This window comes from Alnus glutinosa, chromosome 12 (genome assembly GCF_958979055.1).
Source record: "Alnus glutinosa chromosome 12, dhAlnGlut1.1, whole genome shotgun sequence".
In the NCBI taxonomy this organism is placed as follows: domain Eukaryota; kingdom Viridiplantae; phylum Streptophyta; class Magnoliopsida; order Fagales; family Betulaceae; genus Alnus; species Alnus glutinosa.
This window is the reverse complement of record NC_084897.1, coordinates 3,923,965-4,058,283: the sequence shown is the minus strand read 5'-3', so window position 1 is coordinate 4,058,283 and position 134,319 is coordinate 3,923,965. Positions and strand designations below refer to the sequence as shown.

Here is a 134,319-nt window from a genome sequence, read left to right as displayed (position 1 = left end):
CTGAGCCATTGAATTTCATGAGAATATATTCAATATTTAGTTTTTAAAAATAAATTCCATCTCAGTTTTTTTTTTTTTTTTTTTTAATTGTAATTGAATAAGGAAAAGAGTTACAGTGGATGATCATTTCCATTTCTGATAAAAAAAAAAGGAAAATGTGGATGATCTTATGAATGAAAAAAGGAGTGGGTTCTTCAATAGTAGGCGCAAACCAAACCAAACCAAACTAAAACACCGCTAAAATAATTATAAAACGTAAGAAATTGGTAAAATAAGTGAACCGGTCTTCTCAATGAGCCGCATGAGGCGATTATAAAAGTGAAAGGAGAACAGATTATGGCAGGCTTGTTTATACACCCACTTGAAAACAGCAACAACCACCAAAAGATAGCTGAAGAAGTAAAAGCACTGTTAGAATCCAAAAATAGGACTGTAAGAAAGAGAGGTACGAACACAAATTGAAATACAAGAGTCTTTTCTAGAGGGAAACAATAACCCAAGTAACATAAAAATAAATAAATAAAAAAGCAACTCCGGCGACTGGCAGTGCAGAGGAAGACCAGAGACCCGGCGTCGGCATCCCACGCGCCGGCGCGTGAGATCTGCAGTCTAGCGCATGGACAGCGGAAGAAGAAGCGGCCGGTGACGTCGGGTAACTATGATGCCAATGAGTGCAGATATCACCGAATATTTTAACATCAAGCTTATAGTTTAAGATCTTTGGCTGATCTGATATTTTTGTTATGTAATTATTTTCATTGTTCACCTTATGTTTTCGGTTCAAATTTCATTGTTTTGAGTAACATGGCATTAGATTATTCAAGACAGATATGGAAAAGACTGCAACCGGTAAGGATAAAGTTTTTTTCCAAACTGAATTGAAAGAAAATTCTCTTTTCAAACCTATTAAATTAACATGTGTCCTTAAAATAAATGTGCGAATTAAAAACGTATGTGAGAGTCACAAGATCCATTTCACAAACCAAATTTTATTTTGTTGCATCAAACAATATATATAGTACCACATCATTAAAAAAAAAAAAAAAAAATCTAATTGGATCATGAAATGGTTCCTCTCAATTTTACTTAAAATGAAGATGACTCTATTTTGAGAATCACATGCTTTTAAGACACATGTCAATTAAGAGTAATGCTACTCTTCACATCTATTTATCACACTTATTTTACACTGCGTGACTTGTTTTAAATGGTTTCTACATTAACCACTTAAAAAAAAAAAAATACTAATTAATTATGAAAATACTAATAAGCACTAGAGACTTCTTCTTTCCCCATCAGGTAATATTATAGGTGATTATTCAGTCCTATTTGAGTGTTTGACATGAACATGAAACTGTGAAGACCAATGACTTTTCTTTTTCTTTTCTTTTTTTCCTTTTTTTTTATTTCATTTTAGTAGCATAGATATTTCCCTCAACCTAAAAAAGCCTCTGGAGTCTGAAGACCACATCCAATTATTGATCCAAGCTGAATGCAGTGGAGATGGATGAAATTGACTGCTCTCAACACGTGCTACACAGACTTCTCAACTTCCAGGAAAGCCAAGTCAAATTCCGACATAACGTGAGAGTGATGTAATGTAAAGTATTGTTTCTTTTATTGTCCTTTTTTAGTAACTAAGTACGCACTACGCACTATAGGCTTTGATTTGTGCAGTATAAAAGATGACAATTACGGTAAATAACACAAAATAATTACATTGTTGGATGTGTTTCAAATACTTATTCATTTGTCCTTTACTGGTTCCAAGATTCTGAATAATTATTTCTCTTTAAAATAAACCTTGATTAGTTGGCATTAAGGCTGTAGAAGCGGTTGTGGTTGGCGGTTATTGACTATAACCGCAATCGCCTAAGGCAGCAGTTATTGAATTTTAACAACTGCAAGCGCCCCGCTTATGCGGTTAACGGTTATCAAAACCTATAACCGGATGTTGATAACCGCTTTTAATATGTGGACTTTTGGGCCGATTTTTGAATTTATTTTAATTATTTTTAAAATAATAATAATAATATTAATGACTTATCAAATAAGTAGGATTGTGCAAATATCTGCACTCCCGCCCCAACCCGCACCCCCCGCCCCACCCCACCCAAGCCGTTTTAAGTGTTTTTTTTTTGTAGGTACGGGTTGAAATATGATATACCCGCGGAAGGCGAGGCGGGTTGCGGGTTGTGTTTTTAAAAAATCCCAAGGCCTCGCCCTGCCCTGCACAAAACAAAAAACTTAAAAAACCCTAACATTTAACCCATTGTGCCGAAGCCGCTCCCTCTACTCTAGAATCTTCATTTTCATTTTTCTCTTCACTCTTCAGCCACCCCTTGTTCAGCTGTTCTTCGATGCCACAGTGACAGTCTTCTGCAAATCTCTCCCCAAATTTGCCTTCCGTTTTGAGCCTCATAACTGACCTGCAACAGGGATGGAATCTACCACCAGATTGGAGTAATGAACATCACGCGCCCACCATTCATGCCCGAATTGACGAAAGCAAATCGAAATCTTTCACAGTGGGGACTTTTGCCAGCCCTCCGATCGATCTGCATCCCTGATGGCGAAAGCGGAAGCCATGGAAAAGCATATCCTGCTCAAGTACAAGATCTAAACCCTTTGTTAGTTTCTTTCCTCGTTGTTTTCAAACCTTAGTGTTAGTGGCTTCTTTTTTAGTTTTTATTTTTGATTTCTTCGGTTGTGTTTGGTTGCTGAGAATCTGAAATAACTTAGAAAGAGAAAAGAAAACAGAGTGTTTCACACACAAAACCCGCCCCGCCCAACCCTCACCCCCTACCTTGCGTCACCCCGTCTTGCACGGATGTACCTGGTTTTATGCGGTTCACAGGTGAGAATTCCTTAACCCGCAAGGTTGCGGGGAGGGGGCAACCGTGCCCACCCCAACAAATAAGTAATTGAAAGAATCCATGTTGTATCTATTGACAAAGGTACTGTAATCCTTCATTCCCTATAAAATTAAACAATATATACCAAGAAAAGTGTAAAGAATTACATATCCATATACATAAATGAACTTGAAAAAGGAAAATGGTATAAGTTGCATAACCAGCTTACCAATTCAAATGCCCATTTGGCACAATTGGCCGATGAGATTTCCATCAAACCTCCTTAATTTATTACCTTAAAGATTAACTGTAGGACCTTGGGAAAAATTGAATAAGGCACCGAAATCTTAGATTTAAAGGCTCAAAGGTAGTGATTTGAACTTTTTGCAGATTTTAAGATATTGATAATAAATTGTGATTCCAAGTATAATTTTTACTTGTTATTAAAGAGAATAAAAACTTTAGAGCGAATGAAACATTTTTTTTTTAATAAAATTAAATACATCACTTTGTATATCGAACTTATTTTTTATATTAAATATAAAATATTTATATTTATATTATTTACATATAAGGGTAGGCGGTTAGCGATTATTAACTGCATATCCCTACCCCTAAAATCGCTAACCTCTTCACCCTAGGCGGTTAACTATTATTTATAACCGCCCTCAAAAGTGATTATGCAGTTAGCGATAACGTAGCAGTGCAGGCCTAGTTGGCACTAGTCATTGGAACACTAAAAGACTTTTTACTTTTTTCACACTAGCCGTTTATACTCCCATATGTTATTACTATTGGTGATTGGACTATTTTGTGACCGTTGGATGTTAGCTTATTTTTAAGTTAATTTTCTCTTCTATAAAATCACACTAAAGTGCACTTGAGAAGATATCTCTTTCTACTCTTCTTTTTCCTACTATTACTCGAAGAAATTATGAGAATTATGTCACAAGGAAAATAAAAGTTCTTCTATTAGCCTTTATCCTTGGAAGTGCATCCTTAATGAGGGTAAACATATTAAATTTAAGGACAACGTTTTTGCGTGATTCTATAACATTGTGCAATCTTTTCATATTCTACTTTTATCTCTTGTATTTTACTTATCTTATTGTTAATTTTCAGATTAGTATTATTTTGTTTTAACAATAATTTTCTCACCATCCAAATAATTTCTCAACACACAAGAAAACCAAGATTTACGTGATTCCCTTAATGAGAATTACGTCTATAGGCAAAGACAATCATAAAGAAATTCACTATCAAATATGAAATACAAAATAGTGAAGAGAAAACCACTTGGAACCCAAAACCCCAATACACTCAAATCTCACTTCCACGCAAAATAGATTATTCCCCAAAGAAGAAAACAAAAATACAAACTTCTCTTTTGTAAGGATAAACGACAGCTATATCTCTCTTTTTTCTTTCTCACTATCGCATGCACGACTCCCTCAATTTTCTTTCTCCATGCGACGCCCTAACACTACCTATTTGTGCAGCGCCTCACTCTGGTGCCCTATTGTCTCTACTTTTGTTTGTTGATATTGATGTTGTACTCGAGCGAAGTGCCACATCCCCTTTGAAGATGGGGTACGAGCAGTTAGTCCTTAGGTTACTGGAAGTTATTTAAGGAGCTTAACCACAAAGTTTACAAGAGCATGCAAATAAAGAATGTTGCTTTGCTTTTTGCTTGAAAACATAACTCCTTGATTAACTATTAGCAGTTAAAGGATAAAGGAAGCAGGAGCTTCGGGATTGGAGTCAAGGGTAAAGGTTGGTCTGATCCCATCTTTTCATGATTCTTTCTAGTGCACTATGGCTTTTCAACCTCCGTTTGATGCTTACCTTCAAGGTGGGGCAGGACTAGCTTGATCCTATTGCCAATGATCTTGGAAATGCTTTAAAAAAAATAATAATAATGGTATTGCAACAAGATATACGCTTATAGTCTTTTAATTTGGTTGGGTTTGGTACCTTGGGTATCAGTGCAATTGCAGTTGCATTGAGCTCCCCCAGCAAGCATCCTGAAACAAAGAAAGACTTAATAGCTCTCACCACATCTTTCCTAACAACACCCCAACAAGAAAACTATTGCAGGCTTGCAGCAAGAAACGGGTTGCCATTAATTAGTCTAACGCGCAACAGCTTTTTAGCAACACAATCGGTTGCTTGTTCGTTAGCACAACGGCTTTCACACTAGCGTGCTCAGTCGGTGCTTGTCTAGTATACACAGTAAAGTTTAATCCGGATGGCTCGATTGACCGGATAAGCAAGACTCTCTTATAAAAGCCTAAAAGTCGGTGTTGTAAAAGAGTCTCAATTCCAACTAGGAGCCTGAAACTGTGTGAAGAAAGAAAAGAACAACATCAAGGGGGTCCATTGACACGATGATTTCGAGTCACGTACGCGTCAACAAATCTTCACCTTGACTTGCATTCCATCAAGTCACAACAATACAAATCTCCTCAAGATGTCTCCACCAAAGCCCCTAAAGGCAATCACAATCCACAAATACCACTCAAGTTCAAGCATCTCTTAAACTTGAGCTTAGGACCTGATTTAGACATAACATCATTCTTCTTTATCTGTCTCATTAGCCAAAAAGTTTTCTCAGCTAACTCTTTTTTCCTGTAGACCCATTTGCACCATGTAACCTTCTTTTCTTTGGACAATTCTACCAATTCTCAAGTTTTACTTTTCTGTAGTGACTCCACCTCTTTCGGCATACCATTTCTGAACAAACGATGAATCTCAACTACCATCTATTAAAACAAAAGAGACCATATCATCAAATACATACCTCTCTGGTGTTTTTCGATCATGTTTGTCTCTGCCTTTTGTTAAACAATAAGGTTCTTACTAGTGATGTGAGACTCTTGAAACCTGTTTATCATCAGTCTTATCCATGGGTGAACATTGACCATCAAACTCCACCTCCCCAAGTTGTTTCCCTTTCTAGCTATCAGTTGATTCTTCATCATCACCCTTTCTTAGCATATAGGGTTCATCAAACACCACATTTCTACTAATAATTTTCTTCTTGGAAACCGAATTCCTTAGCTTATAGCCCTTAACACCAGTTTCCAAACTAAGACATACAATTTCTTAACTCTTGATCTAATTTTGACCGATGTCCACTTTCCATATAAACGTATGCAGGACAACCAAATATGTTCAAAACTGAATAATCAACCAATTTGCCTAACCATACTTCTTCTGGAACCTTGAAATCAATTGTTATGTTGTGTGTTTTAAATGTACTCGCAAGTGCACGAATAGTTTGCAATATAGCGTTTTGCAGTGCGAGGTTGATCCACAGGAAATTGCATTGTAAAAATTAATTTCAATTTAAACTAATTATATCTTAACCTAGTTCCATTTTTTTTGGTTTTAGCATGCAAAACATCAGACCTAAACTAAAATTGAAATAGAATAAATGATAAAAAGTACTAAGGTTTTAGAATCCACCTAACCAAATCAAACAACACACTCTTGTATTTTATTCATACACCCGATAAACATTTAAACTTTGTTCATAACTCAAATTCTCTAACAATGTATGTTAAAACATTTAATGAATCCAACTCAAAGATAAATCATAACGAATATCCATTTGAAATCAAATCATCCATTGTATCCGTTTGATAAATAAATCACAATGGATATCCTCTTTCAATCAAATAAATCGATGCATCCATCGGTTGAAACACATTAAATATCCAACATTTTAATCAATAAACATTCAATCTAAAGACATAAATCAATAAAATGAATGGGACTTGAATTATATTTTAATAAACATCGGATTGTACAAATAGCATAATAAGAATGTGTGTGTTATCAATGGTGAGGTTTCATCCTCAACCTTAGTTGAGGATTTTAGCCACTCATGACTCGAAACAAGACACTAATTTGAATTAAGAAAAACATAAACATTAAAAGAAACTATGAATGAGTGCTGAATAAAGAAAAGCTTACAAGTAATTAATGTGTAAAGAAATCATTAAAAAAAAGAACACTTAAGGATTGCTACACTAAAAGAGAACACGCGTGACTGGAGCCTCCAGTTCTCTTTAAACAACAGAAAAAGGATGGGTCATGCTGGAAAGAAAAGGAATAAGAAAATAAAAACAAACAAACCACGGAACTGCTCTCTGTTTAAAAAAAATGAAAGAAAAAGAGAGTAAAAGAAAACACAACTGCAGAGAAAAAAAAAAAGACCAGACGTGACTAGAAAACTGCTTAAAAGGGCAAGAGATTGCGTGAACAAGAGCTGCAACTCACGTCTCACACACTATCCACCACAGAAAAAAAAAAAAAAAAAAAAAAAAAAAAAAAAAAAAAGGGTCTCGGCTGTAGCCAAAAAAAGTAGGAAAATGAAACTTAAAACTCAAAAAAAATTGCACCCTCTCATGTCTGTGTAACCGAAAAAACTCAGTCAATGGTAGAAGAATAAAACGAAAATACAAGAAAATAAAACTAATTACTCAAAACTCTGCTGTAAAAGAAAGAAAGAACTGGAAATATAAACTAGAAGACTCCGAATTGTTCTATGTTTACAAAAGAAGAAAGAAAAAGCAAAAGCAACTGCTAAGAGGAGAGGCAAACCAACGTGTACTGGAGCTAGCCCCAGTCACGTCTGGTCTTAAGTTTTTTTTTTAAGAAGAGAACTTGGTTTTGAAATAAAAAGAGAAGAACATAATAAAAAATTAAAAAATTAAAAAAAAAAAAAAAAAAAAAAAAACCAAGAAAAAGAGAAAGAACAGAATCAGAACTTGCAACATAAAACTGAAATGAGAACAACACTAGCGTGAACTGGAGCTAACGTCCAGTCATGATCTGATTGTTTTACACAGGAAAAGAACTCTGGGTTGCAAAATGAAAAGATCAAAACTTGCAAAATAAATATGAACAGAAACTTGTAAAGAAAAGAATTGAAATCATAACAAAACCAACGTGACTGGAGCTTCTGTCCAGTCACGTTCTGGACTATGTTTTTCTACAAGAAAAGGAACTCTGGCTCCACAATGGTATCTCTTGGTTTTTATAAGGAAAAACTAGGTTTGAAAAACAAGCTTAAAAGTGGCGCCCACCCCTCTCTAACATCTCCTTCCTTCTCTTTTTTTCAAGCTAGTCTTCTTTTCCTTTTTGTTTTTCCTAGCTAGCCGAATGGGAACAAATTGTGTCTCAGTTTTCCTCTTGTTTGCAAAAAAAATTATGGGCATTGCCTTCCACAAGAAAGAAAAGTTGTTTCTTCCTATTTTTGTTTGTCTTTTTGGTTGACCGAAAACTTCATCTCCTTAAAGATTGCTACGGCAGAATAGGCTCCATGTTTCCCAGTGTAAGTCCCTTGAAATCACACATGGCTTGGATAACTTCACGTGATTTCATTGCTGCAGGTTTTCAAGGATTCGACACATCACACTAAACAAATTTTGCTCCAGTTCACATGCTGCTAGCTAGGTTCAGCTTGCACCTTTTAAAAAAAACCTACAGGTCCTTGCCTTCTTAATTAGAAGTGCCTCCATGTTTTGTCTTATATATATATATATATTTTTTGTCTTATATATATATATATATATATATATATATATTTCCTTGCCTTCTTATATACTTTTGTCTCCACTGTTGATATCATAAAAGTCAATAATGGTTCAAATTAATCACAATCAAAGTGAGTCAAACTGAGACGATTTTTTCCCTTCTTTGCAATTTTTCTAAAAAATCATCATTTTCTCTCAATGACCTGCAAAACACTAACAAAAAAAATATTAGAAAATAAGAAAACTAAAGGCTTAACAAATGCAAATTAAGGGGTCCAAATATACAATATTTTGGACACATCATGTTACAAATAGAGCTAGGTTGGTGATGAAGCATACATAATTAACTGCCATAGCCTATAAATTTTTTGGCAATCTTGCATTTAACCTCATGCACGCCTTTTTTCCAACAATGTTCTATTCATCCTTTCAGCAACTTCGTTCTGTTGTAGAGTCCATTTAACTATGAAGTGAAGAGTAATGCCTTTCATTTTGCAAAACTTCAAGAATTCATTTTCCATGTACTCCAATCCATTATCAAACCTCAAATACTTCAATTTTCTTCCAGACTGATTTTCTATTTGCGCTTTCCACTACTTGAAGATAGTGAAAACCTCTAATTTGTGCTTCATAAAATAAACTCAAACCTTTCTTGAAAAATCATCAATGAAACTGACAAAATAAGGCGTGCCTTCGTTTGAAAATAATGCTATCGGTCCCCAAATATCTGAATGAATATAATCGATAACACATTTACTTGTATAAGACGACACTTTAAAACTAACTTTTTGTTGCTTCCCATACATGTAGTACTTGCAGAATCTCAATTTATATGACCTCACACTTTTCAATAAATTTAGCTTGTGAAGTCATGTAAATTCCTCAAACATATTGTGCTCACCTAAGTAGCCAAGACGTATATGCCGCAAAACCGTATTATTATTATCTGATTCTGCCGAAGTGGATGTGGCAACTCCACCTGTAACTATGTTCCCGAGTAACTTGTACAAATTGTTAATTTTCTCACATTTCTTTAACAGTAAAGCACCTTAAGCTATTTTCATAACTCAATCATTGGCCGAATAACTACATCCCAAGGAATCCAATGTGCCTAAAGATATCAGATTTTTCTTAAGATTTTGAACATATCTAACATTCATAAGTGTCTCACAACCTCATCAAACCTCCTAACTTTTATAGTACCTATTCCAATAGCCTTGCACTTAGCATCATTACACATCATAACAGTACCAACATTACATGATTTTAATGTCTCAAATCACTGCCTATTTGGACACATATGATATGAGTAAGTATAATCCCAAACTCAAGAATCTATAAGATAATCTATACGTGAAGAAATTGGAGAAGATATGCGCTAACCTCACTATCATCACCTCGTCATTGGCAACACTGACTGAATATGTGGAACCTTTTTTATTCTTTTTATCTTCCAAGTCTTGTTTCAACACCCTACAAAATCTTATATAGTGCCCTTTATTATGACAAGAATAACACTCCACAACTTTTGCATATGATCGAGAGTCTTCATCCTTCGTTGAACGTGACTTTGACCGAGACCTCTTACTTCTGCCAATCTTCTCTTTAAGACTCATCCCTTCTGCGCTTTGGCTCAGACCTCGCCACAAGCCCATCAGCTTGATGATCATTGATAGGTTTTCTTCTTGTCTCATGTAGGGCCAGCTGGAGCCTTAGACGGATTAGGCGACCGCCTAAGGCCCCCAATTTAATAAGGCCCCTAATTTAAAAATATTAATAGAGATTTATTTCTAAAAAAAAATATAAATTAAGGCCTTAAATATGATCAATACACTTAAATAAGGCCACAAATCTTGGTAAAAATAAAATTAAAAAAGGCAATAATATAATGCAGGGCCCAATTTAATAAGGCCCCAATTAATGAAGATTTTTTTTTTTTGGATAAGTAAGAGAAATATCATTAAAAAGCGCAAAGCCCAATCAAGTACACAAGAAGTATACAAGAAAGGCATCTAGAAAGAAAAAGAAAACAATACAAAGAAATCATTAAAACTAAACGATAAAGGTGCGAGGAACACCGTCGCCCAAGAGTATAAAGAATGAAAGAAAAAGGAAATAAGTTCCACAATAGATCTTTCTTTGTCCTCAAACTGTCTATCATTGCGTTCCCTCCACAAGCACCACAAAAGGCAACAAGGGACCATCTTCCACACAGCTGCACTCTGAGAACGACCACCCGTCCACCAGCAAGCGAATAAATCTACCACCCGAAGAGGCATAACCCAAGACAAACTGAAGCGACTAAAGATGGAATTCCATAGAGCGCGTGCAACCTCGCAATGGAGAAGAAGGTGATCCACCGACTCCCCATTCATTTTGCACATGCAACATCTATCAATCACAATGACACGCTTCTTTCTGAAGTTGTCCAAAGTGAGGATCTTCCCTTGCGCTGCCGTCCAAGCAAAGAAAGCCATTTTCAAGGGAACCTTGGTCCGCCAAATACTTTTCTAGGGAAAATGAATAGCCTCTTTGCAAACAAGAGCCTTATAAAAAGATCTAACATCAAAATTCCCTTTGTGAGAAGGAGACCACCAGAGTTGATCTACCCCATCACAATTCACTCTGGTTGAGTACAACAAAGAGAAAAAAGAAGCCAAAACATCCACTTCCCAGTCGTGGGCCGCTCAGAAGAAGCTAACGTCCCACTGATAGGACCCGCTCACCACAACCAAATGGTCTGCAACATGTGCGTCCTTGTCACACGCAATGTCATACAAAACTGGGAAGGCTTCCTTAAGAGGCACCTCACCACACCACACATCATCCCAAAAAAGGATCCTAAATCCATTTCCCAGAATAAGTCTAGTATAGCTGCAAAACAACCTCCACCCCTTCCTAATATTCTTCTATAACCCCACTCCATGAGACCCAGGGGGTTCTAAAGAATGCCAACCATCCCAAGTAGATCCGAACTTTGCATCCACAACAGATTTCCACCAAGCCTCTCTCTCATAGGCATAGCGCCACAGCCACTTCCCTAATAGAGCCATATTGAAAATCCTCAAATTTCTGATGCCCAGACCTCCACTAGAAATAGGAGAGCAAACCTTGGCCCAATTAACCAAATGAAACTTAAATTCTTCACCTATGCCACCCCACAAGAAATCCCGATGCAACTTCTCAATACGATTAGCAACACTGGAAGGAATAGGGAAAAGGGATAGAAAGTACGTAGGAAGATTAGAGAGAGTGCTTTTTATAAGGGTTACTCTGCCACCCTTCGACAAATACAACCGCTTCCAGCTAGCCAACCGCCTCTCAATCTTGCCAACTACCTCATCCCAACTAGACTTATTCTTAAATGGGGCCCCCAACGGAAGACCAAGGTACTTTAACGGAAGAGAAGAAACTCCACAACCCAAAATGCCAGCAAGTTCATCCATGTTATCCACAAGACCCACAGGAACCAAAACTGACTTATCCAAATTAATCTTCAATCCTGAAACAGCTTCAAAGGACAGTAAAAACATACGAAGATAGAGAAGATGTTCAGGATTAGCCCCACAAAAAAAAAGTGCTTACAAAAAGACGAATCATCAAAGCATTGTTTCCGGTAATGCCATCCGTCAATGCCTTAAAATATGCTGCCTAGGGGCCTTCTCCCGTCAAAAAACTGCAGGTTAAAAAAAAAAAAAAAAAAATCAGGCCTTAATTAATTACCAACGACTTGTGAGATATGAAAAGTCTAAATTAAAGGCCTTTAATATTTTGTACGTCTAATTACCAACGACTTGTGAGATATGAAAAGTCTAAATTAAAGGCCTTTAATTTTTTGTACGTCTAATTACCAACGACATGTGACTTATGAGATATGGAAAGTCTCTGCATTAAAAACCTTCAATTTCTTTGAACGTTGACGTTCAAAATAGAATTAATGAGATATGAAAGCTTCTAAATTGAAGGTCTTAATTACTCACATTAAAAATTGAAGGCTTTATGTTCAATGTTCAAAAAATTGAAGGTGTTAAGTCCAACGTTCAAGAATCAAAATAAAATGAAAAAATAAAAAATAAATACTAAGAAGATGAAAAGTCTCTAAGTTTCCATTTTAAATCCTATTCTTTATAAGTTTTTATTTTTTTATCTCAATTTCCCTATTCAAGTCTTATTTGAATTTGAATTTCTCTCTTCTTAATTTTCATTATTTCCCAATAGCTTATCATTCTAGTCCTTAAAATCATTCCATATCTGATTAGTGATTAAAAAATTAATTAATTACCAAAACTCAATTAATCAATTGCATTAATTTTTTTTATTCGGTTTTAGGAAACATTCTAACACTAATTTGTCTTTCCTTTGACAAATCAAGTTTTACCATTATATTTTTTAAATTAATTAATATTTTTTTTATTTTTTTTTTAAAATGTCTCATTTAAACTTTTCGCCTAAGGCTCAAAAATGTATTGAGCCGGCCCTAGTCTCATGTGATAAGAAATATACACTCACCTCTTCCAACTTTAGAGTTTCTTTCTCATATAATAATGTCGTAACCAGATAATCAAACGAAGGGGGGAGCAATGCCAGCAAAATTATCGCTTTATCTTCTTCAATCTTCACTCCTAAGTTTAGCAACTATGTATTCAACATGTTAAACTTATTGAGGTACTTAAGCAAATCTATATTTTTCTCCATTTTCAATCCATATAATTGCTTCTTTACATACAGCTTATCCATCAAATTTTTCGCCATGTACAGACACTCTAATTTATGCAAAATTGTCTCTCCCTTCTCTTCATCAATCACATTATAAATAACTCCATCTAACAAATTAAGACAGATCACATTGGCAGTCTTAGCATCCATTCTTCTCACTTATCATCGTCCATCTTTTGGGGTTTCTCCACCTTTTCAATAACGCCTTGGAAACTCCTTAATGAATTAAAAGATCCTTCATCCTTCTTTGCCAAAGTGAAAAGTCGTTCTTGCTATTAAACTTGTCCACTTTATACTTGATACGCGTTATATTTACCGTAATTGCCAATCTAAATACCAAACCTGGTTATGATACTATTTGTTGTGCAGAAGACTAAAATTACAGTAAATAATACAAAACACTCACACACAATAATATTAAGATTTAAGTGGTTCCCTTAATATGAGGTACATTTACAGGCAAAGGCGATCACGAATAAATTTACTATCAAAAATGAAATACAAAATAGTGAAGAAAAAATCACCTATAACGCAAAGCCCTAATACACCTAAATCTCATTTTCACAAAAAATATATATATTAAAAAGAAGAAGAATAAGAGAAGATTCTTTTTCAAACGAGAAAACAAAAATACAAAATTCTCTTTCGCAATGACAAAACGGTGGCTCTCTCTCTCTCATTATCGCATGTATTGCTCCCTCAATTTTCTTTCACCATGCAGCGCTCTCATCCTCTCTCTATCTGTATGGCGCCTCACTCTAATTCTCGTGTGGCTTGTCAAAGGAGAAAAGCAAGACTCTCTTACGAAGGCCTAGAAGTTATTGTTGTAACAGAGTCCCAATTCCAAATAGAAGTTTGAAACTATGAGAAGAAAGAAAAGAACAACATCAAAGGGAGCCCACTGCCTTGATGATTTCAAGTCATGTATGCGTCAACAATTTGTATCTTGTACTTTTGCACACAAGACGCTAGCTGAGGGTGCCACATGTCACCAATTATTGATGTGACACCTAAGCTTGCGTTTATGCACATAGGTCACATATGCCAGTCATACTTTATATTTTTATTTGTGTAATAATTTTACTTTCAACGTGTAAGTCAATAATGAAGCCAAGGAATGTAATGCTCCCTAGACAACCTGGAAAAAAAAAAAGGAAGTATTTTTTTCCCATTAATCAGGAATTATTTGCCTCCTAACCCAAGGAAAAATTAAAATGACTTTTCTCTAAGCACCTAAGTATTTTTAGGAATTTTATTACATTAGACTTTTTCTTAAGATTTAAAATATAATGAAGTTTAAAGTATATTGTAAAGCATGCACTCATCCCATAAATAGAAATAAGTTTTCAAATATAAAATTATCATGTGACCTTCCTTGGACAACCTGAAAAAATGTATTATTTTCCCCCTTAATCATTAATTATTTGGCCCCTTAACCCAAGGAAAAAATAAAATGACATTCCCTTTTCTCTAACACCAAGGCCTCGTTTGGTTTGCGAAATGACTATTCCATTAGGAAAATGAATAGTCATTCCTAGGAATAGAAGGTGGCGGAATGGAATGACTATTCCTAATCTTTAGTTTGGTAAGAATACATAGATTTTAATTGGAATTCAATCAAAATTACTAAAAAAACCCCACATTTTTAAAAAAAAAAAAAATTGAAAAGAAAATCAAATTATTAAAAAAAAAAAAAAAAAAGAAGAAGAAGAAGAAAACCCATGGGTGGCCGACCACCGATTCGCTTCGGGGGTGGCGGGCCACCCCCAAAATACTCGTCGGGGTACCTCCAAAAGCGACGGGGGTGGTCGCACCACCCCCAAAACACCTCGGGGGTCCACCACGAGGCGTTCCGGGGGTGGCGCGACCACCCCCGGCTCCATATACTGGCTGGCCGGCCACCCCAATGGGTGGCTGGCCAGCCAGTTAAGGGTTTGGTTTTTGGTTTTTGGTTTTTTTTTTTAAAAAAATAAAATACAAAATAAATGGTTTTTTTAAAAAAAAAAATATTGCATTTACCCCAAGGAATAGCTATTCCTCTCATTTTTTAGAGGAATAGGTAAACCTCTTCGTAAAGGAATAAGTATTCCAATGGGAATACCTATTCCAAGGAATAGACCCCTACCAAACAAAAGAATGATTATTCCATAGGAATAGTCATTCAATTCTAGGGGTCTATTCCGCGAACCAAACAAGGCCCAAGTGTTTTAAGGAGTTTTATTATATTAGACTTTTTCAGGCTTTTTTCTTAAGATTAAAAATATAATGAAGTTCAAAGTATATTGAAAAGCATATACTCATTCCATTAATAAAAATGGGTTTTCAAATATAAAACTATCTTGTGACCCTCCCTAGACAATCTAGGAAAAAAAAAAAAAAAGTATTATTTTCCTCCTTAATCATGAAACATTTTCCCGCCTAACCCTAGGAAAAAATAAAATGATATTCCCTTTTTCTCTAAACACCTAAGTATTTTTATGAGTTTTATTACATTAGACTTTTTCTTAATATTGAAAATATAATGAAGTTCAACGTATATTGAAAAACTTATATACATTTTTCCTTTGCCACTACTTACGACCATATTTTTCAAAAGAATGAAACTATATGTATTGTTGTACTTATTTAATACTATGGAAAAAAATAAAATAAAATAAAATTAATGCCATTAGAATTATAAAATCAAGGTTATTCGATATACCTCACTCTAAGCAGATCTCCCATAAGTCGGATTTGTTGCTATTCTTATTGCCCACATCCAATACACGATCTCAATAACTAAAGCTTTTTTTTCTTCACCTAAGAGCCTACTAGAGTCTCTTTAAAATTCTTACATTTCAAATTTTAGAGTTCATGATAGTTACGATAGAGATCATAGATGTAGAGAGATGAACAAATTTTATTTTTTTCAATCCTATGGATGTATTCAAGAAACATATTCAATTCCTTTTATAACCAACTTAGTGTCTATCTATTAGAGTCTCAAGAAGAGAGAAGTTCTAGCAGAGAGAAGTTTATCAACAAATAATAGCAGAGTTACAAGGTATGCGATTGGCTTTAATTGAAATGAGATAAGTTTGTAAAATCAAAAAATATAGGGGTAAATATACCTAACCCCCTCGAAGTGTATCCCCTTTGTGTTTTAGTGTTCAATGTTCATTCGACCCCTCGTTCCCCAAAGTACCTAAATGTGGCAAGTTAGACACTCCGTCAATTTTTTTTTCAAATTTTTGGACATAATGTCAATCATGTGTGTCGCACATATTTTTTAACATATGAACTAGGGTTGGCAATTTTTGACACGACCTGCGAACCCGACACGGGAAAATATGGTTTGGGTTTTATATAATTGGGTTCGGGTCGAAATCGGGTCAACCCGATTCTGACCCAATTACAATCGTGTCTGGCGGGTCAACCTGCGGGTTGACCTGCCATACACGATTCTGACCCGATTTTTTTTTTTTTTTGTTTTCCAAAGAGAAAAACCCGAACCAAAGGCCCAAAACACTCAAACACGAAATGCCTTATGCGGTTATGCCCATTCTGATTTCTGAAAGACTGAACTGAAACCTAGCCCACTACCCAAGTGCCCAGTAGCCCGCTCGCCTCCCGCCCGCCCGCCCGCACGCCAAGTTCACCAACCAGCGGCCCACTGCCCAACTGCCCAACTGCTCAGTAGCCCGCTCACCGCCCGCCCATACGCCACCATCCCGCACGCCGCCCGCCAACCAACGAAGTCGTAGTGTCATTGCGACGCTCGTACTGGCTTCCATCGCGAAACCCTAAAGAGACCATTCTTGACCAGATCCGACCTCTCTCTCTCTCTCTCTCTGTGTACGTACTCAATTTGCTTCACCGCCACTTCCTTTCTCTTTTTACTTCGTTTTGACTGCAATTGTTGTGTTCAATTGCAATGTCGAACGGATGCTTAATCGTTTGCCTCTGGATTTGAAGAATTTGGTTGGTCTTAGTGTGAGTTTGTGTTCACAGTAGAAATGGTGTGTATATAGATATTTGATTTCGAAACTGGCAATTGAAATTTGAAGGTAAAAAGCATATGAAAAAACATGCATATTATGAAATTGATGTCGGGTCGAGTCGTGTTCGGGTCGCGTGTCACAACCTGATTAATAATCGGGTCGGGTTCGTGTCAGACCCGTTTATGTAATCGGGTCGGTCGGGTTGACACAAACCCGACCCGTGAACCCGAATTGCCCACCCTAAATTATGAACTTCTCAAAATACCCCCGGTCCAAGTGTAAAAACAAGAATCCAAAAATAAAACAGGCTTAAAAAACTAGACAAAACAAACAAAAAATTAGGGTGGTTCAATCTCCCAAATGGCTAAATGGGAGCTATTGAGCTCTATTTGGCCAAGGTTGGCCACCCTTATTTAGCCGGAATGGGGATGGCGAACCAATCCATGGGTCATGGAGATGGTTTCAGCCACTCCCAATGACTAAATGAGAGTGGCCGAAATCATCTCCAAATAGCAAAATGGGTGGCAGGACCCACCCTGAAATATTTTTTTTGTCTTTTTTTATTATTATTTTATTTCCTTTCTATTTTATATTTAACCCTTTTTTTAGGTTTTTTTTTTTTTTTTTTGACACTTTACGGGGACATTTTGGGAATTTCAAATCTTAAAAAGTAATGTGTGACGCGAGTAATGTTATATATTCTCCTTTTATCCCTCAAAATTAATGTGTCTTTTAAAATCACCATTGAATTTAGGATGTATTATTATTAAATTTTATTTAATGATGATTTTAAAAGTCACGTCAACTTAAAAAAAGAAGAAGAAGGGTATATAACATTGAGATATGATTCCTTGCCAACTAAAAACACAGCTTTTCACCAACTAATCTACGGGAATCATATATGAGTTTCAGCCCTTATGTTTTTTTTTTTTCAAAAATATATGATTCCCTGCTACGTATATTAGTTAGTGAAAAATTGTGTTTTTAGTTAGCAGAGAATCATATCTCATATAACATTACTCCGTGTGACACACTTAACTGACTTTCTGTTCAAAAAGACGGAAAGAGTTGATAGTGTCTAACTTAACACAATTAAGTACTATGGGGAGGTCGAATGTTATTTTTTGAACCTAGAACGCCAAAACTCAATACAATATGTACTATGAGGGAGTCAGATATATTTTTTCCAAAATATATAATTTAATCATAATAAGATTTATAAACTAAGTGGCCTTTGACGTATATCAAGGCTTTCAATTTCCACCGCAAATCATTTGAAGGCCCCCCGAATAGACGTTTCTTAACATGTGCAGAAGGTAAAGCCGACTATGAGAGTGGCATAGAGGTACCTTTCAAGTAAATTAAATGTACCATTTCGTGATATATTTTAATTATAAATGATTAGGTGTATTAATTTAGTCCTTAATATTTTGAAGAAAAAAAAAAAAATTCAAGATTATCCTTGTGCTTTTTTTTTACGTCATTATGCGAATGGTAATTATGGATATGAAAAATAAAATAAAAAAAAAAAATCCAACTATTGTTGTATGTTGACATGACAAATTAACATAGCTCGTCAAACAAAAGAAGATGACCTATTGTGATTACTTTTATGTGTTTGTGAATCCCTTTTAAAAGTGTGATGTCCCACATCAACAGTATAAAATAAATAAATAATTATATATATAAAAAAAAATCTCTCATTTTATGTCAAAAAAAAAAAAAAAAATTGTTGTATTGATAATTATTGTCCATTTATTGATAAAATCTAACACATTTTGACTAATTTATTTTTATACAATAACTCTATACATAACCATTATCCTCTCAAATTTTAAAATAAAACGCTCATTAATTTCAAAAGCTCAATATATTAAATCATCAGTTATTTTGAAAGTTTACACTAATAAAAAATTGTGAATCTAATTATTTAATTAATATTTTAACATTTTTTTACAGTCTAACATGTGAAATATTCAATTGAAATGAGAAGTAAATTACGAAGATAATGTACAAACTTACGACATTTATTTTAATACTATGTTAAATTACCTGTTATTCTAAAAGTCTAAACTAAAAAAAAAAAATTATTCCTTTAATCATTCATTAAGGACAAAAATTCCCTACAAACCGATTTGTAGAAAATTTCATACAACTCACACGTAAGATTGTTATGTGTTCCTTGGCATGTGAGAAGTATATGTTGTTTTAATAGTGTGTGCTTCTCACGTGCTTTTTTTAATAGCATTAATAAAAAATAAAAAAACACATGTCACTCTTATATATGTGTTGTATGAAATTTCTTACAAACAAATTTGTATAAAATTTATGTTCATTAATTAATATTCTAACACAATAAATTATGCTCTATACATCTTTTTCCTTTTATTTTTTGTGCATGATATTAAATTGTGTTATATTATATTATGTGTACGTATGTATCTATCTCACATAGATTATTAATATGTATGTCTGTATTACTAGCGTGTATATATATAAATACTTCGTGTATAATATTATGTGTGATTCAATTGGACGGAGAATACCGTGATATAGTAATCACTATGGCCTTGAGAAAAAAAAATAATGATTTATCTCAATTGGGAAGGTGGACAACCAAGGTGTACTTTGGAGCCAATGAGGTTGTAAAAGATATATACAAAAAAATTTGGTTGCACAAACGGATTGGGTCACGTCTCTTCGGGTGAGAATGATCCCGTCATGACTCTTCGCCAATCAAGTAGAGGAATTGTGGTGTGTCATTTATATCCTTCGCACTATTTGACTTTTCCAATAATGGATAGGGTCTACCCATGTCAATATTGGATATTGATTATAATTATTTAAAAGATTCATCTGATCAGATAAATAGTTAGACGGTTCAATTTTTAATTGGTCAGGTGAGTCTTATAAGTGGTCTCTCACAATCACCCGTCCAAATAATCTCAAATTTAAACGAATAACATTACTTTTTACGCTTATTTATCACATTCATTTTATATTAACTAAAGTGACGTGTTTTAAGTAATTTTTTTTTTAAAGTGACTCACATGTGAAGTTAATTAATGTTAAATACGACACGTAAATCGGTATAAAATAAATATATTATATACATGTAAAAGAATAACATTATTAGAATAAAAATCCTCATACCCATATGACAAAAGACTAACCACGTGGATCATGCAAATGGTGTGATAGAAACATCGGATGGTTGTGATTAATCCAAAATGTGAAACAAAAGCAAGCATGTTGTCTCCACATGGCTTGCATTGAATTAATGTACCTACCCTTTGGAGTACCAAATTACCAATCATGTTTGTTGGGATTTTTAATTATTTTACTTAGATTCATAGTCTAAGAGAGATTTTAGGATTTGCCTACTTGAATAGGTGGAAATAGAATTTCTTCAAAAAAAATTTTATAGTCGGGATTTTATTTTGTTATATTACGTCTCGTAGTAGATATGTTTAAAAAAAAGTAAATGATGTGACATTATGTATACGATTAAATGCTTATTCTCCATATTTTACTTAAAATATAATATAAAAAATATTTCTATGAGCATGTAAGTCTTTGTGCTGTTTCTTCAAAAAAAAGTCTTTGGGCTGTTCAAATTTTTCTCAACTTCTCACCAGCAGAACCACACAAACACAAGGGCAGTTTTGTCAATAAAAAAAAGTATCTGGGTCAAATGGGATTAATATTTTATTTTCATTTTACAAAATTAGTTTTAATAAATAAAAGCATTCTTTTAATTATCCAAAAAGAAATATATAGAGTAGTAAAAGAAATTAATGTCGGGTGAGACATAGCATGCTGGGTCCCGCCACCTGACACGCAGGCTCAGTTGAGTTTTATTGGTCCACGCGCTTCTGAATAGGCTACGTGCACGTATGGGGATGGGGGCATAAAAGACAACCGGTTGACTTGTGAAAAAAGGGCTTTTAGGGAAAGGTTGACTCTTAAAAGAAAATAGATCATATTTTATTATCTAATAATTTGATATTAGGTTCCTTTATAATTATTTATCGAAATTTAAGAGAATTCGAACAGATAAGTGTGAAAAAATTATTTATGGGCCCACCTGACCAAATAAAAATTAGGTTGTTCAATCACTTATCTGGTTAGGTGGATCTTATAAGTAGTCTCTTTATATTATTAGAAATGGATCTTATAAGTAGTCTCTTTATATTATTAGAAAAGAGTAACGCTATACATTGAGCCTAAATTGATTGAACGACTGTAGTAGAGATTGAATAATCATATCCATTTGAGATTTTTTGGGAAAAAAGATTCGAACTAGTGACCTTCGCTTCATGAAGCATGGTCCCCAGCCGATTGAACTACCCCTTTGAGACATATCCATTTAAGATTTTGCATATTTTTATCTTATAAATATTTCATAATACTAATCTGACAGTCTTAATCAATTATTATTATTTTTTTAACAAGGATTTATTCAATTGCTAATTAAGACTTCCGTATCAATATTGTAAAATTGTTATCGAATAAAATCGTTAGTTTTTGACAAACCTTTTTTTGTTGAGTTAGATTTCTTTTAGTTAATCGTGTCTATTCAAGATAATTTTCAAATAAATTTGTATTGCATGAGAAACGTATATACGTACATACTCAATGATATCATTTTATCTAATGGTGTGACAAGCACCTATCAATTGTTGGACACAATTTTATAATCTCGATTATCATGTCACGTATACTTATTGAGTTGTGGACTCATCATCCCCTATAAACAAATTTTTACAGATAAAACAACTACCTAGTGAAGTACAGATGAACCTACAAAGATATATATATATATATATATATATATATATATATATATATATATATATATATATATATATATATATATATATATATATATATATAGTATGTACAGTACTTTTGATGATCACTATAATGTACGTGCTTGTTGGACCTTAGTTTTGTGAGCTGTATCCGCCTCTTATGTTGTTCTGTATAGTGGCCCCCAATCCTATAATATTGGTGATAATGTAAAGTTAATTTCATATCTTTATTGTATGTTCCTTTTTATTCACTTTCTTGGTTCGCATAATTATTGCTTTGATTAAATGGTTAAGCCACACTCCCAATAGTCTTAGTTTGTGATTCGGGGCTGGGGTGTGACATTCATTATATGTGGCGATACATAAACTATTATATATATATATATATATGTATGTATGTATCATAAAATTAATCTTCTCTATTTCGCTGAAATAGATAGTAGAAAATGTAACAATTATTAACACGAAAAGAATTAAACATCAACACAAGATGACATATATATATATATATATACCCACATGCATATGTCAAATAAAAATAAATGAAGTTTGAGAATCTTGATTAGGATGAAATGATGGTAATTTGTGATAGAATTAAATGTAACACGTGGCACCTATTAATTGCATGCTCAGTGTAACAAATTCACTCACAAGGATTCCCAACACCCACATGATTTTGTATTTAATTTTGTCATAAAATCTGCAATGCCTAAACTCTAAGTCGGCTCATATTATAGAGGATCAAATCTTTTACCTTTACACAAAATCTAAGATATTAATATTTGCTTTTATACCATCATTGATTAATAATTAATGCTAAAGTTTATTTTTGTACCAATTTTTTCATTGGAGTGAGGCCAAATATATAATTTTGAAAATATATGAAACGATGCGTGGTAGTCACGCCCGGCGGAAGGCGGCTGATATGGGCAATATTACCACGCTCTCCTGCAGGCCGCTGTAGCAAAAAAAAAAAAAAAACATAAACCAAGGGGCGAAAACAGTAATCTCGGATAAATATGTTCCGGCAAATGGTAGTATTTGGTTTTCTCTGTCCTTTCCGTCCAAATCCTATGTGGTCTTGTTAAAATAAGCGAAAAATATTTTCCTTCAAAGAAAATAATAAAATAAAAATTAAACGCGGCTGCTGAATACACCAAAAACCAAAACCGGAGAGAGAGAGGAATGTGCTAATTCGATTCCAGCTGAAGAAATCGTACCAAAACGATTCCGAAGCTGTAAGCTTTCAGAGGAAGAAAACAATATCGAAGCAATTTTTCATTGGGTTTAAGTTGAATAGTTTGATATTTAAGAGTTGAATCATTCAACGTTGTTGAATCCTGGGGGGGTGTGATTCGCGATCGGGGTTGGGTTTGATTGTTTCAGAGGAAATCCTTGGTGGGTTTTTCTTTCTGTGAAATGGGTCGGGGAGAGTTTTGGATTTGGAGGCGGGGATGCGAAGAGGGAGCTCTGGGTTTGAGGGTTTGATTAAAAAGTTGTTCTCTTTTACCTTTTTTTTTTTTTTTAAAAAAAAAAAAAAAAAAAATTCTGGATGATTTCTGTTGGGGATGGAAGGAAGGGGCTAGGGTTAGGATTTGGTGGTGGGAGAGAGATGGACGAGAATGAGCTTGAAGAAGGCGAAGCTTGTTCGTACCGGAACGACAACGACGATTACGACGCCAGCATCGACCCAGATGTTGCTCTGTCTTACATTGTAAGGGCCTTTTTTTTTTTTTTTACATGTCTTTTGCTTCAGACAAGTATCATATATATGTTTTGTTTTGTTTATTTCTTTAATGTGAGTTTTGTTCTAGAGGTGTTAGAAATAGTTGTTGTGTTTTGACTTTATTGAAGTCAGATCCAAGCTGTGTATTTTGATTAGATTGTATGTCTTACTTTGATTGTTTTTTGTGGCTTTTTAGGAAGCTGAATTGTTACATTAAATTGTCCTGGGTTCTTAATGTGGTTGGTATCAAGAATCTATGGTCAGAGCAAAAAAAAGAAAAAAAAGGAAAAAAAGGAAATTATAGGGCAAGACCTTGTTATGTGAGCTTAAACGTAGCTTTGTTTATTGAATTGCAAATATGGCTTTTGGGAATTCAGCTTGATCAATTATTAAGAGAAGTATCCCTGTTTTGATTTTAGTAATGCTGTTTTGAGCTGTTCAGTTAATGCAGAGACTTGATCTTCTTCTGGAAAAATAATTAGTCATGGTAGGGTGACATTTAGCTCATGAGTTGATCACTTAAGGTTTTCCAATAAAAAATTTCATTAGCCGGGAATTTAGTGTTTCTTTTGAGTACTTTAACAGCTCTGTGAGTCATTAAATCTGTGTTTCATCATTTTCACCATGGAGTTTAGAGGGCATTGTAGAATCAATATTTAAGCTTCCTGAGATTTAAACTACGGAAACTTTAAATTCATGATTGGAACTCTCTGAATTTGGAGTTGAGGTCGAGATCGAGAGAATTAGCTAATGTATTGTAGGGTGGTGAAGTGTAATTTCTTAAGGGAAGTGATGCTGCTAGCTTTACAAACCATCTAAACCTCTTACGATGTGTTATGCCCAGTTTTAAGTGTCTTTTTTATTCCTGTTCATTTATCTTTATTTTGTTTTTTGGTGCTTTGTATGACATGTATCTTCTTATCTTTGTAAGGATGAGAAACTTCAAAATGTTTTGGGACACTTTCAGAAAGATTTTGAAGGTGGGGTTTCTGCAGAGAATTTAGGTAAGTCAAGAAAAAGGAGAACAACCTTTTTTTTTTCCCAAAAGCTTGAGGGCCACATTAATTTGGAGGTCCGCTTAAATCGATGGTCTGAGAATTATTTGATTGTGACAGGAGCAAAGTTTGGAGGGTATGGCTCGTTTTTACCTTCCTATCAGCGATCTCCTGTTTGTCCTCATCCAAGGAGTCCTCCAAAAGTTCAGTACTCCAGCACAGCCAGATCTCCCAACAATTCTCTATTGGAGGTACATTTTTAAGTATATGATACATCATTTATTTATAATCAATTAATTATATTTAAATGAGAAATTTATGATCAGATAATTTGTCATCTCAGAATTTCTAGTTGAGCATTTATGTTACTGCACAGGGTGGCCATCACAACTCTTCAGTTTCTTCAACTGCACCTCAGTCAGTGAGACTTGTAGCAGCTTCCACTAGTTCCACATCATTGCCTGTATTGAAGGAACCATCCACGAAGGACTCTGTCAAACAAGATGTCGGAACACCGTCTACTCGTGCTGAGGAAGTCAGTACTAGATATGAATCTGAAAACAAGAAACTTACTAATTTATCAGACCAGAAAACACTAAAGGTTCGAATCAAAGTGGGTTCTGATAACTTGTCAATACGAAAAAATGCTGCAATTTACAGCGGCCTTGGTCTTGATGTCTCACCATCGTCATCATTGAATGACAGCCCTTCAGAAAGTGAAGGGATGTCCCGGGAGCCCCAAGGTGTCCCATTTGAATCCCCCTCCAGTATTCTTCAGGTGAAGCATCTCCCTTGTAATTTTCTTATCCCCTATTTTCTTGTCCATAATGTGTATGAGAGAAATTAGAACGTGTTTGTTTGTATTTGTTTTGGAGCAGATTATGACATCCTTTCCGGTGTACGGGGATCTACTCTTATCACCCCTTTCCCATGATCTTATTGACTTGAGTGAAAAGGAAAAGCTTATGAAAGATTATAGATCTATGCCTGTGAGCAGGGGTGGCTTGGAAAGTTTGAACACGCTACCAAATGGGTCTGATTCTAGAAAGGCTGATGGGAAAGTGTTAGGAGAAAAGAAAATGAAATCTTTGAAGCGAAATGATCTTTCAGCAGAATTGAAGAGTTGTAATAGTAATGGTGCTTGGAAGGGAAATGGGTTTATATCGAGGAAGGAACCAGACATTGATATGTTGGCTTGTGAGGAGCTTGTTTCTAAGACTCTGAAGCTGCCGCTTCTTTCTAATTCAAATTACGCTGTTGGTGACATGGAAAAAGGTACAGATCGGGCCTCTGATGCATTAAGGGAAGCCAATATGGGTTTGCTAAAGGACAAAGATTTCTCTGAGCTACCTAAAGAGGAACCGTTGGGGCCGACATTCTCTCAAGAGGATGGCTGGTTTGAGAAGTCAAAGGCTGGTTCAGCTGGAAAGTTTTGTGAAGATAAGAAAGCAAGTTCTCTTGATGACATTTCAGTATATCCAAAAAAAGCTGCCCATCCCAACAGAGAGAAAAGTTATGACTCAGTAAAGTCTGATTCAAATGTTTATAAGGGAAGGAAAGCTCTAAACACTGAACTCACAGATCCTTTAAAGGACAAGGCTAATCAGAAAGCTACTGTCCATGAAAAAGACAGTATGGGATTGCCTCCTGAGAAGGAACATTCTCTTTCTGGGAGTAAGAAAAAATCAAAGGGAAGTCAAAGTAATGGCACCCACGCTGCAGAGGTACCAAAAGTAAGCTTGAGGGTTGGTTCTTCGTCAGTTCCCAAAACAAAAAAGAGCACTCATGCAGACAATTATACCTCTAAAAGTGAAGTGGAGGACTTGAAATTACAAAAGGATCTTGGAAGAGCTGGAGAAAAATATGGAGATTTCTTTGGGAAATTGGAAGAAGAGAACCAAATGGAATTGGAAGTGCCTTCTGAAGATAAGGACTTCGAGGTGGTTGAGAAAAGCATAGCTTCCATTAACAATGCTTCAGGTGAAAAATCAAGCGATAAGAAATTTGATAAGCTGTTGACATCAGAGGCTCATCCTAAAGTGGTTTCAAATGGAGGTCCATGCTATGGGAATGGGCCCATTTCTAATGCAGTTCCAGCAACAGGGGCTCCTTCAGTGATAGACCTCGATACTTGGGTGCAGTGTGACAGGTGTCATAAATGGCGGCTTCTTCCTTTTGGTACAAGCCCTAAAGACCTACCAGAGAAGTGGCTATGTAGCATGCTAGACTGGCTGTAAGTTTTATTCCAGTAGCATTTTAAGTATTCTTCTGTCTCTCTCTCTCTCTCTCTCTCTCTCTCTCTCTATGGTGCTTGACCTATACATAAATGTTTGTAGGCGTGGAATGAATCGGTGTAGTGTCACCCAGGAGGAAACAACAAAAGCTCTATTCGCACTGTACCAAGTTCCTGCTCCTGAAAGTCAAACTATGCATGGTAATCTTGGTGGGGTTATAACTGGAGTAACCTTGGCTAATGGTCGGCACCCTGACCAAAACCACCAAAATATTGGTGTACCTGCTATGCCTTGTGGTGGAAAAAAGAAAGATGGATTAAAAGAACCATCAGATGCAACATATAAAGATGGTCCCCCTCAATTGTCAAATTCAATGAAGAAAAACTTGCCAGCTTCAGTGAAAGGTAGGAGCCTAAATGATGTGAGCCAATCTCCTCTGATGGGAGAACCCGATTTTCAGCAGCAAAGCAAGTCCAGTGAACTACCTGTGAAAAAACATAAAGAGAAGCAAAAAGTACGTGACAACTATTCTGATGGAGGTATTGTATATGAAGCCAGGAAATTTATGTGTTTGTGGAACTCCATTTTTTATTATATGTAATTAACTTCTTGATAAACCATTTACACAGGTGATACAAAGAATTTAAAGATGAAAAGCAGAAAGGATAATAGTGATCAAGATTGTTCTAGAGCTTCCAAGAAAATCAAGACTGAAGTTATGCATTTTACTGATAAAGATGGGATGTCGGACCACGGTGTGCCCGCTGGGAAGATAGGTCCTACTGCAAATAGTGGTTTTTCTACTGCATTATCTGAGAGGGATCAGCCTAAATACAACGAACGCTCCTTGTTTAAGGACTCAAGGGATGATACAACGGGCGACTTACATGTTTCTGTTAAGAAGGCAAAACACACTGTTTCAGTTCCCTTGGAAATGGGAACCTCTGATGGTAGAGAAAACTCTGAAAAGAGGAAAGTGAGGGACAACGATGACTACCGGAAGGAAAGGAAGTTAAGGGTATCCAAGTCTGAGGGGAAAGAATCCAGGGCAAGTAGAGACAGTGGCAGAACAGACAAAAAAAGTAGTCGTGCAAAGAACCACCAACTTGGGAAAGATCTAGAGAGCAATCTGTCTCAGCGAAGCTTGGATTGTATGGATTCTTTGAGAAGGGATGTGGGATCTCTGCAGCCTTCCATGGCAGCTACTTCAAGCTCTTCTAAGGTTTCTGGTTCCCATAAAACAAAGGCCAGCTTCCAGGAAGTGAAAGGCTCACCAGTTGAATCAGTTTCTTCATCACCTATGAGAATTTCTAATTCAGAAAAGCTTACATCAGCAAGTAGGGACCTCAAGGGGAAAGATGACCATCCAGATACTGGTCTCTTTGCCATAGGTAGTCCAAGAAGGTGCTCGGATGCTGAAGATAATGATGGGAGTGATCGATCTGGGACAGCAAGGAAGGACCAAACATTCAGTGTGGCTTATCACAGGCCCCTTGGGTCCTCTGAGCTTGATTTTCAAGACAGGGATTTTACTCACGTATCAGATGGTAAAGCTAGAACTCAGATTGTGCCTTCTCCTAATATTGCAAACAGCCATTTTACAAATGGTGGGGTCTATAATTTAGGCCAGGATACTCCATATCCTAGTAAACAACAGTCTTCAAATCAATGCCACGATGATGATAGACAGACTGACAGTCATCCTCGTACTAATGAGTCTCGTCCAAGGAAGTCTGGAAAGGGGTCCTCTTCACGGTTGAAGGACAAAAACCGGAGTTTTAAAACTGACTTTGATATGGATAAGGTCAAGATTTCTGATTCTCTCTTTGACCTTCAAGACCACCCTCCTTCCCATGAAGTAAAACCTAGGGATGGTAAAAACCAGTTGCAGGAGAAGTTTGGAATCAAGTCAGATGAAGCTGACAACAAATATGTCAGTAAGAAAGATCCTGCAGGAAAACTGTCAAGTGAGAGTAGTAAAAGAGAGAGCCAGTTAAAGCTTGGAGAGCATGATGGTCCACACATCAAAGTAGATTCTACCTGCCGACTGGATGCATTGTCTACAGCAAAGCAAAATCTGCAGCAAGACTGTGATGGTGAAAGATCTTCAAAGAGGTTCCCTTCTGACAAAACTGATCAAGTTGGGCTACTTTCTGGGAGAGGGAAGTCACTACCACTACCACCGTCTGGAGGACCTCAAATTGAGACACTGAACCGTTGTCCCAGACCAGCAACTGGGTCCCAAAATGGAAATGGAGTAGATAGTTCAGCAGTTGATGCCTCTGAAGGTGATGATGCATATAAGATGCGAAAACAAATGAGAAAGGCTGATCAGCAGAATGGAACTCAGCACATTAGTTCAAGACATTCCACACCGAATGGGCAGAAGGGCAGGGAACTTGATGCCCCTAGTCCAGCTAGAAGAGATTCCTCCAGCCAGGCTGCTAACAACGCTCTGAAAGAAGCTAAAGATCTAAAACACTTGGCCGATCGTCTTAAGGTTTTCACAGTCTCTGCTTGATTTAGCCGTTGTTGCTGTTTATTCTGTCCTAATTCTTTGCCGCTGTTTTTTTGGCAGAACTCTGGGTCAATTCTTGAGAGTACAGGACTTTACTTTGAGGCGGCCCTCAAGTTTCTTTATGGAGCCTCTCTATTGGAGTCTGGGCACTGTGAGAGTTCCAAACATAGTGAGATAATTCAATCGAAGCAAGTGTATAGCAGCACCGCAAAACTATGCGAGTAAGTCAAAATATAAAGCATGAAATTTTGGGGTTTACTTGTTCTGTTCTTTTTTCCCTTTGTTTTTTCTGTGTTCTTTTTTGCAGTCATTGTTTAAGTAATAAGCAATGTTCACAGCAGGACTTAGAATTCCCGTCAGCATGAATATGCAAATGTTTTGCCCATTCCTAAATAGTAAATTAAAAGAACTGGTTCGACTTGTGTTAAAGAGGCTGAATGTGCCACATAGTGTCATACATTGTAAAATCATTTAAAACTCGTCAAAACTGCAGTCCTCAGTAGTTCTCTAACATGGCTTCTCTTTATTAATTCTTATCACCTTTTTTTTAAAAATAAAAAATAAAAATAATTAATTCTTAAAATGGGTTGAAGCTTATGATTCATGATATTTTAAACTACACCCTTTGCATGTGTGCACCCACTCTGCTGTTTGCGGGTTCCTACAGATTTCAGACCTTACCCAATACGGAAGGAGTATGATGTGAAGTTGTTGGCAGTATTTTGGCTTGTAATCTATGGATGCTATCTCTCATTTGTTGTGACTTGTATGTGGAGGGCTTTCGGGTCTGGGATCAAAGAGTTCATTTTTTGATTGAGGTTAATTTTGGAGATTATAGGAGCCACTGTTGGGTTCGGGAATGAGAGGACAAGAGAGAGGGGAGAAGGGGAGAGAGTCTTGAGACTCTTTCTTGGGTTAAGGCTTGACACTTTGGGATTCATCTTTATGGTCTTCTTCATTCTTAGTGAAGCTTTCTTAACCATCTTTTCAATTTGGTTAAGTTGAATTGATTGTAACTCTTTCTCAGTCTATTTTCTCCCCATTGCTACAGATGCAGCTTATAAATTTTTAACCGTCTGGATAATACTGCAGCTATCTGGAACTTAGTTGTCTTAATATTGAACTTGTTCTGGATGTGTTTATCTTTATGAATTTGAATGAGCATTTGGAGCTTTTGTGCCCATCATACTGATCATCTGCTGTATGGAATAGGTATTGTGCCCATGAATATGAGAAATCCAAACACATGGCTGCTGCTGCTCTGGCCTACAAATGCATGGAGGTGGCTTATATGAGGGTAGTTTATTTCTCACATACTAGTGCAAGTAGAGATCGCCACCAGTTGCAGACTGCTCTACAAATGGTTCCTCCTGGTAATTAATGTCATGATCTAGTAAAATTGTTGTTTTTCTGTGGGAACCAATTACTTGATAGATTTTTTCCCTGGGAAATTATTTTATAGTTACTTTTTATGCATTAAAGCTACTATAAGCTCTTCTTAGCATGAAACCCCCTGAGCTCTCTCCACAGTTCAAGTAAATTTCACACAGAAGGGAATGCGCACACATAATAATTTGATAGAGTTGTATGATGAGCCTATATCAGAAAAATCAGAAAAAAAAAAAAAAAAAAAAAAAAAAAAAAAAAATTAGAAAAAAAAAACATAAAAAGCAAAAATTCTGAAAAAGCGAGAAACAAAAATTCTGAAAAAATAAAAGCTAGAAATTACCATTTTCCATTTTGGGTCGCAGAAAAGGGACATTGCAACCTCAATGGTAGATTTTTTTTTTTTTTTTGGGGGGGGGGGGGGGGTGGGGTTGGAATGTAGGGGACATTGCAAATAGGGTGGTAATTAGAGGAGGGTAGATGTGGTTTCCCCCAAAAAGTTTCATTGAAAAAACAAATTTTATAGAGGCACACATGTTGGTCATTCTTTTCTGACTGTTTTTGACAAACAATTTTGTTTGGCCTTTCTAATTGGTGGAGTGGTACATGCATTAGTTTGCTTGCCTAAAATCCAGGTCTAAAAGAAGAGCTTGTGACAAGGCCCATGAGGGTGCCCTTTTTTTTTTGTCATATTTGATGATTTTTTCTTTTTCTTTTTCTTTTCCTTTTCCTTTAGAAATTGCCTTTCTCAGTTTATTATATGCCACTGAATTGACACTAAAAGGGACGTTTAGTACCATTGTTCTTATTATGTGATGTCATTCTTTTCGTTGCATTATTCAGGTGAGTCTCCTTCTTCATCTGCCTCTGATCTTGACAACTTAAACAACCCCACCACAGTGGACAAGGTTACCTTATCAAAGGGTGTTAGCTCTCCCCAAGTTGCTGGAAACCATGTCATTGCTGCCCAAAGCCGTCCCAACTTTGTGCGGTTGCTCAGTTTTGTAAGCATATATTGCTCCTGTTTATAAACTTAAATTCTTGCAGAATATTCTGAATAAAAATATTATAAACCAACTGGGCTTCAAAGGTACATCTTTAGTAGGAGAAGAATATTATATGCAAATGATGCATCTTTCCTCAATACCCTTGATACAAGTTTATAATGTAATCTTGCCTATAATACAACAGCTATAATGTCTTACTGGGCTTCTTTTCCACATGCAGGCACAGGATGTAAATTTTGCAATGGAAGCCTCAAGGAAATCACGGCTTGCTTTTGCAGCTGCTAATGTAAGCTTGGGTGAGAACAAAGTTGGGGAGAGTATCTCTTCCATTAAAAGGGCTCTTGATTTTAACTTCCAAGATGTTGAGGGATGTCTACGTTTGGTACGGCTTGCGATGGAGGCCATTAGCCGTTAAAGAATCAAAAGTGGTTATGGAGACAATTCAACCCTGGGAAGAAAGTAATTTTGGTTGGTGTATCCTGTGTATTAAGCCTTTAAGGAACAAAAGAAAAGAGGCTGACCTGGATCTCTCTGCCACACTGCATGATAGTTCTCGCGAGACTGGTCCTCACCAACTTGCAAAGTTAGTGCACTCTATACATTTTTTGTGATGCAAGATGAGTAATGGCATCTTCAAATGAACATTTTAAGGGGCTGTATCTGCTTTCTGAATTGGACAAGGGACAAATTGAGGAAGTGTGAATCACTTAAGGTTCTGCCAAAATGATTTTGAGATTTTTGATGTATATGGATGGATATATGATCCTTCAGGATTGTGGTTGAAGATATAATGGTTGGGGTGTTTGAATTTTGATACCAAAACTTCAATTGGCCTCTTTTTTCTTCGAAGGAAGTTGTAGTTCTTCTGTCCTGTCAATTTGATGTTTACTTTGTTTGGAGACAACTTGAAGCATGGGGAGCTGCCCGAATGTGCATCGACTCTGTCATATTGGTTTACCAGCACCGACACTTCAGAGTATAGAGCATAAAAGAAATGGCAGTCTCATGTAGGCAACTTATTTGCATCAATCCTTTCTTTTCCATCAACCTTCTGTTTCTAATTCTCTGTTTTTGATCTGACTTTGGGTTTTATGCATGTTTGCAGGTGGTCTTCTATAGTTTCTATTATTGTAGGTGGGAATAATGTTCTCTTTATTGTTGATAGACACAAGCAGGAATAAGTCAGCAAAAATTGTATAAAAGAAAGTAAATCACAGTAATAACCATGCAGCTTTCAGAACTGCATTCATCAAGTGTTTTCCTTAAGAGGTTTGTGGTACTCAGTTGTGAAATATTTGCTTTTACTGCTGTTCGACATTCTTTTTCTAACTCATTTTATTTTCTTAATTGACAGTGTCTATATTTGTAAATATGCAAATCATTGATTCACATTCATACCAGAACAGCTTAAGTTTCTTTTTTCAAAAGGCTGGAGGGAGTGTAATACCATACCATCAGCTAGCGGCATTTGGATCCAATAGTAACAGGTGAAGTTACTCTTTTCACTCCCTAATTAAACTTGATGAAGACATGAAGATTCAATTCATATGTCGATGAAATACTTATTTCCTCCCAATTGATTAGTGTCAAGAGAGTTATGTATTGCACTTCTAGTTTTTAGTATTAATATATAGAAAAATGCTAGACCTACAACTCTTTTATAACACATGTTAGCATGTGATTGGAGGATGTTAATTTTTTATTTTTTATTTTTTTTAAAGTGGTAGACATGGTTCTGATCACATGTTAGCAAGTTGTGAAAGAGTTGGAGGTATAGCATTACTCCATTCTGGCATAGAAAGAAGGGATGGCTATGGGGTCTAATGGTCAAAATGGCTTGTGTTGGGAAGTATAGGTCCATGGTTAGGATAGGAAGACCCCAAGAGTGTGTTCAAAATGCCCCTCTTTACCACTTTTTCTTTTGTGTTGGTATTTACTTGCAACTGTGTGATACATAAATATTCAGAAAATTGTATCTATTGCTTGTAGTGCTCTGCTTCAATTCAATTTTAAAACCTGAGTTTTTAGTTTTTTAGATTCTTTGTTTAAAAAAAGAAAAAGAAAATAATAAAAGATCATTTTTTTACTAGCACTTTTTTATAAAAGCAAAAAAAAAAAATTAAAAGGAATTCTCTTTTATATATATTGGGGCTTATATTTTTATGTAATTTAGAGTTGGAAAGTAGTATTACTACTAACTTAATTGCATGTGGATGCAGGTTAAGTAATTAAAACGCAGTGGCCATGGAAGCATGGTTGGCAGCAGTGGAAAATTTGACTTCTCTATTCCCATCACCATCACTCTACTTTGTCTCTTTTATTTTTAGTTGATTTGTAAATTGTAATTAACTCATTAATGACGAGATTTTTGACCCCTCTCCGGACTTGCATACCCTTACACCTGTATAATGATAGTAACATTTGTCCAATTCTTCTTAATAAAATCTTATATCTTTTAATTTTTCAATTTTCGTATTTACCTGTGATGATTGTCATGATTAATGGCTTTGAATACTGAGAAAGAACTATATATCTAAGTTTCAAATCTACTTGAATTTGTAGAACTCACATTTGGGTCTCATAAATTCAATAGTGAACTTGAAAATGAAATGTGTAGAAGTTGTATAAGTATTAATTTTCTCCGCCATATTTCCATGCTTCCAAAATTGCCCGGTGGATTCATCCTCTTCAATTTCTCCTTGGGCTTAAATCGTGTATGAATTAAGAGCCAATGTCAACAACAAGAACCCTCAACCTTTTATTAGCCTTTAGATCAACTCTTGTTAAAAAAATAAAAAAAAAAATTTAAAAAAATATATATATAAATAAAAAAAAAAAAAAAAACCAAAGTCTAGTACGTTGAGTGTAGTATATAGCATTTCTCGTAGATCAAATTGGTAAAAAGTGCATGGCTTTTCTGACTGAAATACTCGCAGTCACTCATCAGGCATCACCAAACAAAGCAAACAAATTGAGTTTAATGACGTTAAAAATGGGCATTCCTATTAATTTTTTCTCCGAAAGGGTAATTATATACGTTAATCACAACAAATATATTTGCCCTTAAGGTGTAGTACACAAAAATTCGCTGCTCCTGAATTTTAGCTTCCTAATATACTACTAGAGAAAAGGCACAGCAAGCTGTAACGAAAAGCATTTACAGAAATTTATAATTGAGTATAATGCCCCCTACTCCTTTCCAAGAACACATCACAGGTTCATGCCAAGGGCCTACACCACCACCCACTGTGATTTTAAACCATCAACAGCTCCAGCTTTGCAACGTTCAATCATGCCAAGTACTTAAACACGTTTGGGTTTTCCTTGTCTCTCTCCAGATAGTCACGGGTGATTAAATCTTCAATCCTCTTCTTTATTGCTTTAATATCGGGCTGCACATTTGAATCCATTATTAGCTTCGATTTTAGTACACACAATGAAAAAGATAAAAGAAATGGAAACATCTGACATTGCTAGACAACTCAATATTTTGTTTTGGAACCAATTGCCCCTTAAAACAATGATCGCCTATATGCAACTCAAAAGCCAAAATTAACTAAAAAAAAAAAAAAAAAAAATTGTAGTTGAAATAAAATAAAAAAGATGCATGCCAGAATTCATGATACAATTGATGAATGCCGATAATTATAATTTTGAAAAATAACTTCCATGACCGTGTTTTAGCACCATCATATGTAACATCAACACATAAACAGAAGATTAAAAAAAAAAAAATTTGAGAGAGAGAGAGAGACCTTAAACATGCGGCCCAACTGCTCAACACACTCCATAACCAATTGTTGGTGACCCAATACTTTCCGACTTTTCATAATGCGCACAATTGCAGCATCTATAGCATATCGCCGATCCTTGTCAACATCTTCAATTACCTTCCTCCTCTCGTCCACTGGTGGAAGCGGTATCTACAGTTGAAAATTTTCAAAATTTATCACCTTTTAATACAAAAGAATCGAAGGAAGTAGGGGAGTGTAAAGGCTAATGAAAAGTGAGAACGCTAAATACCTTAATCCTCCTCATTCTATCTGTGAACTTGGAGTTGAACTCAAAGTTGTCTGTTGGCAAGATAGTCTTTGTGTTTGGCTCCTTATTCAGGATCTTATACTTAGCACATGACAGAGAATGAAGCAATCTAACCAAGTCATCGTGGGTCAAGTTCAATTGAGTCATAATCTCCGAATAACTCAATCTATCAGCATTATTAAATAGCAGCAAGGCAGCAGCCTGTGAAATATAAACAACAGAAGATTACGATCCCATATTCAGTCAACACCGGAATCTAATAATCTAGTTCCAACCCACTAACGACATACTTAATTTTGCAAAATAAGATTACCTGATAGGTTGACACAATCAATTCAATGGTTTTTGACTCAAACTTGCCATTAATGTTGCAAGTGCCCAATGAGTAAATCCATGTAAGTTTTCTGTGTTTTGTTTTTGTTTCATAGAATCCTTTGAAAACTTCTACGCACTTGACCTGAAGCAAAAACATTACAAAAATAACAAATATTAGTAAACCTGACTACTTTACAGCAAACTAACATTAGCTGTGGAAATTTTAACATGCCCACCATCTAAACAAGTAAATGTTACCATTTCCGGAGGGAGGCTGAGATCAAATGATTTATAACTTGGCCAAAATCCAGTAGTAAGAACCGTGACTGTCAAATCAATACCAGGATTTACATTCGTGTTATTACGAAGATAATCCTCAAAGTTGTTCTGGTTTTCCCGTGCCAGTGTCAAATCCGTCACCTGGAGAAATAAAAAAGTAAAAGAAAAAAAGATGCCAAGCATTATCTCAATTGACAGAACAATAATGTCGGCAGATGCAACACTTAGGCCAAATAATCACAGCCAACTCACCATCCCCTCCATCTTTGATGTAAATTGCGCACCACACTGCTGTTTCAGCTTGGTTAGTATACTCTTTTCATGTTCTTCGTTAGCGCTTCGATCAAAAAGTAGCCGACGAGCAAGCTTTTTCCTGCAGAGTCTCAGCAATGTAGAATCAGCACTGATTTGTAGATAGACGACCAAAAAAAATCCCGACTGTTTTTAGCAAAATGAACCATTTATGCCACAAATCCTGAGTCTACCACTCTTAACTAAGCTTGAAATTCCAACAGTAACAAATGAAATATAAAACGACGTCAAAACCTACTAAAAAAAAAAATTAGAGATTACCGGTAGAATTCTGCAAAAAGGTCTTTGTCACTAATGTACGCGAGCAACTTCACTACCTGTAGAGCACAATAACATAGATTATGACCAGTGCCACCGCCAGTAATATCTAATTCACTTTAATACAGCACAAAACTAATAATACTACCTTCTCAAGTGTTTCTTCTATGGCTTCATCACTCAACTTTTCACTCCCACCCTTCTTGAGGATGTTATCACAAAATGAAGCTAGTAGTTCTGCACTTGAACTGCCAGAAACAGTCTTGTTGCAAAATACCTCAAAAGCCTCTTTCAGGGCCTAATAGACACTCAAAATGATTAATATTTTTTAGACACACGAAGTGATAAGGCAGGTCCAAACAACTAGCATTTTCCAACACAAACCTTGTGGAACAAACTGTGGTTCAAAAAGCAATCAACCACATATGCCATATCCTTGTCGTGCAGCTCAATTATTTTTCTGACGAGGACCTGCAGACCGCACAACTAAATCAATCTTTAACCTTCTTTACAATTCCTAAAATTCTACTTATACAGGTTAAAAGATTTACCTGTTCCTGCACACCAGCCCCATTTGGAGTCTGCAGAAACAAGGAAATTAAGACTTAGTGCTAAAATCAACAATTAAGAAACAAAGATGAAAAGCAGACAACCTATTAAGGGAATAGTATTCATTATACTAAGAACAATTAATGTTGCTAGGCTTATCCCACAATGATCAGTGAAGATAACACAACTCCACTAACAAAAGTGATAGGCTGAAACTTGAACAGCTAGTGTCACATAAATCCAGAAAATTAAAAATAAAATAGTAATACGCCACGTGACAATAATAGGAACACAGTACCATTTCAGGATTAAAATTAAATGCTCAAAGGAGTGACCGCAAGATCTAAAAATTGAATATCATGATAGGAAAATATCACATGGCTAACCTATCATGACATTATTTCATTCCCTATTGCTATAATCTGTCCCATCTTTTTCTGTTTTACACTTAGTACTTCATTTAAGTATATGAAAGTTGCATATAACACAAAATCATTACCCCAATACCTAATAAACTACTCTAATGAACTACAAGAACAAACAAAAGCTTTCTTGCGCCATAATCCGGTGAAACTTATAAAAATAAATAAAATTAATGTAACACTTGTGTGGCAGTAAAACTCAACAGTTGTATGCCTCAACTCTTGTTTAATAATCCCTCTTTGCACAGCACTAACGATCGTGTATCTTCAAAAAAAAAAAAAAAAAAAGCAAGCAAAGATGTCGCCGGACATTAATGATCTTGTTAACACCCCCTTTTAAGAATCCATATTGTTCTTCTTTCTATGTAGTACTTTTGGGGGTGTAACAAATTGCACATAACAAAAGAACGATTATACCCCAACACATAACTAGCTACTCTTTTTGATAAGTAACATAACCAGCTACTCTGAAATACTACAAGAATAAACATAAGCTTTCTAGTGCGAAGATCTTATGAAACATAATGAAGAATTCACATGTACTAACACCTATGTCGAGTAAAACTCAACACCTAAATGGCAATTGGCTATCGCTCTTATATATATATATATATATATATATATATATATATATAGAGAGAGAGAGAGAGAGAGAGAGAGAGAGAGAGAATGCAGCTAATTAAACTACCCCTTCAAAATGCATTGATGATAAAAGCCAGTCAATCAAAGCGAACAGCAAGCAACAATGATATTTGTAACTAAAGAGTTTCTGAGATCAGTGATGATGTACAGCATTTCTGTTCAAATGCAAGGTATCCAACGTTGCAGTCTAAAAAAGGATGGTGAACATTGGTTACAGTTTCATATATAAAAGGTATGTGCCTTATGTTAAGGCCAACAGATGAAACACATAAAATAAATGACAAAAAGACATAACATTGATATATATTTTTTGATATAAAAAGACGTAACATTGATATATACAAATAGACAAAAACAACATAGAAGTTTGGGCTTTCCAATAATAGAATTATCATTTGTTTAACACAAATAGAAGCTGCACAGAATATCCACTAACGTGTGCACAAGGCAATTTAAGCACAATGACTAGATAATAAAAGGAATACGAGAAAAAATGTGTACAAAGATACACAATTTACTACATTAAAGGAGAGTATATCAAAATACTTAACCTGACTACTAGCAGCATCATCAGCCTGTTGGACCAGGGCTGTACCTTCAGCAATAACATGCTACAACAGGGAAACCCTCAAAGAATCAGTACCAATATGCAATCACATGAATATCTGAGACGTTATTTTGGCCATCAAAATGAATGTAAGCATGAAACAACTGACCTGCTTGAATATAGTAGAAACAGGATCCAAGCCCTTCGGTATTTTATGGTAAAGTCTATACATTCTAGAAAGATCCTCCACCTTTAATAGCAAGGTAAGCATGATAGATAAAGCATTAATGAAATAGTAAAATACAAAAGAAAAAATATATATATATTGCCAAAGCACAAGACTTAGAACAAAGTACAAAGTACCTTATCATCTCTCAGCAAAGCACGACATCCAGACTGATCCTTCTCGAGCAGTTGTGTCCCATTAACCACCAACAACTCATCTTGCACTTTCTACAGACCAAGCATGCAGCTAAGTTGAGTAGACGGAAACCGCAGACAATCTTTTCCAAATAGTACTACTATGCATCCACAACTACGAATGGATGAAATGAAAATGTTTTCTGCTGCAGGATTTTCTTTCCAAGTCAACTTTAACAGCCAAAAAAGAGACTTCCATATAGAAGTGGGAGCACTCGGGTGGTGTCATATGTGCCACATATATAATGCATATGTGACGAACTTGTTCACCACTCTGGTTTATTTCTACATTATTATCTCATCAGAGGGCATATTTGTATCAAATACATGATCATTGTTTCCAAGAATTTATAATGCTCCTTAATTCAACTTACATTTTTTTTTTTGGAAATTGGAAGTGTTTTAATGAAATAATATTTTTTTTTTTTACAAGCAATAAGCCAATCTCATTAAAAGCGTAAGGCGCAATGAAATAATACCAACTTCAAAAGGTCCCTATTATTTTTTGGAAATGAAGCATTGCTAAATAAAGTAACACCACTCAATAGCTTCTTCTTTTCTTTTCTTTTCTTGGGAGGGTGTAAGAGATATAATATAATGGTTAATAGGAGTAGGTTGGTTCGTATAATTGAAGAATTGGTTAGGGAGAATTAGTTAGGATATGCTTTCTAGAACATGCTTTCTTTAGTTATTTAGAGTCTATAAAAGGGGAACCAAGGGTGTAAAGAAAGGCATGAAAAGAAATATACAGAAATGGATTTTTAAGGAGATTTGCTGCTCTCTAATCAGCTTGGAGACCCAGGCATCTCAAATAGCCCATTATCATTTCAATTCTGTTCATGCTTATTTTCTCAATTCCTTCTCGATCCATGTCATAATCACCAAAAATATCCTTAACCCAAGAAAAACACATAATAAATGGTATCCGAGCCGTTCGATTCTTCAAACTTCGCTTCCAAATCTCCCATTTCTATCTGAATTTTTTTTTTTCCTAGCTTTCGATAACCGAATTTTTTTTTCCTCTCATTTTTCAATCCACAACACAAAATACCATGGTCATTATGTGGCCACAGCAAGCAGCAATACTTTTTTTTTTATAAGAGAAATTTCATTAAAAGTGCAAGAAGCAATCAAGTACACAGGTAGTATACAAGAACGGCAAATAAGGAGAAGAAGAAAACATTACAAGAAAATCATTAAAATTAATCGCTGAAGGGGCAAGGAACGCAGCCGTCCAAGAGTACAAAGAATAAAAGAAAAAAGAAATGAGCTCCTCAATGGTTCTTTCTTTGTCCTCGAACTGTCTATCGTTGCGTTCCCTCCACAGACACCATATAAGGTAACAAGGAACCATCTTCCACACCACCGCACTCTGAAAGCGACCACCCGTCCACCAGCAAGCGAAAAGATCAACCACCCGATGAGGCATAACCCAAGAAAGACTGAAGCGGCTAAAGATTGTATTCCAAAGAACACAACCCATACTCCGAAAGGCGTTGGAGTTATTGGGCCAAATGCACGAAACTATGAATGTAATGGTGGAGAACACATGCCACTTGGGGTGTAAATGGGACAATCTTATTGAGATTGTGATAGAAATTGAGAAAGAAGCAGCAGTACACGAGCACATAAACATCGCAGACTCGGATCCGACTCTTTTTTAAACATAGAAGCCAAGCAAGAAACTACCTAAACCATTCGGGAGAATCATCGAGCAAGCGGCGGAAACCTTCGACAATCTACATCAGCACGGCATCATCAACATCGAGGGTTTAAAGCCAGCCACGATGATCGAGCTCATGGAAGTGCGGCCTCCGTCGTTGGAGACTAAACCGAAGACTTCGTTTAAGATCCGGCGCTCATTTGTGTTTTCGTACTCGAATGAAAGGGCTAAGAATTTTGTTGTCTTCAAACACTGATGGCGTTGGAAGTTCTCTTGGTGGCGGCCACCGTGGGTGCCGATAACGGGAGGCAGGGGCCTCCGGCATCTTTCACGGACAAAGATGGGGTTTGGCAATCCAGACGTTTCTAGAGATCCTTGGGTGCACATAACGGCCGGCACTTGTTTCGCACAGCGGCAAGGAGGACGACAATGGGTGCCAATGTGGCCAGGGATGCAGAAGCGTTATGCATGGGGGAGATTTGCTAAAGCTTCTGGAAGGTTCAAGGCTAACAGTACTGAGAATGGGTCTTGGATGGTGTGGAGATCAACGTGGCAAGAGCTGATGTCGTTTTGAAAAAATAGCATTTCCTTTGCTTGAGAACAGCTGGAATTTCTTTCTCTAGGCAGCAGCATGAGTTGGGCTTTCCGAATGACTGGGCCTAAAGTGCTCAACATTTACCCAACAGAATGACGTCATGGGCTAGCATGTGGGTGTTGTGTGAGACAACAAAGAATTCTAAATGGGGCATTTTATTTGCATTGGGTAGCTTCTTTGTGTTTGCAATGGTTTATTTTTTTTTACCAATTGCACCTTGTGGGCAAGGTGCTTAAAGAAGTGGGCAATGTAAGGGAAACAATAATAGGAGTAGGTTGGTTCGTATAACTGAATAATTGGTTAGGGAGAATTAGTTAGGATATGCTTTCTATTAGTTATTTAGAGTTTATAAAAGGGGAACCAAGGGTGTAAAGAAAAGCATGAAAAGAAATATACAGAAATGGATTCTTAAGGAGATTTGCTACTCTCTAATCAGCTTAGAGACCCAGGCATCTCAAATAGCCCATTATCATTGCAATTCCGTTCGTGCTTATTTTCTCAATTCCTCCTCACTCCATATCAAAATCACCAAAAATATCCTTAACCCAAGAAAAACACATAACAGAGGGAGTGTTGCTGAAAAGTATCACCACTTCATATGTGAGACAAAATAAGAAGCCAACTACACATGGATCTAATATGTATTTTGTTAACACATAAATATTAACTAACCTCCACCAACTTCTGTTCGCTGGTTATATGCAGATAATGACAAACTCTGTCCCTCTCCCTTTTCAAGCACTCCTCAGCCTATACAATTTAATGAGATAATAGATGTTAGAATCACAAAGTTTATTAACATAAACTACACCATCAAGAATCTTTGTTTGCATAGACTTGCCTTCAACATGTATTCTGGACAAGAATCCCCTGAGATCCAGGTTGATGCTTTAATATGATAGTAAGCACCAGAGTCGTTGAGCATCTGTGCTTCAAAATCTTGTTCATAAAGCTCCATCTGACCCATTCCAATTTCAACAAATATATCTATAACATTCTTCAACAGTGCTCTGTCAATCTGCTCTCCTTCACGTTCTTTATTAATCTGTTGATCCACAAACATTAATTAGCTAAACCTTTTGGATTACAAGATATAGAATCTAACAAAAATTAAGGATCAAGAAGCAATAGACTTACAAGAGTAATTACAGCATCTCTGGCATTAGCTTTTACCTCCTGGTAAACCTGGAATTGAAAGAAAAAAAAAATACATTCTCACACGACCCAAAGTAACTTTGAAGCAGAAGACATGCAGAGGAATTAGACCATAGTAAATGTCATAAATAGTGAAAGGTGCCATTAGAGTGACTTGTAACAAACCAGATCGCGGAAGCAAGCTAGTCCAACTTCATTAAGTGCGGGAAGTGACCTCCTCGCGATGAAATACCGATCAAGATAGTGAAAGAAGCGTGACAGCCACCTCACCATAACCTTGTGGTTTAACCATCTTCTCACCAGCTCCCTCAACATAAATTCATCATGCTTCTCTTTTAAAGAGGGCAGCACCTAATACATAAAGTTAACCAATGAGGACAATGGGTAAAAAAACCAAAAAGTAGGAGACTCCAGCAGTAAATATGGCATTGAAATACAACAATGAGGCTGATAAAAATTAATAAATTTCATACAAAAATAATGCAACTAGGCCATAAAAACTCTTTTTTAAGCATCAATTGTGTGCAAAAGTTCCACAAAACTCTAAGACCTCTAAGATAAGTCCTTTCCTACATGCAACAAGAGACTTCAAATTACATGACATAAATATCCCTATTGGCTAGTATAGTTGCAATAAATCAACACAGTAGCCTACAACTCTACACCTTATGATAATTATTAAAACATGAAAGAAGTAAGCCAATATTTCTCACCGTCGAAGTGATATATTCCTCAAACGCCTCACGGTACTTGTCATAGAGCTGTTGGGAGTAATCGTGAGGGGGCTTCTGGGTACACATGTTGTAGATTGTTCTATACTTGGAATTAAGGACATACAATCACAATGCACAAACATGAATGACTCAAATTATAGTTAAACACCAAATAAAGAAGAATTGTATGTACTAATTAATCGAAAAAAGGATACGTGTAGAGCATCATGTATTCCTCAGAGCTGAACGGAGGCTCCGGCAACCCTTCCAGAATCCTCTTTAGCTTCGTAATGCCCTTCTCCATGTACTCCCACCCTTGGTCCAGCTCAATAATCTTGCGCTCCATTGTAGTAAAGGCCGATAAAAAAACAAAGTCAAACTACAATAATCTGTAAATCCAGAAAATAAAAATAATCACAATCTCAACCATATTGAATCATACTGTACATATGCATAATTGACACAAACATCTTGTACCGACACCGGTATACAAAATTTGCTCAATAATACGATACAGAAATAAACAAAGACCAAAAAAAAACATAACCACATACATATATGTATAACTCTGAATTTTTGGGCTAAAATTATATCGCAAACAATCAAGAACTGCGAGAAGACATTATCAACAACTTCAAACCAGTGCTATTGCGAAACCCTAACCCCAAAAAGTTATCTATTAATTTGCTCAGTTGCAGAGAACGAATAAATAAATAAATAAATATTCCTAAACCAGGTACAGAGCAATTATTATCAACACTGTTTGAAAATTGAAAATAATTTCACCACCAAAAAAAAAAAAAGTCTAATTGTTTGCAAGAAGAAAATAACCAAAAGAGCACCAAAGCCCTTTAAAATTCGAAGAAATCACAATGCTTGCCGTAATGACAGATAACTGAAAACCCTAGAAAACGATTCCAGATGATTCCGCAAGACAGCGATTGCGGAAACGAAACTCAATAATATTACTGAGAAATCGAGCTCTAACGAAAACACAACATTGATCGGAAACAATGCTCGAAACAAGAGGTCGAAATCGATTGAAAACTTGCCTGCGTATTCGATTGACGTACCGAGGAGCCAAGCGCAAAATAATGGAGCCAAAAACCCTAACAATCAAAAGCCTGAAAATAAAAAAGAAAATCTCACTGTTCCTTTTGTGGGTGTGTGTATATATATAGATATATAATAACTACGTTCGTGCGTACGTAATTAGTATTTAGTAGTTATAAAGTCTAGACGCACTCCAAAATTGTATACGAATTGTGAAGGTGGGCTCCGATGGATTCCATGCAGTTGAAGAGATGTGAATCCCGGCCGTTGATTTAGACGGCGAGAGCGTGTTTTTCTTTTCTTTTCTTTTTTTTTTTTGTTTGTTTATTATTATTATTATTATTTTAATTCAACAGGAGTGCGTGTTAAAACTAAAGCCTCGTTTAATTTGTGGAATGAATATTCTATTTGAAAAATGAATAGTTATTCACAAAAATAAAAGATAGTGAAATGAAATGATTATTCTTAATCTTTTGTTTGATAACAACATATACACTTTAATTAGAATCCAATCAAAATTACTAAAAAAATTCACTTATATATTTTTTAAAAAAAAGAAATAAAAAAAAAAAAAAAACCAAAAAAATGAAAGAAAATAAAAAATAATAGTGGTTTTTTTTTTTTTTTTTGAAATTATAGTCAATTCTCATTAGAATAGCTATACCTCTCATTTTTTTAAAGGAATCGGTATTCCTCTTCGTAAAGAAATAGTTATTCTAATGGAAATAATTATTCCAACGAATAGACCATTACCAAACAAAAGAATAATTATTCTTATGGAATAGTCATTACATTTCAGAGGTTTATTATTGTATAGATATTGTACATTTTTTTTACATCTCTTTTTTAAATTAATCGTTCAATCTATAAGACCTACAAAAATTTACATGTCGGTCCCACGTGTCTCTAAAACTATTAGTGCACACTATTGTAATGTTGCTACTCGTATTATGAAAAATTTGCCCATTAGATTAAGGCCTGTTTGGGAATGATATAACAAAAGCTTTTCTCCGTAGAGTTGGACCAAAAGGCTATTTCCCACAAACATTGTTTAGGTTGGTTTGGGTTTGTAAATTTTTTTTTTAAGTTGCGTAAAAATAAAAAAAAAAAAAAAAAAAAAAAAAGGTTTTGAAATTATGTTTCAATAGTTTATAAAACATAAAACGAAGTTGGAAAAACATTTTTCGAAATGTGAATTAAATTAAATATAATGCAGAAATCCTTTCTAGTACAATGTAGGAGTATTTTTGTCTTTATACATTTTTTTTTTAACAAAAATGCCCCTCCATTATAAGGAACTGAACTGGAGAGGATCCTAATACAGGTGTCGGGGGGGCTCGTTAGCTTTAAACTAAGTTAAAGATAAACTTAAATGTTAAATGAAATTAATTGTAACAACCTTTTTATATCTATCACTAAAACTATTTGCAACATCGAATTATTTTTCCTTGACACTCACAACCAGCCGTTATATTGACAAAGAAAAAAGAAGTCTAGTGCATTTTAAAAAAAATTGGAGGGAAGATGGTTCAATATTTAGGCATTAATTTGTATAGTACTGCATAGAACAAGATAGTGGGTTATTAATTTTTGGAGTTAATAAAAAGTGATAAATATGATATAAAGTAAAAAAAAAAAATTGTTTAGAAAAGTGAAGAAAAAAAATGTATTGTAATGAATTTTTTTTATTTAAATAGTAATAAAAAAATTATTGATATAATATAAAAAGTGAAAAAAAAAATTTGAAATGTTTTTATGTTGATTGTTATTGGAAAATATAAAAATAAAGTGAAAATTTTTTGTGTTGCTTGTCAAACAAGGCCTTAGTTTTACGCATTATTGAGATCTATTTCATAATTCATATTAAATTTATAATATTTGAAAGTGTATGCATGTCACCCATTTAAATTTTGCAATAATGTGACACTTTATATATATACCGTCAAATATAACAAAACTATATTATAACTGTAAGATGATATCGATCCTCATTTTGTATGCTTGCAAATTAATCAGCTGTAAATTTTCATCCAATAAATGAAAATATCATAAAAGGCTGTGGAATTTAACCTTCTCTTATTTGGAATGTTATAGCACAAAATGATTAAAGATCAATGACTTTCCTACAACAGTTTTGTTCACCTTTAATTTTTAATTTTATTTTATTTTATTTTATTTTTTTTTTTTTTATGTGTCCAAAAATAATTTCCAAACATTGTAATCTCATATCGATTCTAATTTCTCTACATTTATGTGAATGGTAAAGGCCCTCCTTTATAATCCATTTTCCCTTGGTGGCCATGGGTGTGAGAATGAGGCCTTTGGGATTGCACGCGACCCACTATATACGAGACGAAATTGTGTACATGAGTCGTATTAAGAGAGAGTTTAATTAATATTAAGTAGAATTGCTTTAATGTGATTTTTAAAGGAAATGTTTTTTTGACGGAAATGAATGTATATCCATATATAAGTATTGAGATGTAACAAGTGTGTATGCCTTCAAGTGGTTTTAAGGAATAAATCATTGTTAAAGAGATTGTTTTAAAAAATGAATTTAACCCAATAATTTTTATAGGCAATAATTTTACTTACCGTCTAGGGCCGGGGTGACCGACGGTTATTGGCTACTAGGCGGTTATTGCATTTTACTAATCGCAACCGTTAAACGCCTAGTCGGAGGCGGTTATTTTTAAAATCGCCGGTTAGCGGTTATTGTGTTTATAACCGCTTTTTAATTAAGTTTTGTACCGATTTTTTACCGGGTTTTAATTTTTTCAAAAAAGACTTTAATAATTTTTGGACCTTTTGCCTTTAGGTACAAAATTAACAAATCTAAATACAAATCCAAATACAATTCCAAATCATTACAAATCCAAATAAGTTGAATAACCAAATCCAAATCCAAAACCAAAAAATCTCTCGAAATAGCCATTGGAGGTCACGGTTCTTCGAACGAGTTCATCTATCATTTTCTGTGTTTTGTTACTAGTTGTTCGCATCAACACGTGGAAAAGCTTATAAGAGTAATGAATTGTACTGAAGACCAAATGGTTCGTTACGCCACTTTCAAGTTGGCCGCTGAGGCGGAGTGTTGGTCGACAGCTAAAAGAGAACACTTGCAACAACAATTGGGCGAGAGTGCACTCATCTCTTAGAAGAATTTCAATGATGCATTTTTTAGCATTTCTTTCCACAAATCGATTCGGCATGCTAAGGCTCAAAAGTTCACCTATCTTACCCATGGATCACTGAAGGAAGAGCAGTACATCGTGAAGTTCATAGAACTGTCACAATTCACCTCGTTTTTGGTACTCACTAAAGAATTCAAGGCAAGAAAGTTCGTATCGGATCAAGTGGCTCATATTCTTTCAGGCATAGAGAGTAATACTAAAGTACAAGTATAGTAGTTATTTGGCAGAGCATCGTCCGTAATTATGGTTTTCTTATAAATATGTTATGCTGTAACCCTAAATCATATACTGAAATATATCCGTACTCCTGTAGACGCAGACACATTGTCGAGCCACGTAAATGTGTCTTGTTTTATTTTGCTCTTTCTCTTTTCGATTCCATATTATTCATTATTATTGTGCACGGTAACAACAGTTCGAGAGGGAATTACAAATGCAAATCTTGAACCAAGCAGTAAAGGAATGTGCCTAAAGGGGATTGGCCTGGGGGACATCCAAACCACCCTAGAAAAAGGAGAAGAGATCAACAAACTGGGATGAACCTTACACCTCAACAATTCAATAAATCAATGGGGAGGTGAATAACGCCCGGCATATTAGAGATGCAGGAGAATACACCCTGAAAATTGTTTGCACGAACATGCAGTCTACTATAGATGCGGGAGACTGGGCCACATAGTTAGGGATTGTAAAGCACCCACTAATCACCAATTTGGCCAAGGCCAACCCAATGGGCAAAAGAACACTGCACCATTCTCTCGCTTCATGTTGCTCCACCATAAAATTCTCTCAAGTCCCAATATATCTTATTGCTTCCCTACTGCACTGTGTATAGAGAATGGTGAGCTTCCTTCATAAGCTCTCTTTTCAGCACCTCATCATTAGGTACGCAAAGACAATCCGTATGCTTTATCTCTTAACATAGAAGTAGCATGCCTCCCTCTGTTGGACCTAGTCTTAAGCTCAATGCACTTTGGATTCTTCTCTTGTCCCTCCTTAATTATTTCTATCATAATTGGCTAAATCACCATGGCAAATCATATATGCTGATTCTCCCTCATACACCACCTTTAGGCTTAGGGTGCGTTTGGGATTGCGATTTCATAGATAATAAGTGCGATTTTAAACCAAATCGCAGAACATAGATCGTTTGGGAACTGCGTTTTTAAAAATTGCGATTTGAAAACGCAGAAAATCTGCTTTTTCAAATCGCAGATAAGATGGTACTTTTTTGAAAACGCAGAATTTTAAAGGTAAATTCGCGATTTTAAAAGCTAAACTGCGATTTTGCCAAACGCTTAACTGCGTTTTTAAAAATCACTTTTTTCAAATCGCACATTTTAAAATCGTTATTTTAAATCGCACTTTTTGAAATCGCAAACCCAAACGGACCCTTAACCTCTCAATGCCACATGGTCAACTGCAATTGTGCGGCTACTAAGTACAACACTCTCTGACTCAATGTATCAGCCACCAATATTGGCCTTATCTAGATGATAGTTGATAGTGCAATCGTAGTCTTTCATGAGATCTAGCCATATGCGTTGTCTCATGATTAATCCTTTTTTTTTTTAAAGGGGGTTAAGTCTCATGCTTAATCTTAATATGACTAGGACATACATTTTATTAACATTTCTTTAAATTTGAATTCTCTTGAGTGTTAACGTTACACCCAGTTTGGTCTTTGCAAGTGTTCGAATTGCCCCCGACTACCTTTAGGAGTGACCAAACCATCCTCTTTGGCCTTTAGAATGGTTCAGTTACCCCAAATGCCAGATATGAGTGGTTGAACCACCTCAAAAGGACTTTTAGAGTGCCCTACGCGAGGGAATGACAAGAGTAGAGATAAGAAAGGGGGAGGCAACGAGAGAGGAGTCCAACAATATTAGGGAGGTGGTGGAGAAGTAGAGGGAGAGGCATTGGTGGGTAGAGTGGCCAGACCACTCCAAAGTCCTCGTGACTACCAAATTTATCTTTTGAGGTGATTCAACCACCCTATTACCCATATAGGAAAAATAAAATGAATAGAAAACCACCCCTATTGGCTGCTTTAAGGGCAGCCAATCACCAAAAAAATTGTCTTGAGGTGGTTGGCCGTCCTCACTGGGTTGCTCTGGGGTGCCCAACCACCACAAAAAAGATGTTTTTTTTTTTGTTTTTTCGTAGGTGACCACCAATGAACTATTTAGGAGGGGATACAATTTTTTTTTTTTTTTTTTCACATGGATAGATGACATGAATTTGTTTTGAATGGTTCAGTGAAAAAAATAGTTCATATTAGAGTAAAGATAAATGCTACAGGTAGTTTCTAGTGCTTAGGCCCTATTTAGAATTGCATTTAAGGATTTTAAAAAGTGTTTTTAGTACACAAAAAGATGTGCTAGACAATAATAAGCCCATTTGGTAAAAAACAAAAAAAAAAAAACACTTAAAAAAGCACTTATTTGACCTATTTGCTTGTTAAAAAAGGGTTAAATAGCTGACTTATGTGATTTAAATATTATATTTTTTGCCCCTTATGGCTCATTTTGTATCGTATATGATACATTGTTTATAATTAAAGACGTAATACATCCGTCAAAAAAATTGATGGAAGTCCACGTCATTAGCTTTAAAAAACCGACATTTGTCCCTATGCCTAATTAAAAAAAAAAAAAAACTAAAAAAAAAAAAAAAAAAACTTTAATTTTTTTTGTTTTAAAAAATAAACTTTTTGAAAAAATAAAAAGAAAAAGAGGGGTGGCTCGAGCAGCGCCCACTGCCCTTGGGTGAACTACCGCTAAAGAGCAAAATGGGGTGGCCGAAACCACCCCTAAGAGCCTTGGGGTGGCTCAGCCACGCCCGTTTGGCTTGGAGTGGGTTCCCCACAAGGCCAAAAAGTAGAAAAAAGAAAAAGGCCAAAATGGGGGTGACTAGGTGGCCAAAGGGGTGGCTCGAGCCACCCCCTCTATTTTTTTTTTGTTTTTTTTCAAAAAGTTTTTTTTTTTTTGAATGGTTCTAATATTTTTATTTTTTAATTGTTTAATTTTATTTTTAATAGGGAATAAGACACGTGACAACTTCTTAAAGGTGTTAACGTAGACTTTCGTCAATTTTTGAACGAAAGTTGGACGGAGGTACCATCTTCGTCTTTAGTCATAAATGAGATACTATCTACGATGTGAAATGAACCATATAAGGCAAAAAAATAAAATCTTTAAACCACATGGGGCAAAACTGTATTTAACCCTAACAAAAAAAAAAAAATCAAAACTGCATTTTGGGTAAAGCTTGAAAATAAGGTATTTTCAATATATAAAAGCTATATTTCTCAATGTAATTCCAGACAAGCTTAATTCTTGATGTGACAGTGGAAATTACTATTAAATTTTTTGCGGATTAATATGTATATTTCACATAAATAATAATTTTCATCATCACATCAAAAAATAATATTAAAACTACATTTAGCATTCCTTCGAGCGATTGCACCTCGGGTATTTATGGTAATAGATTTTGTAGTTAAATTTTTATTTGAATAGTAGTAAAAAGTAATTGATGTGATGTAACATAGAAAAAATTTGATATTTTTTTTTTGAAGGAAAAGTGAAAAATAATGTTTTTTAATGCATTTATTATTTAAATAAGAGATAATTGCACAATTTGTCCATTAGGTTGGCCTAAATTACAAACCACTCCATGTGATACAAAAAGCTCATGGAGAGTGCTTATAGTAAACTATAATTATGAATTACTCCATGAACCTGTTTTCGTCCACCAAGTTAATAGATTCTGTTAGTTTGTCATGTTATACCCAATAAGAAATCGACACGTGTCCATTACAATAAAAAAAATAAAACTTAAAGATTATTATTATTTTTTTAAAAAAATAGAAAATAGCAAAGGAGAGGTTGCCGGGGGTGGCTCGACCACGCTTGGGGGGTGACGCACGACCTCCCCTAGGCTTGGGGTAGCCACGTGTTGATTTCCTATTAGATATGACGTGACAAATTAACAGAATCTGTTAACTTGGTGGACGGAAAACGGGTTCAGGGAGTGATTCATAATTATAGTTTACCACATGAATCTTTCATGAACTTTTTATACCACAGTGAGTGATTTGTAATTTAGGCCAACCCCAGAACCAGTGATGCAATTATCCCTTTAAATAATAATAAAAGGTGATTGATGTAATATAAATAGTAGAAATATATATATATATATACATACAACAAAACAACATTACAACATCAAACCACCCTAAAGGTGTACATTCAATATGAGTCAAGAGACTCATACCAAGTATAGACAGTTGCAACTAAGAAAAACTCAACCAACATAATGATGCATCTGCGTTGACATACACCTTCACTTGAACAGGGAGTCGGTCACACATTCTAGGTGAAAGCCAATGACTAGATTAATACACCTACAAAGCAAACTGTCAGAGAAAAATACAACCAAAACAACACAGAAAAAGCTCAAAGGAGAATATGCCTTACGAGAAAGCCGCCGTCTGACACGCGCCGCCGCCAGAATAGGCCCTTCAGCACCCAAACACCATAAAAGCCTTCGATCACCACCAGACATGGCAAAAACAACCGATTTGTAGCCATCACCCGCAGCCTAAAACAGAAATCCACCCAGGCGCGTGATGACCACGCGCCGTCCATCAAGAGACCGCACAACCGTGAAAAGCGCTTGAAGCACTGGAGATTGACGGTGAATAAGGCTAGAGGACGTGTGTCCAACAGAAGACGATGGGAATTCGTAGATCTAGCCTCCAAAAATCTGACAATGAAAAAACTTAGCCACTATCTTCGCCGTCAGCACGCCATGGACGACCACTTCCCTCCGACACCTTCACCAGAGAACTCACCTGCCACTACAAACTAAAAACTAGAAATATACAACAACTTCCACCGGATCCACACCGAGGAGACAAAACTTTCACAACCATAGGGGTTCAGAGACTATCCAACACCAAAACCATCTTAGCTTAAGCTAAAGATGGATAGCAACCAAACAAAAAAAGCCAGGGGGGAGGGAGGCGTGAAAGCCTCCCTCTCCCAAAATAAAGCCAAAACGATGATTCTCTTTCTTGAAAAAACGGGAGCCAGCCTCCCTCCCCAAAACAAAGCCAAAACAACGACTCTCTTTCTTGAAAAAAAGGGGAGCCCCCCTCTCTAGAAAAGCAAACGTGACTTAAAATTTAGTAGAAATATTTTTAGTTTGACTTTTTAGTTTTTAAGGAAAAGAAAAATGCTTTGGCAAACGGTGCACGGATGTTGTACGGATCTCAGCGACAGCGGATGTGATTGACCAGGATGTTGAGGAGGACTGCAAGTTCTTGACCCGGATCCAGATAAAAACCCGCCACATTAGTTAACGCTCGTTGGAATTTTATCCACGTGCGAGTCTGGGCTTTACTTTCCTGCTTCGCTCCTATTCTATGCGCAAATCCTCTCTCAATCTCTGCATTTACCTAACCCTAACCCTAATTTTTTGTGAATATTTTTCCATAGCCAGAGCTTAATGCTTTGTCTGTACCGTTCTGATACGCTGAGCTTCGGGAACTCGGGCTTCGAGGTCGATAATGGAGGTCTTGAAGGACGATTTATCGGAGGTAGAGATTGGGAGCTCCGTGGGCTCGTTCCAGAGGTTCGTGGATTCGCAGAGGGAGCTCATCCACAGCCAGATCGACCAGCTCCAGAAAATTGTTGTCACGCAGTGCAAGCTCACCGGCGTCAATCCTCTCTCCCAAGAAATGGTGCGCTTTTGAATATTCAATTCGTGTTCTGTACTTTTGTCTGGTTTCAGGGAAATAAAAAAAAAAGGAAAAGACAGTGGAATTGGAATTGCTTCGGTTTCTCAGCAAACAAACAGAGGGCCAAAAAATTTAAAAAGAAAAAGAATTGTTAAGTAATTATATATAAATTGTGAATGCTATTACTCGGTGAACAATTTGTATCCGTTAGGATATTGTGAACCCCAGTTAATGTTATTAATTTAGGTTTCCTTTTATATTTTATGTTAGTAGGTAAGTCTAGCCCTTAATGAAGTGTCACTTTTGGTTGCTATTGTTTCTTTGGGTTAGAACTGGAGCCTAGGCAATTAATTAGTGACTATTTTAGATGCTGTTTTGAGTTTCAGTGTCACATTGTGAGTTGTTGCTTAGTACAGTTTATGCTGTAATTACTGATGCTAGGTGGTGCATAATCTCATATACTACGCAGAATTTACTTCTTTTATACAACGACTGGTTATTTGTTTCATAACTTTGATTGTGGTTCTCTTTGGGTACAAACTTGTAGTTGTCTTTTTTATGATGCGATTAGTTTAGTTCCATTTACTCATAATAGTTTTTTTTTTTTTTTGCAGGCAGCTGGTGCTTTGTCAATTAAAATTGGTAAGTAATCATCGCAGGATAAATAATAGTGCCTGATGATTGTGAATGACCATTATCAAAATGTAGAACTTGTTAAAACAACAATTTGATTTTCTGCCTTGTAAATGTCGTGTCTTCTTTTATCTTTTTGTTGTCTTAGTAGATAAAGGGTTAAAACCAAATGAATTAAATGAGCTATATCGGATTTTTTGTGCTTATTGATTGCTACAGGCTATTGAGTTTGGTTTATTCGATAAGTGGGTTAAAACCATCTTTGAAGTGTTTCAAAATGTGTTATTGTTACGGTAGGTTATTATTTGTTTTTTTGTTATTATTTTCCAGACAAAGTTAATGAGCTATAAAAGTTATTTCTTTGCTTCTTGATTTTTTTTTTTCCTGCCTATTGAGTTTGCTTTTGTATATGTAAAGTATTGCTTGTTTTGGCCCACATCTGGTCTCTGTCTGACTAAACTGTTGATTTTGCAGGTAAAAGGCCTAGAGATTTGCTGAACCCTAAGGCTGTAAAATATATGCAATCAGCTTTCTCTATTAAAGATGCTATTAGTAAGAAGGAATCCCGTGAGATCAGTGCTCTTTTTGGCGTTACAATCACACAGGTTTCTTCAGTTCTTATTTTCTCGCTTTTCTCATTTTTTTGTTCATTGTAACCATCTTCCAAAGATGCAGATTTAACAATTTCTTCATGATTGCAAAACCTCTGTTAGCACTCCTCCTTGCTTATTTATCTTAGTTAAGTCTTACACCTTGGTGTTGTATTGATTTATAGGTTCGTGATTTTTTTAATAGTCAACGTTCAAGAGTAAGGAAACTAGTCCGGTTGTCAAGGGAGAAGGCCATGAGATCCAGTGCATGTAAACAACCAAATGATGGTACAATAATAAGCTCTGATCCTATGACACCTATTGATCCGGTTCCCTTAAACTCTGTTGGTCCTGCCAGTGTCGAAGAAGCACCCTCTTGCTCTACCCAAGATGATGATCTACCTGGCTTAGATGACGAAGACAAACATTTTGTTGAAAATATTTTCATTTTGATGCGGAAAGAAGAAACATTTTCTGGGCAGTTGAAACTGATGGAGTGGATCTTGCAGATACAAAATTCTTCAGTATTATGTTGGTACTTGTCAAATCACTGTTTGAGGTTTGCAGTATGTTGCTGTGTTTTGTTCACTTGCTTGATCTAGCCATTCTCTATTATGTTTTCAGGTTTTTAACTAAAGGCGGTGTTATGATTTTAGCCACATGGTTGAGTCAAGCAGCAGTTGAAGAGCAAACAAGTGTTCTTCTTGTAATTCTTAAGGTATATACAGATTTCATGCGGTTAATTTAGTATGTACTTGCTTTATAAACATTGTTTAGGATTTCATTGATTAATTTGTTTTCTAGGTTCTTTGCCATTTGCCTCTACATAAGGCTCTTCCTGTACATATGTCAGCCATACTGCAAAGTGTTAACAGACTGCGGTTCTATAGGACATCAGGTGTGCTCTTGTACTCTACTCTCCCCCCTCTCTCCTTAAGTTATTTTTCTTCTTCTCACCTCTGTATGGTTGAACTGTTTACTTGATGGTTAATCAGGCATCATGTTTGATCCTTAATGGGAGAATGAACTGTAGAATTTTCTTCTTTCTTATATAAAATGACTTAGGTTTTATTAATGCCAGAACCATGTAGCTGTGTTTATCTTCTTCTCTCTTTTTTTTTTTTTTTTTCTTTTTCTTTTTCTTTTTCTGTGGGGGGGGGGGGGGGGGGGGGGGGGGGGGATTTTTATTATTTAATACCCAGTAGTCTTGTGTGCTTTTGGATTCTGGGTGAATGCTTTGTTTAGCCATCCTTGGCCATTGAGTTTGGAAACGAGGATGAAAATCAGCAGTATATATGCTGTTGTATTGGTCATTAAGAGATAATTTGTTGAGAGGGGGCAGTGTTGACAATATGATCCGAAAGCATTATTTTTTTTCCATTTTCTTTATAAGTAATTTTAACTTGTTCGACATATTAAAATTTGTTTGGGTGCTTTTCCCTCGGGGCCAATTACTTATAAAAAAAAAATTGGGTGCTTTTACTGTATTTCTTGCACCTTGTGATATTTTTGAATCTCATTTATCTGATTTGAAGATCAGACATATCAAACAGGGCAAGAGTTTTGTTATCAAGATGGAGCAAATCATTGGTAAGAAGCCAAGCAATGAAGAAACCTAATGGCATGCAATCTTCAAGTGACATGCAAAATGATATAATGCTGAAGCAGAGGCAAGTACATATCTTTACCTCCTACACTTGCAAGAATTTTAAATCAGTTTCCAACCATTGCCCTCTACTTTCTTGCAGTATTGGGGAAATTATGGATGAAGAATCGTGGCAGTCCAATATCGATACTCCTGTAAGCACCTCTCAAAACTTAGTACACATTTGCTAGAAGAGGATTTAAGTTGTGCAAGGTTTCAGATTATTCTTTCTTGCTGGACAGGAAGACGATTTTGCTTCCTCATATGGGAATTTAGCTAATTTAAGGTGTGGATGTATTTTTTGTTCAGACATAGTTTAGCTTTGGTTGGCCTTTTCCAATCATTGGTAATTGTGGAAGTAATAAGCATAAATTTCTTTTTCAGGAAATTGGAATCTCCGCAAGCACTGAAGCTGTTGCAAGCATCTTCGGATGATTCAAATAGGAAGCAGATCCTAGGTGTCTCTTCAACCCGTATCCTTGGGATTGCTATTTTTTTTTTTTTTTTTAATTTAAAAAATTTTAATTGAGAAAAAAGTGATTTTTATAGCTTTAGAAGGGTTTTAAAGGAATAGTGAAAAATAAAAGGCATTAGTTTAGAATGAAGTCTCTCTTTAGTTGGCTTTTAATCTAGTTTGCCCTTGAACACGAGCATGTTTAGTAGTACCTATCTTGGTGCATTCTTAATTAAAATGTTCGTGTTATTGTGTCATCTGCAATATTGGCAACAAGGACTAATCAAGGGCATGAAAATCTGGTGGAATGTAAATTGAATGTGTTTTCTGTTATAAATTATGTGATTTCTTTCCCCACATTGAGGGCTGAAGGTTTGCCAAAGGACCTTAAATAATAAGATCAGACGCTATTCCTGATCTGTACCCTCTAGCTGTCCAGTGTTTCAGTGAAGCCTTACTCTGCTAACAGGCATCGCCACCTATGTTAGATTCCTCACCAACTATGTTCAAACTTGATTCCCCAAAGATTTCGAATTTAATTTCTAATGAGATCTTGATGTGTGAAACCCTTGTGGAATGTGTTTATTTAATTGCTAGTACTCTTATTATCTGCGTTCTTGGAGATCTCCCGTTTTCGTGAGTACAGGTATATTCTCAAAAGAATGTGAATCATCTGCAGTTATGATGAGAACAAAGGATCATTATATAGTATTTCTTGGTTTAGAAATTTTTAGGTAATAAGAAGCGAGGAAATTTTATGCTGTTACATTGGCATTGAAAATCCACATGCTTGGTGGTTATTATTATTGTTTAGAATTGACAGAGTATTGTGTAAATGCCATTTAAAGTCAGTGATGATGACTGCAATTATTGCTGCTATTACGCTGCAATTGTTGCTGTTAACTCTTATATCAAAATGTGAATCTTCAGCAATCACAATGTGCATAGATTCAGATGCAAACTCTTTACATAAGTGGTCAATCCTCAATATTATTGTAAATATACAACACTGACATGACAGGTACAATTTTTTTGACACCTTGGTATCATCTCTCTTGATTGTCTGGAATATTGTAGTTTGTAATGGCTATTTAATTGTATTCTTTTAATTTGTGATTTTCCCCCTTTTGATGGACCTTTGGATTGTGAATTTGCTTTTTCACAGTCAAATCTCATGGTTTAGGCAATTAATATTTTCCAGTTCAACTTTTTAAAGGGAAAGAGGGATTCTCAATTTTTATGTGGACAAAATCTAGTTCAAAAGTTCTATTATTTGGTTTTTTTTTTTTGGTGACTTCCTGTATCCAAGCACAGAAATTTGTAACAGCATTTTGAGTTCATTGCTAAATTATTGGCTACAGATTCCCCACGCCCCCTAGTGCCACAATCCCCTATACCTATAGTGGATACAACCCCATATCTTCACCTATAAAACCCTGGAAAGGCCAGCGCAGGAAGCCATCTATTGATTTCATCTAAATTGGTTAAGGAAAATATGGTTTGAGTAAAGTTAGTTATTGTCAGTGTTAAAATGTATCCTCTTTCCGCTCGCTTTCTTCCCAATGACACTCAAAGTTGCTGCCTCTGTGTAATTCAACTTGCCAGATGGTGATGCAGGACAAATTGTGACAATATTTAGTTTGATGTTTGCAGACTTTGAGATATCAACCTTACCCTTGAGATTTGACTGTACACAAAATCTGAAACTAAAAGACTAGAGGTCATTTCTTGTATTCTGTTGTGTTTGTATATCTAAATGGCCAATAAAAAAAGAAAAAGGAAAAAAGAAAAAATAAGAAAAAAGAAACACATGAATGTTTTTTTTTTTTTTTTTGACACATGAATGTTGCTTGTGCATTTTTTGTGTTTATGGAAGAACTATAGTTCATAACCTTAGCTGGTAATAGAAACCAGAGAACGCAGAAAAGTTCAGTTGGTGGAACAGCCAAGCCAAAAAATGGCAGGAAGAAGCCCGCAGGCCACAAGAGCAGCACCTGTGAGTCAGGGTCGTCCAATGTCTGCTGATGATATACAAAAGTCGAAAATGCGTGCTCTATTCATGCAGAGCAAATATGGGAAAAGTAGTTCTTCTACTGAAAGTAAAGAAGCAAAAACTGAAGGTCTGAACAAAACTTCAAATATTCAGCCCAGCACTTTGAATCCAGTATCTAAAGCTGCTATTCGGTCTAAAATTGAGGAACAAAAGAAACCAGTCATACTCCCCTCTAAAATTTCTAATAGGCCGGATGCCCCTCTTGAGCTGAAGCTAAGAATGGATTTGAAGGAACCCTTATGGGATAAGTGCAAGAGGGTTCAGATCCCATGGCAGACACCGCCAGGTACATTTGCTTTTAATGCTTCTTTGTTGGTTTCTTTTAACTGTTTGCCAATAATATTTTGTAGAAATAATAGATCTTGACAGCAAAATTAATTGACCGCTTTGAGAAGTTGCCTGAATCTTATGAATTCATGAGGGAGATCCATATGCTCATTGTCAACCACAGATATTAATTTTCCTTATTCTCCCCTCTCCCATCCAACTGCTTTCATTTTGCTTGTTTGAATACGATTGGAATCACATGCTATGCTCTTTTCTTGTATAAAGCTTGGGCATTGGTTCAGTTGTATACACTTATCTTTTTGTTCCCAAGAAAAAAATATTATTCAACTGTCTCTTGATATTTGATGAAATTAGAGTAGGAGGACCATTTGGCGGCCAGACACCAGGTTCCACCCCCCCCCCCCCCCCCCCCTCTTAAATTTTTGGCAATTGTAAAAATTATATTCTTGATGTGGCTTTGTCATGGATTGCTTCCTATGAATCATAATAACTGTGCATCAGATGATTTTGGTAGATGATGGATCAGATCTTAATTGACCCTATCAAGTCTATGTATCTTGCAAGGATTTATGAACCATCAAAATTTTAATTAGATTCTCATAAAAAAGTTGTTTATATGTACAGCAATTGAATATGGCCCTTAATTTGACTTATCAAAAAAAAAAAAAAAAGTTTCTCCATTCCCTTGGACCTTCAGCATGAATATCATTTATACACTGCAATTGGGGTAGGAATTCCGCCTCGTCTGACCTAAGTACTATTCAGTAAATATGCATGGCTGCATGGAGCAAACTCTATTGGGCACAAGCTGTTACTTCAATGGAAACATTGCTGGGAGTTCGAGTGGAGAAGATGCCTTGACTGGTGGCGAATTTCGTAAAAGGGTTTTTGTGTGCCTATTGTAAACAAAATCATTCCGTTCTGTTTGTCCTGGCATATAACTGAGTTTAATCTTCTAAGAGACATTACAAGCTTATTTCACATCTTCAGAAATGGCCTCAACACCCCCCCCCCCCCCTCCTGTTTCCATTATAATTATTGATCTGGTGATATCAGTTTTTAGTTAACTTTGATTGAGATAATTAAAAACTGTGGAATCTGAAATTGAGCCATTCCTTTTCCGTTGGTGTTTGATTGCTCAATCACTTTGCTGCACAGTAATGAGTGTGCTTTCATCTTCTTGCAAATTTGAGCACAGACCTGGCTTTTAATCGTGGTTGAAACAATGTCCAAGGTACATAGTGGGTTTTCTATTGCACAGTCAGAATCCAAATTTTGAGCTAAATTACATGGTTTGCTTCGTATAAAAGGGCAAATTTTAACAGTGACCTTTTTGTCTATCTGGCAAATTTTAGGTTTTTAATGTGTTCTTTAGACCATTGACCTTATGACACCTGGGTCAATCACTTTTAACCTTGACCAAACTTCTCACCTTCAAAGGAATTGCAGATGTGCTGTCGGAAGCAATCACTTGATTCTGAACGCGCAACTTTGACCGTTGGAAAGCAGTCAGTTGACTCACTGGAGGAATACGTCCACAATATTTTAATCTTTATTTTGTTTTATCGTTTTTCTTCTACCCATTATAGGAAAAAAAACGTCCAGTTACCTGGGTTAGCAAAGTAGAATCCAATGAACTCGCAGATTCTCCAACCGTATATTGTGCAGTAATCATGAACGCAGTACTTTTACTAGAAATTGCCTTGGTTTTCTCTTCTCCTGGTTTTCTTTGATGGTTCTTTTTACTTTTTGTTGGTGGACGACTCTTTTTTGTGTTTTAATATCCTGCCCTGCGGACTTCAGCCTTTTTATGCCCTTTTCCTTTCTGCAGAAATGAAACACAATGATCTTTGGAGAGTTGGTGCCGGTGAGAATAGCAAAGAGGTTGAATTCCAGAAAAACAGAAACCGTCGTGAGAAGGAAACTATCTACCAGACGGTTCAGGAGATCCCATCGAATCCCAAGGAACCATGGGACATTGAAATGGACTACGATGACACATTGACCCCAGAAATCCCATCTGAACAGCTGCCTGACACAGATGCCGCAGAAACACAGGTTACTTCTAATCAAGTTGTAAACAGCGCTGTTTCTTTGGCACCTGCCTTGTCTCAAGTTGGTAATGCAAGCACAGCCGAACCGGATCTTGAGTTGCTTGCAGTTCTGCTAAAAAACCCGGAATTGGTATTTGCATTGACTTCTGGCCAAGCTGGCAATTTATCAAGTGAAGATACTGTGAAACTACTCGATATGATTAAGGCCGGCGGGATCGGTTTAGCGGGTGGCGGCGTTAATATGGTTGGTGGAAAAGTGGAGGACAAGGTCGAGGTTTCACTTCCATCCCCAACTCCTTCAAGCAATCCTGGAACGGTGTGTCACTTGGGCTCATGCTGCAACTTTTGCCAGATATCACGTATTTATTGCAAATCTCGCAAGGGCGGTACTATATGCTCTCCACTTTGCCAATCCCATCCCATGGAGAGCAAATAGTGCTACCTCTTGTAAAGCACTTATTTACCATAACCATAATAAAAGTTCATGCTTTTGCCCAGAAAAAAAAAAAAAAACAAAAAAAAAATTCAGGCTTTTAGTGGGGGCGATCAGTACGTTAGATATGGGGAAAAGATTCTTCCCCACTGCGAATGGGAATATTTTCATGGTCCCTCTCACACGTGTGGAACCATATCCATGGACCCCACGCTTGGGAGACAGCCGGGCAATTTACCCATTTCATGAGATACTCCCTATAAACCCTAAACCCTTATAGATGTGATTAAATGTCTAACGTCTATGATGGGTAGAGCTAATGGTTTATATTTATATTTATAATTTTTTTAAATTCCAAAAATGTCATTGCCTCTTGGAGTTAAAATATGAAGTCATTATCGTTCATGTCATTTGTGGTATCAAAATTATGCTGCGATAGCATGCCTAGCTAGCTTACAAATAATGATGTTAAAAACCTTACAAATAATGATTCTATTGTTTTCTATGATAACCTTACAAATAATGATTGTTAAAAACAGTGCAGTTATTACTGAAGGGTTATTTATGTTTTATCCTCTCTCTCTAATTTGTTGTCTTTACCCTAATAAATTTGCAGAGTGGATGGAGACCAGAAGTTGCCAAGGGTCCATTTTCGCAACAAACTTCAATGGCTAACAGAGTTGCCTACGCGGCTCCCTCCAGCTTGATGCAGTCTCAAGTCACAATAGCTAACCTCATTCCACCGCAACAGCCAGCAAGTGCTTCATCAATGGCACAGCAGGTTGCAGCAGCAACGATGCCTACTTACTCACTGCCTCCAATGACTACCGTCATACCCGAAAAGCAACTGCATTCTGTGCACCAGCGTCTTCCTAGCAACTCTTCCACTAGACAAACACCACATTCGGCGGCATTGCGGATCCAAAGCACGAGTAACGGAAAACCTGCACCTGTATATGTCACACTGAATGCACCTTCAAGATCCCCTGCTTCCTTCCCATCGCATCCGTTGTCCCAATCACTGCATCCTTCAACTATTTTGTCTGAGCCTTGGCTTCCTGCACCTCACCCTGTTTCTGATTCTTGGAGAGCTAGCCAGGGTCAGCATCCAAATTATCATTCTCAAGCTAATCAAAATAATTATAACGCATTGGTTGGAGGATCTAGGCAGCCTCTGTTGCAGCCAGGTCCTCCTTGGGAGAGAAATGAGTATGTGGTTGAAGAAGAATTTGAATCGTGGAGTCCAGAGAATAGTCCTACTAGAACTTCTGACTACATGTTGGGAAGGAATTTACCGTATTCAGAACCTAGAACAAACCCTGGATGGAATTCTAGGCCTGACCGGCCTAGACAACGGAACATTTCTGGATATCGGGACCAATCCCATAATCGGTATGGAGACAGAAAGTGGCGTGACCGGAGGCATTGAGCTTGTACTTAAATTCGGCTTGGTCTTAAATTGCCTGACTGACAAATATTCCTGATATAGAGTGGATTTGTGATTAATGGAATTTCACTTGGGAGGTAAATGGAGGTGGAGTTGGAAGTTTCGGGCTTGGAATGGGGTTTTGGGGTAAGGACTTCATCAGCGACATCGCAGCAGCGATCCAATATCCAATTTATGCATAACTTCTGATTATTAACCGAGTAAAAAGCATCCAAAAACTTGCCAAAATTTTCTTCTCCTTCCGCACAAAAAGAACTTACCTGGACAAAAAGAGGCTCGATTCAATAGTTGGCCATGTTTCTGTAGTTTCCAAATTACATAAAAAAGAAAAACCATGATCATTTTTGTATTTAATTTACTTTCTAAAGCTTGTATGGGTTCCATTGGATGAATTCTATGATCCAGTTCCTGAGTTTTTACTGCAAACTTTTTACGATTATTAGAGCTGGTGGAAAGCTGGTCTGGGAAGGCTTGAGCACATTTCTTTAGATAAATGAGAATCGCAAGGGATCGAATCAATTTCAAACGTGGTTAACAGTTAACCATTTTGGGCTTCAACCCGCAAGTCTATGTGGATAGCTTGTATTCCCCAGTTGACTCGAGGTGACTGTTTATTTTTTATTTTTTTTTTAAAAAAAGCAAGATTGCATTAATTAAAAAAGATTAAATAGAAAAGAAAGGGGCTGGTCACCCAACAAAGACTCCTGAACAGGCATTACAGGGCAGAATTTTTTTTTTTTTTTTTTTTGTTTTTTTTTGAGAAAAATGGTCCAAGTAAATGGCCAGGTCCAATAGTTTCTTGGCACCTAACGATCGAAAATAATAGTTTTTTAGGCAATCAAGTAGATTGTTGTTCGGAAAATGTATTACTGTGACGATAAGAAAACTTGACACTTTCACTAGGAAAGATAAGACTAAAAATGATTGGACCAAAATTGTAGAAAAGGACCTCAACTAGTTTAGCGAAGAAGTGCCCCATGTTTGACGCTTAAGGGACATTCGATCTGGATCGAATGGTCTTGCAAAACGAGGCATTAGAAGAAACAGAAAAAGATATATGAGAGAGACGTACAAGAGGGCAATAAGACAATTAAAGTAACTCTTCATTAATTTTTAAGCGAGCAAGAGTTTTTTGCCCTAATTTATTTCATAAAATGTGAACGGTAAGATGAATTTATCAAGTAGTTGTAGGAATTCAATCATTTTTCATTAAAAAAAGCAATACATAGTTATATTTTACATTTATCAAAGTAATAATAATAATAATAATAATAAAAGAAAAGAATAGTGTAGTTTTGGTAGTTTCCAGTTGAGAAGTATTCCTGACAAAGAAAAAAGAGAGAGTAGTTACACATTAATAGCACTACTAATTTTAAATAAGCTTTAGCTCTATGGCATCTTCTAGCCTCTGGTCTTGAATTAGCCCCCCATTCGTTTGTATTTGAAATAACAGTTGGGAAGTATTATTTGAAATCCATACTGCATAATGCAAAGTAGAAATTCATCACCTTTCAGAAGCGGTTTGTTGTGCTTAGTAGTTTTCTACCCAGGTCATAGAATTATCCCTAATAATATCAAATTATTAACAAAGTGATCATATAGTGGTAAAAGTTTAAACTACTCTTATAGGCTACTGTACTAACACTTGGGCACACCTAGGTTGTTGTTTTGCTATGACTGCAAAATTCTCCATTGCCTCAAAGAATTGGAAACCCATTCACAATGCCATGGAACATCAATTAATGTCCCTCATCATAAATTGATGAACAAAGTTTCAATGTTTTGGAGATGAGTAGGCTAAAACACAGACATGGTAATTGCTAATATTTATTTTTTTGGTTTTTAATTTTTTTTTATTAAGAATATGGTGTGCATGCTAGAATCATGAAAGATTGCAAATGTATAGCCAATTATAGCCTATGCTATTGGTTTTTGTGCTTGTAGTCAAACATAATCTATACCTATTCTCTTGCAATGCTTCAGTTCTACAATTGTTTTTCTTTCTTGTTTTTCTCTCAGGACATGGTAAATTTGAGACTCTAGGAGCCCTTGGAATCTCTTGCATGCTTTTGGCAACAGCTGGTGGTATTGCATGGCATGCTTTTACAGCTTTTGCTAGTAGGAGCCCTTGGAATCTCTTGTATGCTTTTGGCAACAGCTGGTTCCCACCTAACCTTGATTCAAATTTAGTTCCTTTGAGACTTTATCATAAATCTCTGTAGGAGTTAAGATAGACTTTTAATAATATTAAATTGTAGAAATTTAAATGTTTGAATGAAATTATAGTATCGTATTCTGCTTAATTTCTTTCCTTACTTTGAATTGCTTGTTTACATATGCAGGACAGCAGGAAGTGTTGTCATCACATCCTGAAATACTTGGTCAGTCATTGACACATGAGCATGCACATAGCCATCATCGATCATAGTGGACACCACCATGGAATTGATATGGATCATCCCATCCTGGCTTTGAATATGACTATTGTATCCATATATATTAAAGACAATTAGGCACAAATTGTCTATTGAAAGCAAATGCGTGGCATCATCGTGCAAAAATAGAAAGTTTGAAGGAAACCACGTACCAAAATAGCAATATTCCTGCTGTGGGTAAAGATGTTGAAGCAGTTGTTTCCAATATCCTCTCCTCAAAATTTCCTGAGGTATGCTTTACTATGGAATTGTGTGATGATAGATGAATTCAATGGAGACCTATGGGCTCCACTCTCCATGGCTTTGAAGTTTCTAAGCTAACTAAAGAGGGGTGGTCTTTAAAGTTTTTACTTGTTAGCTCCATCTGATTGTTTTCTGTTAAAAAGAGCTGGCAAGATTGTTTTTCTTGGTCAAGATTTAAAATTGATACATCTAACGATGTACACGATATCGTTATACGGCTGCACTTGCAGTTAATTACACCAAATGTTTTTCTTAGATTAAGCGTGCACTTCTTCTGCCTTTTTATGTGACTTTGAAAATAACAATTGGGAATGGGTTTCAGATAATGGTTGTGGAGCGCATGCATAACACGCCACTTGTTGCAAGGCAAAGTTTTACTCCAAATTGAGGTCTTTATGCCTCCTGAAATGTCGATATGGTAAATCCAGTAATCAAATCTTTGGTGATTTTCTTTGTGATGTTTTAGTCACACCCAAACACAAGTTTTCCAGATTGCAGAGATGCAATGGAGATGGCCAAAGAAGCAGAAAAGGAGATTAAGAAGGCAACCTCAAGTATCGTTCATGTCAGCGTTCAGCTACGTTTGGGGCATCCAATGCCTCAGTTGAACCATGAATAGCAATAGTGCGACCAAGAGGAAAAAGAGAGAATATATATAAGCTGTATATTTATGGTGTTTCTAGCTACTAGCTAGGGACAAGTAATAATTTTGAATGCTGAAATATTCCTAACACAATAGAATATAATCTCTATACAACTAAGCTTTAAATTTACTATTGAATTTATAGAATCCAGTGAAAATGAAATGTGTGGAGATGTATAAATAATTAAATATCATTTTCCACTGCCATATTTTAGCTTCCTAATACTGCCAGCCCCCCTACACCAGCACCCACTGTGATTTAAACCATCAACAGCTCCAGCTTTGCATCGTTCAACAGGCAGTAGTAGCAACCACGCCAAGTACTTAAACACATTTGGGTTTTCCTTGTCTCTCTCCAGATAGTCACGGGTGATTAAATCTTCAATCCTCTTCTTTATTGCTTTAATATCGGGCTGCACGTTTGCATCCATTATTAACTTGGATTTTAGTGCACATAATGAAGACTACAAAAGAAATGGAAACATCTGACATTGCTAGACAACTCAATATTTTGTTTTGGAGCCAATTGCCCCTTAAAACAATGCTCACCTATATGCAACTCAAAAGCCAAAATTAACTAAAAAAAAAATTGTAGTTAAAATAAATTAAAAAAGATGCATGCCAGAATTCACGATACAACCGATGAATGCCGATAATAATAATTTTGAAAAATAATTTCCATGACCGTGTTTTAGCACTATCATATCAACATCAACACATAAACAGAAGATTAAAAAAAATATATATATGAGAGAGAGAGAGAGACCTTAAACATGGGGCCCAACTGCTCAACACACTCCATAACCAATTGTTGGTGATCCAATACTCTCCGACTTTTCATAATGCGCACAATTGCAGCATCTATAGCATATCGCCTATCCTTGTCAACATCTTCAATTACCTTCCTCCTCTCGTCCACTGGTGGAAGCAGTATCTACAGTTGAAAATTTTCAAAATTTATCGCCTTCAATACAAGAGAGTCGAAGGAAGTAGGGGAGTGTTAAGGCAAATGAAAAGTGAGAACGCTAAATACCTTAATCCTCCTCATTCTATCTGTGAACTTGGAGTTGAACTCAAAGTTGTCTGTTGGCAAGATAGTCTCTGTGTTCGGCTCCTTATTCAGGATCTTATACTTAGCACATGACAGAGAATGAAGCAATCTAACCAAGTCATCCTGGGTCAAGTTCAATTGAGTCATAATCTCTGAATAACTCAATCTATCAGCATTATTAAATAGCAGCAAGGCAGCAGCCTGTAAAATATAAACAACAGAAGATTACGATCCCATATTCAGAGTCAACACATGAATCTAATAATCTAGTTCCAACCCACTAAACTGCATACTCAATTTTGCAAAATAAGAGATTACCTGATAGGTTGACACAATCAGTTCAATGCTTTTTGACTCAAACTTGCCAATAATGTCGCAAGTGCCCAATGAGTAAATCCATGTAAGTTTTCTGTGTTTTGTTTTTGTTTCATAGAATCCTTTGAAAACTTCTACGCACTTGACCTGAAGCAAAAACATTACAAAAAATGTAACAAATATTAGTAAACCTGACTACTTTTACAGCAAACTAACATTAGCAGTAGAAATTTTAACATGCCCAACGTCTAAACAAGAAGTAAATGTTACCATTTCCGGAGGGAGGCTGAGATCAAATGATTTATAACTTGGCCAAAATCCAGTAGTAAGAACCGTGACTCTCAAATCAATCCCAGGATTTACATTCGTGTTATTACGAAGATAATCCTCAAAGTAGTTCTGGTTTGCCCGTGCCAGTGTCAAATCCATCACCTGGAGAAAAAAGAAAAAAAACAAAAGATGCCAAGCATTATCTCAATTGACAGAACAATAATGTCGACAGATGCAACACTTGGGCCAAATAATCACATCCAACTCACCATCCCCTCCATCTTTAATGTAAATTGCGCACCATACTGCTGTTTCAGCATGGTTATATTAGTATACTCTTTTCATGTTCTTCGTGAGCACTTTGATTTAAAAGAAGCCGACGAGCAAGCTTTTTCCTGCAGAGTCTCAGCAATGTAGAATCAGCACTGACTTGTAGACAGACAACCAAAAAAAATCCCGACTGTTTTTAGCAAAAAAGAACAATTTATGCCACAAATCCTGAGGCTACCACTCTTGATTAAGCATGAAGCTGGATCCAACAGTAACAAATGAAATATAAAACAAAGTCAAAACCTACTAAAAAAAATTAGAGATTACCGGTAGAATTCTGCAAAAAGGTCTGTGTCACTAATGTACGCGAGCAACTTCATTACCTATGGAGCACAATAACATAGATTATGACCAGTGCCACTGCCAGTAATATGTAATTCACTTTAATACAGCACAAAATTAATAATACTACCTTCTCGAGTGTTTCTTCTATGGCTTCATCACTCAACTTCTCACTCCCACCCTTCTTGAGGATATTATCACAAAATGAAGCCAGTAGTTCTGCACTTGAACTGCCAGAAACAGTCTTGTTGCAAAATACCTCAAATGCCTCTCTCAGGGCCTAATAGACACTCAAAATGATTAATATATTTTAGACACACGAAGTGATATGGCAGGTCCAAACAACTAGTATTTTCCGACACAAACCTTTTGGAACAATCTGTCGTTCGAAAAGCAATCAACCACACATGCCATATGCTTGTCGTGCAGCTCAATTATTTTTCTGACGAGGACCTGGAGACCACACAACTAAATCAATCTTTAACCTTTCTTACATATTAACGCACAAGACTTATCTCCTAAAGACTCAGATCTTATACGTGAGTCTAGGGATAATCATCCCATCCGAAACTCTACTGATAGAGATATAACTTAGTATACAATAACTACACTACTATGTAACCGCATGCTGTGATAGAGAGATAATATCCATCATGCAGTGATAGAGAGATAAGAGTAAATTCAAATGTAAAGAGTTAGAGTTATAGTTAACATAATATACTGTAAACTACTCTAATGGACTACAAGAACAAACAAAAGCTTTCTTGTGCCAGAATCCGGTGAAACTTAAAATGTAACAACACTTGTGTGGCAGTAAAACTCAACAGCTGTATGCCTCAACCTCTTGTTTAATAATCCCTCTTTGCACAGCACTAATGATCGTGTATCTTTAAAAAAAAAATAACAAGTAAAGATGTCGCTGGAGAGAGAGAGAGAGTGCAGCTAATTAAACTACCCCTTCAAAATGCATTGATGATAAAAGCCAGTCAATCAAAGTGAGCAGCAAGCAACAGATAAAATAAATGCAAGGTATCCAACGTTGCAGTCTAAAAAAGGATGGTGAACATTGGTTACAGTTTTATATATAAAAGGTATGTACCTTATGTTAAGGCCAACAGATGAAACACAAATAAAATAAATGACAAAAAGACGCAACAACATAGAAGTTTGGGCTTTCCAATAATAGAATTATCTTTTGTTTAACACAAATATAAGCAGCACAGAATATCCACCAACATGTGCACGAGGCAATTTAAGCACGACGACTAAATAATAAAAGGAATACAAGAAAAAATGAGTACAAAGATACACAATTTACTAAATTAAAGGAGAGTATATCAAAATACTTAACCTGACTACTAGCATCATCATCAGCCTGTTGGACCAGGGCTGTACCTTCAGTAATAACATGCTACAACAGTGAAACCCTCAAAGAATCAGTACCAATATGCAATCATATGAATATCTGAGACGTTATTTAGGTCATCAAAATGAATGTAAACAGGAAACAACTGACCTCCTTGAATATAGTAGAAACAGGAACCAAACCCTTCGGTATTTTATGGTACAGTCTATAAATTCTTGAAAGATCCTCCAACTTTAATAGCAAGGCAAGCATGATAGATAAAGCATTAATGAAATAGTAAAATACAAAAGAAAAAATATATATATATTGCCAAAGCACAAGACTTGGAGAAAAGTACATAGTACCTTATCATCTCTCAGCAAAGCACGACATTCAGACTGATACTTCTGAAGCAGTTGTGTCCCATTAACCACCAACAACTCATCTTGCACTTTCTACAGACCAAGCATGCAGCTAAGTTGAGTAGGCGAAACCACAGACAATCTTTTCCAAGTTAAGGATTATCTTTCCAAGTTAACTTGAACAGCCGAAAAAGAGACTTCCAAAAAAAAGTGGGAGCACTTGGGTGGTGTCATATGTGCCACATATATAATGCATATGTGACGAACTTGTTCACCACTCTGGTTTATTTCTACATTATTATCTCATCAGAGGGCATATTTGTATCAAATACATGATCATTGTTTCCAAGAATTTATAATGCTCCTTAATTCAACTTACTTTTCTTTTCTTTTTTTCTTTTCTTTTTTGAAATTGGAAGTGTTTTAAGGAAATAATACCAACTTCAAAGGTCTATATTATTTTTTGGGAATGAAGCATTGCTAAATAAAGTAACACCACTCAATAGCTTCCTTTTTTTTGTTTTTTTTTTTTTCTTGGGAGGAAGCGTTGCTGAAAAGTTTCACCACTTAATATGTGAGTTTGCAATACCCAAGTACCATCTGCAATATGAATTAAAATTGAGGTATCAAAAAATAAAGTTTGCGAAAATTCTGGTATTAAAAAGGTATTTAACCCTTTTTTTTTTTTGTTAGGAGAGGGAGTGTTGCATGCTGAAAAGCATCACCACTTCATATGTGAGACAAAATAAGAAGCCAACTACACATGGATCTAATATGTATTTTGTCAGATAAATATTAACTAACTAACCTCCACCAACTTCCGTTCGCTGGTTATATGCAGATAATGACCAACTCTGTCCCTCTCCCTTTTCAAGCACTCCTCAACCTATACAATTTAATGAGATAACAGATGTTAGAATCACAAAGTTTATTTAACATAAACTGCACCATCAAGAATCTTTGTCTGCACAGACTTGCCTTCAACATGTATTCTAGACAAGAATCTCCTGAAATCCAGGTTGATGCTTTAATATTATAGTAAGTACCAGAGTCATAGAGCATCTGTGCTTCAAAATCTTGTTCATAAAGCTCCAGATCCTTTCCAATTTCAACAAATATGTCTATAAAATTCTTCAACAGTTTTCTGTCAATCTGCTCTCCTTCACGTTCTTTATTAATCTATTGATCCACAAACATTAATTAGGTAAACCTTTTGGATTACAAGATATAGAATCTAACAAAAATTAAGTATCAAGAAGCAATAGACTTACAAGAACAATTACAGCATCTCTGGCATTAGCTTTTTTACCTCCTGGTAAACCTGTAAGGACCGAGAAAATAAATAAGGAGTTTAGCATTTTATAATTTATATTTATTAAATTGATGGGACTAATAATAAATCCTAAGTAGATAAAATGCTATGATTGGAATAAAATGGATTTAAGACAAAGTAATATAATTTGAATAATAAAATACTAATGAGTCATTGGGTAATAAATAATTAATTGTACGGGTATAATATAGTTATATTAAATGTTAAGGTTTGATATTAATTCTTAAATGATAGAAATATTATATGGTGGGGGTCCTGATGTAATTAATGGAAGTTGAAGTTTTTTTTAATAAAGAGAATCCTATTCTTGCCACGTGGCTTTACCCAATTGGCTGGAGTGAATTTCACTATTTCCCCCAACCACCCACAAGGTGCCACATGTCCCTTATCATTTTCTTTTCCTCTCTCTTCCTCCCTTACGCACGGATCCTTCTCCTTCTTCCTTTTCCTTCTTCCTTCTCTTTTCTTCTTCTTTCTTCGATCTTCTTCTTCGCAGGCCCGAGCGACCCACAGAGAGAGGTGCTGAGAGACTGAGAGGGAAAGTGAGGAGAGATCGGAGAGAGAGTTTCAGAGGGAGAGACCGAGAGACCCGGGGAGAGAGAGAGAGAGAGAGAGAGAGAGAGAGAGAGAGAGAGAGAGAGAGAGAGAGCTGGGAGTCGGGGGATCCGACGCACGGGGAAAACCCGAAACCCAGAGGACCCGATCCTCTGAAGGGTGGTCGCCGGTGGGGCTAGGGAGGCGATTTCCGGCTGATCTTCCGGTGGGTCGACGATTGGTGGAACCCAGGAGCTCCGATCGTGAAGCCCGTGACCCGCAACCCACATGACCCGTTTGTGCGACCCAGTAAACTGTGAGACAGACCCGACCCTTCCGGAGGTTCGATCGTCCATGTTTGGCGGCCAGAAGCCGATTTTCGGAGGGCCAAGGTGTTTTCCGGCCAAACCCTAAAAGATCCGTGACCCATAACCCGAGAATCTGCGACCGTGACCAGTGCGACCCGCGACCCGCCAGACCCGGAAGAAGACCCGGTTTTTATGGGTGTTTTTCGACAGTTTTCTGGCGACTGTCAGTGGCATTTTCCGGTGAATTTGTTGAGGAAAATCTCCAAGGTATAAATCCTATAATTTTGTGGATTAATTTATTGATTTTTGAAATTAGGGTTTCATGATTTTGTTTGGGTTTCTCTACTGTTTGGCCGGTTGATTTTGTGCACTGATTTGGGTTTGGTTTTGAGTATGTGTGATGTGTTCCCTGTTGATGGATGATTTGGATGGTTGAGGTAGTCGGTTAAGTGTTGGCAGTGAGTGTGTGTGTGGGCAGTTTACTGATTTGGGAGGTTGGATGTTCATTGTTTTGGACGGTTGAGTCGTGTGTGTTTGTGGGTGGTTTTTGTAGCCAGTGACATGTTGATTTTAATTGATAAATTATGGAATGGGGGATTGCTCTCTGTTATTGGCTACTGGCAGTGAGTGTACTTTGATGGGTCTTGATTAGCCGTTTGTGTGTGTTTGATTATTTTTCGGCTAGGTTGTGATTTTGAATGATATTGTGATGATCAGGCTATGTAAATTGGGTATGTGTTGCATATGCTCCCCGATTTTGGTTGCTAGATGATTTCTCATGTTAGCCATATGATTTGGGGACTTTTGCCATTTATAGGTTTGACCAATTATGTTGAAGGTGTAAATGAGTGTTGAAATCGTGTGTAATGATAGTGGATAATTTCTGGCCGTGTAGTGTATCGAAGCTATAAGTTGGTGTTGGTTTTAGTGGATTTTGGAAATGTAGGTGATGGTTAGATTTTAGGTATTGGCCGGAAGGTTAAAGGGCTATGTTTTTGGGAAATTAAAATAAAAAATGTAAAGCATATTTACTAGGTTGAGTGTCTTTAAAATTAAAAGCATGTTTATCATATTGAGTCTCTTAAACTCATAATGATAAATATGAATGATTTTCTAAAAAGAAAACGATAATTGTACTTATGTGAATATAATTAGGATTTATGAATGATGATGTTAATATCCTATGTATGTGCATATATTTGTTGCAGATGATGAGTTAAGAGTTGAGAGACTGTATAAAAGGGGACTGTGAGTATTTCTTACTCACTGAGGATGATACGTGTGGTTTAGTCTTTAATGACTAGTGATCTCTGCTTTATTTGATTGTATGCTATTTGATGTTTGACATTTAATATGTGTAACATGCTTTGGTTGGAATTGTGTATATGTTGTTGTTGGCATGATTATATGATGGTGTGATGTGAATCTGTTAATAAAAAGACTGAGGTTTATGTACCAAGGCATCAATCTAATGATAAGACCGATGGATGAACCAAAGGATGAAGGATAAATAGAGAAAAACAGATGTGGAAGTAAAGCCCAGTATTAGCGAAGAAGATAGAGCTAATGATGTGTTAACAAGAGATATGGTTTTGAGTATGTAAATAGTTAATGTAAAGGGATAAGCATAATTGTAGGTGAAAATGATTATGTGTATGTGAATATATATGTCCTCATTTGAATGCATCGTATATGGTTATATAAATCAGTGTGTCACTGTGGTTGAGGACCGTTGACTCACTCGACCACAGCATGAGATTGTGGTGTTAACCACAATCACATGCGAGTTTTGCAGGAACGAAGATAGGAGCTGCTAGGTTGATTAAGGACGAGACCTTTAGTTTCTAAATTTTATATACAATGATTCTGTAATGTTCGTGCCGCATGTGGTACGCTTATTGTTATTTAATTGTATGTTATTATCTCAGATCAAATGGTTATTATTTTATATATTGAGTTTATTCAGTAAGCTCTGATGTATTATGGTAAAAGAAAGATGTATTCCGCTGTTAATTTTTACTCTGATGACATCGTTGTTGATGTCGTAATGATACGTGAAAAATCAAAATTTTCACTTACGCTTTTTATTAAAAAGCGGGTCGTTACAAAACCTGGATTTGAAAGAAGAAAAAAAATACTTTTTCACACGACCCAAAGTAACTTTGAAGCAGAAGACATGCAGAGGAATTAGACCAAAGTAAATGTCATAAACAGTGAAAGGTTCCATTAGAGTGACTTGTAACAAACCAGTTTGTGGAAGCTGTCTAATCCACCTTCAATTCGGTGTGCAAGTGACAACCTCATCATGAGAGAAGTATCATGACCCCCAAAGATGCGTGACAAGAACCTCACCATAGCCTTATGGTGCTTCCAACTACTAGCAAGCATCCTCAACATACGTTCACCACGCTTATCTCTTAATGGGGGCAACACCTAATACATAAAGTTAACCAGGGAAGACAATGGGTAAAAAAAGCCCAAAAAGTAGGAGACTTTAACAGTAAATATGGTATTCAAATGCAACAATGAGGTTGGTAAAAATTAATCATTTCATACAAAAATAATGCAACTATGCAAGAACAAAATTTATATGCAACCAACCAAAAGTCTCTGTACAAAAACATGTTTTGAACCAAAATCACCACCACAGACCATAAAACTCTTTTTTAAGCATCAATTGTGTGCAAAAGTTCCACAAAACTCTAAGACCTCTAAGATATGTCCTTTCTTACATGCAACAAGAGACTTCTACAAAACATGGCAATCACAGTTAGAGATCAAATTACATGACATAAATATCCCCATTGGCTAGTATATTTGCAATAGATCAACACAGTAGCCTACAACTCTACACCTTATGATAATTATTAAAACATGAAAGAAGTAAGCCAATATTTCTCACCTCCACTCTAATATATTTTCCACATACTAAACGGCATTCGCTATGTGGCTCATAGTAGTACTTAAACATTTTAAGGGCTTCTTCAGTGCACTTGATTTCTCTATATTTGGAATTAAGGACATACAATCCCAATGCACAGACATGAATGCCTCAAATGACAGTTAAACACCAAATAAAGAAGAATTGTATTTACTAATTAATCGAAAAAGGATACTCGTCGAGGTCTGTGTATGTCTCAGGGCCATCTAGAGGCTTCAGAAACGCTTCCAAAGCTCCCTTTACCTTTATAATTAGGGTTGGGCGTCGGTTTGGTAGGCGGTTAAGTCGGTTAATTCGGTCGGTTAACCGACTTTTGTCGGAATGTAGTCGGTGAATTTATTTCGGTTAAGTCGGTTAAGCGGTTAATAGGCGGTCGGTTTAGTCAGTAAAGCGGTTAATAGGCGGTCGGTTAAGTCGGTAAGGCGGTTAATATGCGGTCGGTTAAGTCGGTTAAATCGGTTAACATTCGGTTAAAATGGGTAATGAAACGACGTCGTTTTGATTTTTTTAAAGGAAAAAAAATTGATTATATGTTTCGTTCTTACAAAAACGACGTCGTTTCGTTTTATGTCGGTTCGGTTAATCGGTCGGAATAGAATTTGGTTCGGTTCGGTTCGGTTACAGCTTAAAAGGCGGTTCAGTTCGGTTCGGTTGCCGCATAAAAGACGGTTCGATTCGGTTCGGCTGCCGATTCAGCTTTCGAAATAAAATTTTATACCGACTACCGAACCGAAATTAGTCGGTTAAAGTCGGTAGGCGGTCGATGGCGGTTCGGTTCGGTTCGGTAAGCGGTCGGTAGGCGGTAGGCGGATAATTTGCCCACCCCTATTTATAATGCCATTCTCGGCATATTCCCAACGTTGCTCCAGCTGAATAATGGAAATGACATATCTTAGATCGATTGACACAATAGCATACAATTATACACCTTATGATAATTATGAAAACACAAAAGAAGTAAGCCAATATTTCTCAACGTTGAAGTAATATATACCTCAAATTTCTCACGGTACTTGTAATAGTCATGAGGGGGTTGCAGTTTAAACATGCTGCAGATTGCTCTATACTTGGAATTAAATACAATCCCAACGCACAAACATGAATGCCTCAAATGATTGTTAAACACCAAATAAAGAAAAATTGTATATACTAATTAATCGAGAAAAAAAAAAAAGGTACTGGTCAAGCATTGTGCTTTCCTCACTTCTTAGCAGACGCTTAAAAGACGCTTCCCTAATCCTCTTCATCTTTTCAAGGCGCTTTTCCACATACTTCCAACCTTGGTACAGCTCAATATTATCCCACTCCATTGTAGTAAAGGCCTATTAAAAAAACAAAGTCAAACTACAGTAATCTGTAAATCCAAAAAATAAAATAATCACAATCTCAACCAGATTGAGTCATACTGTACATATGCATAATTGACACATACATCTTGTACCAATGCCGGTACAAAATTTGCTCAATAAAACGATACAGAAATAAACAAAGACAAAAAAATAATAATAATAAATTATACATAACCACATACATAATAACGAACTCAGCTATAAATTCAGAGAGAATAGAAACTAGAAAACAGCAACAAATTCAATTCTCATTTAATGCAATTGTTCTTAGTTATAAGCGAGAAAATGGAGATAACAGTATTTGACTATATTAGAACAGAGAAATTATACTAAGGATTGTTGTAAATTCTGACGTACTCTTCAACTGAGTATGCGTCCATATATATAGCAGAAGAAGTGTAGTTTAAATACAACTCTATCTCTAGGTTTAAACTAAGATAAAACTAAACAATATGCATGCTGGATATTATTATCTCAGCATGCGGTTACAAACAAGAAGACTAATCCTATTACAAGTCTTTAGAGCTAAAGAGTTATCTCTAGGTTTAGTTATCCATAGAGTTTCAAATACAAGTGTTTGAAATGTACAATAAGTCTAGAAGCTAAGATTTATCCTTCGTGACCGGATATGTGTTAATACCCTCCCGCAAGATCAACGGGGGAGCACACACGTTGAGCTTGGAACATAGATGTTGAAACCGAGTGGAAACAAGTGGTTTGATTAAGACATCAACAAGTTGGTCGGAGCTTAGAATGAATAGGATCTCTAAGGATTTATCTGCAACTCGATCTCTCACAAAGTGAAAATCGATTTCCACATGTTTTGTACGGGCATGAAAAACTGGATTTACGGACAAGTATGTAGCACCAATGTTGTCACACCATAATTTTGGTGTAGACGTGAGAGAGACACCAAGTTCACGAAGAAGAGCTGTAATCCATAGAAGTTCTGCAGTGGTATTGGCAACTGATTTGTATTCTGCCTCTGTGGAAGATCGAGAGACCGTTGGTTGCTTGCGGGAACTCCAAGAGATTAGATTTGAGCCAAGAAAAATGCAATAGGCTCCAGTTGAGCGACGGTCATCAGGGCAACCTGCCCAATTAGCATCATAATAGGCTTGAAGACTAGTGGATTTTGTGTGATGAAGAAAAAGACCATGAGAGACTGTGTGTTTGAGGTATCGGAGTATACGTTTAACCGCCTACCAATGTAAAGTAGTTGGACGATGCATGAATTGGCAGACACGATTAACTGCGAACCCCAAATCCGGCCTTGTGAGAGAGAGGTATTGGAGAGAGCCAACAGTGCTTCTATAGAGTGAAGGATCTTCCGTGGGATCACCTATAAAAGCTGAGAGAACAGTGGAGGAGGACATAGGAGATGTGATCGGTTTAGCCTCCAACATATTTGTTTTCTTAAGTAAATCCATGATATACCTTCGTTGAGAGAGGAGAAGACCGGACTTGAGTTTGATAACTTCAACTCCAAGGAAATAATGAAGGTCCCCCAAGTCTTTAACAGCAAACTCAACCCTGAGGAGTTGAAGTAATTCGGTAATTGCAGCAGGGGCAGATCTAGTGATGATTATGTCGTCCACATAAATGAGAAGATACAGTGTGACAGAATTCTTTTGATAAATAAACAGTGAAGAATCTGCTTTGGATCCCATGAAACCAAGTTGGATGAGCTTTTCACTGAGGCGAGAAAACCAGGCCCGTGGAGACTGTTTTAAACCATAGAGGGCCTTGTGAAGCTTGCACACATGCTGGGGATAGTTGGGATTGGTGAAGCCGGGTGGTTGCATCATATAAACATCTTCAGAGAGAAAACCATGGAGAAAAACATTCTGGATATCTATTTGCTTGAGTGGCCAACCTGCAGAGTAAGCAAGATATAGAACAGTCCGGATTGTTGTAGGTTTAACAACCAGACTAAATGTTTCACCATAGTCGATACCAGCCTGTTGATGAAAACCTTTGGCAACTAATCGTGCCTTGTGACGTTCAATTGACCCATCGGCCTTCCTTTTGAGCTTAAAAACCCATTTGCAACCTACAAGGTTAGAAGCAGCCTGAGGAGGAACAAGAGACCAGGTCTTGTTGTGGAGAAGAGCATTAAATTCTATTTGCATGGCGATACGCCATTCGGGAATGATAACTGCATTTGAGAAGCATGTAGGCTCGATGAGAGCTGAGTGAGTCTCGGCCATGAGGGCCCTAGGTAGAGGGTACCGGATGCGGCCATCTGTGAGTTGTCTCGGCTGGACAATGTTGTTGATAGACCTTGTGCGCATAGGATGAATCCTGGTAGGCGGTGGTTCAGGAATGGAACCTGAAATTGGTACAACCGATTCTGCAGAAGTATGTGGTGAGAGAAGAGCAGATGCAGGAAGTGGGGATGCAGAAACTTGAGGAATGGACTCGGGAATTGTGTTTGGAGAAGAGGAAGAGGGTAAGACCGATTGAGTGGGGGGGAGAGATGGGAGAAAAGGAGGATAAACAGGTGTAGAATCAAGGGGCTCGAGTGTAGGAGGTGCTGATTTAAAAGGAAAACTATCTTCATGAAAAAGCACATCTCAAGAAATGTAGATGCGGCCGGACTCGATATGATAGCACTTATAGCCTTTATGATTTGGACTATACCCAATAAAGATGCATTCTTTTGAGCGAAGAGAGAATTTGTGAGTGTTATATGGACGGAGATTAAGAAAACATGCACAACCAAAAACTTTGAGAAAAGTGTAGTCAGGTGGGCGATTGAAAAGTTTTTGATAAGGAGATTGATTTTGCAACAAAGAAGTGGGAAGTTTATTGATTAGAAAACACGAAGTGAGACAGGCTTCATCCCAAAAGGTTTTGGGAAGTTGGCTGTCAGCTAGAAGAGCAAGTGTGGTGTCTATAAGATGTCTGTGTTTGCATTCAACACATCCTTGTTGTTGATGTGTGTGAGGGCAAGACAGACGACGAATGATGCCAATGGATTGAAAATATGTGTTTAGACTACGATATTCACCACCCCAATCAGTTTGAACAATCTTGATTTTTGTGTTTAGAAAGCGTTCGATCATAACTTGTAATTTTAGAAATGTGGGTTTAACATCAGATTTGGATTGAATTGGAAACACCCAAGTATAACGACTAAAGGCATCAATAAAAGAAACATAATATCGATTACCATTAATAGGAAGTGTTGGGGAAGGACCCCATACATCAGAATAAACTAAATCTAAGGGTTGACAAATAGTAGGAATTGAAACTGGAAATGGCAATTGATGGCCTTTTGCCTGAGGACAGGCAGTACAAGGAGAGGAAGCCTTATTGTTGATGACTAGAAGCTGAAACATAGAGAGGACTTTGTGGACTGTGCGGAGGGCGGGATGACCTAAGCGCTTGTGCCAGTGATCAGTGGAGGTCCGTTCACCGACAAGAGCTTGTTTATTGATGGAAGATGATGAGGAAGGATGAAGTTGGTAAAGTCCATCCTTAAGAGGGCCTTGATGAAGAGTGATCCTGGATTTGCAGTCCTTAATCACAAAAAAAGAAGGGTGAAATTCAGAAAAGACATCATTATCATGTGAAAACTGTTGAACTGAGAGAAGATTTTTACAAATAAGAGGGACAAGGAGCAATTGAGTGAGGATATAACAACGACGAGTAAGAGTGAATAGAGCAGAACCAATATGAGTGATAGGCAAACCTGAACCATCGCCTACACGAATCTTATCCTGGCCGGTGTATTCCTCGGAAGAGAGATTGAGATGTTGATGCTCACTTGTTACATGATGAGTAGCCCTGGTATCTGGATACCAATTACCTTCAGTTGGTAGGGTAGGAGATGAGTATTAAGCATGTGGAGTCTGCTGGTAGGGCTGCTGTGATTGCTGATATGAGTCGGAAGATTGGACAGTTTCCAACCTTTGGTAGCATCGGGCAGTGGTGTGGCCAATCCGACCACAATATTGACAAACAGGCCGGTTGGAAGAAGGAGCATCAATGTTGAAGTAAGAACCACGGTCACGGTTTGAAGAGGAGTTGCCTCTGCCACGGAAAGGTGCTCTGCCACCGGAAGGAGATCCTCTGCCACCACGATGGCCTCGTCCCCGAAGCATGGCGGCAAGAGTTGTGTAATGTGCAGACGGCTGGGAGAGCTCCAAGGCTGGAAATTGTTGCTCAATCCGCATCTCGTGAGCTAAGAGATGGCCATAAAGCTCATCAAAAGAAAGAGGATCTACCCGAGTTGTTACAGATGTAACAAAGGAGTCAAACTCGGTACCAAGGCCTTTTAGGAGAAAAGAGACAGCTTCAAATTCATTGATGGGCTGGCCAGCAGCAGCCAATGTGTCTCGGAGGGTCTTGATTGTTTGGAAATACTCCGTGATGGAGTGATTTCCCTTCTGGACAGTGGCCAATTGAAAGTAAATTTGCATAACACGGGCCTTGTTTTGGGAGGCAAACATGGAGAGGAGAGTACTCCATAATTGGCTAGCTGTTACACATCCAACAACATGAACCACATAGGGTTCAGTAAGAGTGGAGATAAGAACACTTAGAATCATCTGATCCCGTTGACACCATAAGAGATAATCGGGGTTGATGATTGTAGCCGGAGCACCCTCGATCGAGTTGGGATTCGGTATGTACTGAGCAGGGGGCTGAGAAGACCCGTCGAGAAAACCGAATGCATCTTGCCCTTTAATGTAGGCAAGGATCTGTGTATTCCAGGCCATAAAATTTCCTTTGGCCAACTTGATGTGAAGTGAGTGAGACATATTTGGAAACATAAGTTGGGAAGAGGGTGTTGGAGGAGGTGTTGACGCCATTTTAGAGATAGGTGTAGAAGGAGGAGAGGTTGTGGGAGAGATTATGGCAGCGGTGGGAGTGGAGGGAGCAGAAACCATATGAGACGTTAGTTTATATGTGGCTCTGATACCATATTAGAACAGAGAAATAATACTAAGGATTGTTGTAAATTCTGACGTACTCTTCAACTGAGTATGCGTCCATATATATAGCAGAAGAAGTGTAGTTTAAATACAACTCTATCTCTAGGTTTAAACTAAGATAAAACTAAACAATATGCATGCTGGATATTATCATCTCAGCATGCAGTTACAAACAAGAAGACTAATCCAATTACAAGTCTTTAGAGCTAAAGAGTTATCTCTAGGTTCAGTTATCCATAGAGTTTCAAATACAAGTGTTTGAAATGTACAATAAGTCTAGGAGTTAAGATTTATCCTTAGTGACCGGATATGTGTTAATAGACTATAACGAGCTTCACTTGTTCATACTTTCAAATACATATGGTGCCTATTCAAATGTTGTCCAATTAAACATAAAAATCAACTGCAATTGTCAGAAGAATAGATTTCGATTTCGTTTACTCATACGTCAACTAATGCAAGTATTGATCCTCAAAAATCAAGAAATAACTCTGATTACAAAAAAAATAAAAATACGACAACTAATGCAAGTATTGATCCTCAAAAATCAAGAAATAACTCCGATCACGTAACAAATAAAATAAGCAACAACTCAATTGCCATCCAATGCACAGTTGCTTGTAGTTATAAGCCAGAAAATGGTTATTACAACATTGATTACCAGAAGAAGGTCCTGCTTGGTGATTTCAGCTTCAGCTTCCTTCACTTTCTATGCAATCACCTGAAGAAAAAAGATGAGGCTACAGTGAGCAATTGGCACGTCTAGAAAGCACCGTTTCAACGCTTTCACAGAAGAATTGTGAATCGGAGCGAGAAAAAGAGAGATTTTGTAGAGAGCGTTTTCTTTAAAAATTTGAGCTAGTGTTACCGAATGAACGGCGTGCGCGGGAGGTACGTGAATGAATTTCCGAATTGGTGATTTCAGCTTCAGCTTCCTTCACTTTCTATGCAATCACCTGAAGAAAAAAGATGAGGCTACAGTGAGCAAAACAGAAGAATTGTGAATCGGAGCGAGCAAGAGAGAGATTTTGTAGGGAGCGTTTTCTTTAAAAATTTGAGCTAGTGTTACCGAATGAACGGCGTGCGCGGGAGGTACGTGAATGAATTTCCGAATTGGAGATTTCAGCTTCAGCTTCAGCTTCCTTCACTTTCTATGCAATCACCTAAAGAAAAAATATGAGGCTACAGTGAGCAACACAGAAGAATTGTGAATCGGAGCGAGAAAGAGAGAGATTTTGTAGAGAGCGTTTTCTTTAAAATTTTGAGCTAGTGTTACCGAATGAACGGCGTGCGCGGGAGGTACGTGAATGAATTTCCAAATTGGTGATTTCAGCTTCAGCTTCCTTCACTTTCTATGCAATCACCTGAAGAAAAAAGATGAGGCTACAGTGAGCAACACAGAAGAATTGTGAATCGGAGCGAGAAAGAGAGAGATTTTGTAGAGAGCGTTTTCTTTAAAAATTTGAGCTAGTGTTACCGAATGAACGGCGTGTGCGGGAGGTACGTGAATGAATTTCCGAATTGGAGATTTCAGCTTCAGCTTCAGCTTCCTTCACTTTCTATGCAATCACCTGAAGAAAAAATATGAGGCTACAGTGAGCAACACAGAAGAATTGTGAATCGGAGCGAGAAAGAGAGAGATTTTGTAGAGAGCGTTTTCTTTAAAAATTTGAGCTAGTGTTATCAAATGAACGGCGTGCACGGGAGGTACGTGAATGAATTTCTGAATTGGAGATTTCAGCTTCAGCTTCAGCTTCCTTCACTTTCTATGCAATCACCTGAAGAAAAAATATGAGGCTACAGTGAGCAACACAGAAGAATTGTGAATCGGAGCGAGAAAGAGAGAGATTTTGTAGAGAGCGTTTTCTTTAAAAATTTGAGCTAGTGTTATCGAATGAACGGCGTGCGCGGGAGGTACGTGAATGAATTTCTGAATTGGAGATTTCAGCTTCAGCTTCAGCTTCCTTCACTTTCTATGCAATCACCTGAAGAAAAAATATGAGGCTACAGTGAGCAACACAGAAGAATTGTGAATCGGAGCGAGAAAGAGAGAGATTTTGTAGAGAGCGTTTTCTTTAAAAATTTGAGCTAGTGTTACCGAATGAACAGCGTGCGCGGGATGTACGTGAATGAATTTCCGAATTGGAGATTTTAGCTTCAGCTTCCTTCACTTTCTATGCAATCACCTGAAGAAAAAAGATGAGGCTACAGTGAGCAACACAGAAGAATTGTGAATCGGAGCGAGAAAGAGAGAGATTTTGTAGAGAGCGTTTTCTAAGCTAGTGTTACCGAATGAACAGTGTTCGCGGGAGGTGAATGAATTTTCGAATTGGGTCCTTTTATAGACGGAGGGCCAAAGGAGTTTGTTAACTTGGCCCCCACTCCCCTCTGTCACATGCACTGGCACGAGGAGTTTGTTAGGCTTAAAAAAACCTGGCCAATGAGGAGTAATTCCACCCAGCGCTTTAAAGTCCATCACGGCTGACGTGGCACCACGCCATGTCAGCCCTCTTTTTTTTTTTTTAAAAGCCAGCCTTTAACATTTAAAATGAATAATTATTCTCCATTTTAGGAAAATGACCATTCCAATTCATTCTTTTGATGGCAACACAAGAATGACCAAATTTAACTAGAATTAAATCATATTTCAACCAAATTTTTTAAAATACCTTAGCTTTAAAAATCATTTTCACAAAAAAAAAAATTCTTTCTTTCGTTCTTTTTTTTTTAAAAAAAAATAATTATTATTATTTGTTTAATTTTTATTTTTGGTTATCAAAGATTTATTTTTTTATTTTTTGAAAAATGTTATTCCCTTCCTGGGGAATAGTTATTTCTTACCTTTTTAAGATGAATAATTATTCTTCATTTTAGGAGAATAACTATTCCATGCAAAAATAATGCCGTAACTAAATAGTAGAATAGCTATTTCATTTTTAGGTCTATTTTTGTGTACCAAATGTGCCCATAGTATCCATGCAATTTTTTCATAATCCTCATACCAAACGTTCGATTTAACATATATCCATGACAATCTAGAGTATCAACATTTTTCCTACCCAAATCCTTGGTGTCTTTGTTAGGGTTCTATTGCACTGTAGTATCCCAACGTTACATAGTGTTACTAGGTTGGCTCCGATACTATTTGTCACAATCTAGAGAAGTGCTTGCTATATGTGCATTATATTCCAATTGAACTATTCAAAGTTACAAGTAGAGTTTTCTAGAATAACTTGCCTAGTTTCACTTGGTGCACAACCAATGTAGGACTTAGCTAGCATTCATACAATGCCTTTACGATTAACCCGCCTAATGTGGGACTTAAAACATATCTAGGACAATCTGGAGTATCATATATATATATATATACTTAGATGACTGTCTTGACTGTCTTATTATGTGTGTTCTACTGTAAATATCGTATAGCAACCTGAAAAATAGGAGAAAAGATGCAAATCCTACAATTGCTTAAGAGCAACATCCGATGTCTGCTTACCACCATGCACAGCTATCAATCAAGATAGACAACTACACTAAAAAAATGTAGTATCTTTTTCTTGAAGGATAGAGAAATCCTTTTATTGTTATCACCACCTCTTTCTAATGCACAGGTTAAACTACACACTTGCTTAAATGGAATTATCATTGTCATTCCTTTTGTTGTTGTTCTCTGCCAAACAATGCTTTCTTATTTGGCTAACAAAAATTCGTTATTTTTCTTATTTTGTTTTGATTCATTCTGATTTGGCCTTATTGTGATATTCACTCTCATGCTATGCCCTCATCACTTGTTCTAATTTCTTGTAGATCCTGCAATTTCACAAATCTCCCCCAGTATTCCTGACCAGCAAATCCTGGTGATTTTCTTTGTGATGTCTTAGTCACACCCCAACACAAGTTTTCCTGATTGCAGAGATGCAATGGAGATGGCAGAAGAAGCAGAAAAGGAGATTAAGAAGGCAACCTCAAGTATCGTTCATGTCAGCTTTCAGCTACGTTTGGGGCATCCAATGCCTCAGTTGAACCATGAATAGCAATAGTGCGACTAAGAGGAAAAAGAGAGAATACATAAGCTGTATATTTATGGTGTTTCTAGCTCCTAGCTAGGGACAAGTAATAATTTGAATGCTGAAAAATTCCTAACACAATTGAATACAATCTCTATACAACTAAGTTTTAAATTTACTATTGAATTTGTAGAACCCAGAAAAAATGAAATGTGTAGAGATGTATAAATATCATTTTCCACTGCCATATTTTAGCTTTCCTAATATACTAGAGAAAAGCCACAGCAAGCTGTAACAAAAAGAATTTACAGAAATTTATAATTGAGTATACTGCCCCCACCCCCCCAACTACTTTCCAAGACATCACAGGTTCATGCCAAGGGCAGGCCCCCTACACCACCACCCACTGTGATTTAAACCATCAACAGCTCCAGCTTTGCATCGTTCAACAGGCAGTAGTAGCAATCACGCCAAGTACTTAAACACATTTGGGTTTTCCTTGTCTCTCTCCAGATAGTCACGGGTGATTAAATCTTCAGTCCTCTTCTTTATTGCTTTAATATCGGGCTGCACATTTGCATCCATTATTAGCTTGGATTTTAGTACACACAATGAAAACTATAAAAGAAATGGAAACATCTGACATTTCTAGAGAACTCAATATTTTATTTTGGAACCAATTGCCCCTTAAAACATTGCTCGCCTATATGCAACTCAAAAGCCAAAATTAACTTTTTTTTAAAAAAAAAAAATTGTAGTTAAAATAAAATAAAAAAGATGCATGCCAGAATTCATGATACAATTGATGAATGCCAATAATTATAATTTTGAAAAATAACTTCCCCAACCGTGTTTTAGCACCATCATATGAAACATCAACACATAAACAGAAGATTAAAAAAAAAATTGAGAGAGAGAGAGAGACCTTAAACATGAGGCCCAACTGCTCAACACACTCCATAACCAATTGTTGGTGACCCAATACTTTCCGACTTTTCATAATGCACACAATTGCAGCATCTATAGCATATTGCCTATCCTTGTCAACATCTTCAATTACCTTCCTCCTCTCGTCCACAGGTGGAAGCGGTATCAGCAGTTGAAAATTTTCAAAATTTATCACCTTTAATACAAAAGAATCGAAGGAAGTAAAGGCTAATGAAAAGTGAGAACGCTAAATACCTTAATCCTCCTCATTCTATCTGTGAACTTGGAGTTGAACTCAAATTTGTCTGTTGGCAAGATAGTCTTTGTGTTTGGCTCCTTATTCAGGATCTTATACTTGGCACATGACAGAGAATGAAGCAATCTAACCAAGTCATCGTGGGTCAAGTTCAATTGAGTCATAATCTCCTAATAACTCAATCTATCAGCATTATTAAATAGCAGCAAGGCAGCAGTCTGTAAAATATAACAGAAGATTACGGTCTGTATTCAGTGTCAACACATGAATCTAATAATCTAGTTCCAACCCACTAACGATATACTTAATTTTGCAAAATAAGATTACCTGATAGGTTGACACAATCAATTCAATGGTTTTTGACTCAAACTTGCCATTAATGTTGCAAGTGCCCAATGAGTAAATCCATGTAAGTTTTCTGTGTTTTGTTTTTGTTTCATAGAATCCTTTGAAAACTTCTACGCACTTGACCTGAAGCAAAAACATTACAAAAAATGTAACAACTATTAGTAAACCTGACTACTTTACAGCAAACTAACATTAGCAGTGGAAATTTTAACATGCCCACCGTCTAAACAACAAGTAAATGTTACCATTTCCGGAGGGAGGCTGAGATCAAATAATTTATAACTTGGCCAAAATCCAGTAGTAAGAACCCTGACCGTCAAATCAATCCCAGGATTTACATTCGTGTTATTACAATGATAATCCTCAAAGTTCTGGTTTTCCCGTCCCAGTGTCAAATCCGTCACCTGGAGAAAAAAGAAAAAGAATAAAAGATGCCAAGCATTATTTCAATTGACAGAACAATAATGTCGACAGATGCAACACTTAGGCCAAATAATCACAGCCACCTCACCATCCCCTCCATCTTTGATTTAAATTGCACACCACGCTGCTGTTTCAGTTTGGTTAGTATACTCTTTTCATGTTCTTCGTTAGCACTTCGATCAAAAAGTAGCCGACGAGCAAGCTTTTTCCTGCAGAGTCTCAGCAATGTAGAATCAGCACTGATTTGTAGATAGACGACCAAAAAAAATCCTGACTGTTTTTAGCAAAAAGAACCATTTACGCCACAAATCCTGAGGCTACCACTCTTGATTACGCTTGAAGATTCCAACAGTAACAAATGAAATATAAGACGCCGTCAAAACCTGCCAAAAAAAATTAAAGATTACCGGTAGAATTCTGCAAAAAGGTCTTTGTCACTAATGTACGCGAGCAACTTCACTACCTGTAGAGCACAATAACATAGATTATGACCAGTGCCACTGCCAGTAATATGTAATTCACTTTAATACAGCACAAAACTAATAATACTACCTTCTCGAGTGTTTCTTCTATGGCTTCATCACTCAACTTCTCACTCCCACCCTTCTTGAGGATATTCTCAAAAAATGAAGCCAGAATTGAACTGCCAGGAGGAGTCTTATTGCAAATTACCTCAAAAGCCTCCATCAGGGCCTAATAGTCGCTCAAAATGATTAATAATTTTTAGACACACAAGTGATAAGGCAGGTCCAAACCTTGTGGAACAAACCATGGTTCAAAAAGCAATCAACCACATATTTCCTGTGCAGCTCAATTATTATTCTGACAACAACCTGCAGACCGCACAACTAAAAAAAAATAAGTAAAGATGTTGCTCCACATTAATGATCTTGTTTAACACTCCCTTTTAAGAATCCATATTGTTCTTTCTATGTAGTACTTTTGGAGGTGTAACAAATTGCACATAACAAAAGAACAATTATACCCCAACACATAACTAGCTACTCTTTTTGATAAGTAACCTAACCACATACTCTGAAATACTACAAGAATAAACAGAAGCTCTCTAGTGTGAAGATCTTATGAAACATAATTAAGAATTCATATGTACCAACACCTATGCCGAGTAAAACTCAACACCTAAATGGCAATTGACTATCGATCTTTGCATGCCACGATCTTTTAACTTCAATACACACACACACACACACACACACACACACACACACATATATATATAGAGAGAGAGAGAGAGAGAGTGCAGCTAATTAAACTACCCCTTCAAAATGCATTGATGATAAAAGCCAGTCAATCAAAGCGAACAGAAAGTAACAATGATAACTAAAGAGTTTCGGAGATCAGTAATGATGTATAGTATTTCTGTTCAAATGCAAGGTATCCAACGTTGCAGTCTAAAAAAGGATGGTGAACATTGGTTACAGTGTTATATATAAAAGGTATGTACCTTATGTTAAGGCCAACAGATGAAACACAAATAAAATAAATGACAAAAAGACGCAACAACATTGATATATACAAATAGAAAAAAACAACATAGAAGTTTGGGCTTTCCAATAATAGAATTATCTTTTGTTTAACACAAATATAAGCTGCACAGAATATCTACTAGCATGTGCACAAGGCAAATTAAGCACGACGACTAAATAATAAAAGAAATACAAGAAAAAATGTGTACAAAGATACACAATTTACTACATTAAAGGAGAATATATCAAAATACTTAACTTGACTACTACCAGCATCATCAGCCTGTTCGACCAGGGCTGTAGCTTCAGCAATAACATGCTACAACAGAGAAACCCTCAAAGAATCAGTACCAATATGCAACATATGAACATCTGAGACGTTCTTTTGGTCATCAAAGAATGTAAGCAGGAAACAACTGACCTCCTTGAATATAGTAGAAACAGGATCCAAGCACTTCGGTATTCTATAGTAAAGTCTACACATTCTAGAAAGATCCTCCACCTTTAATAGCAAGGTAAGCATGATAGATAAAGCATTAATGAAATAGCACAATACAAAAGAAAAAAGAAAAAAAGAATAATATTGCCAAAGCACAAGACTTAGAGCAAAGTACGAAGTACCTTATCTCAGCAAAGCACGACATCAAGACTGATCCTTTTTGAGCAGTTGTGTCCCATTGACCACCAACAACACATCTTGCACTTTCTACAGACCAAGCATGCAGCTAAGTTGAGTACACGGAAACCGCAGACAATCTTTTCCAAATAGTACTAGTATGCATCCACAACTACGAATAGATGAAATGAAAATGTTTTCTACTGCAGGATTTTCTTTCCAAGTTAACTTTAACAGCCAAAAAAGAGACTTCCATATAGAAGTGGGGGCACTTGGGTGGTGTCATATGTGCCACATATATAATGCATATGTGACGAACTCTTTTTTTTTTTTGATAAATAATATCAATTCATTAATAAAGCGCAGAGGGACGCAACCCTAATACACAAGTATACAAGAGTGCCCCTAAAAAGAACGAACAGAAAATAAATTTAAAAAGTTTACATAAGTAAAAACATTCAAGCAATGATAAGACACTATCTAAATATATAACATATTGAGCAAACGCTTCTGCAGCTCCACCATGGATGTCTCTACATTTTCAAAGAACTGCGCATTCCGCTCCCGCCAAATACACTACATTAAACACAATGGAACAACCCGCCAAACTTCTTTAGCGGGACCATACCCCACCGACGCGCCCCAACTAGTGAACAACTCTAACACCATTCGTGGCATAACCCACTCTACTCCAAATAAAGAAAGAATGTAACTCCAAAGATCGCAAGCAACTTTGTAGTGAAACAACAGATGTTCAATTGGCTCTCCACTCTTTTTACACATACAACATCACTCAATCACTACGACATTCCTCTTTTACAAATTGTCATGCGTCAAAATTTTACCTAAAGTTGCTGACCATACAAAGAAAGCCACCCTTGCCGGAGCCTTAACACGCTAGATACTCCACCACGAAAATGATGGGCCATCTTTGCTAATTAACACTTCATAATAGGACCTCACTTCAAATAAACTCCTTTTAGAGGGGTTCCAAACTAACCTGTCATCCTCTCCATGTCGAACTGAAATAGAGTAAAGCCAAGCGAAAAAAGAAAGTACCATCTCTATCTCCCAATCCTGGATTTCCCGCGTAAAAAGAACATTCCATTGAATAACTCCATTTTGAACGACCAAGTTATTCACCACCATCGCATTTTTGTTCCACACAATACTAAACAAAACTGTAAAGCACTGCTTCAAAGATCTATCCTCATACCACCAATCATGCCAGAAACTAACATGTGACCCATTCCCAACCTCAAAACGAACAAAATTGCGAAACTTCTCCCAACCCCTCCTAATATGTTTCCACACACCCACTATAAAAGAACCCGACACCTCTTTCGAACACCACCCACCCTTTAGACTCTCAAATATGATGTCAATCACCAATCGCCATAAAGCCTCTCTCTCCCTACCATATCTCCACAACCATTTACCCAAAAGTGCTCGATTAAACTGGATGAAATTGTTAACTCCCAACCCACCTAAATGCAATGGAGTACAAATCTTGTTCCAATTCACTAAATGAAATTTGGCCTCATCTCCAATGCCACCCCATAGAAAATCCCTTTGAATTTTATCAAGTCGATTAGCCACCCCATAGGAAGATTGGAGAGCTTACTTTTAAGAAGAGTCAACCGACCACCCTTCGACAAATACATTCGCTTCCATCCAGCAACCACATTTCCATTATCTCAATAATACCATTCCAAATAGACACGGACTTGTAAAAGGCACCCAATGGCAAACCCAAGTATGTCATAGGCAAAGATGCGAGCCGACATCCAAGTAGTTGAGCCAACCCTTCGACATCCTCTATCTCACCAATAGGAACAATTTCTGATTTTCTTAAATTAATCCTCAATCCTGAAGCTGCCTCAAAGAATAGGAAGATACACCTTAGATGTCGAATTTGTTCTTCTTGTGCACCACAGAAAATCAATGTGCCATCAACAAACAGTAAATGATTCACAACTAAAGCCTCAGAATCCCTGGATCCCACTGACTATCCACACATTCATTGGCAATAAGCACTAAATCCCCCTGACTAAACGCATTTCGAGTGTTGGAGATAATCTTGCTCAAAACTGATTTAAACTTGTTCGCGAGGTCCTTGGAAATAATCTTGTATAACCCCCCCTACCAAACTCATAGGGCGAAAATCTCTCACATCCATGGCACCAGTCTTCTTAGGAATCAGACATACAAAAGTAGCATTAAAGCTCTTCTCAAACTTGCCTCGAGCGTGAAATTCTGCAAAAAAAGCCATAATGTCAGTTTTTAAAATATCCCAACACTTCTGAAAGAAAGCCATAGTGAAGCCGTCAGGACCCGACGCTCCATTCAAATCCTTGATCACATCCCACTCCCTCCTCCTAAAACGCTCTTTCTAACCAAATGCTCTCAACTGCATCAATGGATAAGAAAGATAGGCCCTCCACCCTAGGCCGCCAAGAACAATTCTCAAAGTACAGATTGTTGTAATATTGGACTATATGCTCCCTAATCTCCTCAGGATTCCTGACGACTATTACAAGTACCGTGAGGCATTTGAGGTATATATTACTTCGACGATGAGAAATATTGGCTTACTTCTTTTGTGTTTTCATAATTATCATAAGGTGTAGAGTTTTAGGTTATTGTGTGGATTGATCTACGATATGTCCTTTCCATTATTCAGCTGGACCAACATTGGGAGTATGCGGAGAATGGCATTATAAAGCTACAGAGGATTCTGAAAGGGTTGTCGAAGCTTCCGTTGAGACTTGAGACATACATGAACCTTAATAGGTATCCTTTTTTCGATTAATTAGTACATACAATTCTTCTTTATTTGGTGTTTAACTGTCATTTGAGGCATTCATGTTTGTGCATTGGAATTGTATGGTCCTTAATTCCAAGTATAGAGAAATCAAATGTACTCAGGAGACCCTTCAAAATTACTACCTACAACTCCGTGACAAGTGCCGTTTGGCAAATGAAAAATATATTAGTTTTGAGGTGAGAAATATTGGCTTACTTCTTTCGTGTTTTAATAATTATCATAAGGTGTAGAGTTGTAGGCTACTGTGTCGATCTATTACAACTATACCAGCCAATGGGGATATTTATGTCATGTAATTTGATCTTTAACTATAATTGCTATCTTTTTTAGAAGTCTCTTGTTGCATGTAGGAAAGGACATATCTTAGAGTTCTTAGAGTTTTGTGAAACTTTTGCACACAATTGATGCTTAAAAAAGAGTTTTATGGTCTAAGGTGGTGCTTTTGGTTCAAAACATGTTTTTGTATCGAGGCTTTTGGTTGGTTGCATATAAATTTTGTTCTTGCATAGTAGCATTATTTTGTATGAAATTAATTAATTTTTATCAACCTCATTGTTGTATTTCAATACCATATTTACAGCTAAAGTCTCCTACTTTTTGGTTTTTTTTTTTTACCCATTGTCATCCCTAGTTAACTTTATGTATTAGGTGTTTCCCTCTTTAAAAGATAAGCATGGTGAATTTATGCCGAGGGTGCTGGCGAGTAGTTGAAAACACCACAAGGCTATGATGAGGTTTCTGTCACGCATCATTGTGAATCATGATACTTTTCTCATCATGAGGTTGTCACTTCCCCAACAAATTGAAGTTGGACTAGACTAAGTTCCATTAGAGTGATTTGTAACAAATCAGATCGTGACAGTAGTCTAGTTCAACTTCAATCCGTTGGGGAAGCGACAACCTCATGATGAGAAAAGTATCATGATTCACAATGATGCGTGACAAAAACCTCACCATAGCCTTGTGGTGTTTTCAACTACTCGTCAGCCCACTCAGCATAAGTTCACCACGCTTATCTTTTAAAGAGGACAACACTTAATATATAAAGTTAACTAGGGAGGACAATGAGTAAAAAAAAAATTCAAAAAGTAGGAGACTCCAGCAGTAAATATGGTATTGAAATACAACAATGAGGTTGATAAAAATTAATTAATTTCATACAAAAATAATGCAACTATGCAAGAACAAAATTTATATGCAACCAACCAAAAGCCTTGGTACAAAAACACGTTTTGCACCAAAAGCACCACCTCAAACGATAAAACTCTTTTTTAAGCATCAATTGTGTGCAAAAGTTCCACAAAACTTTAAGACCTCTAAGATATGTCATTTCCTACATGCAACAAAGACTTCTACAAAACATAGCAATCACAGTTAGAGATCAAATTACATGGCATAAATATCCCCATTGGCTGGTATAGTTGTAATAGATCGGCACAGTAGCTTACAACTCTACACCTTATAATAATTATTAAAACACGAAAGAAGTAAGTCAATATTTCTCACCCCCACACTAATATATTCCTCATTCACCAAACGACACTTGTCACGGAGCTGTTGATAGTAATTGTGAAGGGCCTCCTGAGTACATTCGATTTTCTCTATACTTGGAATTAAGGACATACAATCCTAATGCACAAACATAAATGCCTCAAATGACAGTTAAACACTAAATAAAGAAGAATTGTATTTACTAATTAATCGAAAAAATGATACGTGTTAAGGTTCATGTATGTCTCAGGGCTCATCGGAGGCTCCGGCAACCCTTTCAAAATCCTCTTCAACTTTATAGTGCCATTCTCGGCATACTCCCAATGTTGGTCCAAATGAATAATGTAAAGGACATATCTTAGATCGATCGACACAATAGCCTACAACTCTACACCTTATGATAATTATGAAACACAAAAGAAGTAAGCCAATATTTCTCACCGTCGAAGTATAATATACCTCAAATGCTTCACGGTACTTGTGATAGTCGTGAGGGGCTTCTGGGTACACATGTTGTAGCTTGCTCTATACTTCGAATTAAGGACATACAATCCCAATGCACAAACTTGAATGCCTCAAATGACAGTTAAAGAAGAATCGTATGTACTAATTAATCGGAAAAAAAAAAAAAAAAAAAAAAAAAAAAAAAAAAGATACTGGTTGAGCACCAAGCATTCCTCATGGCTGATCGGACGCTTCCAGAATCCTCTTTATCTTATTAATGTGCTTCTCTACGTACTCCCAACCTTGGTACAGCTCAATATTATTCCACTCCATTGTAGTAAAGGCCTATTAAAAAACAAAGTCAAACTACAATAATCTGGAAATCCAAAAAATAAAAATAATCACAATCTCAACCATATTGAGTCATACTGTACATATGCATAATTGACACATATATCTTGAACCAATGCCGGTACAAAATTTGCTCAATAAAACGATACAGAAATAAACAAAGACATAATAATAATAATAATAATAATAATAATAATAATAAAGCTAAAATCCTAGTGTTCTCTAGGAAGTTGACACCGCTAATTTTGATAATTTTTATGAGCCACTCACGGATTTGGTATGGGTACTAAATCAACCCAGGTTTTATATTCAAGTAATTTTGTGACGACCCCTTTTTTTTTTTTTTTTTTTTTTTATATATATACAAACATAAAACGAGTCCTCATAGTGGCACGACGATATGTCGCAAAGCCAACATATGGCACATTCCCCATAACATGTACCTGATAATCAAAGTATAACATACATCTATCTATGCAGCGGAAAACATAAATCTGAATAGCGAAAATTACAACTTATACATCTATCACAAATTAATTACGACAAAGAACCATTTAACATCTATCTGTTTGAGTCTTATTAACACTATAACAATAATGGCTTAACAAAGAATAAGTGACACAAACGTCACAAGCCATACCAAACCTATAAAATAGTGGACAACCCGTGGTCCGACAATTACAACCGTCGCGGTGAGCTTCAGTCATAATATCCCAAGCACATTGCTACCGACCCATCGACTATACCGAAGTACCTGCAGCCAAAGAAACATCATCTACACGGTTGTGGTGGTACCACATCCGCATAGGTAAAAGAATGAGTTCACCGCCTTAGTATACCTCATACTAAGACCTCAGTGGTATAAGACTGAGTTTTCACAAAGAACCAACCCTTATTTTATTTTTAGTCGTGCGAGCACTATATTAGCCACAATTTACCAATAGCTAATGTAGCAAATACCGACTATTCAGAAATCATTTAAAACATACTACATAGCTGTGAAAACATGTAGAAGTTCCAGACATCCCTCCCTTGGAAGTTTCTACATATAGACCCCTCTATAATAATACTTTTCACCGGTCGCTTGGACATATGTGCACACGATCACTCCATCACAGATATCACGTATACACATAGGTCTTAAGCAAAGAACATGGCATCTTACTTTTCCGTACTAGGATAACATCCTTCAACAAAACACTCGCAACATCATCTCTAATCGTATTCCAGCTTCGTGCCAGTAGATCATGAGAGCACTAAAGTTAAACTCAATCATGCTAACACGTCTTTCCTGAAGAACAAGAACAATCAACCTTCCTACTCATAGACATCCCATTACTCGCACCTGGGTAGTCATGTATCCATGTACTTTCAAGTTCAATGTATGACCTTAACACATGACTATTCGATAGAAATATACATAAGATCTTTTTCATGAAGACTCTTATGCATACTAATACGTCTAGCAAAACTACTCATAACATAAAAACATCTCTCACAAAACAATGCTATATATGCTATGCATGAACTGGGGCTAATAATGCTGCTGATACTGATATGCTGCTGATACTGATATGCTGCTGATATACTGATACTACTGGTATGCATGCTCTATACTACATGCTCAATGTTCCGTGCTTGACCAGTATATATTTCACTACTGTGTCACGCTGAAATCATGCAGTTGTTAAATCACGTCTTTTTAAAACTAAACAAATCCAGCATTTTACCCAATACTTTGAAATCATTCAAAACTTAGTTTCTTTATCAAATCTACGCAGTTTCAACATGACATGTTCTCAAACAATTTGCATAATTTAAATCTCAACTGCATAACTTAACACTTTAAATCTAGTCAATACTTTTCACTCTTGCACTATCTCTTAAACATCATTGATATAGTTTAAACATAATTGAAACTAATAAATCATTTCAAAGCATATACATTTCATCATATGGTTGGTTCAGTTTCATAAACAATATATATATATTTTTATCAATCCAATACATATAAAAATATATATTTTCTCAGTGAGTGGAATACCCACCTTGGCTGCATTAGACTCCTGACTCGAACTTCCATTGGATTCCAATTACTCGAACTCTACATTGGAGAACCCATTGAAGTCTCCAATTATAACACGATCCTGCAAACATTGGTAGCATAAGACTATGCTATTGAACCTAAACTCTATGATACAGAAACTACCCGCTTGCTCACACGTCACGTCACATCACATCACTCGCTTCTAAAGCTAGCTAGACACATTAAGCTATTATTAAATTAGCCGTTCGTTATTGGTTTGCATCTTATCTTATTTATTAACTAAAAGACGCATCTATTATTTAATTAGCTCATTTATCATTGTTGTGTCACATTATTATTCCTAAACATTTTTATACCTTGTTACTTATTTACTAAGTTCACAATTTATATATATTTAACCTATTTACATGCATATGTATATATATACATTTATATATAATGTTTAACTTAATCCGATGACACATAAATATCATGCGTGCTTGTATAGGTGGATTAATTACTACGTTGCCACATAATAGACTCATATTACACTTATGCGTTCCTATAAGCTTACTAACTTATACTTATTAACTTAGGGTTATTTAGGTAGTTACATCATAATATTTATCTCTTACGATATTAGTCTTAGGCTCTAGGTTTATATCTTAATTTATTTCTTACCTTTAAACACCATTGTTATTATATTCAATACTTTTATCTTTTATTAGCTACTAACCATCTAGGTAGTTTAGATTATTGAACCTTAATTTTATTTAACATAATAATCTACTAACTCTTATAAATTCTACTCCGATGTTAATTACGCCCATTACGATATCTAAATTGTTGTTTATGTTTACTTGACTCACTCGTTTATTGATTATTGTATTTTCTTTATATCTAGTTATTCGCTTACTTTATCCATTTCATTTTTTTATTTCCATTCTACTAGACACCACAATATCCTATTCTCAATTTCAATTGAATTTGTCATTTACATAACAAGGATCTAAATACTTTAACTTTAAACCCTTTAATGTCTCTCTCTCTCTCTATTCGGCTACCACATAGAAGGGATCCTCAAAATTAACTCTAATCAAGGGCCTCGGCACCCACAAACATCAAAGGCGTAAAACCGACTCCTATGTCAATAAAACAACACCATAAAAGCCAAATTAAGGATCCAACAACATTCACACATCAAAGCCATAAAACCAACTCTAGGGTACCAATTCGGTAATTCTCAACAAAGCCCTCAAAATCAATCTCCAATTAAACTAACATCAACCCTATAACATAAATAAACTTAATCCCTAACAAATAGTCATAAACTAACATAATAATCTCATTTAAAAATACAAACCAGATTTGGGGTTTTCATCAAAATACCCATCAAAATCATCTCTATAACTATTACACATACCAAATATTAATACCTGAAACATCACAGGGTATACAGTTCAAGCTTCAAATTTCACAGCCAACAAAGATCATCCAAAACCCCACATAATTGAAATCACACAAATACCCCTCTGATATAACATTAATAACCACAAACAATAACCTATAAAATCCCTAAGAGTATCATCTAAATCAAATCCCATAAAATCCGTTCCCATTTTCGGATTCCACCCAAAAATCTAAACAAAATTAAACTCTAAGAAACCCATTCGGTACTACCTCCAAAAATCTCAACGAAAATCAAACCCAAAGATAACCCATAACTTCCAACCCAAATAAACCTAATTTTTGTAATATAGAATCAATGGGTAAAATGGAAATGCAAAGAAAAGCCAAGGATTTTAACCTCTCCGAACGTACATGGCCGAAACCCATTTCTTCTCCTTCTTCTTCTTCTACTTCTCTTTCGGACTGCATCTTCTCGGCAGATTTGCAACCGGCTGTGTGTGCGTGGGTGCAAGCGAGACAAGAGGAAGAAGGGAAGGAAAAGAGAAGAGGCGAGCTGCTGTGCGAGGGACGAAGGGGAAGAGAGGAGAAGAAAAAGAAGAAAAGAAAGAAAGAAAGAAGAGAGTGTGCGTGTGTGGGGGAAGAAGGAATGAAAATCTGAATAAGGGAAAGGGCTTGTCGTGAGCCACACAAAAAGATAGTTAAAAGTGCAAAATTTCGGAAATGCCCTCCCACTTAAGTGACATTTGTGGGCATTTGTGAAAATTTCAGATTTCAGCCTCCAAAAACATCATTCTTATGCTCTTTTCTTGGGCTATCATCTAAGAGCCTATAGGATAAAAATAAAATACTTTGATTCATTTCACCACACTAATTAAACTTATTTTTATTTAATCCTAAAAATCCATTATTAATATTCTACCTTTTCTCTTCACTTTTCTAAATTAAATTCTCAAGTGTGATTTTACCACACTAAGTGGGCTTGCATTAATTTGCTCAAACGGAAGACGACGACGCGTTTGGGTGTGAGTTTTTCATTGTGTGTTTGTGGGATGGGTTTGTGGAAAACGGAGATGATGGGTTGGAGTTGATGAGAGCACGGCTTGATTTGGGTATTTGACGAGGGAGAGGCGATCGACGGTGGAGATGTTGTGGAGGGGGACGCCGAAAGGGAGGGGAGGGAGAAGATGGTGAGTGGCAGCGTGGAGATGGAACCATCCAGAAGAAAAAAAAAAAATCTTTTTATGAGTGCAGATGATGCATGCGTGGAGATGGAACCATCTAGAAGAAACAAAAAAATTTAAAAATGCTTATCTTAATAAAAAAAAAAATAATAATTAGATAAAATATGCCTTTTAAAACTTATTAGCAAATTAAATAAAATAAATTTTAATTATTTAGAATATATTCAAAAATAGATAAGCCATTAAAATTTGTCTACGAGGAACCAAGGTACAGTAATCTACAAAGAAAAAGTAGTATAAATATAAAGTTTAAATTTTCGTCGCAACAGCTCCTGCACAAAATGGTATAGGTGTCATACTTCATTTCCGCACGGCAACATGAGAAACCAATTATGAATTTCCATCCAAAAGGGCTCATTTCTTGAGAGATTTTATTGGTTAATTAAATATTAAGAGATTTAATTATACTCTCCGTTAACTATTACTTAATTTGTTGCCATAACTCCATTATTACTAAATAATATAGTTAGTTTTGATCTAAAGAGGGACAATTTCGTGGAGTATCATTCAATTCTACCCCAGAACCCCCTGCAATTCCTATATTATTTCTATAAAATTTGGAAGAAAAAAAATACAAATACAACATCAAAGGGCATAATTATATATAACCGAATGCATCAATATGTCTTAACAAATTTGACGAATAAAATAGTTGGTTTTTTAAAGTTTGCATATCATTAATCCATTGAGTTAATTTAGGAATCATTAGTGTAAATGTTGTAGAAAACAATTTATTAAATAAGGCCTCGTTTGGTTTGCGGATTAGACCCATGGAAAGGAATAGCTATATTATTTAAGAGAATAGTTATTCCCACGGAATAGCTATTCCCTTACGAAGAGGAATATGTATTTCACTCAAAACGAAGTGGAATACCTATTCCTTTCCTGTGGGAATAAATAAAATTCGTCTTTTGCCCAAAAACCCCAACCCTCTCAACACCCAAGTCTCTTATCCCTCTCTCTCTCTGTTTCTCAACTCATGGTGTGTTTGGATACGAAATTTTGACAATAAAATATAATTCTGATTCTACTTTTTTCAAAAATAAATCATATTTTATTCAACTTTTTAAAAAAACAAATTATATTTTATTCAACTTTTTATAAACAAATCATATTTTATTTAATTTTTTCTAAAAAGTCAAATCTCAAAATTCACAAACAGAATAAGAATTTAATTCTGATTTCAAAAATTCATCACTCAAATGCACCATCAGTATCTCTCTCCATCTCTGCAATTATATTCTCATCATCCTCTCTCTGTTTCTCAACCAACTTAATTTGTTGTGGGGTAGTCTTTTTTTTTTTCCTCCTCCTATGATTTAGCTTACAGAATGTACTTAGACGTAGCAAAACGAGTACCTCTTAATATTGGGGGGACTCCAATTGTCTTGTGGATGTTTGAGAAAAACTTTGTAAGCAAAGAACGAATGTTTGTTGCTGAAAAACAAATAAAAAATAATAAAATAAAAAGAGCTTTGTAGATGATTTATTTTTTTTTTTATGATGATTATGTTTTTTTTTTTTTTTTCTTATAAATCATTTTACTTTGTAAGCAAAGAATGAATGTTTGTTGCTGGAAAACAAATAAAAAAGAATAAAATAAAAAAAGGGCTTTGCAGATGATTTATTTTATTTTTTTTTATTATTATTTTTTTTTTATGATGGTGATATGATGATTATGTCTGTGTGTGTGTGTGTGTGTGTTTTTTTTTTTTTTTTTTTTCCCTTATAAATCATTTTGTAGCGTAATTGTATATGAAAAAAAAAAAAAAAAAAGCCATGAACTCTATGAAATTAAAAAAAAAAAAAACAAAAAAAGGTCATAGTATGATTGTTTATGTTTCTTAAATAAAGAAAAAAAAAATGTCCTTAAGAATATAAATTATATTTGTATTATAAGGGCGTTTTAGGAAATTTGATTATAATATGATTCCATTCACCAATGTATTGTACTGTACCAAACAAAAGAATACATATGCAATATTCTATTCCACCGTTACAACCAAACAAAAGAATAGGAATAGTTATTCCATTCCACCTTCATCTATTCCCATGAATAGTTATTCCTTTTCCTAATGGAATAGACATTCCGCAAACCAAACGAGGCCACGCCTCATGAAGCGAAGGTCACTAGTTCGAATCCCCCTCCCCCTCTTGTGTGGACATGTCAAAAAAAATAAAATTAAAGAAATTTGAATTGTAATTGTAATTTGTACGGGATCCTAAAACAGTTGGAGATCCTAAAAGATGAAGTTTAGATCTAATGTATGAAAGTTCAAACCCTTATAAACAAATAAAAAGTAAATGATCTTTGCTCATCGTATTAATGCATGCATTCTGTGATTGTGTTCAAAATTAGAGCTGGAAATAAAAAGAATGAAGGCAAAGATCTCAAACTTTGAGAAGATTTAGGAACAAAACTGATAATTAATACTTAGATCTACACAAGTTAAACTCGAAAAGCAAAATTTCCGGCTTTGATTTGCATAAAATCTTCACATTCAATCACAAAAGCGCAAAATGTGAGCACAAAGTCGAACTTTCTCGAACCAAACCAAAGAGTAAAAATTGCACATAGGAATTACCTGAAAAATAGAGAAGCTCTCGACCTTCACTGAATCTCTCTTTACCTCTCTACCACTCTCTCTGTTTTTGTGTTTCGCGGAGACAGTCGAGTTCTAGATAGAACAGAGAAAGAAAAACATATATTGGGTGAGAATACAAGCAACTGAACTAACAACAATAGGTAAATATTTTTGCACAACAAAAGCGTGCACCACTCCTCAACAACAATAACCAAGGGAAATTAATTTTACACAATATTTTTTATAACAACTAGACACCTCCACTTACATGGGGTGAGACCCATGTGATGGTGGGTCTCACACCATGGCCTTGTTTGGTAAGAGGGTGGGAGTTAGAGTTGGAAATGATAGATGTGATATAACGTAAAAAGAATTTGTATGGAAAAGTGAAAAAGTTTTGTATTGTAGTGAATTTTTTTTTATTTAAATAGTAATAAAAAGATTATTGATTTGTATAAAGTAGAATGTTTAGAAATTGATTATTTTTTAAAAAAGTGAAGAGGGGGAAGAAGGATTTTATTTCCTTTACCAAACAAACCCCATGTGAAAGGGGATGTAGTTGTTATGTAAAAATGTTGTGTTTGTATCATGAGAAATGCTACTCTTACACCCATCTTGTTACACCCAAATAACCCTGATGTGGCACTGATGTGGCATCAGAATTTCCCTTAGAATTGGTTCTCTCTCTCTCTCTCTCTCTCTCTCACACACACACACACACACACACGCACTTTTCGTCGAGAAAAGTCTCCATTTTCGCCAAACCCCCTCTTGTCGGACTCTTTCTCACTTTTCGCCGGAAAAGGTCTCCATTTTCTTCAGTAATCTCTCCCTTGCCGGAAACGCTCCTCTCTTGCCGAAAAAGGTCTCCCTTTTCTTTGGAAAAGCTTTCCCTCGCCAGAAACGCTCATCTCTCATCGAAAAAGCTCCCTCTCTTTCGCCGAATCTGTGGACTGAGGATGGAAAGGTTGAGGAAGTTGAAGAGGTGAAGGGAAAGCATCTGGTTGTGGATCTAGATGAGAGACTGAGTCACTGGAAGAAGGCTCAATAGTAGAAGCATCTAGTTGTGCATCTGCAGATTCAGTTGTGAGTTGATGAGGAGTGAAAGATTCACCAATTTTAGTGGTGATGTTGGTGTTGGAAATTAGAGGTTGTTATGAGGGTACTAGAGGTTGTTGTGAGGGTAGATTAGGAGATTGAGCTGCTGACAGAGGTAATTGTGGATGAGAATTGTTGGCAGAGGTAGTGGTTAGCTGAATGGGAGCAGCAGGAGCTGCATGTTGCTGGAAACAGTGATCAATAGATGACAAATTGAATGAACTAGATTGAGAACTTGGTAAGAGAGCCAAAGGATTACCTGAGGAAGTAGTGATCTGGCAGGACCCTTGTGAGATGGACTTAGCCTTGGTAGGAAATTGTGTCTCATTAAAGATCACATGTCGGGAGAGGAAAACTTTGTTGGTTGTTGGGTCGAGGCAGCGGTATCCTCTTTGGTTGCCTCCATAACCAATGAAAATACAAGGTTTGCTGCGAAATGAAAGTTTATGAGCAACATATGGCCTAAGAAGAAGATAACATAAGCAACCAAATGTTCTGAGAACAGTATAGTCAGGAGACCTTTTCATTAGTTTGGAGAATGGGGATTCAAGTTGTAAAACTGGAAAGTAGTCGGTTAATGATGAATATGGCTGTTAGGAATGCATCCACTCAGAATTTTGGTGAGAGCCCAGACTGAGCTAGGAGAGTGAGGCCTATTTCCATGATATGTCTGTGTTTTCTTTTGGCAATACCATTCTGTTGTGAAGTATGTGGACAAGTCAGCCTATGGAGTATGCCATTTTGAGTTAAAATGTGCTTAAATTGGTTTGAGGTGTACTCACCACCATTATCATATTGAAATTGCTTGATTTTAGTGGAGAACGGATTTTCTACAAGCAATTTGCATTTAACAAAAAAGGGATAAACTTCACTTTTACTAAGAATAGGATATAGCCAAGTGAGACGACTATAATCATCAACAAAAAGTACATAATACCTACACCCACTCAGTGATGGAATCGGAGAAGTCCAAACATCCAAGTGGATGAGTTCAAGATGGCTAGAGGTACATCGAGTTGAGTCACCAAAAGGAAGTTGCTTGGATTTACCATGCTAACAAGCTTCACAAATCCTAGTCTTGTCAAATGAACCAACTAAGGGAAATTGTTGGTTCTTCTAAAGGTGTTGGACAATGGACGAAGAAGGATGTCCAAGTCGTTGATGCCAAACTGAATCAGTTGTTTTGACTCCAACATAGGCTGCAAATCCTTTCCAGCTATTTAGGGATAATAGATGAAGAGGAATGGGGTAGAGTCCATTCTCACTGGGGTCCTGGAGCAATGCCCTTCCCGTTAGGTTGTCCTTCACAAAGAAATTGGAATCGGTTAGAGCAAACCAACATTTGTTGTCAATACATAACTTATTAATGAACAAAAGATTAGTTGAAGCTTTGGGACAATTTGGTAGAGAAGATTTAATAATAGAAGAGCCAGAGTGTTGGATGTTCAAACCTCCACCATTACCTACTCCCACCACATCTACACCCTCAAAAGGTTGAGGATTCTGAATATTGGCTGCATCGGTTGTGACATGGACATTGGCTCCAAAATCTACCAACCACTTTTGAGTGCCAAAGTCCTCATTCAAATGTGCTACCATGGCAGCTAATTCAGTGGGTGGATGTCTGCCTTGAAAAGCATAATTCATTATGTGGTAGCAGTCAAGAGCTGTGTGATTACTTTTGCCACAAATTTGGTAAACTAGTAGAGTGGTAGGGGCAACATCATTAAGGATAGCTGGCTGTGGTGTGGTACTTCTGTTCTGTAAAGGAGATGGTTGATTTTGGAGAAAGTGAGGGTGCTGACTTGGAGGAAAGTGATTTCAAATGGGGAAACCAGTATGGTTCCTAGGAGTGTAAGATTGATTTGATGGCTTGCTTCTTGGTGAGTAGTGTTGGAACCGAAAGTTGGGCCTAGGAAAGAACTTGCTCTTGCTGGGATGGATGAAACTTGACTGTTCTTGGTGTGTTGGTGTGGAGAGCAAAGGAACCGGTTTCAGCTGTGATGGTATGTTGCTGTTGGCTCTCTATCAGCATTTCATGATTGAGAAGTTCTGCTTGAAAATCAACAAAAATCATGTCACTTTCTTGTGCGGTGAAAGAATGGACAGTGACAAAGGTGTTGAAGCAAGGATTGAGACCACTTGTCACATAAGAGATTAGATCATCATCATCTACAAGTTTCCTTGTTGCAGATAGTTGATTAGCCCACTGTTTGGCTAGATTAAGGTATTATGTGCAAGTTTTGGTTCCTTGTTGCAGTGTTTGAAGTTGTCTTTTGCTCACTTACTTCTTCCCAAAATGGAATTCAGTTCCCATTCAACTAGTGGAGAGAAATCACAACTGCATTGAAAATCAAGGATCAAGTTAGAGGGTAACAGCTAGTAGCCGTTACTGTTTACTACCTAGTAGCCATTATTCAATTTATGATTTCCTTGGCAACCTGTGACATACCAAATTAGGCTCTCTGCTTCTTCCACTTTCCTATAAGTCCGCTCACATCTCAGCAGCCATTCTTCACAACATTCTACAAACAAAAACTACCTAGATTGGCAGCAGCATCCTGGTCAAATTACAACTACTACTAGAGACTGTTGTAGCCGCCTGATCTCCAGGATTCGAGGATCCTTGTTTTCTGCCTCCTACATGTAATCATCATAGATTTCAGCTTTGTAATCATCATAGGATTATGTTTGTATTTGTTTATTCTTTGCACTTAGTTTTAGATCCTTGTCTGTATTTAGTTCATTGAGCTTAACCGTGTAACCCTTAATCATTATAAATGAGAACCACACCTCTGCAATTGGAATTAACCAAGCAGAGAATTCTCTAATATTTTCAATGCAGCTGTGATTTTTCTCCTCTAGTTGAATTGGAACTGAATTTCTGTTTTGGGAAGAAGTAAGTGAGCAGCCTTGCTCCTGGTCCTGATTTTCCTTAACATCTCTCTCTCTCTCCAATTAGTGAGATCATTGAGCTTATTGGCCTGCGAAAATAGCTGATTTTCCTTTCGTATTATCAACTACTCGTGCACACGTAATCCAAATTCTATATTTGTTTGTTTTTTTTGAGCAATTCGCGAATTCAAGCGATAATATGGGCTATCTCAATTTGGTGCTGTCATCTTCAAGCCAGGTTCATGCCGAAGACACATCGAGAAGACAAGCTAGATGGAAAGGAAAATGGGCGCCGGTGAAAAGAGGGAAGAAGCGGGAAAGGAAAAAAAAAAGATAAAAAAAAAAAAGATGCGTAGAGAATTGTGGAGTTAAATTTAGAGGGATTTTGGGGAACGAAAAACCATCTCCCAATCGACATTTATAATATACAAATGCTTTTTTCTTTTTTTATCAAAAAGCAATTCTGATGTCACATCATAATTGCTTTTTGATAAAAAAAAAGCTTATTTTAATAAAAAAGGGGAGCAAGGGGACGGTAACCTGTCCTCTACCAATCAGCTCTCGGCTTTTTGACATAACTTATTTTGGAGAAAGTTTGGAGAGTTTGATGCACGGACGAAATCTATGTTTTTTTTTCTAAAATTTGGTTAGACTTTTAAATTGGATAGCTCAATATTAATGTTTACCACTTTTTATATTACTATAAAGTAAAGGTATTACTACTACTTTATTGTATTAATTTGAGGTACAGCCACACGTCCCTGCCTAAGCTGCCTTGACTTCCAAACCATCCCCTTATAAAACCCTTTGGAAGGTTTCCATTTCACCGAAAACTCACGCGAAGGAAAACCCTTTTAACAATGGGATTCAGATTCCATAATCTCAGTCCCCTGTACAGAGCCTGCATAAAAAAAGTTTCACACACCCAGAAGAATTTTTACCCCAATCCCATAATTCAATCCCTCAATTCCCATCTCCAACACCCTTCCCTAACTCTCTACGACAATCCCAATTACAAAATCCCCAGAAGGTGGCATTTGGGCCATTCCAACCATGACCATGGCCATCACCACAATCATGTTTCTGGGAAGGAGGGCGAGAAGATTTTCCGGCTGGGTCTCGCTGCTGATATTGGTTTGGCTACTGGAAAGGCCTTGACTGGCTATCTTTCTGGTAGCACCGCGATTATTGCCGATGCGGCGCATTCGGTTTCCGATGTGGTAACTTAGTTTGCGGTTATAGAACTAGCCCATGTTGTGTGCTCTGTTGAATTGGGGATATTGTTATGTTTCCCGCTTGCCCATGTTCTGTTTTGTGGTGAATTATTGGCATTGTTTGAAGACAAGAGAAAGAAAAGAAAAGAGTAGTGTAGTTTTGGTAGTTTCCAGTAGAGAAGTAATCCTGACAAAGAAAAAAGAGAGTAGTTACACATTAATAGCCCTACTAATTTTAAATAAGCTTTAGCTCTATGGCATCTTCTAGCCTCTGGTCATGAATTCGATCTCAGATTTCGATTCCATTGTAGAGAAATGGAACCACAATGCATTAAGTGATTAGCCCCCCATTTGTTTGTATTTGAAATAACAGTTGGGAAGTATTAATTGAAATCCATACTGCATAATGCAAAGTAGAAATTCATCACCTGTCATAAGCGGTTTGTTGTGCTTAGTAGTTTTCTACCCAGGTCATAGAATTATCCCTAATAATATCAAATTATTAACAAAGTGATCATATAGTGGTAAAAGTTTAAACTACTCTTATAGGCAACTGTACTAACGCTTGGGCACACCTAGGTTGTTGTTTTGCTATGACTGCAAAATTCTCCAATACCTCAAAGAATTGGAAACCCATTCACAATGCCATGTAACATCAATTAACGTCCCTCATCATAAATTGATGAACAAAGTTTCAATGTTTTGGAGATGAGTAGGCTAAACACAGACATGGTAATTGCTAATATGTATATATATATATATATATATATATATATATATATATATATATATATATATATATATATTTATTTTTTTTTGGTTTTTAAATTTTTTAGTAAGAATATGGTGTGCTAGAATCTTGAAAGATTGCCAATTTCTTGCAAGATGTAATTTCTTGATTATTTGCTCCTTTATTTGTGCATATCCACTATGATGTTCATATATTGTCATCATTGTAATGAGTAGTTTTCTATCATGTAATGAGCTGGTGCATTTTGCATAACTGTTTTGCATCTCTTATTTCCTGGATTTGTGTTTCAAGGAAAATTGATGCATGAAGACCTCCTTTTATCTTAAGGTCTGTTTTGAGATAATGACATTTACTTCGTTCAATTTTTGGTAACCATCATCATATCTTTTTATCTTGCAGGTTCTTAGTGGTGTTGCTCTATGGTCATTTAAAGTTGCAAAGGCTCCTAAAGACAAAGAACACCCATATGGTCACTCTTGATTTGTACCTACACCCTACTCCATTAATCTCAATTTATGCATATATAGCCAAATATACTATGCTATTGGTTTTTATGCTTGTAGTCAAACATAATTTATACCTATTCTCTTGCAATGCTTCATTTCTACAATTGTTTTTCTTTCTTGTTTTTCTCTCAGGACATGGTAAATTTGAGACTCTAGGAGCCCTTGGAATCTCTTGTATGCTTTTGGCAACAGCTGGTGGTATTGCATGGCATGCTTTACAGCTTTTGCTAGTAGACTGCTCTCTCTCTCTCTCTCTCTCTCTCTCTCTCTCTCTCTCTTCCCACCTTGATTCAAATTTAGTTCCTTTGAGACTTTTTCATAAATCTCTGTAGGAGTTAAGAAAGACTTTTAATAACATTTAGGGGTAATTACCTTTTCCCCCCATGAACTACCGGCCAATGTCATTTTGCCCCCACGAACTACTACTTCGACCAAAAGAGAGCATCAAACTACCATTTTTACACACTTTGCCCCCTTCTGTCATTCTAATTCATGCAAAGACGTAAATACCCTAACTCAATTTTAAAAATGACTGAAATACCCTCATTTAAAAAAAGAAAAGAAAAAGAAAGATTGAATGAAAGGGGTGGCGGCAGGTGGCCGGGTGGCCTGCCAGCCACCCCCAGAGGTGGCTCCGGCCACCTCTGGGGTGGCTTGCGGCCACCCTAGGTCATTTCTAGGGGTGGCCGCGCGGCCCCCCCAGGTTCTGGGGAGGCCGTGCGGCCACCCCTAGAAATGACCTAGGGTGGCCGCGCGGCCCCCCCAGGTTCTGGGGAGGCCGTGCGGCCACCCCTTAGGCCGGGGTGGGCCGCGAGCCACCCCAGAGGTGGCCGGAGCCACCTCTGGGGGTGGCTCGCAGGCCACCCGGCCACCTAAAGGGGTGGCTGCCGCCACCCCTTTTCTTTCAGGTTTTTTTTTTTTTTTTTTTTTTTTTTTTTTTTTTTTTAAATATATTAATTTTAATATTTTTTTATTAATTACTGTAGAGGGTATTTTGGTCTTTAAGTCAAAATTAACAGTAAAAAATGGCATATTCCATCCAAAATTAACGGAATTCCTGACGGAAGGGGGCAACGTGTATAAAAATGGTAGTTTGATGCTCTCTTTTGGTCGAAGTGGTAGTTCGTGGGGGCAAAATGACAGTAGCCGGTAGTTCATGGGGGGAAAAGGTAATTACCCCTAAAATTTAAATGTTTGAATGAAATTATAGTATCATATTCTGCTTAATTTCTTTCCTTACTTTGAATTACTTGTTTACATATGCAGGAAGTGTTGTCATCACATCCTGAAATAGTTGGTCAGTCATTGACACATGAGCATGCGCATAGCCATCATCATAGTGGACACCACCATGGAATTGACATTGATCATCCCATCCTGGCTTTGAATATGACTATTGTATCCATATGTGTTAAAGAAGGGTACCAAAGTTCTTTATATCTATTAATTTGTGGAACAATTTTTTCCACATTCTTCTTTATTTTATTGAAGTATATTTCTTTTCATTTAGGTTTTTTCTTAAAGTTGTTCTAATTATTTGGACGGCTACTTATTTTAATGAAAGCCTCAGCAAACTTTATAGGCTGTTTAGATGAATCTTCTTTGCTATTGGCACTTTTCAAGGCCATGTTTTCTGTTGAATCCATTACTTCTATTCTCCCTAGATATATCTGCATCTTTGGCTTCTTTTTGGCCTTGCCCTCGCCCTTGCTGAATTTCAACTTCTACTGTACACTTAATATTGGTGCAATTAGTGGTCCTTGTGAATTATTAACTGGTTTTCTCTGGTCCTGCCACCTGTTGATGCCACATTTATGTTTTGATTCTTCATTTCTAACTTTATTCTTTGTCTTATAATGTTTCTTTTCAAATTATATTCCTTGATTTTGTTTTTTGGTTTTCCTCACTGATATTCCCATAGGCTCTATTGGATAACAAAACAAGCCGGAGAAAGACAAGGCAGCGGGTTGATGAAAGCAAATGCGTGGCATCATCGTGCAGATGCTATTTCATCCGTGGTCACCCTCATTGGTGTTGGTAAGGAGCCCTGCTTCTAATGAATATTCAGTTTGGTCTGAGTAAAAATGTAAATATGATATTTTGGTACTTTGTTATGTAGCATATCAGTTTAATTTGTTTGAAACTCTTCAATGCCTACAGCAATAGTTTGGGTGATGCATAATTGAGTTAAATTGGGCGCAATAATAGCCGCAAACCATGTTTATCAATCTATGTATATTGTGCAGTTTGAGGCACTGCTGATTAGTATATTTGGCTTAATGCTTTGCCTTAAGCATTTTATATAGTACTGATTAAGATTTGTTTACACTTCGGTGTAATATAGTATATCAAATAGCACGGATGACCAGTAACCCTGAATCTGTTCTGCAGTTTGAATTGCAGTAATTCTACAATAAAAGATAAAAAAATGTTTTCACTCATAGATTAAGGCACTGGCATGAATGTTTTTCGTTGAATGTCAGAAATCTTGTGGAAGTTTCTGATCATATTACTAACCACGCTTCAGGTTCTTTAAATTTTATGGCCCCCTGGAGGGGTTTATCTGATTCACACTAATTTAAACAGAATCTGATGTTTATAATGGCAAGAGAATCTGTTTTTCAGTGGTTGAAACTTGGAAGGGGATGAAATTTGTGGAGGCAAGTAATACCGTACCTGATGATATATAGTGGTATATCCGATTAAAAAACCTTCATGGATGTAGGTTATATATCTTCCAAAAGCGTGTGCAATTAATTTGGGAAAAATAATTCAGAGAGAGAATAAATATAATTTTCCTCTCCCCAGTGCTTAAGCAGTTAATGAAGATAACCTTTTCATTGTACTTCCTCTTTTAACATGTCATGTGCTTGCTGATGCTATCCAGTAATGATTTGTGCAAAACCTGCTCCTTTCTGGGTTCAATATATATATATTTTCTAGGCTGGGTTACTAATGTTTCATTGTAGTTTTTCATATATTGTTCAAAATGTATCTTCTATGTTGCTTTACAAAATCCATCTGAGTTTGATTGGACTTTGGAAAAATGATGAGTGATGCAGCGCATATGCACTATTTTGTCTTCCCTTCCAACAATGGTTGGTGGTTCCAGGATGACTAAATGCCTTTGGAGAGATCAACCACGTTCATATTAACTGTTTATTCAACATTTTCGAAAACCTGTTGCTTTTCAATCCCGCGAAAACTTGCTGACCTTGTATTATTCACCTCAACTTTAGGAGGCTCTATTCTTGGAGTTAAATTTCTAGACCCCCTTGCTGGACTTATTGTCTCGGGCATGATTCTAAAAGCTGGACTTGAAAGTGGGTATATGAGGTATACTTGTTGTTCTGCTTTATATTTGCACAACTCACAATGTTTCTTGCTATGTACTTTAGTGGTGCCTCTCTGAACTCTCATGATGAATTTAAATAATTGTAGTTTGAACTTTGAAGAGGTCATACTGCATAAATTAGTAACAGAATTTTATTTAGCAGCCAAAACATGTTTGGAGTCTTGAATCTCAGCATTAGTATCTTTTTGTCAAAACTTTTGCATGGTTGCATTGGTTTCCCATAGTGTTAGATTCCTCACTCTTATGTGAAGCCTTATTAATTGGATAAAGAAGTCCACTCATTCTGGCAGTATCTCTTGAAGGTATTCAGATAGTGTAGCTGGGCTAAACAGTAACCATGCCTCATTAGAGAGGTGTAAATGGCTGGCAAACCATTTAACACACTGTTAAGACTCCTTGCCTATAATCCCAATTTGGTATGCTGTTTTATCAAACATCTAATCACCTTTTAAAATATTAAAATCTAGCATATAGTATTTGTCAAAGTGTAAGAGAAAATAACCTTAATTGGTTCAGCATGAATGTGATGTGTTCTTTTGGTCCAATTTTTAGTGTTTTGGAACTGGTGGATGCTGCGATCCCAGCACAACAATTAGATCCCATTAGAGAAACGATACTACAAACTGATAGTGTCAAGGTAAGTTTGAAAAACGTTTTTTGGTTATATATTGAATTATTTATATAGTTGCTGGAAAAGTTGTCCATGCTCCTTTAATCTTTGACCTTATTTTGTTATTTGCTTCATGTGTGAGCTCAGTCTATATTTGTGGTTCTTTTTTAAAGAGAAAAAAATCCAAACTATTTACCAAATTAGTTGTTTGTATTTTGATTTATGGTTACCCATTTAATAGTGGGAATTGCATGGAAGTAGATTTCCCATTTTGTTTCTGAAATTTATAGATTTATCCAAATGTTGAGGCCAGGCTTAATGGGATGGCAAATGGCAAAACAATTTGAATTGTCACCTGGCACCTTTAGTACATCAGCTTTTTCCCTAACTCAGTTCAAAGAACTGGTTGGCAGGCCTGATGATTATAATAGTGTTTATATAATAATATAAGTAGCTTGCCTTGGAAGGGAAATTGAAAATAATTTGGAGCAGAGAAAAACCTTGTCAGTCTTCAGATGTCACTCCAGAACCTCTTGAGCACACTCAAACACGCATAAAATAACTTTTTTTGGATGAATAACACAAAATAATTTCTCAACTCTTTGCTACGAATCGTCTGTATAAAAATTGTATGAAGGTCCGAGGAGTTAATCAAACTCCTTTGAAGTGACTTTTTTTATTTTTATTTTTGTTTTTTTTATTTTTTTCTCGATAAGTAACTCCTATGAGCTGGCTACAAGTCCAAACAATGGTACTGGAGATTTGTTGTCCAACTTAACAACATGAATACTGATCAAAGTTCGAATTGGAATAGCAGTGGTGCTGTTTAATTCTAGAACTCATACCATACCAGATGCAGCTCCTATTGAGGATTAATTAGATCAACTTATTGGACTTATTTTGTCATCAGTGTGCCCATGGTTGCGGAAATTTTCAGTTAGGATGCTATTCTGGCATTCTGTTCTGAATATCCTCTGAAATTGTCTACAGGGATGCCATCGATTGAGAGGAAGGAGGGCTGGTTCATCTCTGTATCTTGATGTACATATTGAGGTTGGTCCTTCTGATTATTGTACTCTTTCATGCGTCATAGATTTAGGTTCCACCAGAAAACTGCATCTGTGTGATATTGTCGATACTATTAGGCTCTACTTTTGCTTGCAGGTTGATCCTCTTTGTAGTGTTAGTGCTGCACATTACATTGGTGAAAATGTTCGTCATCAAATTCACAAGGTCCATCCTGAAGTAGCTGAAGTTTTCATACACATAGGTACACCGCTTGGTTTTACAGTTTTTCTAAATTCTTCCAGACAAACTACATAGAAAATGCAGTATCTTTTTCTTGGGGGGGAGGTTAAGTGCATTTTGAAGGATAGAGAAATCCTTTTATTGTTATCACCACCTCTTTCTAATGCACAGGTTAAACTACACTTGCTTAAATGGAATTATCATTGTCATTCCCTTTTGTTGTTGTTTTCTGCCAAGCAATGCTTTCTTATTTGGCTAACAAAAATTCGTTATTTTCTTATTTTGTTTTGATTCATTCTGATTTGGCCTTCTTGTGATATTCTCTCATGCTATATCCTCATCACTTGTTCTAATTTCTTGTAGATCCTGCAATTTCACAAATCTCCCCCAGTATACCTGACCAGCAAGAAAGTTTGAAGGAAACCACATACCAAAATAGAAATATTCCTGCTGTGGGTAAAGATGTTGAAGCAGTTGTTTCCAATATCCTCTCCTCAAAATTTCCTGAGGTATGCTTTACTTTGGAATTTTGTGATGATAGATGAATTCAATGGAGACCTATGGGCTCCACTCTCCATGGCTTTGAAGTTTCTAAGCTAACTAAAGAGGGCTGGTCTTTAAAGTTTTTATTTGTTAGCTGCATCTTATTGTTTTCTGTTAAAAAGAGCTGTCAATATCCTTGAATGGTTTCAATTAAATTGAAATTGCCTCGAATTTTCTTGGGATTGTTTTTTTATGGTCAAGATTTAAAATTGATACATCTAACGGTGTATATGATACCAATGTGCACGTGCGGTTAGTTACACCAATTGAATGTTTTTCTTATATGAAGCACTTCTTCAGCCTTTTTATGTGACTCTGAAAATAACAATTGGGAATGGGTGTTTCAGATAATGGTTGTGGAGCGCATAACACGCCACTTGTTGCAAGGCAAAGTTTTACTCCAAATTGAGGTCTCCATGCCCCCTGAGATGTTGATACGGTAAAAAGCCAGTAATCTAAATCTTGGTGATTTTCTTTGTGATGTTTTAGTCACACCCCTTTTCCTGATTGCAGAGATGCAATGGAGGTTGCAGAAGAAGCAGAAAAGGAGATTTTGAAGGCATCCGCCTCAAGTATCGTTCATGTCAGCGTTCAGCTACGTTTGGGGCATCCAATGCCACAGTTGAACCATGAATAGGAAAAAGAAAGAATATATAAGCTGTATATTTATGGTGTTTCTAGCTATAAAGTAATAATTTACAACGTTGAAAAATTCTTAACACAATAGAATGACTAATTTTAAATGTTCATCATATGTCACTCCTGCGTCCATCTAAAAATAATGTGACTTTTAAAATCACCATTTGATTAAAATTTAATAGTGATTAATCACACGTTCAATGGTGATTTTAAAAGTCACTTTATTTTTGAATGGACACAAAAGATGAAAATTTTGTGTCAGAACAAGTTGTGGCATTACACATCTTTTTTTTTTTTTTTTTTTTGTAGCCGTCTTAATTGGATAATATTAGTATGATGAAACTGATATATATATATATATATATATATATATATATATTTTTTTTTTATGTAATTTCAGTAGCAGGGGATGATAAAACACCTCTTTACTAGATATACCAAGATATCCAATCTTGGGATTTGTTCATTTCCAAACTTGTTTAAATTCATTTTTTTTGGAGAAAAAACATGCTTATCCCTGGAAAGTTGCTCTTTTTCAAAGACCCCAACAAATTATCATGTGTGACACTTGACATTTTCAAAATAAACACCTTTGAAAATGTCAAGGCATTCCTAAACTACCATTTTGTAATTTGAAAACAAATTTTCTTTTTTAACATATACAATTTAAAAAACTAATCGCTAATTCAAAACACACAATTTAAAATTGCTATTAATAAAATCACAAATCCAAATGAAGGTTGAATCATCAGAATTACTTATTCATTAAAAAGAAAGGCCAAAATCTTCAGTAATTATGAAATTCGATTGGTCTACTGGAAATTTATCATTTACAACCTCTTTTAGGGTTTGCCAGAGTTAGGTATGAAAGAATTCTTGGCATACCATCAACATATAAAACCCAATAAAAAAATATACAAAACTAAAAGAAATTATTTAGAAATAAAAATAGATATGAGGAGAAAAATAGAGAGAGCCATTGATCAGATAATTGTAGTCTGTTGTGTTTTAGTCGACATCATTGTATTTTCCGAAAACGGTATCATCACGTCAATGGCTCCGAATCAGATTCAACGAAAATTAAACAAAACAAAAACAAATAAACCAAGAAGAAGAGAGAAAGCAAAACAAGAGTGCGGGCTCAGAGGATCCATTGGTTTCTTCTAATCATTAGGGAAATCTTTTCCCTCAGAAAATAGGTAGTTTTTCAACATCACTGCCCATAATACCCAGAAAACATTTGTGAATAAGAAACCGACACAGAGAGAGAGAGAGAGAGAGAGAGAGAGAGAGAGAGAGAGATTAGGGTTTGGATTTTGAGAGAAGGGGGGCTTCAGGTGGGTATATATAGAAGCGACTTTCTGAATTAGGGTTTGGTGCGTGGTGCGCAGAAGGCAACTTTATTGGCTGAATTACGAAATTGCCTTTGGGCTTGATCGTGGGCCTTTCAGCCCATTCATTGTCCAATTGGAAGACCGATAGCCCAGTGGTGTTTGTAGCCTTCAAAAAAAAGTTAAGACATGTCCCACTTAGAAAAATTGGTAGCATGTGTAAATTTGTGCATATTGGAAATCACGTTCTTGGGCCTTGGCATTCCTTTAAAAATCATAACATAAGTATTTATTGTGGCTAAAATAGAACATGACATAAATATGGAAGGAAGTTTGCATAACCTTTCAAAACAAGAGAAATAAATAAGTTACCAAAATTTTTCCAACCTTTTCTAAAAAAGTATAGTAAAAATTTGAGGTTAAATATTATTTAGCCTCTTGAACTAACAGCCTTTTGTGATATACCACCATGAACTGACAACTCACATGATATGTGAGTCACCCCCTTGTTTTTATCATGATAGGTCCGGGGGTGGCGCACGGCCACCCTCACGTGCTTGGGGTGGTTCTCAGGCCACCCGCTCCCTCAAAGGGGGTGACAGCCACCCCTAGCATTTTCTAATTTTTTTTTTTAATTAAAAAAAAAATTATGCCCACAAAGGTAAAATTGGTAAAATTGGGTAAAATTGGTGATGTGCCACGCATGTGACTAGTCTTCCGTCCGAGAAGACGGAATCTCCTAACGGAGTGTCTAAATAATATGATCAAATTGGTAGTTTAGAGGACCATGTCATGTAAGTTGTTAGTTCATAGTGCTACGTACATCACAAACAACTGTTAGTTCAGAGGGCTAAATAATATTTAATCTAAAAATTTATGTTGGGTTTTTTGAGGGTGTGATTACTTACCTAAGTTTTTGACAAGTGACAAGTTGTTACCCCTTTTACCTGGTTCCTGAGTTAATTACACTGTTGTGTTTAGAGAATATCCAAGATTTTAAGGAAAAAGAGTCATTAAGGGAAAGAGAAAAGAGAAAATTCATTGCTTCTTTCCTAGAAGATTTTCAATGCAGTAGGGTATGTTTTCCAGGTTTGAACTACTATAATGGTTATTGATATATATATATATATATATATATATATATATATATATATATATATATATATAACATGAGTACGTACCAAAATCAAAGGCGATCTAAAAGATTATGACACGAAGTCAAGAGGATCCAAGTAGCTGTCACTCAATTTCTCTAGGCAAGTACAACACCAGTCTACTTCACCATAATTTACCTCTACTGCAACCACAAGATAATAAAACAGTAAATTTAAGAGGGAGGGGAAGATGAGAAGAGGACGTTAATTACTATCAGATCAAGCAGAAGCAGTGGGAAAACAACAGATCGAAGTATAATGTGATCGAAGGTTTTAACCAATTCATTAATGTAGGAGGCCAAGCAAAAACAACTTTTAGTTCTAAAGCAGGATGTGCAATAATTAACTTAATTACTATCACCAGGCCTCATACCTTCTAATTCAGGTCATCTACAAAATTTTGGTAAGATAAACTTCAAAGGTGATTGTCGCATATAATCTCATAACAATCCATATTTTCTCAACCTTTAATTTCTACCACTACAAAAAATTTAATAAGAGCATAGTATGATACGAAAGTTCAAGTGTGTTAAAATATCTTAGAGTATTTAGAATATATTATCTACATGATCAGAAAAATGAGTGGTTGATAGCGGGTATATACTGAAACATTGGTATAAAAAATTTAATTCCTTTATGGTTGAGTACGGTATAAGACATTTAATTCATTTATGGTTGAGTATAAGTATGACAAAATTACTTCTAATCACTGTGTGTTTAATTAAGAAGTTGTATAATGAAAAATTTATTATTCTATTGCCATATGTGTGCATGACATGTTGATATATATAATTGGTTGTGACATTAACAAAATTGACATATTAAAGAGGAGTTGAGTAAGTCCTTTACTATGAAGGAGATGGGACTAGTAAAACAGATTATTGGCATGAAGAATTCTCGTTATAGGAAAAATAAAAGATTATGGTTATCACAAGAGAGTTATATCAATATATAAAGTATCGGAGGTTTGTGCTGTGAAATAAATTCTCATGTATCTCAAAGGTAATTCGAATGCATGTTTGTGCTTTGGTAATGGACTGATCATAAGCGCATGTGCTGATGTGCTTGATTGGTTCATAGAATGTATGCGTTAGTAATGTGTTGGTAGCCTCTAAAAATTGTTCTAGGGAAGATATTTCTAAACTCATTATTGTTAATAGTGGAAGATTTAACTGGATTAGATCTAGTGATTTTTCCATCGAGATTAGAAGATTTTCCACGTAAAATTTTTATTGTCTTGTTTGTGGGTTGTTTGATTTATTTCTCTGCATTGGTAAGTTGATTTTTGGTGCTAGAATATTGACTGTTTGATTTGCACAAGAAAAGGGTAGAATAGATTTTGCTGTGTATTTGTGATGTCTATTAATTCATCCTAATAATCATAATGTTTGGTATTGATGAGTAATTATTGAGGTTGTTTAATTGTTGGTAGGTACTGGATCTGTACGTATATATAGCTTTTGTTGTTTGTATTGAGTGGTTGGTGTAGTTTGGCGGTGGATGCTTTGTATATATAGCGTCTATTGTTGTTAATAGACATTCATTCATTAAAAAAAAAACATTTTGAAGTTTGGTTGTATCTTTGTCCTTCTAAATCATTCATAAATTAAACACCATACTTTTGCGAAGATCGTTCACACCTTTCGTAGTTGCTCCCATAGACACCCTCAAGGATCGGAACATCCAAATTCTTAATCATGAAATTGTTTATCATTAATTTTTGTAGTCTCCTGATCGAACAGGCATATTCAAGTTTAAATGGATCTTGCATATATGAGGGTAGACTGAACTCAAAAATCATGCTCATGTTTGACAATGGCTAAATTGGGTATAGCTAGCCCGATCCGAGCCCATGACCCATCTCAACGTACAAGGAACATGCATGAAACGTATTTTTCTCAAACATCCCAAATGGGCTTTTCAATTCCTGAATCCCCACGTGTGAGTTGTTGCCGGAAAGGGTTCATAATTGGCAACCTTTGCTGGCTCGATCATCGCCTCCAACTCCAACCTTTGTTGTTGCTGTTGTTGTTGCTGCTGCTGATGATGTTCATGAAAATTTACAGGCCTTGATGACCCTCCAATCCCCAAGAGATCTAGTGTCGTCGTATTATTTCCTCCACCACTTCCTCCAACCAATATCCCTGTCGAGATTCTTTCCCCCGTGGTTCTTCCATGTATCAAACTAGAAGTACTATTACTATCATCTTTTTGCATGAAATGGCTATACATGTCACTCATTAATGTAGAGCCAACGGTATTAGTATCAAAGAGATGATCAGAGATATGATCTTGTGGGCCTTTCTGCAAGAGCTGGTTGGTGAATCCTCCGCTGTTCATCGTCATCCCAACCATGTTTGATTGATCGGGTGGCTGTGGTTGGAAGTGTTCATATGAGGGGTTATGCTGCTGATGAATGGCACCTGGACCAGCCATGGTGCTAACAAAGCTCTTTTGCATCATGGGAGAGTTTATGCTATTGCTTGCTGTAGCGCCCATTTGAGCCGCCTTCTGTAACAAGGCTGTTGCTGACATGTGAGCAGACCCGGATGCTTGGCACCCATTTTTGCTGTCTTGGAGGTAATTGAAAGCAGAGGAGCTGTTGGATGAACTGAGCTGAAGGCTTGAAGAAGAGGAGGTCCTCGGACCGCCAAAGAGAGTGCCGGAGCTCGTTGAGAACATGCCACCTGCCATGTTCATGGACTTAAATGGCATTGGGATTGGTTCTTGAGAGAGGGATTTTAGCGGGTTCTTGGGGTCTAAATTGTCAATTTCGGATGTGTTGGTGATGGTGTTCATGGGAAGAGATGACATAATAAGCTGATCAGGCATCTGGGTCTGTAAGCTTGATACAATATTGTTGTTGTTCATTAGTCCCTGGTTTATTACTTTGTTGTTTTCCTCTGTTAATGCATCACAAAAGGCCCTGTGGGTGATAAAGCTATCTCTCCTGCACACATATTGAAGAAGTGGATTGCATCAGGCTTTTGTTGTTAGTTTAAACACCTTTATTTGAATAAAAAAAGAATAGTCATGTGTGGAAATATATGATGGGAAAATAATATGAAAAAGAATATTAAAGTATATTTGTAAAACTGTATTACAATGGTCTATATTTATAAAAAGGTTAGGAGTAGTGAATTAGTAAAGTCAATCTAAATAAGAAAAGGAATAAACTCAAAAAAAAAAAGAAAAAGAAAGAAAAAAACCTAATTTAGAGAATATAAAATATTAATCTAACATAGTGGACATGATCATTTTCGTATGAGAAGGAAGATTCAAAACTTGAAGCAGTATAAAAAGTAAGGGCGGGGGGGATCACCTCCTGAAAAGAAGCACCAAAAAGGGTATGTAAAGGGTCCACCAATCTGTCGGCCATTTCTACATATTTCCTCTGTTTGGGAACCTTACATGAAACTTTGATAATTTAACCTAAGTAAAAACAGCCTATATATGTACGGTGACAGTGAATCTTGTGCAGTTTTTTCAACAAGCTCTGCTGATCAGAAGTACTTGATATGCAAAAACTCCCTCAACATAGAGATCCTATACGATGCACGTGTCTTAATTTAGCAATCCTAAATTTTCATTCACATGCAATATACGTTCAATGTATGCGCTTCATGAACTCTCAGAGAGAGCTCCATCAAGCATTCAGGGGCATGCCCGTAGGTAAAAGCTTGAGCTTTAATTTTATAGAAGATCTAGTCGGGGTGAAGTTCAGAATACTCAGGTTATTAAAAAAAAAAAAAAAAATTGTATGCAGTTGATGAAAATATTCTGTGTGAACCTGGAAAAGATGGTTCCACAATCACATTTGTATTCTCTAGTACCGCAGCTCTTTTGATGAGCCTTCCAATCTGATTGCACGGCATATTTCTTTGAGCACTTGTCACATTTCCATTTCTTCTCTCCATGTTTCCGGCTAAAGTGTTTTTTAATGCCTGTAAGGTCTCCTAATGCACGAGCCGCGTTGTGGTGAACACATGACGGCTCAGGGCATATGTAGACCCGTTTTCTGACCTCGGTGCTCGATCTTTGCTTGAGCTTCCATGGAAGATTATGACCTCTTCGGTGCAACTGAAGGTTTTGGTCCCTCTGGAACCCTTTGTTGCAAATCTCACACACAAACCTGTTTGTTGCCATTAGAGTTGTTGGCGATAGAGCAATAACTTCAGCTTTTGGATCTAATCAATAAAAATTACATAATTAGCATAGCCTTGTCGTATTCATCCAAAGGATAGCATGAAATAATTGAAATATTCACTTAAAATAAGAAAAGAGTGTTTTGAATATTATTAACCATGCATGTACAGTTGGAAACAAAAAGAGAGTAATAAAAAGCGCAATCAAGCAAACAGTTGTCGACAATTATTGTAATCTCAAGGCAATAATTGAGCTTTTATCCTAACAATTATTCTTTTCAGGAAAAAACAATCATCTTTAGTATTTTTGAAAGACAACCTCATAAAGAAAAAACCTTTTTTTTTTTTTTTTTGTTCTCTTGAGCTGAATATTCAAATACACCTTGACTTGTATGCTTAACTATACTTAAACATGTAAATTAAATTCGATATATATTAAACCCACATGTATGTTTAATCACTTGACTGCAAGTAAAACTTGTATGCGTTTGATCAATTTCAAAACTAACATCAGTAGTCAGGATGAAGCTCCGGATACTACGGTTATTAAAAAAAATAAAAAAATCTAACATAAGCAAATTAACCTACTTAAGTTGCAGGATTCATCAGCAAAACTATTTTCATGAACTTAAAAGTTCAATCTAGGAAGTAGATATTATTAGCATAGAAAACATGACTAAGGTTCGTGGGGTGGTTGAATTTGCCTGGAGTTCCTGGAAGATTCCTTTTCTTCTTAACAGGTTGCTGTTGGGAGGTAGAGCTGTTGCTGTTAGAGGCACCAGGAGCTCCTGAGCTTGAGCCATGGAGGTGGTGTTGTAGCTGTTGTTGCTGCTTTTCTTGATGAGCTTCTTCCCCAGTATTTCCTGAAGAGAAGCTCCCTTCATCACCTGTAATATTTGACATTTGAAAGAGAAAAGATTGATATAGTTACAGATCGATGTTTGTCTTTTTGTTTCTTTCTTCCTTCTAGTTGTTAATTGGCGCTCTCTCACTAAAAGGAAGGGCTTGTTTTTTGGAGAACACAAAATCAGGAGTTTGCTTTCATAAGAGGCAGACAAAAACCAGGGAATTCCCCTTCGTTTCGGGTGAAGAAGAGAACTATTTCTATCATAAAGCTAACATTGAAACCTGGTCTTCTTTGGCCTTATATAAATATATATATAGTATTGATAAGAGACAATCGCTTGGCAAATGCCCCTAACCTGTGGGTCATTAATATAATATATATAGCCATTTCACTTCACCTTTTCTTTATTCTTTTTTAATTTCTATTTTTTTCCTTTGTTAATTTCTTAGCTAATTAGTAATTAGCATCTTTTATTAACATCTCTTCTGAAAGAAAGGTGTGATTATTAATCTGTTGCTAAGTATAATTAAGCAGAAGTACGGACTGGGATTAATATTATTCAACGGGATTACTAGTAAACAAGTAGATGCCTTTCAGTTAATTAAAGGTGCGTCCATAAGCAAATTGAAGGATGTAAACCTTTTTTCATGTATCTTATTGTTCTATTTCTCAGGTTACTTTTTGCATAGTGTACTAATTTCCAGCAGGATCCTCCACTTTGATCTTATTTCGGGGAGCTAGAAACTAGGAATAGCATATAAGCTAGGTGATCAAGCCAAAGAAAAGTATATTTATGAAATTTATATTTACTTAATTACTACAACAATGGCTTGAACCTTGTGTCTCTACACCATTATATTGGAATAAATTATGAAATCAAAAGGATAGAGCTAATATGAAGTCAAAGAGCTAATTAACTTGGCAACAATGAGGGGAATATTTTCTTTTAAAAACTAAATCAACTTCCTTAGTTGGTTGAATATTAATTGCAGTCTGATGCTGCTTTGTCCAATCCATGGCCTCAACAAAGTGGACAGCTAGTTGATTGCTTTGTCCAATCCATTGCAAAAAAAAAAAATAAATAAATAAATAAAAAAGAAAAGAAAAATGTTGGTTTTTGTAGAATATAATGAACTTTGTAGCTGCACCAAAAGAACTACTGCCTTAACTATCACCAACACAAGTAATTGTAGGATTAGCACTTTATTGACAAAAAATAAATTAATGCCCTCACTTTTTTTTGAGTGATTTCTTTTGTCCAATTATCGGAATTAAATTCACAATGTACGTTTTAATGGGTGTATTTTCCATTAATATTAGGTGTACGTATTTCTTGAGTGAAGTCTAAACGTTCTCCTTAAATACTCTTTGTATTCACATGTGTATCTATTCATGTCAACCTTGGGGCTTGTAGTAGGAATTTACTCTTATCTTCTATATATATATATATAACTAAAAATAAAAGTTGGGTTTAACTTATTATATTTGGTGTAATTAACCTTTAATTATTAATGTTACATAATTTAATAACTTCTAATTGAATTAATAGTTTAATTCAATGACATATATGCAATCCAATGGCAGGTTTCTCAAAATAATTTAACAAAAGATTATTTTTTTTGAATAAATAAATGAAATGATTCTTAAGCTTTGATCATCTTAATATTTGAGCCGCATGAAGGATAATATATATAGAAAGAGCAAGTCATGTATTGTTACCTTTCTTAGATTTGACAATCATTTTAACACGACTGTTTGAAAATTATTTCAATTTTTATTCATATCATAATCTTTGAAAATTTAATTATTTAGTGGTTGGCGTAGTAAATACTACATGAATAGTCGCATCGATTAGTTTGTTAAAAACTTGTAATAAAAACTATAATACTCCCCGTTGGTTTTTTATGTTAGCTACATTCCGGTGACAAAAAGTTACTTAATTGTTGAAGAACTTGGAACTCATATCATTCAGAAGAATATTGCAAGAATATTGTTCAAAAAGGAAAAAAGCTGAATCAGAAGAATATTGTTCAAGAAAGAAAAGAATTGAATAAGAAGAATATTGCAAGAATATTGTCCAAGAAAGGAAAGAGCTGAATGGGAAGAATATTGTAGAATATTAATCAAGAAATGAAAGAGTCGAGTAAGGAGATTATTGCAGAATATTTATCAAGAAAAGGAAAGAGCTGTGATTTGGAAAATATTCTGTATAATTATTTGTTCCTAAATTTCTAGATTTCCTGCATAGTGACCGGACAGCCAGAAGCTGTGTCCGGACACGATTGGCAATAAGGTCATATTCTTCAAGATGTCCAGACAGCCAAGCGGACACGATTGGCAGTAAGGTTCTGTTTTCTAAGATGTCCGGACAGCCCAGATGACACAACTTCCAGTAAGTCCCTGTTCTACAAGATGTTCGGACTCTCTTACGGACATAGAAATATTTTCCTTGCAAGTGTCTGGACACTAGGGTTGTTTGTCTTGGTGTCCGGACACATTTCATAGAAAGTTTTACTTTCTGATATGTGTCCGAACACGTGTTAGCCTGTCTGGACACCGCCGCTTAGAAACTCATTCTTAACTTATTTTAGGGTTTTCAAAGTCTATTTAAAGGAGCTCTTAGGCAGTCTTTATTTAAGAATTCATGTAGATAATTCCATTGTGCTAAGAGAAGGTTTTTATGCTTAAACAGTTATATGTATCTCTCTTAGAGTGTTTCATGTATTTTTTTGTTGAACGGTTCAACCATTAAAGTCTAACTGGAGAGGAGCTCCAGTTAAAGAAGATCAATTAAAGAAACTCTCCAGACAGGTCTGGGAGAGAGGCAGACAAGTAAGCGCTTGTAAGAATTCAAGAGAGTGATTACTGCAAAGGGTTGTAAGTACGAACTTCTTGTAATTAACTATTTCTTCTGATAATTGATTTTCTAGGTTTGGGTACCCCATAGTAATTTTTTTTTTCTTTTGTACAAAGAGTTTCCACTTCGTAATCAAATATCTGTGTTATTTATCTTAATTTACTACTTTACATATTTAGTTATCTGTTTGGTTGATATTGCATAGGAGTCAATATATTTTTTTCATCCGAACAATACTCTTTGCTTTTGGAACTAACCGTTATTTAATTTGTCACCGTGTAGACTAATGTTAGAAATGTAAATTAACACAGTTTAATTCCAACCCACTAATTCAATAAGAAAATTGTTTTTAGACAAATCAGAGAAGCTTATCCTGACACTAGTAGACTTGGCTGTTATCTACCAAACGTTTGCCGAACCATATTGTCTTATTTGATCCAAAAGATGTAAGTGAACCAAACATGTCGATTGCGTTAGCTAAAGTTTTTAAATTAATAAAGACAAGACTGCTTCGTTTTCTAGGTTCAAATCCAAACTGGAGAATAACGACATCAACTAAGCACATAATTAAGTATGAGGAAATATAATATTATTGCTCTAATTAAACATATTTATTTTCTTCTGTGTCCAGCAAAGATATATATGCCTCTATCTAGCATAATACATACATATATGGCATGTCACTCGAGCTCGTCAATGCATGCTCACCTTATAATTGTCGAAGAATTCTTATTTGTGGGAAACTATGTATGCATGACATGTTAAGAACCTTTTTAATCGTTTGGGAAGTGAACATGATTTATAGAGGATATATAGGACTTAATTGTAGGCACTTGGCCAGCTAAAAGACAATGAACCAACAACTGAGGAAGTACAATCTGTTTCATGTGTACACCAGCTTAGGATTCAACAGCTTGCAAGTTGCAACTCCAGATTGATCTAGAGAAATGATGATATGAAGCAAATTAAGGGAAAGCCTAGTTGAAAGATTGATGCCCTAGCCTGATCACATTTAGAACATTAATTAATTAATTAAATCAACAATTTTCTATCTACTTAAACTTTTGGAATACGTGGTGATTTAACATGGTATTAGATCTAAAGGTTTTGTGTTCAAACTCTGACTTCACAGATTATCTATCCATTTAATTAAGATTTTGGGATAAGTGATGATTTAAAATGGTAACAGAGCGTTTTGAATTTACTTAACTTTTGGGATAAGTGGTGATTTAACATAATATATATCTTGAATTCGAATCTTGACTTTACAATTTACCTACTTTTTAGCTTAAACTTTTGAGATAAGGTGATTTAACAACATGCATCCATCACAACCTGTTACTCCTTTTCAACATCAACTTTTAAGAAATGATCATAGCCATGTTATCATGCATGAATCTTAATTGCTTTAGGCAAATTAATGATCATAAAATTACATTGGGATTCTGATGTGTGATATTTGTGTACCTTTGCTAGAGTCTAATGCAAAACAAATTGAGCATTCATTATTTCGAAAATCGATTTTTTTTTTTTTTAGTGCTTTTAGTGCCCAAAAGATTCTTTACAAGAAAAAATCAAGCATTCATGTACTTGCAGCCAACTAATTTCTTTCTTCTTCTTTCTTTTTTTTTTTTTCTTTTTTTTTTCTTTTTTTTTAAAGATAAATAGTTTACATTTCCTCAAACCTAGCTATGAAAGAACAAGCAGCTAGCAAGCCCGGCCATAAAATGGGAAACAACAAGATGACAGAAGCTAGAATATATACATGAAACTAAGTTCTAAATTTCCAGTCAAAATAATTCTCCATCAAAAAATACTAATCAAGCCAAAGAGATCGAGTGCCTAGTAATTATCGATGAAGATCGATATATTTGATGAAGCTAATTAACATCAACACAACAACAAAAAGACAGAAATATTACAACTTCATACGTATTTGACTAAAATTTCTTTTGTATCTTTTCATGATTAAACCGAATATAAGACGTCCAAAGTAGCTAGCATTTGGATGCTGCTAATTAATTCATAATTGAGATTAATCCAGTTGCTAATTGACATAAGCAAAGTAATCGCATGTATAAAACCAATGGAAAAGACAGCCATGGCCACATGGCTTATATTCCTCTCTATAAATAAACATTTTATATATATATATATATATATATATATATATATATATATATATATATATATAATTATATATTTCTTCTGTACCAAAAGAGATGTGAATGGTAGACAAAACAAACGGATAATCTATTGTTTCTGATTAAGACGTGTACGTTTTGATAATGAAAAGAAATAGAGGAGATCGATATTTTAGAATTTCACAGTCGTCCATCAATTAATTAAGCATGTATATATATATCTCGTCAATTTGATGTCACTTTTGCGTACATTATTTTGTGTAAATTATTCCGTGTTTGAGTAATTAACGAGCAAGTGCCTTTCAATAGGGTCTCCATAGCTAGTCAAATTGTTTATAAATAAAGATCACCGGTTTACTTAATTACGTAGTTTTATTGTGATAACAACAACGGTCCCGAATAATATTAGACTGTCAATCATGTAATCTTATACTAATTTCTAAGCTCCACCTTTGCTATTTAGCGTGTTTTTGCCGCTGCGATTTAGTTTAAATGTATCGTTTGAGAGTGTGTTTTCTATAATTATTTGAAAACGTAAAAATATTCGTGTTTTCAAATCTCAGATATATATGTACAATTTTAAAGATTAATTTGATATTTTACCAAACTTTTAATTGAATTTTTAAAAATTATATTTTCAAATTGCACATTTTAATTTCGCACGTTTTGAAATCACAAATTCAAACGGATCCTAAATAAAAGTTAGTTATAGAATTAATTAATGCATGGTAAGTACTCTATCGGATACAGTCCTAACCTCTTCATATCCTAGCTAAAAATATTAAGCAAGTATATATAATCCTATTAAGAAAGTATGTGTTACGATCCTAAGAGTTAAGGGTTTAACCAAATCATTATTCAACTGTCCAGTCTATTCAACTACATTTGGATCAAATGATTAGGCCTTTAACAGTATCATTAAAACTTTAATAAATTTACATTGAGCTTTTGTAGTAATATTTGGCTTCTACTTAAGATCAAATTTAGTTTCCCTTTTCACTTACAGAAAAGAACCCTTTTTTGTACAGATAGATCTAAACAGTAGTTCTCGATCGCCTTTTCCTTTTCTCCTAATCAAAAGCAGAAAGGTATATACCTTTTCAGTCACTGATCACTGGATCCTATCAAAATAAAATCAGTTTGGGGTTGAGAAAAAATGAGTGTAAAGGAAGAAGTTGGGTTCTTAAGTTTCATACCTGTTGCAACTAGAGAGAAGAGAAGTGGGGGAGCATTAAACTTTTCTTTAATTTACTGTTTTTCCTTTTTGTTTTTCTAAGATCTTTTCCATAATGTTCATACTCTGTCTCCCTAATCCCCTAAAGCAAATCTTTTAGAATCCAAGACTCTTTTGACTAAAATATCAATACTATTTAGCTCTAGATTTTTTTTTTTTTTTTCATTAGAGAAATGCTAGATATTATAGTTCTATCTGACATTCATTCAACAAGATTGACATGGTTCTCTGAACTAGCCTTTGGATTAATTATTGTTAAACTAATAATAATAATAATAATAATTCAATGATTAATTTGGAGTGCCACGTCAATATTGTTGGACAATAATACTCCCGTTTAACATCACCATCAACGTCGCGTCATAGGGTCATGTTTATCACCCATGTGCAATGTGTCAAGGTGTGGCTCTATGATTATATCCATGTTCCAATGTAAGTTGCTTGCACAATCGACAATGACAATGACTAACACTGGAACGTTAAAATATTGATTAAGTGATTAAATTTATTATCTTTTTATCAGTTTCAGCTTTTGGAATAATTAGTGATTTAACATGGTATTAGAGTCAAAGATTTTGAGTTCGAATTTTGTCTCTGTGATCATTCACTTATCATTTCAATTAAATATTTCTTATGTTGGATCTAATTTATTAAAGGAGAATTTGTGGCTGATGCAGGGGGATCCGAGTCAGACGATGCTGAGCTGTCAAATTGCACATTGATGGCGTTGAATTACCTGGAGCAGGCAGATCAGCACAAAATTGGCAAGAAATCATAATCTGACCTAATTGGGGCAATTTTCGGGTACGTTGCAGTATTTTGGCCATAACTTTGGCTACGAGTATCCGATTCGTGCATATGACCCTAATTCGGAAAGCTCTCTTCGGCGCATACATCGTGGCCACCCAACTACGCTCGGTGCGCCTCGTTTCAAGCCCAAAATCCACTGTTTTTCTTTCCAAAACCCTAATTTTAGATTTTTTTTACCATTTATGGTAATTTTTTTGTTTATTGTTTAGAAGGTGATTCTGAACCCGATTTGGGCCAGATTTTTGGCAGACTGCTTATTTTATTCCGTATTTCGTTTTATTAGGGTTTTTCGAGATTTTTCTATTTTTAGTAAAATTCTGCTAAAGACCAAATTTTCAGCTATATTAACTCGGCTTGTAGGCGTTTTCCAACAGTTGTTGATTATTGATAATTTTATCAAATTTAGAGTTCGTCTCTATATTTTGGGATAATTTTCCTGTTTTCTTTCTTGCAAACCGTCTATTGAATAGTCTGCAAAATAATCACTATTCTGTTCGACGTCAGTGGCTGAGGTGAATTTAGGAGCAGGCTTGAGAAAGAATTACTTGTGTACGTATAGCTTGTAATATTATTACAAAATTCCACATATTTTTCTGTACTTAAATTATTTTCACAGTATGCTTCTTCTCAGTTATCTCTTAAGGTCGCAGACTTTTCATTGTTATCTGCAGCAGAAGTCATGCGTGCTAATAAAAGTAACATGTTAAGAAAAGATTGAAGTGAAAGAAGATAAGTCAAATGTTAAGCTCAGCTCTGAATTCTCTTCCTGTTTGGCAGATGTCATGCTTGCTAATTGCCAGACACTTAAATTTAGTAATGTAAATTGATTTAAAGGGCCATCTCCATGTGAAAGGAACCAGAGATTTTCTCCATCAAATTGTGACTGTTGAAAAATAATCTAGGTTTCCTTATTAGATTGATTTATATTTCCTTATTTGTCTGTAGCTTATCTTGTTTGGTAGACCTTACCAGTGGTGGAAGTAAGCCTCTAAGACTGAAACACAAAAATCTCTTAATTTTTCTTTCTCTCTTACTTTTACTATTCTTCTCATATTTTATATTTTACATAAATTTTTATAAGGTATCAGTGCCACTGCTTTCCTGGTTTCTCCAATAGTCTCATTTTGTACATTTACCGTGTCAAGTTTTCTCACATAAGCGTTTCTTTTGTGTTTCTTAATGCGAAAGCAGCATATTAAACACTCATTGGGGCTAGCTTTGCACTTTTTTATTTTTTTGTACATATCCACACAAGAGGGGGAGGGGCATCCACTTCATGAGGCGTGGTCCCCAGCCGATTGAGCTACCCCTTGGGGACAGGGGCTAGCTTTGCACTTGACAAAAAGTAGGAGTCCACGTGCCACTTGCAATCTTTGACGAGAGTCCACGCCTCTTCCTACTGCTGCTAGCTCTTCCCAAGCCTTCACTGTAGCTGATTTTGGAAAACTAATCTCAAAATCAAGTTCACAAAGTGCAGATCTATTGATTCTCTGGAAATCTCGACAGCAAAGGCATCCTCATGCGCCACCGCGCATCTCTATTAGTTCGTTCATCTATCTTATGCGTTGATACCCAGGGGCTGAGCCACTTGAGGCTTTAGGGGCCTTCCCACCCCCACCCCCCCCTTCCCAAGCTCCAAGTTTTTTCAAAATATATATTAAAATTTAATCCCTAATTTTGCTTCTTTTTTTATTTTATTTTCTTTTTAGTTTTGCTCCCCCCACACAAATTTTCTTTTTTAATTTGGTCCCCTCAAATTGTAAAAGCTGGCTCCGCCTCTGTTGATACCAAATGTATTTATGCAAAAACAAGAACCAAAATTGGTTTGCTAGCCACCAATTGGTGAATATGTGCAGTTTTTGTTTGATGCAACCATTGCGGGCGCCTCCACATGCCGCCTAACAACACTAACAGTTCCTTCATGTGCCACATGCACCGACAACTTCTCCTTGCGAGTCTTTCTGGCGCGCTCACGTCCATCACTCGCCATCACGTGTTCATTGGACTCAGTTTATCTGATCTGATCTGATCCGATCCTACGACTTGGTCCACCCTTAGGCCCGTTAGTAGGTTTAGTAATTTTTGACATGACCCATGAGCCCAACACAAACCCAACTCTAAATTAGCAGGTTAGGATTTTGTATAATCGGGTTTGGGTCAATTTGGGTTGACCCAAATTTTCCAGTTTAATAAATGGATCAATCCCAAGTTAACTCACTTAACCCATGGGTAACTCGCATAACCCATATAAATTAAATTTGAAAAATAATTATGACTCCTAATGTGTGTGTGTGTAGTCAACAAAACAAGCAACCAAAATATAAAATGCAAAAAATAAAGAATACAGATATTTTGGTGACGAAGTGGAAACTCTTTAAACAAAGAGAAAACCATTCCGGAGCAGCCAAATCTAAGAAATTCACTATTCAAAATAAATATATAACTAGTTACAAGACAGTCGTACTTACAAATCCCATTACAGTAGTCGTACCTTAAACTCTAACACGTATCTATACGTGGGCGCCTCCCAACCAAACTGCCTGTCTGAAGGGTTCTTCAATGGACTATTTTAGCTTAGAGCTCCTCCTTAAGCTAGACTTTAATGGTTGATCAAATCACACACAAAACTCTAAGAGAGTTAGCAAATATTACAATTTCTGCCTAAATACCCTCTTTTAGCACACTCAGAATTCTATACTGAATTCCTTACAAAACAGTAGCTTAGGAGCCTCTTTAAATAGGCTCTGGAAAACCTAATTTTACATCATCTCGGATTTCTCTAGGCGGCGTCTGGACCTGCAACTAAAACTTCAGGCAAAAACAGAAGCGTGTCCGAACCTGCAACCCTAGCGTCCAAACAGTTGCGAAAAGTACTTCCAACGTCCGTAGTCATCGTATTTGCGTATGAACCTTCATGCAAACAGGTGCTCTCTGTGGTTCGCGTCTGCTGGACCGTTTGGACTTTCTTAAGACTTTTACTCTCAGCGTGGAGTGTCTAGACTCTAGACTCTGGCATCTAGTGTCCAGACGGGATGAAGGGAAAACTGACTTTTTGAGTTATAAAGTCTCCAGAATCTTTGAGATCTTTAGAATATTGCCTTCTCAGTGATTATTCTGTGCATATAGTTTATTATTCAGCCATTTCCATAATAGAAAATATATTCTGTAATAAAACTTATGGAATTACGGTGTCTCTGTTATAGCAGTCCCTGATATGGAAGCGTTTTTGTCGACCAGAATGTAGCCAATAAAAATAAACCAACAAAATTATATTTTTCTTTTTACAATTAAGAAACAAAACCCTAAAAGGCTAAAATTAATAAATTCGTTATTATATAAAATTCATAAATTCATATAAATTAAAATTCAATTTTATTTTGTTTTATTTTTAACAATTAAATTCATATACAGGTAAAAACGGGTCATATTTGGGTCAACCCAACACGACTTGTTTATTAAACGGATTATGCGGGTTATGTCGTGTCACCCACGTATTTAAATGGGTTGTGTCAAGGTTGAATTGTTTGACCTATTTAACTAAATGGGTCGTGTTCAAGTTGACCGATATCAGGTTAACCCATGAGTCAACTGAACACGAACCCAACACGGTAATACGAATTGCTGGCCATAGGCTTGTGGTTCTTAGGTCAATCCAAGCCTAGTCATCAGCCTAAAGTCAGTCTTGTCGGCCACCCATAACCCAGCTCGCCGGCCACTACTCGATTCCGTCACCAATTCACGGCCCGGCTCCGACTCCAGCCGCTCTTGTAAGTTGCCAACACTAGCCACCTCCTGAATCTCACTATTGTTCACTAGTGTCATCCACCACCATCCTTCGGTTGTCATCACCGCCGTTGAGCGGCCACAGTTTACCGACACTCTCTCTTGCCGCCATATATGCTAGTTTCCTTTGCCCAGTTGCACGCCTACATTTGGCTTTGTGTCGCACCTGATTCCATCCCTATTCTTGCTCACGTCCAGTTTTTTGCTCCTGTCGCATATAATTCTGATATGCTTTATCAACGCATCTAAAGGCTGAAGTCACGGTCATATATTTGTCCTTGCGCAATAGATCCACTTTTGCCGAAGAAAAAATAAATTTATGCTTCATTTGTTTCAGTGTAAAATGTTTTTGGCTTTTTACGGTCTTTGGTGGGGGTGAAAATAATGGTCAACGAAAATCATTTTTAGTTTGACTGTAAATGCTTTTTTAAACTCTTCATTCTTGCCTGTACGTTTGTGGGAATCTGCCACTATCGAACATTGGAGTTTGTTGGTAGTCCGAGTCTACCGTCGAAGGTCTCGAATTTCGGTATTTGGTTGTCAGAATCTGGCAGCACTCGTCGGATTTCGACAATAACATCAGCCGCCGGAATCTTGCCGGTGACAGAATTTGGCAGCTATTGCTAGAATCCGGCTGCTGTTAGGCCGCCGTCGCCGGAATCGGGCCAAAATGGTTGGATCCCGACCGTTCTAGCCAATCCGGCCAAACTTGTCGAATCCCAACCGTTCTAGCCGGAATTGGCTGTTCAAGCCGGAT

General features: G+C 36.2%; 6 protein-coding genes and 2 non-coding genes across 10 annotated transcripts; 3 read left to right on the top strand and 5 right to left on the bottom strand.

Annotated features, from left to right (window-relative positions):
- Positions 1-23,024: 23,024 nt before the first annotated feature.
- Positions 23,025-34,241, top strand: LOC133851989 (cysteine-tryptophan domain-containing zinc finger protein 7). Its single transcript, XM_062288637.1, has 14 exons — positions 23,025-23,622; positions 24,566-24,638; positions 24,750-24,880; positions 25,006-25,407; positions 25,508-26,862; positions 26,966-27,402; positions 27,493-29,363; positions 29,442-29,602; positions 30,594-30,754; positions 31,611-31,771; positions 31,995-32,781; positions 32,880-33,043; positions 33,129-33,261; positions 33,994-34,241. The coding sequence occupies exons 1-11, from the start codon at positions 23,461-23,463 to the stop codon at positions 32,187-32,189; spliced, it is 5,109 nt and encodes a 1,702-aa protein (XP_062144621.1). The 5' UTR covers positions 23,025-23,460; the 3' UTR covers positions 32,190-32,781; positions 32,880-33,043; positions 33,129-33,261; positions 33,994-34,241.
- A 504-nt stretch (positions 34,242-34,745) lies between these two features.
- Positions 34,746-44,893, bottom strand: LOC133851347 (cullin-1-like). The gene is made up of 20 exons (XM_062287721.1): positions 44,738-44,893; positions 43,901-44,074; positions 43,686-43,785; positions 43,138-43,323; positions 42,955-43,002; positions 42,659-42,862; positions 42,490-42,567; positions 39,503-39,592; positions 39,309-39,389; positions 39,144-39,203; positions 37,531-37,560; positions 37,364-37,450; positions 37,128-37,277; positions 36,983-37,038; positions 36,662-36,782; positions 36,389-36,550; positions 36,129-36,272; positions 35,798-36,016; positions 35,530-35,697; positions 34,746-35,166 (listed from the first exon to the last, which is right to left on the bottom strand). Exons 2-20 carry the CDS (start codon positions 44,029-44,031, stop codon positions 35,065-35,067), a joined length of 2,217 nt encoding a protein of 738 aa, XP_062143705.1. The 5' UTR covers positions 44,032-44,074; positions 44,738-44,893; the 3' UTR covers positions 34,746-35,064.
- An 8,341-nt stretch (positions 44,894-53,234) lies between these two features.
- LOC133851338 (homeobox protein LUMINIDEPENDENS) lies at positions 53,235-63,701 on the top strand. Of its 2 annotated transcripts, none has more exons than XM_062287702.1 (13): positions 53,235-53,681; positions 54,293-54,320; positions 54,786-54,916; positions 55,087-55,436; positions 55,526-55,619; positions 55,706-55,799; positions 56,442-56,571; positions 56,650-56,701; positions 56,789-56,832; positions 56,931-57,019; positions 58,908-59,339; positions 61,173-61,711; positions 62,445-63,701. In XM_062287702.1, the coding sequence occupies exons 1-13, from the start codon at positions 53,508-53,510 to the stop codon at positions 63,255-63,257; spliced, it is 2,970 nt and encodes a 989-aa protein (XP_062143686.1). In that variant the 5' UTR covers positions 53,235-53,507; the 3' UTR covers positions 63,258-63,701. The 2 variants fall into 2 exon arrangements, with proteins under 2 accessions (XP_062143686.1, XP_062143687.1); XM_062287703.1 differs by having other exon boundaries at positions 53,573-53,681; positions 55,107-55,436.
- Positions 63,702-66,772: 3,071 nt separating this feature from the next.
- LOC133851633 (cullin-1-like) lies at positions 66,773-99,229 on the bottom strand. Of its 2 annotated transcripts, none has more exons than XM_062288146.1 (17): positions 98,970-99,229; positions 97,185-97,283; positions 95,777-95,911; positions 94,999-95,130; positions 90,869-94,866; positions 90,029-90,113; positions 89,829-89,909; positions 89,667-89,726; positions 88,676-88,753; positions 88,473-88,613; positions 88,328-88,383; positions 88,009-88,129; positions 87,743-87,901; positions 87,477-87,620; positions 67,630-67,848; positions 67,363-67,530; positions 66,773-67,009 (listed from the first exon to the last, which is right to left on the bottom strand). In XM_062288146.1, exons 7-17 carry the CDS (start codon positions 89,889-89,891, stop codon positions 66,788-66,790), a joined length of 1,431 nt encoding a protein of 476 aa, XP_062144130.1. In that variant the 5' UTR covers positions 89,892-89,909; positions 90,029-90,113; positions 90,869-94,866; positions 94,999-95,130; positions 95,777-95,911; positions 97,185-97,283; positions 98,970-99,229; the 3' UTR covers positions 66,773-66,787. The 2 variants fall into 2 exon arrangements, with proteins under 2 accessions (XP_062144130.1, XP_062144129.1); XM_062288145.1 differs by having other exon boundaries at positions 88,676-88,755; positions 89,668-89,726; positions 91,024-94,866.
- Positions 99,230-107,156: 7,927 nt separating this feature from the next.
- Positions 107,157-115,367, top strand: LOC133851043 (metal tolerance protein 2). The gene is made up of 12 exons (XM_062287339.1): positions 107,157-107,611; positions 108,756-108,825; positions 108,995-109,092; positions 110,129-110,283; positions 110,784-110,899; positions 112,102-112,198; positions 112,770-112,854; positions 113,818-113,880; positions 113,992-114,097; positions 114,439-114,584; positions 114,966-115,057; positions 115,132-115,367. Exons 1-12 carry the CDS (start codon positions 107,252-107,254, stop codon positions 115,253-115,255), a joined length of 1,512 nt encoding a protein of 503 aa, XP_062143323.1. The 5' UTR covers positions 107,157-107,251; the 3' UTR covers positions 115,256-115,367.
- An 867-nt stretch (positions 115,368-116,234) lies between these two features.
- Positions 116,235-116,313, bottom strand: LOC133853103 (small nucleolar RNA Z155). Its single transcript, XR_009896219.1, has one exon. It is a non-coding gene; the product is annotated as a small nucleolar RNA Z155 (small nucleolar RNA).
- A 78-nt stretch (positions 116,314-116,391) lies between these two features.
- On the bottom strand, positions 116,392-116,483 carry LOC133853093 (small nucleolar RNA R41). The gene has a single exon (XR_009896214.1). It is a non-coding gene; the product is annotated as a small nucleolar RNA R41 (small nucleolar RNA).
- A 3,006-nt stretch (positions 116,484-119,489) lies between these two features.
- Positions 119,490-123,013, bottom strand: LOC133883034 (zinc finger protein GAI-ASSOCIATED FACTOR 1-like). The gene is made up of 3 exons (XM_062322213.1): positions 122,592-123,013; positions 121,533-121,929; positions 119,490-120,692 (listed from the first exon to the last, which is right to left on the bottom strand). Exons 1-3 carry the CDS (start codon positions 122,788-122,790, stop codon positions 119,663-119,665), a joined length of 1,626 nt encoding a protein of 541 aa, XP_062178197.1. The 5' UTR covers positions 122,791-123,013; the 3' UTR covers positions 119,490-119,662.
- Between the last annotated feature and the right edge of the window lie 11,306 nt (positions 123,014-134,319).

What these genes read in the sequence shown, in the direction of transcription:
- LOC133851989 (XM_062288637.1), top strand. Translation starts at nt 23,461, where the DNA reads ATGATTTCTGTTGGGGATGGAAGGAAGGGGCTAGGGTTAGGATTTGGT. An exon ending in ATGTTGCTCTGTCTTACATT is followed by an intron (nt 23,623 to 24,565) that starts GTAAGGGCCTTT and finishes TATCTTTGTAAG; the next exon opens with GATGAGAAACTTCAAAATGT. An exon ending in GGTTTCTGCAGAGAATTTAG is followed by an intron (nt 24,639 to 24,749) that starts GTAAGTCAAGAA and finishes TGATTGTGACAG; the next exon opens with GAGCAAAGTTTGGAGGGTAT.
- LOC133851347 (XM_062287721.1), bottom strand. Translation starts at nt 44,031, where the DNA reads ATGGAGCGCAAGATTATTGAGCTGGACCAAGGGTGGGAGTACATGGAG. An exon ending in GCGAACAGAAGTTGGTGGAG is followed by an intron (nt 39,593 to 42,489) that starts GTTAGTTAATAT and finishes CTTGGTCTGTAG; the next exon opens with AAAGTGCAAGATGAGTTGTT. An exon ending in ATAGAATGAGGAGGATTAAG is followed by an intron (nt 35,698 to 35,797) that starts GTATTTAGCGTT and finishes TTTCAACTGTAG; the next exon opens with ATACCGCTTCCACCAGTGGA.
- LOC133851338 (XM_062287702.1), top strand. Translation starts at nt 53,508, where the DNA reads ATGGAGGTCTTGAAGGACGATTTATCGGAGGTAGAGATTGGGAGCTCC. An exon ending in TTGGCGTTACAATCACACAG is followed by an intron (nt 54,917 to 55,086) that starts GTTTCTTCAGTT and finishes ATTGATTTATAG; the next exon opens with GTTCGTGATTTTTTTAATAG. An exon ending in GATATAATGCTGAAGCAGAG is followed by an intron (nt 56,572 to 56,649) that starts GCAAGTACATAT and finishes ACTTTCTTGCAG; the next exon opens with TATTGGGGAAATTATGGATG.
- LOC133851633 (XM_062288145.1), bottom strand. An exon ending in GATGATGCTGGTAGTAGTCA is followed by an intron (nt 88,756 to 89,667) that starts AGTTAAGTATTT and finishes TGTGCGGTCTGC; the next exon opens with AGGTTGTTGTCAGAATAATA. An exon ending in TGATTGTGTCAACCTATCAG is followed by an intron (nt 67,849 to 87,476) that starts GTAATCTTATTT and finishes TATATTTTACAG; the next exon opens with GCTGCTGCCTTGCTGCTATT.
- LOC133851043 (XM_062287339.1), top strand. Translation starts at nt 107,252, where the DNA reads ATGGGATTCAGATTCCATAATCTCAGTCCCCTGTACAGAGCCTGCATA. An exon ending in CGCATTCGGTTTCCGATGTG is followed by an intron (nt 107,612 to 108,755) that starts GTAACTTAGTTT and finishes TTTATCTTGCAG; the next exon opens with GTTCTTAGTGGTGTTGCTCT. An exon ending in TCCATATGTGTTAAAGAAGG is followed by an intron (nt 110,284 to 110,783) that starts GTACCAAAGTTC and finishes ATATTCCCATAG; the next exon opens with GCTCTATTGGATAACAAAAC.
- LOC133883034 (XM_062322213.1), bottom strand. Translation starts at nt 122,790, where the DNA reads ATGTCAAATATTACAGGTGATGAAGGGAGCTTCTCTTCAGGAAATACT. An exon ending in GAATCTTCCAGGAACTCCAG is followed by an intron (nt 121,930 to 122,591) that starts GCAAATTCAACC and finishes TTTATTGATTAG; the next exon opens with ATCCAAAAGCTGAAGTTATT. An exon ending in TGTGGAACCATCTTTTCCAG is followed by an intron (nt 120,693 to 121,532) that starts GTTCACACAGAA and finishes ATATGTGTGCAG; the next exon opens with GAGAGATAGCTTTATCACCC.